Source organism: Manacus candei, unplaced genomic scaffold, assembly GCF_025592945.1.
Source record: "Manacus candei isolate 608988 ecotype Guabito, Panama unplaced genomic scaffold, ASM2559294v1 h1tg000005l, whole genome shotgun sequence".
NCBI lineage: Eukaryota > Metazoa > Chordata > Aves > Passeriformes > Pipridae > Manacus > Manacus candei.
This window is the reverse complement of record NW_026138053.1, coordinates 9,230,260-9,362,290: the sequence shown is the minus strand read 5'-3', so window position 1 is coordinate 9,362,290 and position 132,031 is coordinate 9,230,260. Positions and strand designations below refer to the sequence as shown.

Genomic DNA, 132,031 nt, shown 5'->3' with positions numbered 1-132,031 from the left:
TCCTGGCCTAACGATACCAAAAAACGCTATGGCAGATGGAGAAACTAAAAGCAGATTCTCCAAGTTTTCATTTAGCTACATGCAGTGTGAGAGGATAAATCACTTATAATTAAAAATCAAACCACTTATTTTTAGCTGCAAATCTACCAAAGTCCATGCAATTAGCAAATCTAAATCACTTCCTGGCTCAGACTGTTCAGCACAGCACAGAAATGAAAGTTAAACCATACGTTTGGGGAGCGCATGGTACATCTGCTCTCAATCTGCAGCCTTTGGAAATCAATACAAATATTCTCCCTGCTTTAACATGCTGCAGTCTGTCAGCCCACAGTGGAAGGGCTAAAAATATATTGAACAAAGGAATAGAGTGGACACAGCCTGAATACCAAAAAATGGATAGCACAGAGAATCCTTAGTGATGGCAAAAAGTAGCCAAGGTAAGGACAAGCACTGGCTTGGGAGGACAAATCAGGGTTTCTCCTACGTGGCTTTCGAGATGGAGTGCACAGATAAAGCTCTAGAAGGTGACTCTGGGGAGAAGAATCAACCATTTGGTCCATGTCCACATATTTTAAAACAACAAAAGGCCTGTAGTCAATATCTTTGTGGAATTAGTTCCCACAGGGAAAATGTATTACACACAAAACTTTTTTATTCTTTTTTTTTTGTTTAATGAAAAGATAGCAAAGAAGCTGTCTGGGAATGATTTGTAAGTACAATAAACCTCACAAGAGGATGATAAGCAAAGTATTGTAAGAGAATCGTGTCAGAAGTACAGCAAAATAAAAGAGAAACATTTCGCATTTGTAGTTACTGACAATGTGTGTTCTTAAGTATCATGTCACATTATAAAAGAATCCTTGTTTTCCTTTCCATCTTTCACTAATATTCCTATTAATCTATTCCAGATTTCTTGATTCCAGCATTTGAAGCCGTATCAGTCATCCTTCGCCCACTTGAAATTCAACTGGAATTACACCAGTGTGTCCAGGGTTCCAGAGTGGAACCTGAAGTGAGGTTTGAACTTCCCATGGATTACTAGAATCTGTGCATCCATGAAAAGACCATGTGTAAATCTGATTTCACTGTAGATATTTAAATTATAAGATGGAGAACAATTGCTGTTACTTTTAAAAGATGGAAGATTTAGACATATCTTACACTCAGTTCTTTAGAAAAGGGCTTCTCTCTAACTTAGGTGAGGACTTATCCACTTGATGTGTTTTTCATTTTCTAGTGGAATTAATAACGTTTCTTTAAAATGAACAGGAGATATGAGCATAAATCTGAATTCCCTAAAAGAAATTAGCCATGGCATAGAGAACAGGCACATACAAGACAGACATGCCTTGTGCTGTGTGATAGGTGTCCTGTAAAAGTCAGCTTAAGAAATACAGATATTGGCCAATGTGCATGTGAAAAATTTTACACTATCCTGTAGCAAAAAAAGGATCATTTTCCTTTTGTTCACAGGTCCATGAAAAATGGTTGATATGACAGGACACCATTAAGGCTGGTTTCATTGTTTGTGTTTGCAGCAGGACTAAGAAAAGACACCAAGGACAGGGAGATAATGGGTGGTGCTCGATGGGATGGTTTAGTTGAGTTAAATCCAGTGCTGGTCCGTGGCTTTCCCTGCTGGAATCAGGCAGGTCATCAGAGAGTGGCCCAAGGTGTGTCCATAGGCAGTGGGATACACATCCCCTTCCAGGGGCAACAGGTTAGAGCAGTGCATTTGTGCCAGTCTTTGTAACAGCTCCGTCTCTTTCTCAGGCTGCATTTTTCCTTTGCCTTTAGAGGAAAGCAAAGGATCAGGGAGCCTTAGGGAACATGGCAGAGAGCACTGCTGGAGGCAGGAATGACACAGGGAGCACCAGGAGGTGCAGGTCAGCCTTGTTCAGATCATCTACTTCAGTCTGTGGTCTGGGAGTACTTTGAAAATTGGCAGGAGAGTATGGAAAATATAAAAGGAAAGCCTTGAAACAGACCACAATTCTTTCATATGTGTATTACACTGGAATTATTTATATATATATATATATATATGTATATGTATATACACTGGGAGGACTCTATTCTTTACATCCTTTAATTACAGACCTTCATAACACGTAATGTCACCCTTATGGAAAAATGAGGGTGATAGAATGGGACACAAACACCAGCAACTACTTAATAGCACATACAAATATCGGCACGCTTGTTATGCCTTATTTTTGTTGTTGTTATTACTTTATTTTTGGAACTGTGTGTTGGCACTCCAGCATTTCCTTACATTTGAGCTCCACTGTGCACTTTGAAGGCCTTAATTTAACGAGCAGACGTGGTGCAGTCAGAGGGAGAAGTGTGTAAGTCACACAGTGTGGGTATTTACACTTCACATGCTGAGCTTTGTAGTCATCCTTTGGGAGGAAAGAGTTACAGTTATTTTATCTCTGTCTTTCTCATTAGCTCCAGAGGGAAGTCTTGGAAAGAAGGCAATGGATTTATGGCTCAGTTTGGGTTGGTTGTCCTTTTGCAGATCGTCTCAGGTAATTTCAGGTGAAACTCCTCCTTAACTTCAAAGTTCCTCACACAGAGTTTGTTTGCTTTTTCCAAAAGGAATCAACTAACCCAATCCTCAAAAAACCCGACTCAGGGAGGAGGCTATTAAGGCAATAGTTTAGAAAACTGAACAATAGTCCACTCAATAATCCATGATCACACCACCTGCAGGTAGCCCCGGCCCAAGTGGGAGTGAATAGTCCTGCAGGGAAGGGCTAAGGCACCGTCAGGATGAACACAGGAGATTTCACCACCCTCCTAAACGTTCTCATCTTTGTGGCCAGGCACGTGAAGCAGTAAAATCCTTCAGTCGTTAGAGGAAGGAGAACATCAAGTTTTGCAGGAGAACAACAGATCCAAGATTGGTGCTTTAACAGGTTCACAAGGTGGCCTCTGCATCTGCCTTTACAGTGTATTTACTTACCAGTCTACCCAGGGATTTTGTGAAGGATTTGGCATCTTAAACAGCTTTTTATTCCAACGACATTTCAATTCACCCTTAAGACTCTCAGTTAAGACAAACTGAACCGGGGATCCCTGGGTGGAATTTGCATGGAAGTTATGGGGTTTGGGTATCGGGTTTATAGCCTGATATTGTACTATCTCCCATCTCGTATTTTCCACTCATTTTGCATGTAAAACTTTTACTGCTATCAGCATGAGTTTAGGGGGCCACTAAAACTGAGACTATGCCCCCAGGACCCAACATGATGTAAGGGACCCCCTTTACTTAGAACCATTTGGCTGCACTAAATCTTGATTTTGAATGTTTGGGTTAGTTCCCCCATAAACCTCGTCTGCTGGATTTATATATTTGGCTCCTTTTATTTTGACTCTGGTGGCTAAATTTGCAATGGGCTTTGAATGAATGCAATTCCACTCACACCAGCAGCACAGTGGGTATTTCTGGTTGTGTAAATACAGGGATGTATAAATACAGTCTGGGAGGATGCTGAGGGGACCCACTTGGTGGGGTTTCAGTGAGATCCGAGACTGCTCAGCACCTCCAGGGAGAAATTCCAACCCTTCCAACCTCCCCACAGTGTCTGTGGTCCCTTTCTATAGCCTTTTGTCCCAATCACAGCACACAGTGCATTTGCTTATCACCTTTTTAATCACAAACTCTGAAATATTTATTTTCCTGTGTTCTAAAAGCACACTTCTATATGCAACAAAGAATTATGTCAACTAGGAGGATGATGGAGATGTATTTTTCCCTCTACAGCTCTGTGAAATTTAGCTTTTTCTCACATGGGTGTGGGGTTTTTAAATAAAGCAGTATTTCAGTAATGGCTTCAGTGGGATTTTTTAATTCTTTTCCTCTATTTAGATTTGGTGGTTTTTTTTAAATCCATTTCAATTCCAGTGAAAATGCCTCTGATCTGATAAAGGAGATGAAGTCACTGCATAGGCTTACTATTTTATTTCCATAAGGTTTGAAAGTTTTGTTCCCTGCAGTGTTTTGGAGCCCAGGAGTATTCATCTGTTTTGTAAAAGGAAAGTTCTACGGAACAACATTTGGTCACTGTTGTCTGAATTTCATTATTCTGTTCTCCAGACTAGCAGAGGGGAAAAGTGCAAGTTAGCTGGGTCACAGTCTGAAATGTGAGAGCAGTCAACTTTTTCTGAAGTTTATGGGAATGAAAGGAAATTTAATACTGCTCAAAAGCAAGATTTAAAGTTGCATCATGTGAAAACAATTGGAGAAGTTTAATCCCGAGGTCTTGGGTTATTTGGTAACTTACATGACCATTTGTCAGCCTGCAAAAGATGGAGTTGGCTTTGCCTCTGTTAACAGTTGGCCTCTGTTTTGGAGTGGTTAGGGAACAAACACAAGTTATATTGGGTTTATAGACCCTACTAGTTCTATTCTTCTTTGTCCTTTCAGCCCCTGACATGTCTGCTTGTCTCCAGTGTGGATCTCCCACCGATCTGGGCAACACGTGCTGACAAGCCTTTCATGTGAGAGGGGCTGCGGGGCCTGACAGCTTCTCAGCCTTCTGAAAAGCTGAATACATATCCATAATTTAACCTTTACCTCTCAGGCCTCATACATCTCATTGTATGTGGAATAAAAGCCATGGGACCCCGGGATGTAACTGAATACTTCACATTTTGTAATGTTTCCAGTGCATCGTTTATGCTAAAGGAGGTTGCTGAAACATTCTTTACATTTATAGCAGTTTCTATGGAGTGAATTAAGGTGAAAATCTACAGAGCTTTAAATGCATAAAAATTAGAGATGTCTTCAAGAGTGTTCCAGCAAAAATTCCATCAAATAACTTTTAGCAAAGTCTCTTGCTGTTAGGAAAATTCCCTGGAATTTTCCTGCCTGTGTATTCTCCCGCCACGGATACATCCTCTCTGGTTTTGGCATCAGCACCTTCTGTGTTTGGCCGTCACTCACAGGCTCTCCACAGAGATTTAAAATAATGGTAATCATCATTAAAGTGAAAAAAATGGTGTCAAAACTTGTTTCTGAAGGCCATTTCAAATGCTGTTTTGAGGGAGACTAACTTTTCAGGAGATCTTTGGGGGGTGTGCAGGGTTGTGGCCATGGAGCTGCTGCACAACTGGACAAGTGAGGTTTAATCCATCCAGCTCATGATGGAGCCTCTTCCATTTTTTTATACTGTGTGAATCTGTTTGTTTCTCAGATTCATTTATAAGTTGCTTTTACCAGCTCTGAAAATTGGGGTTTATGGAGTTTCTTTTCCACCTGATTGTACAGTAACTCCTCGGACACCCAAACTGGAGCTCCACAAAGGGAATTTAATCAGTGCTGGAAGTAAGGACCAGAGGAGGGTTTATAGATGATGTTAAATACTGATCCTGAAGTCTTGAGTTCCCACAGTACTGCAGAAGAGAAAGGAAGTCTAGAGGGGAAACATATTGTGTACAGAGGTGGCAAGTTGGGAAACTGTGAAGGAGGCTGAAAAGGAGGAAAAGCTGGAAACAAAGAAGGGAAAAAGGAGAGAAGAAACTCCAGAAGTTCAGATGAAGGATCCCATGTGCAAGCTGAGCTACAAACCATTGGGCACAATTGTGCAGGAATTAGTGCACAGTGAGAGGAATCTGTTGCATTTCCCTGCATCTGCAAAACCATTCCTATGAAACACCAAGCAGCTATTTGCTGTAATGGCAGAAGAAATCAGCACTATGTTATTTCTGCAGGAGCTGAGCTATTGCTGTACCTTCTTCCACACACAGTAAGTTTCCCAGACATACATGGGGACATTCAGCTACTCTGGCTTTTCAGGGCCTGTACCTAAAATTGAAAAATGCAGCTCAGCTGCTTTTTATAAGATATCTACAAGAGCCAGTTCAAAGCTGAACATCCAAGAGCTGCTTAAAAACTGACTTTGATTCCCCCTGATAGAGAGCTCACCAGTGCATCTGGGGAGCTGAAACCACTGATGTCTACTTTCACTGCTGCTGCTCTTTAATTTGAACTGATCTATTCCATCGCTTTTTATTTTGAGAAAGCAGAAAAATAAAATGTCTTACATTGCTCCTACTGCCATAAATGTTATCAGCAGTAACTGCCTGAAATGCTGCCAGGAGCTGCACTGTCCCACCTGCTGCTGCGAGCGAGACACCGAGGAACAGCCCTAGACGTGGCACACATTTCTGCTTTGCAACAAAGTAAAAAATAAAGGGCTTCAATTTACATTGAATTTCTCTACTCTCCATAAAACCTAACAATTCACCTTCCACTAAAGCAACAATTCAGGAGGACACTCAAAGCTAGAAACCAGTGAGTGTGAGGTGTGCTCTGACCTCTTAGAACTGGTGGGAGCTCAGGTGAAAAAGGCACTTAACTGGGCTATATTCATTTTAGCATTCCAATAAACTCCAATTTAGATATTTAAATAACACCTACATACTAATTAACTTCTTCAGCCTAAGCTGGAGCATATCACTGATGCTTTCATTTTGCTTTGGAGAAGGCTGTGCTTCACCCTGGGTGATGTAGGTACCCGGAACTAGGCAGGACCATCATTTAACTGTATGTATATGTATTTCTTTCTCTGTCATTCCAGTGGCCAAACTCTCAAACAGTTGGAATTTCTTGCAAAGGGAGAAACACCTGAGCCAAATTAAACCACAGCATTGTTTAAAAATCACATTCTTTCATGTTGTGCCACGGACTGTAAGAGCTGAGCTGCTGATTCCTGCCCTCATAAAGCTTTTTCTTTGAGGCTGACTGTAATTACAGAGCATTTTAACACTTTTATCTTGGGGCTGCACAGGGACAGGAGAGATTTGTAGACCCTGTCTCTAGTTTTTTACCCAGAAAGGCTCTTTGCAGGCAGGTCACCCCAGAGGAGAAGGCAAAGCTCCTCTGGGCAGCCCAGGAGCAACTGTCCAAGTCCTCCCTCATGGATGTGGTGGAGCTGATCCTTCCCGAAGATCTCCCAGCCCCACCATGGGGGGTTAATGGCATTGTGAAGGGACACACATGACTGGGAATTTGTGCCAGAAACAACACAAGCACTCTGCTTGTGAACTTCCTAAACTCCTCCGCTTCCCTCCAGCTCCCCTCATCTCCCAGGAGCGCTGGATAAACATGGAGTCAAATGATTCAAAGCTCTGCACACTTGCTCACTGTGACACAGGGCTTTCTTTGCCTCTACGACTTACCTTCTTTCTTTTGTGCTGTGGATGCAGGAGGTTCACCAGGACTGGAAAGAGTGGAGGAGGGACCCTGGGGACAGGAAGGATTTTTGCACCAGCCTCTGCCTTGTAGTAGAAGGGGCCTTAAGACCCATCCAGTCCCACCCTCTGCCATGGACAGGGACACCTTCCACTAGCCCAGGTTGCTCCAAGCACAGTCCAACCTGGTCTTGGACACTTCCAGGGATGGGGCAGCCACAGCTTCTCTGGGCAACCTGTGCCAGGGCCTCACCACCCTCACAGCCAAGAATTCCTTTTCAACATCCCATTTGATCCCAATGCCCTTTTAGGCACTGGAAGGGGCTCTAAGGTCTCCCCAGAGCCTTCTCTTCTCCAGGCTGAACACCCCCAGATCTCTCCTAGCAGAGGTTCTCCAGCCCTTGGAACATCTCAACATCCTCACTCAGATGCCATATGAACCATCCCAACAGCTGCAGCCTTGGCTCCTCTCACACACTGTCACACAAGCCTGGATGAATTTCAGACCTGGACTGTTGCTCCTTGCTAGGATTCCTCATCCTAATTAAAACTTAATTTGTTCCCTGCAATCAAGCTGTGTGTGTGTAGCTGAGTGTTCATCCACAGAGGAGAGTGGGAGTTTCCAGAACTGAAGTGCAGGTGGGATGCTGTGAGCAGCAGGTTCTGTGCTGACCTCTAAAGCCATTTCCCAGATTGGGGAATGGGGCTGTTATCCCTGTTGATTCTGGCTGGGAATCACAACCTGTGAAAACAAAGGCAGTAAAACCAAATCCCTCCCTGTTTTGGAGCTTTAATCCCTTCCAGTCTCCATACAGACCCCTCCCACTGCTCCCACCTCCATCCCAGCACCAGCTCCTGATCCCATCCCGTTCTTGCCAGGCTTCCCTGACCTGCTCCTTTTCCAGATCCTGCTCCTTGCTGGTCCCACTTCACCATTTCTGGGATTTTTCCAGAGCCTCACAGAGGTGGGGAGTGCAGAGGGACACTAAGGGAAGGGATGAGAACAGCTCTTCTGATGGTGGAGAAAGTGCAGAGACACTGGGATGTGCTGATGGTCCCATGTCCCTGGTCAGTGTGTGAAAACATGGAGGGAACAAATGAGAATTGGTTGATTGGATTTGGTAATTTGTTTAGCTCACCTGCAGCCACTGAGCCTGGGCACAGCTCTCAGTGCTGTGAAGGGAACATACCAAATAACACATTTTTTTCAGTGGTACCTGGAAATTTTGCCCCGAACTCGGCATGCTGAATATCTGGAGATTAGACTTTGGATTTATGACATGGAATTACCCCACCAATAACAGCACTGTGCAGCATTTCCCTGAACTGTTTTAGCCAGTCTCAAAGTGACCTGTGGTTTGCCAGGCTGGGTTTCAGCTTTGTGCTGTGGAGTCCACACTTAGGGCCCATCTGGGCAGCCGATGCACTCACCAAGGGCTTCAGAGATGCAGGAATTGTGACTGAATCCCTGGATTACTGGTGAAATCACACTGGAGTGAGGTGTGCCAAGACCCTGGCTCGGTTGCAGACAGCCTGGAGACTCTTTACCAATGCTGCCATCTAGAGAGAGAGAGTCTCTTCCAGGGTGGAAGATCCTACAGACAATCAGGATTTAGAGCTTTTCTGCCTGGACCACAAGGTGCGTGTGCAGTAAAACCATCACCCTGTGTGCTGGGACACTCTGGTTCCTGCCAGCTCCACTTCTGGCCATGGCACCTCTGCGTGAACCCCTGGATGGGACAAGGAACCCCTGAGCTCTGCTCCAGGCTCAGCTGTGGCTGCTCTTCCCAGACAGCTCCTGTGATGGCTTTTCCTTTCTGTGTAGTGAAACTGCAGCCATGAGATCCTGCATTACGTAACCACGGGGTAAAGCTTAAAACATAGGCTGGACACACATCTGGATCTAATTGGGCTCCTCCGGGACAGGAGTCCTGTGCTTTGGCCTGGAGAGCAGCAAGGAAAGAGCAGCAGTAATTTTTCATGCAAATTTCCAGCTGCAGAGGGGTCTGTGCAAACCCTCTGTGGCCACAGCTTTGGCAAAGGTGGCCCATTAAGTGCTGTGTGGACTGACGGTGCTCCCGCTCCTGTAGTCACTGACTGGGAAGGGATCTGCTGGAAAAGTGGGTTTCCTGAGAAAATCAGGACTAACTGAAGCTCAGAAGTCTCCTGTACCCAAAGCTGCACTGTTTATCCTGAACCACCAGCCACTGTCCCTTCCTTTCTGTCTGGTCAGGGACTGCTGGCACTGGGGCAGCTGCCAAGAGCTACATCCTGCTCAGTGACCCCACAGGCAAATCCACCCAGGCTACCCCAGGAGAGATCTCTGGCCTGCAGCCATGGAATCACAGAATCACCAAGGTTAGAAAAGCCCTCTAAGATCATGGGGTCTAACCATTAACCCAGCACTGCCAATGCCATCACTAACCCATGTCCCCAAGTGCCACATCCACACGGCTTTTAAATCCCTCCAGGGATGGGCACTCCACCACTGCCCTGGACAGCCCCTTCCAGTGCCTGACCACCCCTTCCATGAAGAAATTCCTCCTGATGTCCAACCTGAACCTCCCCTGGTGCTCTGCCTTTCAGCACCTGAAGGTGCTGAAAGAAGTCAGGAGCCCCAGGAGAGGAGAGCTGGTGTCACCAGAGAGCTGTTAGCAGCAGCCAGCCCCAGTATGAGCAGAGAGCAGCTTTTAGCCCAGTTTGACTGAGCAGTGCTCATGGTTCTATTAGGAGGAGCCCAGGACTGACCTGCTTTAAGAGGCCAACCATAAACTCTGGGGTCACTTGTTCACCCAACGCTTAAAAGGCAAATTAGAGCAGCCAAATTGTTTCCCCCCCACTAATCCAGCTTTCTGCTTTAGTGCTCTGCATTGGGCTGTAGGGAAACCTCCGGGACACCATCCTGCCAAGGGAAGTGCTGGGCAGGCATGGAAAACACGGCTCTCCCAACCTCAGGCACAGGTTTTTCCCGGGTCCTACCTCAGCTTTTAGCCTTTATTAACACCTCCTCTTTTCTCTTTACCCCTAACCCTGATCTAGATCATTTTATGGAGCAGGTTTAGGGCACTAACACAATTTACAAACTCCATTATTTGCAATTCCAGTTGTTCTTTATGATCAAATCAGATGCTCATTGGTGCAAATCTAAATTCTCTGGTCCCTCTGAGTGTTTAATAATTGCAGCTTTACATTGTTTTCACACAGCTAACATCAAACAGCTACACCTGTCTCCAAAGTGACCCTCTCTGTGCCCTTGGATAAGACATTGCACATTAATGCCTGCAAATCTGATTATTCCAAGGCTCTTACTGTCCACATTCAACCAAACAAGCTCATCAAAACCATCTATTCGGGAGCTGCGATGTGGGCAAATAAAAGAGCCCTGAGCAGTGACTGTGGCCCATCCCTTTAATACCCTGCAATGCTCATTTCTGCATGGAGAGTTTGTTGGGGGGTTTCTCACACAGAAGGCAAATGGAGATTCATTTTCATAACTGGTGTTTAAAAGGGAAAATCCACCTGAGTGAAAAATACTCAGCTTTAATACACAGCCATGGCTGATTAAAAGACTGTGTATTACCAAAAAGTATTTGTGCTTCTTTTCCAGGAAAGTTTTCACTACAGGAAAAAAAACTCTGAGTATTGAAAAATGTAGACTTTTTGTTATTCCTAGTGGCTTTTGTTTATGGAAAAGCCAAGAGTCCGTGTGGTGACCCAAAAGTTGTCTAACAAGCACCACACACAACCCATGGGGACACAGAGAAGCAGCACAGCAACAGAACACGGGATGCTGAGGGCTGGGGTTTATTATTGTCTATCCTTAGCAGCAAAACAGTGTTCTTAATTACAAGGATAAAATGAACATTCCTCTCTCAGTGACAGGTGGGACAAGGGGAGGTGGGCTGACCTCCTTCCCCGTGTGCATCCAGCGGCGGTGCCACTCTATGTGATGACGGTGGGCCCGGTGCGGCCGGTCCGCTCGTGGAGCTGGGACAGCTTCAGTGCAATGGAGATGAGAGGGGCCAACATCACCTGCAGGGAGGAGAGAGATGGCTCAGAACTACTGCAGCACATGGAGCTCTCACATGCCACGTCCAGCCTTCCCTTGTGGGCACCTGGGCTCAGCCCGGGACACCCAAAGCTCAGCTCTGCTGACCAAAGGACTAGTTTGGGCTCACATGAGCTGTGGGACCAGTGAGAGGGATGCAGTGCTCAGAGAGGAATCCCAAGCTCAGCTCCAGTGTTGCTGCTGCCACCCTTGCTGTGCCGTATCCCAAACTCTGTTGCATGATGGCAGAGGACAGGGAAATCCTGAGTGCAGTTTGTTCCTCTCAGAATGTGGGATTCTTAGTCTATTTGTCAATAGTGGCACAGCAAGCTGTGCACAAAGAGCTCACAGAGTGTTTACTGGTGAATATAGAATCACAGAATAGGCTGAGCTGGAAGGGACCCATCAGGATCATCAGTCCAACTCCTGGCCCTGCACAGACACCCCAGCAATCCCCCCTGTCCCTGGGAGTATCATCCAAACGCTCCCTGAGCTCTGTCAGCCTTGGTGCTGTGACCACTGCCCTGGGGAGCCTGTTCAGTGCCCGACCACCCTCTGGGGGAAGAACCTTTTCCTGATATCCATCCTCAACCTAAATATAAGAGGAGGATTCTTTTCCTCCCGTGCCTACAAGAACACAGCAGCGTTTTTAAGCTGTAAAGAACACATATTGAACTCACTACAGAACAGGTCAGTGCCACCTTAAGTACAGCTGCATCCAGCTGGGATTCCACACCCACCTGTGGATCCTGATGGATCTTCTGTGCATCCTTCTCGTAGCTGTCGATGTAGAGCCGCACGGTGGCTCCCGCGCTGCCGGTGCCGCTCAGCCGGAAGATGATCCGAGAGCCATCGGAGAAGATGAGCCGCAAGCCCTGGGCAGGGAGGAGAGAGGGAAGAGCCTCTCAGCTCTTGGGTATCCAAGGTATTTTCCATGAGAGCCAGTGTGGCTTTGCCCAATCTGCACCATCCCTGTGCTCCTCCTCTTCAGGGAGCCACAGAAGGCTCTTTTGTTATTCTCTCCCCATTCCCACAGGGATTACTGTCCCCCCTACCCCACGCTGGAGAACTTGCCAGAGCTCCTGAACACAAAGCATGTTGCTGCTGGGAGGTTCCTACCTCAGCACATGCCTGGAAACAAGAGCCGCCACACACAACATTCCCAACCCACTGCTATTCCATAAAAATAGACACAAAGAAAACACTCCTGTGCCCACCTGGTTTTTGGAGACACTTCCATCCACAGGGTCGTTGTACTCAAAGTTATCAGCCTTCTCCACCGTGTAGGCCTTGTCCCCACACGACAGCTTCTTTCCCACGAAGGAGCGGTCGAACATCACCGCCTCCAAATCCTTCATCATTTTGTTGGCTGCGTCTGCATCCACCTCCTCATAGTCATACCTGCACCAGGCACCAACACAGGTCAGGGAGGGGAGGGTGCAATGGGCACTGGTGGTTTGGGATGCCCCTTTTGACTTCTGCCTTCTGCCCTGAGGATGTCCTCTGCTCCCACACTGCAGGGGAGCACGGGAAGAAAAAGCACCAGAACAGGTTGCCCAGAGAAGGTGTGGCTGCCCCATCCCTGGAAGTGTTCAAGGCCAGGTTGGATGGGGCTTGGAGCAACCTGGGATAGTGGACCCCCATGGCAGGGGGTGGAATGAGATTAGCTTTATGGTCTCTCCCAACCCAAACCAGTCTGGAATTCTATGAAAAGAGAGGAGGGTCTGTGTGCAGCACTACAGCTCCATCCAACACAGACTCCTGGGATACACTGCAGCAGCTGGTGTCAGGAGATGGAAGCACAAAGTGCTGTCTCACGCTGGGTGTGTTACAGATCCAGGGCCAGGCTCCAACTCCTGCCAGGAATTTGCTGTAATTCTGCCGACAGCATCTCAGCAGGCCCCTCACGGACACAGCTGAACACCCTCGTCTGCATCCCCTGCAACTGTGACTGCACCAGGACAACATCCCACTGCCAGCTTTGAGAGACAGCAGAGAGTGGCTGGAGCACATAAGGGATCCTAGACTCTGTATTCCGAGTGCCAGTGGGATTTGTGCCACTTTATTTGCCAGCCCACCTCTGCACTGAGTGTGCTCTGCAGACACCTCGAGTGCTAAAAGGCTGCCTTTTTAACCCAGACTTTGGCATTTCCCCTCAGGTCTCCATGCCTCAGGTGTGTGCTGCCTTTGTGGTGTGGGGAGAAAAAGAAGGAAGAAATAAAAAATAAAAAGGCAAATTCTTTCATTTGGCAATTTGAGAGGGAATTTTCATGTAAGTCTTCCAAGCTGAAAGATTTCTGCCTAATGCTTTCACTCCAGGTGACATTCCCACCTCTGCTTGTGTGCAGGCTACTTCTCACTCCTTCCCTTTCCATCTTCCATGTGTACTGCAGCTTAAATTAGAGTATTTTGGGACTGGACAGAAACTCATCCAGGTAAGTAACAGCCTGGGAGCTGGGCATTCCAAAAGATACTGCTGTCACTGAAGGTATCACAAATTCACTGCTGATTTGGGCTCTCAAGAGCCCAACATACTGAACTGATGGCAAAAAAGACTTGAAAGGAAAAAAATAATTAAAAAGAAAGATTCTTTGCATGTATAAAATGTACAGCCTGGGCAGACTTTAATACCAGATTTATGTCTAGAATAACAACCCTGAGCTGGACACGGTGAAGGGTTCTGGTGAATCCCATTCCGTGTAACCCAGGTGTGTTACAAACTGCTCGGGGAGTTTTAAATTACTGTGAGGGAAGCAGCAAGTGCCCCAGGGTAGGAGCAGCCCCACGGTGACACACCAGTGCCATCAGTGCTTTGGCTCTGACCTGGAGGGTTGGACACGGGACAGAAGAAAGTGTGAGGTGTTGGAAGCACTTTTCCCACCTGGTGAAGTAGTTCCTGCCGTACTTCTGCCAGTGGTCCTTCATGATGTCCTCCACGCTCTGCTTGCGGGTGGCCAGGATGGACAGCCAGGCCAGCACAGCCCACAGCCCGTCCTTCTCCCGGATGTGGTCGGAGCCTGTGGAGGGAACAGCACAAACACAGCTCCCACTCCTTTCACCTACCTTGCCTCCTCTCCTGCATCCATCTGGCAGCACTACAGGCTCCCAAATGGAAGGCATTCCCACAGCTCCATCCGGGCTGCATCATTAGAACGGGGCAGGATATCATCTGCTTTCAGCTACAGCCCAAGTAAAACATTCGGCCCCTTTCAACACACACACTCTCATTGTTCACAGATCCTCAACTCCGTTCCCAAGGAAGGAACGGGGAATGCACAGTAAAAAGGTCATCAAATAAAAAAAAAGGCAAATGCAGAGGAGCAGCTCAGGAAGAACATCAAGCTCCTGAGCAGCTGCCACGTTCTGTCTGCCAAGCAGCACACTGGGATCAGCACAAATCCTGGCCCAGCACCAGGACAAATGTCAGCCCTCCTGGGGAACCAAACCCCAGCAACTCTGGAATTAGCCCAGAACGGGGAGAGGAGTAGCAGGTCAGAGAGCACTGGCCATGGGGCTGGAAAACAGCAGGGCAAGGAGAGACTCCATCCACCTGTGGAGACCAGGAGAGCTCCCACACACCAGGCACGGAGAGGCTGGAAAAACCCTCTTTTGGATAGAGGAGGATTCACAGAATCACAGGACAGTTCAGGTTGGATGGGACCACGGTGGGTCATCTGGTTTGACCTCCCTGCTCCAGCAGGGTCACCCCAGAGCACATGGCACAGGGTTGCATCCAGGTTTTTCACTATCTCCAGTAAGGGAGACTCTGCACCTTCTCTGGACAACCTGTTCAGTGCTTGGTCACCACACAGGGAAAAAGTTCTCCCTCATGTCCAGGTGGAAGTTCCTGTGCCTGTTTGTGCCTGTTGCCTCTCATTCCTGATTCCACCAAAGCTGGCACTGCACAGAGAGCAGGAAGCCACCGGAGCCCAGCCCAGCCTTGCCCTGGGAGCACAGCAGGGGGCTGGGAACACACAGGAAATCCGAGAGGGGCTAGACCTTACACAGCACCCTGAGCACCCAAATGAAATGGGATCAAATGGCCCAGAACACCCCCAACCCACCCTCAGGGCTCCTGCCTCGTCAGCTCATGGTATGCTCCACAGCTGCAAAGTTCTCGCCTTTCCACTCTGGAAAACATCCAAACAGGTATTAATGAATCCCAAGGAGTTAATGCAGAGAGCACTCCAGAGCTGCCATGTCACCCTCTCCAGGAGTGCCAGAGTGGGGATCCTCTGGGAAAGGGCTGGGGGCAGGGCATGGGTTAGGTGGAGCTTTGCACAAATCCCACTATTGTGGACGCAGCGATAAATTATCCCCATGGTCCCTGAGGGAGGAGAGAGCTGGGCAGAGGTGATGGAGAGGAATGCTAAATAAACACCAGTCCCATGTGATGTATCAGCTTATGGCTGGAATAAAATACCCAAGGAAGCAAGCAGGAATTCTGTCATGTTGCATTACTCTAATTGCTCCTGGACTCCAGTCCCACCAGGTCACAGTTTGTTTCAATTTTTACTGGATCTATTTGGCTGCTCCTTCACCTCTCTCCCCTTCAACACTCACATTATGTCCAGCTCCAAACAACTCCTCATTAACTTCCTATCAGCCAACCTTCCTCACCCCTTTTCATTCCTTTTTCATTCCTAAGTGCATTTGCCAGGTGGACAAACACCCTTTGCACTGTGGGGGGAGCCCAGCACTCCCAGGCCCTTTCTGTCCCCCAAACTGCTGGAGCCCCCAGCCACTTGGATTTGATGCTGTCTGGCCAAAATCCCAAACCTCTCCCTCAGCCCCTGCTGCAAATGGAATCAGTCACTTTTATATGGGATGGAGTCACTTCCCTGCTGGGGGATGGAGAGAAACTGGGAGCTTGTTGTTCATACAACAGTTTTAGAGAGCTGCTCATCCCAGACCATATCCCATCAGCAGCTCCAGGAAGGTGGAAAAGCATTTGCTGGTTTTTGGTTTGATTTATTTCCTGAAGCACCAGTGCCCTCTCATTAGCCAAGGTCCAGGATATAAACTCAGCACATGCTGAAATCACTCAAGCACTCCAAAATCTTTACTCACAATTTCCTTCAATATTTCTTTACAGAGATACCACATTTCCTGAAGTTCCCCTTTCCTTCCAACCTGAGGCCAAATCCAGTGTATCAGAATAGCATATGATTGCAAAAATATTGCCACTGAGGACTGCTCAGCCCCACAGCCCCCTGCTTTCACCCAGAGCCTGGGATCCCCTTCCTCAGGCACAGGGAAGCTGGGGGAATCCTTTCCTGTCAAGCTGTGCACCCCAGCTCTACAAAGCACTTCACCTCAGGCATTTGGGGATTTAAGGCACCCATGCACAGGTTAAAAGGTGGTGAAATGAAAAACACACAAGGTTTGAGGGTGAAATCATCCACCCTAAATTCCCTCAAGACCCTGTGCCTTGCATATCCCACCAGAGGTCCTTAGAGAACAGGGAAAACAAGATCTCAAGAGAATTCAGACCAGGTAAAACTCAGCCTTTGTGCAGGAATTAGGTGCCTTTTCCACAGTCAGGATGTTAACACCATGTGGTAGATGCCATGGGAGAGCTCAGAAACTGCTGAGGTCTCCCAGGAATTCTGAGTGTCCTGCACATGCTGCTCCAATGGGGAGCAAAACCTGCTCCCTTCAACTTCCCTGCACAAATAACAGTTGTGTGTCACGTGCACACCCTTAGAAATTCCTTGTGATGTTCACTTTGTTTCTCAGTAACCCAATAACTTGCTTAGACTGTTCAAAGGCAAGTGTTAATTTAAACTTTATAAATCATACCTTGTTTTCAGAACAGGAAAATGAGGGCCCTATTAAGCTCAGAGATTTAATAGTGACCTGAAACCTTCCCTAATAAAACTCCATGCTCCAAACCATATTTCTTTCCAGAAATGAAAACATTTAGAAGGCTTTCCTGGCCACCAAGAGTTGAAAAATACATTTAACATTGCACTTAATCCCCACAGACTCAATGACCGGACTAGTAAAGAGGCCCTCAAACTTCCTGCATATCTCCACGTGCCTTCCTGAAGGACTGAGGGAGAACTGGCTCCTGCCTCACAAAACTTTCAGCACTGGTTTTTTCCACACTGATTCTTCCAAGCCTTTTTTTGTATTTTATTATTTTAGAAGCATTAACAACTACAGATGAAAGAGAAATCCCAAGCTATAAAGAATAAAGAACTAACAGGAGGAACTAACACCATCCTGGGTGATCCCAGGAATTGCTGACTTACCAGTTCCAAAACTTTCCTCTCCACACAGAGACAGTTTGTTTGCATCCATCAGGTTTCCAAAGAACTTCCAGCCTGTTGGAGTCTCATACAGAGCGATCTTTGTAGCCTGGGCCACCCTGCAAAGGTAAGAAGGCCAAGTCACATCCCAGCTGGATTCCTGGTGCTCCCATGTGAGATGCTGCAGTATCAGCCTCTCCCTTGGGGTGACACTGCAGGCAGGGAATGCCACTGCTTTCGGGGTTTATCCTCTATTTTATCCCAGTGTAACATTTGGAAAATGGGTGGGATGTGCATTTAAAGAACAGATACAAACACACAGCTCTTCTAAAGCAACTTTAAGTTATGAATCTCCAAACATTTAACAAATTAGCACTACAAAATTTAAGGAAAAAAAAAAAGGGTGGGAGGGTCATTTGTTTGGACTTATCTGTAGAGAAGAGAAAGAGCCAAGAGCGCAGCCCAGCTCTGCTCCCTACTACAGAGATGTGTTCAATCCCAAGAAAGGGACAGGGATCCCTCCTCCCTCCCCCCTCCCACCTGAACAGCTGGTACCTGTCGAGGGCCCCGCTGGTGGGCATGCTCCGGGCAAATCCACGGACTCCAGTCTGCTGGAAGTACGGGATGCAGAGAATGTTGGCAGCGATGACGGCCACCGAGTCGGAGGGGTTCACGAAGAAGCCGTGTTTTCCCAGGATCATGTTGCGATCCTGAGGAGGACAAGAGGGGAACAGCTCTGCTCCCTGCTCAGCACAAGAGCTGCTCATAAACCCAACAGCTCCCAGGGATTTTCTGACTGCACTGGAATAAAAGCAGAGCTTTGAAACACCTGGATAGTGTTTCACCTTCCTGCTGGTTTTTCACAGCCTTTAAAGTTATTTAAATGCAGTTTGGGTTTCTTTATTGACACAGTAGCCAACTATTGCCCAGGTGACAAAATGCAGCAAGTGGTTCACTTCCATTCAAGACTACAGAGGGAGAGAAAAGAGCTTTGCCTTCGTCCTCTGCTTAAAATCAGCTGAGCATCAGTCTCCCACAGCTGATTAGAAGGCCAAAAAGTGACCAGAAATCAGCTCATTTACCCCATCTCCATCAAAGGCAGCTCCAAAGTCATACTCTCCCGTCTTCATGGTCTGGACCAGGTCGGCAGCGTAGGTTAAATTGGGGTCAGGGTGGTGGCCCCCAAAGTCCTCCAGTGGGGTGCAGTTCACAGCTGAGTTTGCTGGGGCTCCCAGCTCCTCACACAGGATCTTTTTCACGTAAGGGCCCACAACTGTCACAGCAAAACATGGAGAGAAACAAGTTGTCTCTGCCCTTGGTCAGCTTTGCACCAGCCACGTCACCACCCACCCCTGGGCTGCTCAGGCTGGGTCAGTTTGTGTGGGCTGGGGTCCTAAAGCACAGGAGCTCCCATAGGATGGTCAGCTTGTGTGGACTGGGGTCCTAAAGCACAGGAGCTCCCACAGGATGGTCAGTTCATGTGGTTTATGGTACTGAAGCACAGGAGCTCCATAGATCTTGAGACAAGAGGAACAAGGTGCCAAGAAAGCCAGGGTGCTCCCAATGACATCTGTGAAAGGGACTCACAAGTCTGGCCGATATATTAAATTATATAAATCAGTCTAATGGTCTCATTTTTGTACTCAAACCTCTATGGGCACATCTTTGCCTAATTGCTGTGACCCCCATGGGACACTGACTGATGTGAAGTCAGGGCAGCTTTGATCACAGCTTCGTCCTCTGTCTCTCAAGTGCTGACTAACACATGTGAGCCCTCCAGCACTCCCCAAACTCCACCAATACCTCTGCCCCGGGGCAATTCCCAAGCCCAAACATTTCACAGAACCCTAGAATGGTTTGTGTTGGAAGGGATCTCAAAGTTATCATCTCATTCCAACCCCCAAAATACAATATTTGACAAAAGAAAATAACGTAAGGCATAAAAGTTTGCTTGCAAGAAGAAAAATCCAGGATGCTACAAAACAAAAATCAAACTTACAAGTGATGGATATAAATTCCAGTAAAATCTCTCTCTTTGAAGGAGGTGGGAAAGCCCCTGGGACACCCAGCTCCCTAAAATGCCCCAAGCCCACCCAGGGTACCTCCATGCATGGCATCGATGCGAATCTTGAGGTGGTTTTTCCCTGAAAGCAGCTCCTTTAGTGCACTGAAGTCAAAGATATTCCTCAGCATGTTGGCATAAGCTTCCACAGAGTCCACAATTTCCACTGGAAAAGAAAAGGGAGCAGAGAGCAACTCTCAGAGTCTGAAATCTTTGTTACAAAGTCCTTGTTGCTGTGCTGAGCATCCTCAGAGCACATGGTCAGGGCTCAGCACAAAGCCTTCCACATCCCACAGGATCAGCTGATAAAGATGGGAATAATGGTGTCAAATTAAGAATTAAATTACAGGTTCTCACTGCTAATCAGGTCACAGACAAATGGACCAACAAAATCCTTAGGGAAAATTCTGTTCCCAGCTATGACTCCCAAGAGACTCAGTCCCACTTCTCTTGCCTGGAGAGAGGGATTAAGGGAAAAGGGGAATATATATATATAAAATCAGATCTTTAATTCCACCAAAGTCAATGGAAATTGTGAACTTAATAGTTCAAAAAAGCTGCACCTTTGCAGCCAACAGGCAATATAAAAACCCCATTAATATAAAAATCCCACTACATAAATGGGGACTGAGAGAAACACCAACTTTTATCATCTTTTAATTTATTTTTTAATCAGGACAAGTCACCAGGAGATGGTAAAAAAATACTTGCAGTGTTTTTTCCAAAGTCTTTTTTTAATGCATTTTCATATTTCACTGCTGACTGACAGAAATCACATATGAAATATAACAGTTTTCCCACTCATGGGGAGAGCTTTTAATTGTGAAATCATGGAAAAAACCAGTTACAAGAGTAAACACTATATTTTTAATTGAAAAAATGCACTGTAACTGCAGAGGTGTCTGTTTTCAAGTACAAGTTTGCTTTGCAGACAAAACAGCCTTTGATTTTAGAGAAGTTTGATGGATTGAGATTTTCCCACTGAAGTGGAAACTTTTGTAGGACAGAAACTGATCTACACAAGGTAAGATGCAGGGCAAACCAGAAAAATAAATAAATATCAGGATGCAGGAGCAATGTCTTTCTTGGATTATCCAGTGGATGAGAAGGAGGGATCAGAATGGCCATGTCTGTCCTCAGACAAACCAAATTTCCTCGTCCTTTCCAAAAGGAAGAACACTTGTTTACCTGTAAAGGGTTTAAATTTGTTCTCCAAGTCAAACTGCTGCTTCCCAATGGTGCTCAAATCCACCTGGAGATCTGGGCAGATGGCATACTCCTCAATTTTCTTGCTGATTTGGAAAATTTTATCCGTGATGGCTTCAGGAGCAGGACCTGGGAGAGAAAATGGCCAAGGGGGAAGATGGTAAAAGAGGGATGTACTTCAGGAGTTCAGGAAAGACCCAGGGCTGGGAATCCCAGAGTTTGAGCATCCAGGTTTGCTCTGTTTAGGGAAACCTACTGCTCAGGGCACTGGGTCTCTGTGATATTAAAGCAGAAATTGGGTTCCTTGGGGTCAACATGAGAAACAACCAAACAAATTAAGCAAATCAGGGGCCAAGGGCCCTCACCTCCATTGGCAATGTTGAATTTGATGCCAAAGTCCCCGCTGGGCCCCCCAGGGTTGTGGCTGGCTGTCAGAATGATGCCCCCAATGGCCTTGATCTTCCGGATGATGCAGGACACGGCCGGGGTGGACAGGATCCCGTTCTGCCCGATGACCAAGCGCCCGATCTGGGGATGGAACAGCAAAACAAACTCCTGTGAGGCCCAAATCCCAAATGCCAAATCCACCAAACTCCAAACGCCAGCAACAGGTAAACCAGAGCCCTGAGGTGCATGGATGGCAGAGGCACCCTTGTTCCTGGGAGGCCTCCAAGCTCTCCCTGGTGCATCCAACCCCACGCTGTTGTGCCTTTGGAGCGTTTTCCTTCAGGAATGCTGCAGCTCAGCTGGACATGGTGCACTGGAGGGCTGAGCTCTCCAGTTGTCCCTGTTTTTATGTTGTTTAGTTGTCTCTAAACAACACCAAAAACCAACCAACCCCTCTGGCTGTGGCCTCGGTTTCCAAACACACAATGGGACGGAGAGAAGCCAAAACAGCACAAAAATTGGACATCATGGCTGCTCCCATGGGACCAGCTGCAGGTTCTTCCAGTGAGTAACACACCTCCTTCCCATAAATTCAGTAAGCTCACTGAGACTGCATCCAGAGCAATGTGCTGAGCAATACAATCAGAATCCAGTTGCTGGAGTCCACGCAATAAAGCAGAGGATGAATTTCCCTGACAGAACACACTCCTCAACACAGCCCCCAAATGAGGTGACAGAGATTTAAAAACACACCAGACTCTGTATCAGCTGAGATCAGAGAGAGAATCGAAAGAGAAAAGAGGAGGGATTCCATTCAAACACAAGATAAAGCAGGGATCAGGAGGAGTGTTCCCGACTGCAGGCCTGCGGTGGGAGCTGGGCCAAGGGCACGGGATGAGTGTGATTCCGGGCCCCTGGCACTGTCAGGTGCTAAGCCCCAGCCTCCTGCCCATCAGTTAGTGCATAGTACAGCTGTCAGAGACCAGCTGCTCAAAGATCTGCACCTCCAGCAAATAATGAGCATAAATATGAAACAGCAGTTTAGGACCCCAAGGTGAGGCCCTGCGCATGGGGGGAGCTCATGGGACAGCAGCTCATGGTGGAGCCCTCCTGGGTTTTCATTTGAAGTGGCCCAACCTACACAGGGTTTGCTTTTCCCCATTCTCAGCCAAAGCCAGCACTGCGTGATCTGTTCTTTAGTCACCAGCACACCTTGTCCTGTGCTTTATTCCAGCCTCCAAATTTTGCTCCTCCAGTTTCCCCAAAAATTCATAGGACCTCCAGGAAGCTCCTCTGCAAAACTTCACCTCTTGTTCCCCAGTTTCCCTTTGAGGGTCACATTCTGCAGCACCCCCGTGCTCTGCAGCAGCTCAAGGGATGCTGCAGAGGACTGGCAAAACAAGGGATTTTCCCTCCCACACCAGACAGGAGAGCTCCTGGTCCTCCCCACACACCTGAACTGCAGCTTTTCCTCCCCACAGTGAGGAAGGAAAGAAAGAAACACTTGTCTCCATACGAGCTGCTCTCTGATTTAGGGCCCTCCTTGGCTTCCAGAGGTTTTCAGCTGTCATTCCCCACCCATCCAATGCTCAATCCATTGTGGTAACCACTGGAAAAGGTTGCTCATGGCAACAATGTGCTGAAAAATTTACACTTAATCCTTTTGGATTCTCTGGAATTTCTTCTGAGAAAAACCTAAGACTGGAGAAACACCTTTCATGGAATTCTCAAAACAGACCCACTTGGTGCAGCAATTTTGGGTTACAGCCCCTCAGAGCAATCCAGACAACATTTCCACCCTGGTTTTACTGAGAGCCCACTAAGATGCACACAGGAAATAAAGAACACCTAAAATTCCCAAGATTCAGGTCTCTCGGAATAACAAGAGATCCAGGACAGACAGCAGAGCCTTTTCTTCTTAAAAAGCAAAAGAAAACAGATATAAAACCCCAAAGCCCAAGAGCCTTGCAGTGCATAAATCATGATCCACCACAAACAGACAAGCCTGTCCTGCTTCCAAAACACAGAATTCCAGCACAACTGAGATCCACATAAAGGTTGCCACTCACTTCCTCACCCTGATCTCAATTTTCAAAGGCTCCTGGAGTATTTATCACAACTTATATATGGTGAGAAAGAAACAACCATGTTTTACCTTTTCCTTTGCCACTCTGGTGGCTCTCCTTGTAACTTCATTTCTGAACAATATCAGGGGGTTATATTCTCATGGAAAGGCTACAAAATCCAAGTGCCAGCAGCCTGGGGCTGTCAAACCCCAAACCAAGAACACACAAACACCAAGCAGTATTTATTTTCCATTCTCCAGGTGTATTCTCTACCCAACTGCATCACTTAGAGTGAAATCAGTCATTTCAATACTACTACCAAACTGGTTTTCCATTAAAAACTTAACTCCTAAAGTTGAATAAAGCCTTTGGGGAAATTAAATCTCAGAGTGACTAATTTATTAAGGTTTCCTGCATTTATCAGCCACACACTGACAGGAATTTAGGGATTTAACGTTTACCAACCCCATTGGCAGCAGCCATTTGGACAATCAGTTCCACTGCAGACTTATTGAGGTACCTCCCATCACCTCCAACGACCAGAGAAGATCCCTGGCGGTCTCTCAGGTCTATGGAAAAAAAGATACTCTGGAAGAAGTTCTGCAAATAGTTCGTCTTGGATTCAAAATAAAAGGTCTTCTTCCGTAATCCGCTGGTTCCCGGTTTCTGGTCATTGTAAGGGGCTGTTGGCACAGTTAGCACGGGCAGAGGAGCGTCTTCCATGTTCTTTTTTCATACAAATGCATTTAAAAAGCAAAATATGCCAAAATTAGTCCCCAGCCTTGGCCCACCTATTAGACAGGAGTTCAGGGAAGCCGCTGGACACCCAAAAATAGCCCCTTGAACCTTGAGCTGCCGCTGGTTTCTGTAACTGAAGACGCTTTCCCGCACTTGCTGGGGAGGATCAACGTCCCGGAGAACACACAATTCCACGCTGCTAGGAAAGGGTTTCTGTCTTCTTTACCATCTGCTGGTTCCCACAGGCACAGCTCCTGGCCATTCCCGAGCCCAGCAGTGTCAATCCATGTGGTTCTCCCTCAGGAAAGGGACAACAGGGAGGCGGGAGCAGCTCAGCTCCCGCTCGGGTGTTTTTGCCAGCCCAGCAGATCCACAGGGCAGTGCCAGGCCAGGCCAGCAGGCTGGGTCCCTGGGAGGCAACGTTCCAGAGGGATCCTGCTGGAGTTATTTAGCAAAGTCTGGTGAGTTAAAGGTCACTCTTAAAATGGAAGGGAGCGGATCCGTTACCTCCCGTTTGCTCACGCAGCTCCTGCCCTGACAACCCAACTTCTCCCTCTTCAAACACCGGGATGTTATCCACCAGGAACAGTGGGGAAAACCCAGAGAAGCTGAAAAGTTACAGAAGCAATAGGTTCAATTGAACACCCCCAGCAAATGTCAGCGAGATTAAAACCACAAAAAAACATCAAATGTTTTGGAAAACTGCATCCAGCAAAGATACTCATTTGGGAGCAGCTTAAACATGTCCAGGAGAGACTCAGACACCAAGAAACTTCTAAACTCCCCACCCCTGGAAGTGTCCAAGGCCAGGCTGGATGGGAAAGGAGCACCCTGGTCTAGTGGGAGGTGTCCCTGCCCATGGCAGGGGTGGGATAAGGTGGGCTTTAAGATCCCTCCCAACCCGAACTACACTATGATTCTAAATCAGACTTTCCTCCAAACTGCTTCAGTAACACTCAGAGCCCTCCGTCTGAGCTGCTGGAAACAATGTATGGATGTTACTGGAGCAGTTAAAGCACAGACACTTTGTAACAACTCCATCTGTCCCTTATGACTGCAGGGGACAGGAGGTGTGTACTCAGCTGAACAGGGAGAATTCACAAAGGTGCTCGGAGACTTTCCTGAGGTGCCGAGTCTGTCATTGCTCCAGCCATTGATATATTTTCTTCCAACAGGTAAAGGGATCATAGAATCATAGAGGTTGGAAAAGCCCTCTGAGATCAGTGAGTCCAACCAGTCACCCAGGCCCCACTAACCCATGGCCCCCAGATCCTGTTTTATGCATCAGTACATTAAAATCCAGTTGCATAATTTGTATGAGCTGACACATCTTTTACACCTACAACGAGATTTCCTGGGATACAGAAACAACTGGGTTGTGTTTTATCCATCCTGAGACTCCCTTAATTCCTAGGCACAGGTTTCCCTCTAGTGGCACAGAAACCACAATCCAGCTCCCAAAATTACACCTGGCAGCAAAAGGCCTAAGCGAGCTCTTTCGCTTCTTATTCTCAAGATAAACTTGGTGCCCTGTGAAATGTCGTGGCATTAAGTGACAGGAGGAGGCACGGGCCACCTCCCAGCTCCTGTGACTGCATGTGGAATTACTGGCAGGGAAAAGGCCTATGGAAGGTTGGAATTTGTGTGCGCAATAAAGTACATGTGGACTGGACAGAGGAATCAAATTAGATTAAGCTGGAGAGGAGGGTGTTGGCCATTAGTGAAATGTTTGTGTACATAAAGGAAAAACACATTCTGTCAAATGAAATATAAAATAGTGCATAGAAAGCTTAGGGACAAGAACAGCATAACAACAACCCTGGGTTTGGGGTGCTCACTTGCTCCCAGGGCTTTCCTGAAACATCTGCATCACTGCTGGGATAATCTAAATTACCACTAACTGGCCAAGCAGGACTGGTCAGGGGTTGGGCATCACAGGCTGCCAGAGGATTCAGAGGTGGAAAAGGTCACCAAAGGTTGATGCTGAGCACCTTTGGACTGAGACAGGGTCATTAAATCCATGATCTGGGAGGCTTTGCTGGGATGACTGTGATCGTTACAGATCACTCACAGCTGGAAAGGAATTCAGGAATTCAGCAGGTCATCAGTTCCCTCCCCAGAACTGGATCAAATACACCCCAAAAGTTGATATAACTTGTTCTTGAAATCTTTTTCTCCAGGTAATGCCAGTGCATCACCAGCCTTGCAGCTGGAATTGTTTCCCTACAATCTGCTGGACATCTTCCTTGCAGTGGTTTAAGTCCTCCTGAGCTGACACAGCAAACAAATCATAATCCTCTTCCTGACAACTCCTCACACACTTGAAATCCTTTGGCTATAGACTCTGAGTGTCCTTTCTGCTACAGCAAACAACCCCAATCCCCTGGGCTTTTCCTTGTGGGCATGTTTCCTGGGTCTCTTGTTCCTGATGGAATTCAGGGATTGGTGAGGGCATCTCCCCCTCCCACTGCAGGCCAGGACATTTGTTAGCTTGGGTCCTTTTCCTGACCTGCACTTCAGACACACAAGAACTGAGTGAAAATAAATAACTAACTGCTCCACTCAGAGGGCAGATAAAGCCCAGGTACCCTCTGTGGGGCTGTGTTCAGCTGTAATCCTTCTTTTCCAGCTTTGCAGGAATTTCTGACAACAACTAGCTGCTGACAGGCATCATCTCCTTACACCCTTTTTCTGTGCTTAGTTCAAAAGACACAGAGCACAAAATCCCAGGCAGCAAATAGAGTAAAATCACTTCACACTTATTTGGTGACTTTCCTTTAGGACAGAATCCCATTCCCCTGACTCCTGCCCTCTGAAAAGCACAGTTCCCTGCACTGTCCATGCACTTTGGCCATAAGAGGGTGCCAAGAGCCCTGAAAAACCCCATTGACCAGCTGCCAAAACCTGGTACTCTGTGCCAGAGGACAACTCTGGTCCAGGCAGCCACTGCTGTGACATTTGGCAATGCCAGGACAACTGGAGCCCAACTCAAATAAACAGACTGCAAGCCTGTTAATCATACAAGGAGTGCTGCTCCAACCACACTGCACTTTGTCTCTATCAAGAGTTAATAAAAAAGCCAAGTTTGGAAGTTGCTGCAGAGATTATGGAGAGGCAAAAAACTATCTGGCACCATCTCCACAGCACATCCACATGAATCACTCCAGAATTAAGAGACACTGTTCTGTTCCTGCACTGCATCCCAGTTAAAATGAGCAGACAAACTGGGTGGCACAGAAGGGGCCCAGCAGGGCTGGGAATGAAACCCCCATGTCCAGGTTTGTCCAGGGAAGTCCACAGTAGTGACCAGGACTGAGAAACTTTGTGTTCAACGGTCAGCCCTTCAAAGTACACCCAAAGCTGCATATTATCTCCAGTGTCCTGCCCCTGCACCAGGGAAAGGGCAGGGATTCCAGCTGGTTTGCCTCAAGCAGACCCAGGAATGCTCCAGGATTTCTGGCCCCAGCCTACTGATTGACAGCACCTATCCCCGAATCCTCTTGAAAACCTGAACCCCAAAAAAATCCCCTTAGGCAGGGATGACCCTGCACAAACCATTCTCCTTAAAGGTTTTCCCAGGCAGAGATTATTTGACCTTCCCAAGGCAACACACTCCTTTCCTTAGCCTTAAGCTTCCAAAATGCCTCTCAACATTTGACCTTATAATTCTTGCCCTGTCCCCACCAGGCCAGAGAATGATGTTCCCTGCAGCCTCTCTGTGCTTCCCCATCCCTTGGCTCAGGTCATTCCCTCCTCACTGGCCCCACCTGTCCCTCCTCATAGAATCCCAGAATGGTTTGGGTTGGAAGGGACATTAAAGCTCATCTCATTCCAACCCCTCCAATGGACAGGGACATTATCCCAAGTTGCATCCAACCTGGCTTTGGACACTTCCAGGGATGGGGCAGCCACAGGTTCTCTGGGCAACCTGTGCCAGGGCCTCACCACCCTCACAGGGAGAAACTCCTTCCCCCCAGAATGACGTCAGGCCATTTCTGTTGGTGTCTCCCCCAACCACACTGGATCCTCTCTGAGGGTGGTGCCCCAGGTCAGGACTTAAGTTCCTGGTGAGACTTTATTTCTTGGGTTTCATTTACGCAGCCTGACCTTAAAATCTAGAAATGATGTTTTTCTGGATAACTGGATGATCCTGCCGCCAGTCTTTGTCCTCTGCTCATCAGATCTGCTGCTTAGTGTGTTACTCTGCATCTTGTGCTATGAATATATAGTATGTACACATTACATTTCTTAGGACTTCTGCATTCTTCGCACTTTTTACTGATATTTATGTTATTTATGTTTATTCCTAAAATATGTTCCAGCTCATCATTCGGAACATTAATCCATATATTGGCTAACTCAGACCCATGACAGGGTGGGCAGGACCCCCCACAGTGCAGTCCTAGATCCCGATGAGCTTGGCCTTGGCATCACACACATGGAGAGCAGCTCTCCAGCCCAATTCCCATCCCAAACTTTGCCTTGACCAAGAGAAGGCTTTAGGCTCCATCCTGCTGCCCTGCCAGCCCAACCACAGCTGAGGTGTCTGGTTATACAGAGTCATTGTCCCAGAGATTACAGCTAAATCCCTGTAGGATGAATTTCAACTCTGCCTGCTGGATTTGCAGAGATTAACTGCAAAGCACCTTAGCTCTGTCTCTGAGCTGGAGTTTCATTAGTGTAGAGTTTAAAATTCCAAAGAGGCACTGAAACTGGACAACCTGACACTGCCTTAATCACCTTCCACTATAAACTGGCATAAGCCAATTAACTTTACAGGCAGAAAGAGGCTAAGCTGCTGTAACAGCAGCCTGTAACCTGTAAGAGCTGCTGCAGCATTGGCTGCCTCCTAAAATCCACCATCATCTGCAGCCAGGAAATATCTGCAGTTTGTATTTATTTCCTTACTTCACATATCACACCTCAGTTTCCCCTTCTGCTTCTGAGAAAAACAGGAACATTAGAAAGCCCAGAAATTGAGGCTTTTCTTACCAGCTTGTAGGATCCAGCATCACTGCTTCTAGTTCTGGTACACAGGGATTGCTTTTTGGAATAACTTTCTGTATGATCACTTTATTTTGATATTTTTAACACCACGAGCTCTAACTTGAAGGAAAGATCTCAGTGGGAACTGATCTGGAGGCTATGGTAGAACAACACAAAGGGAGCTCCAAAAGTAGAGCAGTGGCAAGTAAAGAGCATTTAAACACTTGTTTTTCCTGGATAACTGAGTGGGGAAAAAGGTAAAGAGCAGCCAAGCCAGGAAACCAAACTTCCTAGGGTAGAGAGCAGCATTTCTAATAAAATCCCTGTGTCCTGCAGCTGTAAAACAAAGCCAGGCAGTATTTAGCATGCAAAGCACTGCCTGGCATTCAAAACACCTTCCAGCTACTTTGCAGCTCTTGGAAAACTGTTTAGTTAAGAAGGAACCAAGGGCACAGTAAATTTGTGGAATAGCAGGTGACAATGTCAGTGAATCAGCCTGGTGCTGGTTATATGATCAGATCTGGATTTACAGCTTCAGTTCTGTCATTTCTGGTTGTTTTTGAAATAAAGCTGTTGCACTGCCATTCTACTGACATGTAATGCTCCAACAGGAGTTTTCAAGCTTTTATTCATGTAATTAAGAGTCAGACTCACTATGTGGGAATCACATCCAGGGAACCTGGCACACAGACCAAAACAAAGCAGGGAGGCAACCCTGGATGCCAAACCCAACAACCTCTGTTGCAGTTTACTTATATAAATGCAAACTTAAAAACAAGATAAACATTCCTTAATTCTACAACTCCAAACTGAATTGCCAGTAAAATATAACTACTTAGTTACATATTAACCACTCCAGTTAGAGACAAAACTAAAACTCAGTTTAGCATCCTTTCTTTTTACTTGTAAAACTAACAAACTAACTAACTGTGGCCCTCAGGTCTGTCCTGTGTTTCCAGAGGATCATTCAGCCAGGTCTTAAGACCACATGGTTTTAAAGTATTCATCCAATCACCTCTTAATCCCTAGGACCAGAAATGCAGTTTTCCAGCACTCGTTTTCTCTGTATTTCTCAGCATTTCTCACACTGAATCCTTCCTTGAGTCCTGGTGCTGGAATCAGGTGATCTCCAAGAGCCCCAGCACTCAGACAAAACCAAAGGCTCCAGGAATGAGTCTCCATGTGCTGTTCCCTGTTCTATTGGACACTTTCTTACCAGTTAACAGCAGTTGTCCACCCTTCTCTTTGAAGGGCTGGTAACTTCTAGTTACTTCACATTTACTATGAAGAAACAGGATTTTCATAGATTCTTCCTTAACTACACTGTGGTAACCACTAGGAACTAATATTTACAATTACAGGGAAAAACCACAAAGCAACCATCCCTTAGCCATTCCAAAACAGGAAGGTAAGCACAAAAAAGATGTATTAAAATTTTAGTAAAAACTACTATTTTTAGTCACCTCATTTCTTGAGATTTTGCCCTTCTTAAATTTGGCAATACTTGCACTGCCTTATACCAAATGTAGCCAATAACTGTACATCAAGTTTTCAGTAGCTCTTTACTCTGTAGATCACCCCTCTGTACCTCCTCTGGTTACTTATTCAGGCTTTACCTGCTGTCCCTTTATTAACCCACATATTCTTCCACATGTGTTCTTCCTCCACCTCCCATTTTCCCTGCCTTTTGAGCAAATTCTCTCCCAGCACTTTGAATTCATGTGGACAAAATGCTCCAAGACAAACTGCTGTTGGCAAGGGCACCCCTTGGGACCCGCTGCAGCTCTGGCAGCGAGCTCAGCTCTGCACGTACGTGAGTGCCTGCACACCCTCCCAGAACACCTCCTCACACCCAGCATGGCTCTACCTCCAGGCCTTTCCTTACTCCTGGGATGGAGCTGAAGTGCAGATGATGGAGAACTCAGTGCTTGGAAAGCTGCCACATCCCGCCAGGCCCCGAGTGCACATCCAGAAACCTGCACAAACACTTTATCCCAGGGAACAAGTTTCCCATTCTGCTTATTCACAGTGATCCATAGGGATCCTGTCTGTGTGTGCTGTCAGGCATGAAAGCTGCATGTTCCAACTACAACCCCTTCCTAGAACAGATAAATACACCAGTGTCTGCTGCTTTTCCACCAGGGAAGGCTGCACTATCCATCACTTCCAGAGGTGCACAGAGCAAGGCTGGTGCTGCTCAGGGATGCTGGAATAGGGAACCACACATCATGAAAAAGCAAATTTCTACATAGCTTAACACCCCCCCCCCAATAAACCAGTTATTTGGGGTTTTTTGTGCCCTAAGAAGGCAGATCTCAAATTGCTAATTCTTTTCTTAACTACTCAGATCTTTAAGGTCATTGAGGCACTGGGAAGCTGAAATAGGGAACTCTAAGGTTTTACCCTATGTCCAACCCAGAGCACCAAACATCCTTAGCCCACTCCCTCCTTCGTGGTCCATGAAGAAGAATGTTTGCTGCTGATGTTGGTGTCCCAAGAGAAGGGGATATTTTTCATTTGGAAAACACAAATGCAGGAAAAAGCCTCCCTTTACAAACTCCAGTGCAGCTCTCCCTGCCAACATCCCGGTCCCCGCTGGGCTTCCCTCGGGCTGCCCAAGTGACAGGACCAAGATGAAGCAACAGGGATGAAACCCCAGCACGGAGACACATCCCAGTGTCGTGGAAGGGAACGCCGCTCCCCTCCCAAACCTCACCACCTGCACGCTGTGCACTGGTTTGTGTTTCAGCTGGAAAACCCCCCGGCGGCCCGAAGGAAGAAGGAATATGAGGAAAGTGGTGTTTGCCTCCTCCCTGGCCGATGTCCGCTCGCTCCCGCACGTCCCGCAAGGGGGGAAAGGCTGCCGGGGGGGTTCTCCTGCCTGCACCGCGAGCTGTGCCCACGGCAGCCTCGTCAGCTCATCTGTCACTCACCGAGTTACTTCCACGCCGCGGACACGCAAAGCGCCAGCGATTTCCGGGATCCCGGATCCCGGATCCTTACCCCGTTGGCGGCGGCGATGCGGACGATGAGCTGGATGGCGTCCCTCATGTAGAAGCGGCCGTCGCCCCCCACCACGAGCGTGGCTTCCTGGCGCTCTGCGGGCGGCACCGTGGCCAGGATGCTCTGGATGAAGTTCTCGGTGTAGTGGGCATTGCTCTGGAACACCGTGACCCGCTTGCGCAGCCCGCTGGTGCCCGGCTTCTGGTCGCCGTAGGGCTTGGTCTTCACGGTCTCGATCCGCACCATGGCCGGCGCCGGGAGAGTTCCGGGAGCCAGGGGGGCACCGGGCCGGACCGGCCCCGCCGCCAGCACCGCCCCGAGACCGCCCCTTAAAGGCACCACCCGCGCGGCCGCCCGGGCACCCAGCGGAGAGAAGACACAGCATCCTGCCCTGCCCTGCCCTGCCCTGCTGTGTCCTGTCCTGCTCCCAGAGGGTGCGAGTGCCGCGCTGCCGAGCTCTGGGTGTGCAGAGAGGAGCACTGAGCTCCCCTGTCCTGCCACAGCACTGGGCACCTCCGTGGGTGGGTGCTCTGCTTGGGCCAGGTGTCACGAATCATGGAATGGTTTAGGCTGGAAAAGATCTCTAAGGTGATGGAGTTCAACTGTTCCCCCAGCACTGCCAAGGCCACCACTAACCCATGTCCCCAAATGCCACATCCACAGGGTTTTTAAATCCCTCCAGGGATGGGCATTCCACCCCGGCCCCGGGCAGCCCCTTCCAAAGCCTGATCATCCTTTCCATGAAGAAATTCTTCCTGACGTCCCACCTAACCCCCCCCAGCACAACTTGAGATCATTTCCTCTTGTCCTGTCCCTTGTTCCCTGGGAGCAGAGCCCGACCCTCACCTGGCTCCACCCTCCTCTCAGGGAGTTGCAGAGAGTGAGAAGGTCCCCCCTGAGCCTCCTTTTCTCCAGCCTGAGCCCCCCCAGCTGCTCCTGGTGCTCCAGACCCTCCATGTCCCTATAGCTACCAGCAGGATGTCACCACAGGCCCTACAACAGGCAGGCCCTGGCCTCAACTGACCACCCCACGCAACCAGGACCCCCCCAAATACCCCCAGAAGGTTGGTCAGGGAAGGTCAGTGCTAGCAAACCCACGAATAAGTTGAACTTTGTTATTATAGCACCAGTTCTCAAAAGTAAGGTAATTCCAGAAATTAAAATTACAGGTGTTACAGACACTTTTTCTCTCAAATGTCTCCCCTTGAAGAAAATAAGCTGGTACCTATGTTCAGCCTTGAAAAGAGAAGCTGGAATGTTCTTCTGTCTTGGTGGCACCTGGACTTGAAGCAAACTGGAAAATAATCTGTAGATTCTGAGATCTCTGTTCTCATCTCCTCCAGGGCAGGAAAGGCAGAGCCTGCCATGGAGAGCTTGCTCATGTTCCCCCTTTAAAATCTGGGTAATTAAACCCTTCCTAGCAGCAAGAGAATCAGAACATACATGAGGTTCCCCTGTTGCTGTGCCATGTTTTTTACCTGCAGCAAAACCAAGTCTTTCCCGTGCAGTGATTTCTCCACTAAGCTCTTCCTTCAGCCTTAACCATTCCTTTCCTAAAATGCAGAGAGTTGCATATGAACTCCTACCACATCTAAAAAGGTTGATTTGACAAACAAGAGAAATGCAAATAATGGGCTGCTCACTTTCTAGTGTCTGTTCTACAGAGAATGTGTCTCATTATTTCCTAACTCCTCCTTAGACACGTAGCTGGGAACTTCTGATTTACCCACACCTTGCCTGAGGCAGCATTTCAAGAGCTCAGGCAGAGCTAGAAATCACCAAATATTTGTGTGGCCTCAACTTCTACTTTTTTTAGACAGTTCTGAAAATGAAAACCACATCTACTGTACTCGCTATGGGGAAAAAATGGAAAACTAAAGGATTACCAGGAAACCTGCCCTAGCACCAAGTGTGTAAATCAGAGCCCAGCTCTCCTTTTGGCACTGACATTTACTTGCCCAGTGTAAGATTACAGCAGAGGAACAGCAGAGTGCAGGAGTTATGGCAGATAAAAATAGCTTTGCAACACTGCTCGCTGCCCTTACACATGAGGTCACATACATTTAACAGCTATTTTAAACTCAGACACTTTTTAAGCATCCAGTGGGCAGGGTCATCCTTTTTTTTCCCCCACATTAACAGACATTTAGAGGAACCAGAAAAGTAAGATGAATATTTTTAGTACCTCAAAGCTGGTTTTCTTTGCTGTTGCAGCCTAAACTTGGTGCACTTCAGTCTCCTTATTTCAGCTACCCTGAAAATAATTAATTGTTGTTAACAGTCAAGAGCCCAAGACAAACCTTCATTTTCCTCAAATGATAATATTTCTTTACTACATACAAAAAGGCAGACTTTATTTTACATAAAAGAGTATAAAATTAGGCAGTCATTACAGAAGAAGTGCAAGATGAGTATTATCAATGAGGGGAAAAAAGGGGAAAGAGGCAAAATAAAATCTTGAGTCTCATTCCTTTATCCTTCTCACACCAAAACCACATCAGTGTTTAATTAGGAACCCACCAGACTCATTCACCAAAGTAAGTTTTTCCTCAGTGAAGCAGTTCCAGCCTGTGATGGAACTACAGTACATGTTATAGAAAACTAGAGCACATTTAGGGAAACCAGCCTTTATAAAACACTATTATATTACAGTTGTCAGTTGTATTTCTACTGAACAGCACTAATTTTTATTGTGCCTCAGTGTTTTCATACCAATAATTTATTCTGTCAAGGATTTTACATACTTACACTTATTCCATCCTAATCTATCACTGTACGTGTTTCTTCACAGCCTTTAGCAGAAATATGTGATATCAGAAATATGTGATTCATTGGCTTTAACAAATCAAACTCTGCAGAGCGCAAATGTATGGCAGCTTTTTGAGAAGGACAAGATTATAAATTGTCTGGAAGCTGCCAAAAACCACTCCTGGTTTGGTGTGAATGCTCCCAGCTCTGTAACCAGAAGGTTTAACGTACAAGGGAGTGCACACAGTTATAAATCCACTCCTCCTGCTCGTTCAGGGGCACCACGTGCTGACAGACCTGGACAGGAGAGAGAAAACAGGTGAAACAGCTGGGTTTGGAGAACTGTCACCTCACGTGCTCTGTAAGCAAAATGATGAACACACCACTAAATGATGAACATTCCTCATCCATATTGACAGCTGATGGGCAAAAATTACCACGGAATTTAATTACATGACAGCAAAACATTCACAGAGCCACTGAACCCAGTACTGAATGAAGCCTAAATTACAACTAAAAAACACCTTAGAGGACCAACCTATGGATATCTAAAGTGTCAGCAGCAGTATTAGAATAGGCCCCAGCCCTGCCTGTGTCACGGGACTGTGCTGTTTACAATGGGTTTGAATCCACACGGGAAAGCTGGGAAATATAAAATAGCTTGGAAGCCTCTTCTTTTAAACAAAGGGACTGTACTTTTAGAATAATAAAACCAGGATTTTATTCATAAATAAATGAAGAAAAACATCATCTGCATTTGTAATGCATTTTCACATTCTATCCCTTAGAACTCTCATTTAGAGTTTTCACTACAGCCTGCCCAGCTCTGCAACAAGGATCAGGAGATCAAAATGCCTTGTGGCTAAACATCCTTAAGCCAAGTTTAACAGAAGCAGCTGTCTGCAAATCACACTGTGCAGAAGGACTGCAATGCATTTATTGCTCTTTCTGGTTAGTGCATGCTTGATCTGTCCCTCACAGGTATCAATGTATTTGATTAAAATTTGCTAAAGTGAAAAATAAAAAGAAAATACAGCCTTAGAAAAGGATTATTAAAACTATTAGTAAATGGTAATGTATTGGATGGAAAACTGAGACAGGCCCAAGTATGAAAAACTGAACTGTTATGGACTTTTATAACAAAACATCAAGAACTACATCTGATCTGTACTGGTCACAAAGATGCCACTCTCCACATGCTCCTATCTCATGATAAAAGATCTACAAAAGAAAACTATAAAGATGTCATATGATTTTCTTATTGCTTAGATTTTAAGTTGGCTGAGCAATAAAAATTAAAAACACCCCTTACCATCATGGATTTTGGTGCCACTTCTACAGCAAAAACTGTAAGTCCCCTGTTATTTAGGCAGTTCTTACTCTGCTCATTGTTGACATGAATAATCACTTTGTTTTCAGACTGTAAGTGAAAAAACATGAGGGAACCCATTAGTTTTCTGGTTAACTGTCTATTCTTCCTGTAAGGACTACACATCCCTCTGGCCTCCTCTGACTTTGCTATTTTACAGGACAGAAATGCTTTAAGGATACTTTTTGAAGAGTAACAGTTTCAAATGTACCTTTGCACCAACAGAGCCCAGATCTACGGTCAGAAATGGAAGACTCACTGAAATACCAGAGAGCATCCAGCTGTCTGAGTGCAGACCTCACCTCCTTCTCTGACATATTCCCAAACATATAAATAACTCTGGAACATCTACCCTAAAGGGCACATCTATACCCAGAGTTCAGGGAGCCTAATATTAGTCCTCTAAGCCATTCCCTTTTGCATGTCTCTCCTTTTAAAAATATACTTCTTGCTGTGATCTTTTCAGATTTAAAGCATCTTAAGTTCAGCATCTTACTGAGCTGTGTTTATTTACTCACAGTTCCTGGTACAAATGAGACTGAGAAGGAACAGCAGGTTCATTATGTTCTGTGCAGAAAGGTTTAAAATCTCTGCTTCTCACCAACCACTTCTGCTTGCATTTACAATTCTTAGCTTGGATTAGTAATAATCCTGTAGGACTAACCAGTTAATAATTCATCCATAACACAATCAATGCAAATCACTGTTCTTTGACTTTCTTGTGGACGCTGAAAATGCTAAATAGTGTAAATGCTGTATTCTTTGAACTTTCTGTAATTTTGTTTCCTGTTCTTAGTGTTTGTTTTCTCATATTATGATGATATTGTGTCTCTAATTATTATCAAAATACTGAAAAATTGGAATGTGAACACAAAAATATTCAGATTCTATATGATATTTAGAACTGGTTGCCTCATTTTAATAAACTGTCCTTTCTGACACTGATGTTTAGAAGTCCGAGTCATATGTCAAAAGGAGCACATCAGGCACTGGGGTGTTTTTTTTATGAAACAGATACAAAAATGTGATATCAGAAAATGTAATTCTCAAATATGACAAACAGGAGGGAGGAAGAACTGTAATAATAGACATTCCCACAAAGTACCCTACAGAGGTCTCACGCCATACCTTATTTTCAATAACAGAAGTGATTCTCCTGCCTGATTTGTAGGTGTGGACCACAGTGTTCTCAGAGCCATCCAGTACTTTGGGCTCTCCTTTATTCACCACGGCCCTGCAAACAGCCCTGCTGAGCTGGGAGCCCCCTGCCTCCAGATACATGGCTTTAATTCGGGGTTTGCATCTCTCTGCATAGATGTCAATCACAAAGGGACAGGCCTGCAATGGAAAATATGGGGTTTATTATCATCACCTGAGCTGTAGCTTTTCCCCTCGGATTTTCATCCACAGCTCCTCAGTATTTTCATATCTGCTCTGAAGTACAATTACCCAAATACACATATGTCCCTGAATATCAAATATGCCAAACCTGAGAGCCGTGGCAATATTGTAGAGGACAAATGACATTTTTCATGCCAGCCACAGTACACTCGATATCTAGTTTGGTGCGTTCAGCTCCAACACAGGAAACCCTTCCTTGGACAGCAAAATACACAGGAATTAGGATGAAGCACAAATGTATTCCAGGGTCTGAAATAACCCTGACTCCTTTCCCTGCCACACTGTTGCTATTTGTGCCACTTCCCACCGATTTAATACACCTGCCCTGTTGCATCAAGCAATGTTACTCCTGGTGTAACAACCAGGAGTTTGCATTTTTTCAGATACAGTAACAGCACCTCAGTTCCTTTCAAATGCCTGCTGGAATCCACCAGGATTTCTCAAGTTCTGCCTTTAATTTGTTAGAGGCTCAATGCTCCCAAAACACCACTCTTGAATTGTTTGAAATCAAGGAATTAAAGTGTTAAGTGATAGACACAAGTTAACAGATGGAGATATTTAGATTAATGTTGTCCTTTGGAAAGCAAAGGCTGGAGCCATAAACCACAGCTGGTGTAAGGCACAAAACACCTGCCCGAAATTCCCAACTGGATAAAAACCTCCCCAAAATCCTCTTTCTTGGAGGATTGCTCCCTCTCGCGGCTGAAATGCAGAAAAACAGCTTTGCAGGGGCTCTGCCAACCACAGCTTGGAGGAAAAGGAGAAACTGCTCCTCGTGAAATCACTCACCAGGATGCCAAGATTTTCACTGAGAGCTCGTATCTCTCATACTGACTGTTTTGGGGTCTGCATTTATTTGTTTCACACAGATATTTTATACAGTGACTACACTAACCTGTTTTACTTTAATAAGGTTAAAGGACATTATCAGACTATGATCCTAGAAGTCTTTTCTTGGGAACGAAACTTAAATATTTAATTATCTGTATATTTAATGTTTTCTTTAAGTTTTCATAATTTTTTTCCTCTTCATTAAAAAGATCCTCTTTCTTGAGCGAGAACTATTAACACCAAAATTATTTCTGTAAAAATAAATTTAAAAAATGAAATAAAATAATAAAATAAAATATCTAAGTGTATGTACACGTTAGAAAAAAATCCCTGGGCCTGTAAGTAAACAGTGTGTCACCCAAAGCCTCTTCATTAAAATTTTATGTTGAACACATTCAGACACTGTTGTGAAAGGCAACAATAACAGAAATAGTCATGTCTGAAAATTAGGAATTCTGAATCATGTGGAAAAAAATGATCCATTTCTGTTGTGGTTTGGGCCAGGAAAGTGGCTTTTTTAAGGAGAGCAAGTGCTGCATTTTCTAAGTTTGCTGAGAGGTCACAGTTTACCATCACTGTCTTATCACATCTCACCAGCAAGGGCAATGAACTCTTTCAATGGGTATAATCCAAAATTTCTTCCTCTACAACCCACAAAATCCTGTCTTTCTCTAAAGCAAAAAGAAAACTTCCTCTTCCAGCAATCCAAGTGCTATCCTAGGAAACAGGGTAAATCCTGAATTCACCATTTTGGAGTGGATCCCTGAGCTGCTGGAATCAGTTCATGGCAGACACAAACAGTGCTGCAGTTAAACATGAGCAGTTGGTTTTGCTTTGTGTCCCTCATACCTCTGTCATTTCTAAGGCCTTGTTGTAGCCCAGGGACAACAGAGTGACCCAGAGGTCACTGGGATCCCCTTCCCGGTCCATGGCTTCCATGAGATTCAAATCCAGGAATCCTTGTCTCGTGAGTTCATTCTTCTTCATCTCAAAATTCTCTGTTTAAAGGAAACAGAAAGTATTCCTCAAAAATCTGTTCTCTCTGCAAACACCCTTTATCCTTCCAAAGCCAACGTTTAAAAGATGGAGCCACTTTGCAACCTCGGGCTCTCCAATATTATTTGGGAAGGACTGTCCTTGACCAGGCACGTGCTCTTTGCAGAGCTGCCCTGTGGATTTTGGATACTACCTAGAAACAGCTGGTCCTTTGGATAACCCGAAAGAGGGGGAGATTTCAAAACACAAACAGTTGATATTGATTTTTTTCTTTATGCTAAAACTTTGTGGTTGAGTTTTGCAGAAAGGGGTATCTTAGGAACGGGAAATGAAAGTCAGCTGGAACCAGCACCCTTAGTGCTTGAGGTCCTTGATATAGAAATGATTTACTTAGTTCCTAAAAAGCAATAAAATTCCAGTAATCCTAACACCCCTCTCTAGGGAGAATATCATAGATATCACTCTAATGTCAGCAAACACATAATGGAAATGTCCTTGTGTCAGAGAGTTTTAAAAATGGTTTTCTCATCTTCATAACAATGCTAAATCTTTACTATATATTATTAAAAAGGGATTACCAATTTAATAAATCTATCCAAGGGTACAGCTGCTGTAATAAATGGCTTGAACTTTGGTATCAAGATTTATGATATTTGTCTGAACCCTTTCAACTGATTAATGACCTGGTAAAACATTCACCAGATTCTCCTCTTTCCTCCCTTATTTATTGACACATATTTACCCCTCCTACTTGTGTGGAGATAAGTGCAGAGTCCAAGTGTGGAAAAGTACAGGGACGAAACAGAGGAGAAAGTTAGAGAAAAGGATTTTATATGAGTTTTCCATCAATTAGGAAAAAAATCCAACACCTTGGAGTGTTTTGGGGAGAAATGATTAGAAGGATTTGCCAGATCTAAAGTATCTCAGCCAGCATGTCACAGCCTACAAAGGAATTATGTCAAACATGACATGGGCTGATACACAGTGAGACACTGGCAATCCACAGCAACTCTGGATGCCATTTTATAGCACCACAGACACTACTGAAATGAACCTCTCAACCCTTTGTGAGATAGGAAAGCAGCCCCAGACTAATCTGCACAAAGGACAGGGATTAAGCAAATACCTGTTACAGTTTCATTCACCACGGGATCCAGGATTAGAAAACCTGTAGGTTTTGGCAGCTACAAAACAATTAGGAATGGGAAGAACTTTCTCAGCAGAAGGTCAGTGGCACACACACCAGAATGAAGCAAAACAAAGGACAGGAGACTGGAAAAGGAAAAAAGAAAACAAAAGGAGAAGAGAACAACATCCACGTGTGTTCTTGGAATAGGCTACAAAATACTCAGTTCTTCTATACTATACACGTAAAACCTGGAAGTAGATTGATGGCCCTAATTAGTTTAATTAAGTACAGCAATGAACTTACCTTTACACACAGCCCATGCTTCCTCATCACACTTCTCTCCACTAGTTCTCAGCTCAAAGAAGTTGTATTCCTCCAGACTCAGGAGGCCATTCCCATCCAAATCTATTGTTTCAAATATATCCAATAAAGCAGCTCTGAAAGATTAAAAAAGGCAAAACTATTTCCAAAGGCTTCTGTTTGCTTTACTGGCTCATAATATTGTCAGGAACTGTTCAGTCTATTTGAGAATATCCTGTATAAAGAGTACTTTAGGAAGATACAGCTTTCAAAAAGCTGCACTTCAGCTGGAGCACACCCTCTTAGAAAGTTTGGGAATTCCTGTTTGGGAATATGACTCACCTGAAGTCTTTGGTGAGAGCCAGCTCTCCATCTTCATCCCTATACACCAATTTTGCTTCTTCAGTAACTTGTGTTCTCCCCTTCCTCAGCCTGCAGCCTGTTGTGAACGGGAGCAGCCAGTAATTCCCAGATCCAAGCTCCCCTTTCCAGCCAAACATCTGCTCTTGGAGGAACACAGGCAAGTTTGTCACTCGCTTCTCAAATGATGCCTTTCTTCATTACCAGTAATATCCAGACAAAAGTGATTAATCACTTGAAAACAACGGTAATGCTGGGTGCTTTCCTTAGAGATGCCATTTTAAAGATAAAAACACCTAGTGAATCTCTTACAATAAGATTTAAAGAAAACATACAGGACCAGAGATGAGGGCAGAAGGGAGAACTAAGTTAATGCTGCCATTTCTCCTCCCTTATTTCTGTCAGAGGATAAGAATATCCTGTGCTCTGTGAAGTTCAAAATCATATGTGGAAGGAGAAAGAAAATTAGAGGAAATTTTAACACATTTTGCTTTTGAAATTTTGGGTTTGAAGGCGCAGGAATAAAGTGAGTTTCTGAGAGTATCTGTAAATGTAATCAGCAACTCAGCAATACTTGCCAACATGTCACACAATAATGTGGTTCTTACAAGAATTCCATTAAACTTCCATACATGTGGAATTGTGATTCTGTTACATCTTACTTTGCACAAGTGCTGTCAGTTTTGAAAGGGAACATGCATGGAAAATGTGCTGCTTCTCTCTAACCTGACTAGCACAGCTTGAACTCCTTCCAATCACATGGGACTCACCCATATAATATCAACATACACACTAAATAACAAACAATCAGAACTGGAACACAACAATATCTGACCTCTTTGTTTTGTACTTCAGTAAAGCTCACAAGCTGTAGATTCTCTTGGGTTTCATTCTCCTTCAGAATAAATAAAGCTGTATCCACTGACAACCAGTGACAAGATCTTCCTAAAAAGAAAAATATCCCACACATAAATGCTTAATGATGGCACAAAAGTGGTTTTCCCTGGACCTCAAAATACATATATTCATGGTATTTATAATATTAATCCCTGTTAGTGTAAAATGGAAATTAAGAATCCATTACACGATATTGGGATTTCCTTCCTATTTAGGCCAATCAGAGAAATTGTTCCAAGCCTTGTGATTGTCTTACAGATAATTATTCCTATTAATAGTTCTATCATTAGGAAGTATTGATAGAATAGCTCTATCATTAAGAGTCAAGAATACCAAAGAGTGGTTACACACCACACAAATTTGTTCAAAATGTGAAGACATTTTTCTCCTAAAAAGGTCATTGCTCTGCTGACATGGATCCTTTCCTTACACACCAACCTTGTGCCTTCCTCTCCACAAGAAAACACGGAGATAGTTCTATATTCAGGACAATAATATTGGGCAAAAGTAGAATGTTTTTATACAAAAGATGAGGGTTTTTTTGGTTACAGACAATGTCTGGACAATCCTGCAGCAGAACTGTCTAAGGTACAGGTACAAAGGGTGCCCAAAGTTCTGAGCAGAGCACCGAGACATCCTCAGATCTGTTAAATTACTCCAATCTGTCAGATTCAGATCCCTTTTTCTCACTGAAGTCTGTTGATCAGCTTCCCATTTCAGCCAGGCAGTAACTGGAAAACGACTATTTTCCATCAATTATTTGCAGTGAAGTTTTTATTACCAGCTTCAGTCAGAATCAATCACCAACCTGTAGCACAACAGATGAGTCTAAACCAACTTTGGAATCTCATGGCTCCTGTTTTACAGGATTAGAAAAGAAATAATCTTCTTGGAGAGAAAATAATTCCAATGCAGCAACAAGACAAAGCCCCTCAGTAAACCACAAAGTGTTTGGAAAGCACTGACTGATCCCAGGTGGATCAAATGGTGGGTTTCACTCTTTTGAAGAGGAAAATGAAATAAAAATACACTCACCTTCTACCTGGGGAACATTTAAAGGCTTGATGGTGACACAAACTGAGGACCTCTGAGGGAAGTGCACCCTGTACTTGTGACTGATGATTTCACCATCTTCTTCCAAGTAGAAGCAGCCTTTGGATTGTGCACACTGCCATTCCTGGGAACCGAGTGAGTATTAGATTTTATCTCTGATCAAGATAAAAGCACCTTCTCTGAAATATTGATTTTATTATTTAGTAAATCCTGCACAAAATACACAAGATACAGCACTGCTACCCTATTTTAAAAACAAGAATTATCTCAAATAGTCCTTTTTGTAGTCAATTTTTATTGCTTCGCTTGTGAAAATGCCTCAAAAACAGATTCCCCCAATGCTCAAACAGATAAAATCAAATTTGAATTGCCAGTGAATTCATGAAATTTTCTGAACTGTGTGATTTACCACCAAAAGGCTGGAATTTTGCTACATCCCTCAGGTCAACCAAGCAAGGAACACAACTGATTAGCTGAGCAATGAGGGATTATTTGCTCAGTCAAATCACAAACACAAGTACTGGTCAAATAATGTGAATTTTCTTGACTTCTGTCAAAGCTGTTGGAAAGGCAAACTGAAACATGCTGTGTTTGTGAATAATAATAATGTTTCTAGGGATACCATGATTTTGCTGAAACAGCCCTGTGCTTCAATTATTTATTTTTTCTGAACAGCAGCTCCCAATTTTCAATTTCAAATATCATTAGAATGATACTTCTTTGGCAAAAAAAAAAAAAAGAGATAAAATAAATACAGACACACTGTATGCCTTGAGGAATGTGAGACATCCTTGATTTGCCTTCCCTGGTTTGGATTAATGGGTACTCAGGGACTCATGGATCTAAGAGCCTTAAGTTTTGCCACTGACTATTGTGGGAACAGGATCAGCTCCTCTATTCTAAACACCTGTCATTCATTCATTTCACATAGCTGGAAACTATCTTAATCTCAAATTATTTATTGTTATGTTCCTCCAAGATGTTGATCTAAAGGCAACAATTATTTCATCCTTAAAACATGACAGTTGAGATAAGTGGGTGTTTGCTCATTTAGTCTCCCAGTTTAATACCTGACAGAACTGCTGGACAAAAAGTTGATCAAAGCTTTAGGAAATCAAATCCTGAACTGTTATTCTTGCAAAGAGCATAAGGTGGTGCTAAGTGCCCTAAATTATCCATGTCAAATTACAAATAGGCAAATTTGGGAAGATAAAAGATGATTTTCTGGTTTGATTTTACTATGTCACTTCAAAGCATAACAGAAGTTGTCAAATAACAGCCAAAGTGGGAAATGTTTGTGTTAGAAATGTTGATTGTACAGAAATTTAGGCACTACCTGCTGCTGGTCACTGCTACTGCAATTTAAGTTACTACTGAAATTGTCCACACACCGGTGCAGAATTCCAAATAAAAACCAGTGTTTGTGACAGGAATTGTTCCTGTGATTAAAGGAAAGAGCTCCATTTTTAGGACATGATCCACTCTCTTTTTTTCCTGATGTCTTTCAATCTTGACTAAAACCAACACCAAGAACACTCTGCAGAAATTAAACATCTCCATCAGTGTTTTCATGAACTGGGATTCAGCTGCAGTTGAAGCCCAACAGGTCAACACGATGTTTATGCACATCTGTAACTGGCTGGTTTTTTTCTCCCAAAATTTATTGATATGGCTTTGAACACATCCCAAAACTCCACTGAGAAAAAGAAAACACATGGAAGAATGCACTAGGAACACATTCCATGGTTTTTTAATTCAGACATTTACCATATTTTGACTTCCAGTGTTCTCCTCTGTCAGAAATGTTACACTGGCTTTGGTCCAACTTCCTCATGGCAATATTTTCTTACTGCCCCAAAACCACAGGTGAACAGCAGAGAAAAATAAATACATATTTCTGAATAGAAGATGACTAAGAAGAATTTTTGGGTGCTACATTCTGATCCACACCACAAATGAATCCCTGGGTATTTATTTATTCACTGATTCTGACAGAGTTTGCATTGTGCAAAATAGAGTTTATGAAAATTAACAGTTCTAGTTCTACCTTTTCATGTTTATCGACTGATTGCAGGGTTTGTATGATGCTAATCAATACTAACTGATATCTGCAGCTGCTTTGGTTTTTTCAGTCAGTTCTTACTGGCTTGTGCAAAGAAAGAAGAATCCAATCTCAGCTAAGTGTGTGCTGCTTTTGTACACCACACATCAGGCTTGAACAAGGTGAAATTGCAGGTTAAATTGCATGGAGGTCCAGATACCAAAACAGACTGCGAAAAATTCCTCTGAGATGATGTTTTTAAATTTTCATATAGAACAAATGTCACTGTACAGCAATGTGGAAGATATAAAGGACTTCAGAGTTCAATAACAAATCCAGAGTTGTTATTTGAAACAAAAATGTAGCTCCTGAGAACAATCAGTTCAGTTTTCCAGCAGCAGTTACACTATGTGGTCATAACCATTTTTTCCCTTTTATACAGGAGTCTCAAGGTGCACATTTTTAATGTATCTGAGCAGTTTCCAGTTAATGCTTTATATTTCTGCAGCTATTATTTTCTGGTGAAAGAAAACTAGTAAAGGTTCAGTCAGGAAAGGGAAAACAAAGGAAAAAGATCAATATTAACACTCTACAAATATTGACTTAGCAAAGTGACTTTGTTGTCTCTCTCCCACAGGAATTTATATTGAATGAGTGATTTATTCAAAAGAAAATACTGATAGAACATATTAGTTTAACTAAAAATCAATATTTTCAGGCTATAGCATATATTTAGAAAGTAATGCCCAACAAACTGAATATGCTCCCAGATCTGTTATTTATTTCCAATTACCTTTCATGTAAAGGTTTATGATACACAATCTTTCAGACTACTTAAGCATTTAAAGTTCTCACCAACCTAATAAATTATTAAACTTTAAATTTCTCAAGAAGTCATTAAAACGTTTTCTCCAACAGTGATTTCATTTATAAAAAAACACACTTGGTTCTATTAAACCTTCACACCTGAAAAATTATTTTCAATAACTAGATGTCAGCAAAACCAACAGTATATAAAAATGTTAATAATAACACATATCAAACTCTCAGTAGTTTATAGCTGCCCTTGACAAACTATTAATAAAACATAAGAAGTCATTTTTCTCTGATTTTTAGCTTATTTAAAATGCAATAACATGTGTGCCTGGAGGAAAACAGCATAATTTCAGTGTGATACCTTCATTGTGTCAGGCTCAATTAGCTTTGTGCTCCTGTTGCTGCTGGAACCCACACTGACAGCGGGACAAGTGGAAGCCTTGCCACTTTGGGCTGATGAGGGCCTTGAAGGAGCTCTGCTGTCAGCTACAAACACAGATATTTAGTTACAATTACATTATTTCAACCCCCTCCTAGTGCTATTTATCATAAACCTTGTGTTTGTAAGCACACAGACAAACTGAGTCCCTTCATCACTGGTTTGTCAGAATGGTTTTTTGCCCAGAATTGAAGCAACTGCAACCAGCACAAATTCCATGCAATATTCCATACATTGCACCTCTGCAGTGTGTGGTCTTTTTCCAGTTTGGGAAGGTTTTAAAGTATCTTTGTAACTCCAGGAAGAACATTAAACTCCCCTATTGATTGTGCTGGAAGAGCAGCCTCGATAATTGAAACAAACACACATTTTATTGATAAATGTTTAAGGTTTCAGCTCTGATCTGGGAAGGAAATAAATAACTTGTCTATGTTGCAACATCTGAGCATTCATTTTCTCTCTTCCCTCTGGGCTGTGTCACATGACAGCCAACAGAATTCACTCTTAGGAATCTGAGAGCTTATTCTTAGCAATCTGAGAACATATTCTGCTGAGATACTTATGTGATTGTCACTGTTGAAATTACACTAATCAATAACATCCTCACTAATCTGAGAAAAATTCAACAAAAACTCAACTGCTCATTGGCCCAGAGCTTCACCTCCAACAGAAGAAAACTCCCAATGTGAAATACAAACACCTTTTGGTAGTTTGTGATCAGTTTTCTTGGAGATTCTGGGCGATGGTTTTGGCACTGGCAGCGGGATCCCTTCAGAGGAAGTTTCAGCTTGATTCCCAAACTGCTGCTGCCTCAACCTACTGTCAACTTCCAGCCTCTCCCGGGCAGTCCTGCAGCTCTGCTCCCTGGTGCTCAGGTACAACTCACAAAACTGCAAGGAAAGAAAGGGAATCTGGTTAGTGAAACATCCTTTCTCATGGTTTTAAGGAGTAAAATTAACATCAATAAGGAAAGGACAGGTCAGCAGATGTGACGCATTTTCTATTCAAGCACAATTTTAATTTTCCTGAATCAGAACAACCACTCCAGTAACACAGTAAAGTAGAGCCATTCAACAAGGAGGTCCAAATATTGAATAAAAATTAAGTTTGACTTTCAACCCAACAGATGATTTATATTTCTTTCTAGAAATTTGAAGATAGAATCCTTCATTAAAAATCATATTAGCTTTCCTCCTGTGAAACTAAACCTATGCATAAATCTTTGCGAGCTGTTTATCCAGTTCACAATTTAGTCACAGGCAATTTGGGATCCTGGGTAAGATCATCACTAGACACACGGAGGTGGCAATATTGTGTTTGCTGGAGACAATAACACCAAGTCAGTAACACAAAACCAAGTATCTCTGTTTGCCATACCTTGCTGTAATCAAGTTTGCCACTGCAGTTAAAATCAGCCTGTTTAGTAATTGCATTCACTTCAGCCCAAGTCATTTTATCACCTCTCTGCAATAAAAAAAACAAACCAATCATTCTTATACTGTAGCATAGTTTTACCATCTCATTTCCAAAATCTCTACAAATGGTTAAAGATGGATAACTGAGTTTCCACTGCTACTTACTGTTGTAAGGATTTTATAGAGTTCATCATGTAAAATATATCCAGTTTTATCTGTGTCTATTTTTCCAAATGCTTCGAGCAGCTCAGTTTTTGTAACTGGCTTTTCTTGTTTTAAAATAGCACAAAAATCATCAAAATTCAGTGCAGTTGTTTGTGAAGTCCAATATTTATTAATGGTCTTCTGAGATGGGTTTCTTCCAGCCTGTTGAAGTACTGAACAATATAACACAATATTAACTATATATTCCAGCTGTCTGTAAAGGAGTTTTCTCAAAACATTCTTGAATCATTTTCCATGTTCAGACTTTTTTTTTTAAGCCAAATCACTCCAAGGGAAAAGTGGGTCTAAAGGACAGTCTTGGGTATAGCCTCAATCAAAATATCCACAAATTCAAAGACAAGTCTTCCCAAGTGACAAGTGTAAAATTCAGCCTATATCCTGTGCCTTAATATCAATAGCACATTATTTGTAAACCTGCACATTATTAGATCCTGTTTCTACTAAAATCTGTCTTTCCACTTAGTTTGCCAAAAACTGAGATCTAGTGTAGAATTTATCTTAAACAATATTTTCTGTCACATCTACACATTCGAGCTTATCAATTTCAATTACACAACATGAAAGGAAAAATGATACCAACAGATACACATTAAAGCCAACAGCCAAGCCCACACATGCAACCAGTGCCTTGGATCTCACACCTGGCATTCTTCAACATTAATTTCCCAGATCTAGTTTGCCTCTTCCAAGTCATACTGCAAACATCCTTTCATCAGTTCTCAGTGTGATGAAGGTATGACGTTAAATTGAAATTAAACTCAAATGAACAGTCTGTGTGAATCCAGAGGGATGCCTCTGTATCTTGCCATATAATCAAGTCTTTTAGGGAAGCACAAGAGATCCTTCATCTCCACCTGGGCTGACATTTGACTTTGAGCCAGCTGAGCACTGACCAGGCCCGTGCTGAGAACTGCCCAGGACCATCTGTGAAATGAGGTGGTGGCATCGTTACAATGCTCGGTGGGCAACTGTGTCACCATCAAAACAAACAAACAAAACCAGACACCTTTGTTGCTAATCTGCAGCTGAATGCCAAGGACTAAATAAAGATTTCTGCCCTGTCACCTCTGCAGGCAGCGCCAGGAGGACACAGCACAGTTTATATCTTCATCTGTGCCACGCTCGGGCACAAAGCAATTGTTTGGAGATTGCAGTGTCAAGGTCAGCCAAGGAAGGGCAGTTACTCTGTGTGGTTGTTTCTGTGGATAGCAGAGTTCCCTGGAATGTCAGCACAGCACAGTATTTACTTACATTTAACAGATTATCCTTCTAATGTACAACTCTGTGTTTCCATATATCCAGGGAGATCAGCACTTGCCACACCCTACCTGCCTCCCAAGTCTGCATTTGTGAAAATTCAATTAGCCTGCACCTTTTATTTATATTTCTTTATGGACTGATTCTGCTAAATAACCTCAGTATTATTACAATGCACAGGAAATGAAGCTACCACTTGTGAATAAGCAAAACTCCTAGCAATAAAAGGTCACAGGGCCATTCTCTAAGTTGAATACTTTACAGTTTAGAGTATCAGCCAAACATCATGTAGCAAGAAATGTCTAAACATTAGCACATTTGAGAAATGCTAGAATTAAGATGCAATATAATTCTATAATTCTCAATGCTTACAAATTCTAACACAAGTTCTTAAATACTTCTGAAAAGACTGGGAGTCTGAGCAACTAATTGCCCTCTCAAAGTTAACCTTGAAACCAAAATGCCCAAACACTTGCTATGGAGCTGAGTGGCACATGGATAGAGATGAAAGCCAAAGCATATATTAAAGAGATGACACTTGTTCACACCACCCCTATCTTAAAATCCAGATTATCCTAAGCTATCATTAGGATGTTATAAAGGCACTTTTATTACAGCTGAGGAAGCCTGGAGAGCACTAAGTCACATGCTGTAAGAATGTGCCTGCTGATGGGTAGGATTTCATGTACTGCTGTAGGGAAAGAAGCTCCAACCAGTGTAACACAGAAGTACAGTCAGATTCTACCAACAGCTTTATTTAGTGCAGCTGAAGCAGCCAGAGAGATTTCTTTCCTGCTGTACTGCTGACAGGAACTACTTTGACACAAATACAGTCTGGATTAAAAAATGAAAACTTTTTATTCCATTCTATGGAAGCATCCTAACTCAGTAGGAGTGGAAATACAGAGTAAGAATTCCTATGGAATACCAGTTATGGTGATTTTCTGTGCCAGGGCAATTGCCCAACCTAAACTGAACTGAGAGCACTCACACTGGTGACTTATAGAGAAAAAGCTCTGTCTGATATTCTCACTTCCATGAGTCATCCAACACCCAGCAACAAAGATTAAGGATTTGAGGAAAATGAAAAGTTTTGAGGAACGGCAGTTCCTACAAACTTCGAAAAATCACTGTGTGATATTTTACAACAGGAAAATGTCTTCAAAGATATTGAAATCTGAACCTTATCCAAAACTACTATGAATTCCTTAAAACTATTACTGAGCCTATGCACTGGGATACTCTCAGTGCTGAACTGCTTGTACACCACCCACTGTCCCCATCCCACACAACAGGTACAGGGAAAAGGATCAAATCATTACCTAGGCTGAGCTGTTCTCTGGATTTGATATTTTCCAAGCTGCTTTTCAGAACAGTCAGATAAGCTGCTCTGCAGTTCATGTAGAAGTTTGCTTCTTCTGTATGCTGGGACTTCTTCCCTTGGGAATATTCCGCCTGTGTGGCTTTCTGAACGGAGTTATTCCTGGGACTGCTGGCCATCCTGTGAAGGGTACAATTACAGTTAGAATTTGTTACCATTTCCCTGCTTAATAATGGCTCTGTTTGTCCTGTGAAACACAGACTGGCACCAGTTATCCTAGCATTTAGATGATATCCTTCCCATTGCCTAAATCTGGGATGGGAATAACTGTCTACACTTGTAGGTAGCACCATGAGATCCACAAAAAAAAAAAGCTTGAGTTCTACTTATTAACTCACAATTTATTCTTCATTGGCAGTAAAAAAGTTTAATTTTATGGTATTTTATTTTAATTTCAGACTTTTGACATTACAATTATTATCTAATATATGTTAGATAATACAAATATTATATAATCACGTTTTTGGAAAGCATAAAACCACCTTTTCACGTTATCTGTGAAACAAGCCATTGCTATCCATGCTTTCTCTTCTTGCAGTTGTAACTCAATAAAACATATGGATAAAAGCAAAACTGGTCAAAAACGTCACCTTAGTCTTTCAAATATGCCAAGTCATGCACACAATTCTGCTTCTAAGAGTTATCTAAATAGAAATAATAAAAACAGACGTGCATAAAACTTTAAGAATATGCATAAAACTTTGAGCAACTTAGACTATATAATTGTTAATGAATTGAAAAAAAACCATGAAACTCGCTTTTTTCCTCAATTATTAAAGCAGTTCCAAGCAGTAACTGATGCTGTTTGCTCACCAATGGCCAGTAAATGGTAACAGCAGCTTTCTGCTTTTTCCAAGGGTGATTAAGGTTTTTAGAAGGCCACCACAGAGGGCCACTAAATCCTGTTTTGCTGTTGCTCTAACAGCCTCTCGTATTATTTTACCCAATGTTGACTTCAGAAAATATATTCCAGTATAATAAATGGAATATCTCAAGTTCAGCAACAAGACAACGACATCAGAGGGTCCCCTTCAGGACTCATTGGATTTTGACTCGGGAGGCCTAAATCACTTGCACCTTGGTGAGTTATACAGGTCTTTTACACTTGGGAAAGGAAGATAATAATCTCTTCTCATGGATGAAGTACCCTATTTGTAATACCCAGCCTGCCTGCCTGACACTTTAATATTACACAGGCACTAGAAAGACCCCACAGGGACCCCCTGCCACAGTCTGGCTCCTGCAAACGGGTATCACTATAATAAAGCACCAGTGTTGCACACACAGAATGAACTGGGGGGAAAGTCAAGGAGGAAAAGAAGAATAAATGTTAATTTTCCAGTAACTAGTTTGTAAAATGCGAACTCTCGTTTGTGCTCCTTGGACTTCCCATTGCTGAGATATTTCCTGTGTGGGCCACAGTTCTGCCAAGAAATGCTACCAACCCATTGAGGGAAATCCAGGGAGCAATGGCTCAGTGACAGCACTGCCAGCAGCCCCATGGCTTGCGCTGGGACATTTTTACTGGATAAATGACACTTTAGACAAAATAGGTGGAGGGGAGCATTCTGGGCCAGGCTTTTAAACTGGGAGAGAATAGGTTTAGATGGGATATTGGGATGAAATTGTTCCCTGTGAGGGTAGTGAGGCCCTGGCACAGGTTTCCCAGAGAAGCTGTGGCTGTCCCATCCCTGGAAGTGTTCCAGGCCAGGTTGGATGGGGCTTGGAGCAACCTGGTCTAGTGGAAGGTGTCCCTGCCCATGGCAGGAGGTGGAATGGGATGGGTTTTAAGGTTCCTCCCAACCCAAACCAGTCTGTGATTCTATAGAGCAGGAAGATGACACAAGAACTACTACCTTTGATTTTTGGTCATATGATTCTAACAGATAAAAAACATCTTCCAAACAGGAATTTAGTCACTAAATCGCAGAATCCCAGAATCACTGAGGTTGGAAAAGCCCTCCCAGCCCATCGAGTCCAACCTGTGCCCGATCCCCACCTTGTCACCCAGCCCAGAGCACCGAGTGCCACGTCCAGTCGTTCTTTGGACACCTCCAGGGATGGGGACTCCACCACCTCCCGGGGCAGCCCCTTCCGATGCCTGAACACCCTTTATGTGAAGAAATTATTTATACAAAGTCAGACCCCTCACAACACTGACCTTCAGGACCGAGGCTCATCCATAGAGCACGCACGCCTGCACAGGGAAGCTTCGCCCTGCTCCGGCCTCGCCCACCTGAAACGAGGAAACTTTTACCTCATGGATCTCGTCACCTCCCTCACGGGTGGGCGCAGCCCCTCTCAAGGACTAAATTTACCCCCCCACTGTAGAAAACATTACAGTCCCCTTCCCCCAGCGCATCTGAGGGGAACCAACAACCCTCCCTCCCTCCGTCTCCCCCCGGCGGCCTCTGAAGGGACCCTTGAGGTGCGTTTGGCCGCCCCGAACCTCCCGCCCGAAGCTCCCCGGCCCGGCTCGTACCGCGCACGGCGGGGCCCGACAAGCCCAACTCGGCCCCGGCCTGGGCCCCGCAGCCCGGAGGAGCTCCCCCGCCCTGCTCCGGCCCGGCCCGCCCTCGGCGCCGTTTCCAGCCGGCGGCGTTTGGCGGGAGCACGGCGGGAGCTGCGAGAAGGCGGCGGGATGTCGTGGGTATCGAGGGGCGAGCGGAGCCTTTCTGCTCCCCTTCCCGCTCCGCTTTCCTCCCTTTTCCCTCTGCTCTCCTTTACTCCCCTCTTCCTCTTCTTCCCTCTCCCCTTTCCCTCCGCTCCCCTCCCCTCACGGCGGCGGGGAGGCTCCCGAGGGCGGGAAGCCGTGAGGGGAGCGCGGCTCCCGCCGAGCGGCGGCTCCCGAGCCCCTTCCCTGAGGGGAAACGTGCGCCGAGGGTCGTCCGGGAGAGGGGAGGAGCGGCGGGGAGAGGGCGGGATTTGTTTCCAGAGGAAAACAGGGACCGGGGAATGCGTTCGATGGCGGTTCCCCGGGCGGGGTTGGGTGGGTGATGTTGCTGTGGGTGATACTCTCTGTGTTCTCTATTTCCGAAGGGGGCCGGGGTGACTCCTTTCAGTGGTGCCCAGCGACAGGACAAGGAGCAATGGTCTTAGACGAAAACACAGAGAGTTTCACCTCAACACGAGGAAGAACAACTTCGCACTGAGGGTGGCAGAGCACAGGAACAGCTGCCCAGGCAGGGCATCGGAATCTCCCTCTCTGGTGACATTCCAAACCCACCTGGACTCGTTCCTGTGTCACCTGCTCCAGTTCTGGAATATCGCCAGTGAGGGAGACTCCACACCTTCTCTGGGCAATCCCAATGCTCGGTCGCTGCACAAGAAAGAGTTTCTTCCACATGTTCAGGTGGAATTTCCTGGGCATCAGTTTCTGCCCATTGCCTCTTGTCCCATTGCTGGGCACCCCCGAACAGAGCCTGGTCCATCCTCTGCCCCCTCCCTTGAAGGGATTGGCAAAAAGCAGGTTTTAATATGGATTTATGAAAGTGTGACTTTAACAGAGTTCAGCAGCAAGGTTCACTCTATTACTACATAGATGAAACATCCACAAGAAAATAGGATCAGAATCCCTTTAGGATGATTTACATGGAGACGGGATGCAGAAGGGTCAGGTGTGCAAAGGATTTGGACACAAAAGATACGGGTGCAAAAGGTGTTACCAACTTCAACAGCAGGAAGGTGAGGCCATAAGATCCATGATGCCTCCATATAGGCTTGGGATATTATCCCAGTTTATAACTCCTTATGGATTTCAAAGGTAAATGTTAGAGCTACCAGAGGTTCCAACCTCTGCCAGTCCTGACCATGTAGTAGTCATGGCAGGATACAAAGGAAATACAAAGGAAACTTAACAATACACAAATTTTGATTTTTTTTGTTTGTTTGTTTTGTTGGCTTCTCTCACACTGAGTTTCACCACCATTTAAGCTGAACACAGGAAATTATAGGATTTTTTTCTGCTTTTCCAATCAAAATGGCATTTTCACTGGCACATTTGAAGATAAAGCAATATGTAAATAGCAGAGAGGTGCTTTGTTTCTTTCTCCAGTAAAAGTAGAACCTAAAGAGGAAGCAAACTGAAGTGGCCTCAAAATGCACTACAATAACCTCTAGGGCATTTTTAATGAAATAATATGATCAAATCCCTGATTCTCTATGGTTTTTTTGTGCATTAACCTTGGACATGGCTGTCGCTGTTGCATTCATTCATAAATTATAAAGGAGAGGAAGTGAAGTTCTTTAACCTGATAAATATTATGGGCAAAATAATCATTTCGGGTTGGACAGCTGGCTGGAAACACATGCTGTCATACTCTGCATGGTCAAGAAAATAAATTAAGTCTAGTCAGGTTACAATTCAAGGGTAGAAAACTCAGACTGAGTTGTTAAATACTGTCACCTCGTGTACCTCATCCTTCTGTCTCCTTTTCTTGTTCACAGTCTGACATTTGGTTCTACACTGGAGCCAAAATGAGGCTTTTCCAGCCATATAAAAAAGATAACCCAAACCAGAACTGCTGCTCTTCGTATTGTTCTAAAATACTTCAGGAATTTGGTTTGCATATATTGGTTTCTCACCTTTTGGAAGATCAGAGGGAAGACAGTTTGGCCAACAGGGTGTTGGGTGTGGGGATGAATTTGGTTTCGAAGTCCAAGGCAGGGAGCACAAATTTTAAATGATTTTGATGTAACTTCTCACATTATGGCATTGAAAAGACAAACATTAAAAACACAGCCACAAGCAAACGAGGCTGCTGTGTAGGATGGATTGAGAAACACAAGGAAAGGTTGTCTAAAGCTAAAATTGTGTCTTCCAATGTAATATTCCAGCCCTTTCCAATGTTTAAGTGCTTAGAATGAGGCTCCAGCTTTGCCCCCATAATCTGGGGAGTTTGCAGGCCAGCAGAATTTTGGAGGCCAGCAGAGAGAAATTTGGGCTTCTCTGTTCCTGTCCACAATATTTGACAGACTCCAAAGAACATACCATTGATCAGTCCACAACTTTTCCCCTAAGAAATTCTTCTCAATGTTTGTAATTTAATGGGATTTTCATTTAGTTTCTCATTTCTCTTCATCCTACAGCTGTGCTGAGTCCAGATCCTGCTTTTTACTTTGCCTTTCAGTCATAAAATCTTCCATCATCACATGCCTTGGTACAACATGCAAATGCACTGGCCCCCAGAGCATCCTCTCCATTAATAAATAGGATATTTCCCTGCTGCCATGGGCTGGAAGGTGGAATGGAGTCAGGATTCCTTCAATATGGCTTTCTCTTTAAAAAAGAAATACATTGTAAAGAATTCCATCAAACTGTTACAGCTTTCACTGCCCCTTGGCCAGAATTTCATAGGCTTTTTTAATTTTAATGTTACCTGTTCCTTTGGCATTTTTAAGACAGAACATTCTCTTCCCCTTTTTGAAATGGAGATGGTTGTAAAACAGTTTTCATATCAGACCCTTACCTGAGCTACATATCAAAGATGTGCTTCCATTCCTATTGTCTTTAATTTACAGCAGCATAAATTTAAAAAGGGTATGTTTGGAATGAGGTCATCTTAATTCCTTACAAGGCAAAACGTTCTTTTCCAAGATGAAAACTGAACCAAGTTCTTGAAATGTATATTGCAAATCCTGTTTAATTCAATATAATATATACATTTCTTGGGGACTGTTCTTACACAGATTTTTTTGTTTCTTGTTGGTTTATATCGTGGTTTAGACCAAGATTTAGGAACGTGCTTAAAAACTTTCAGTTGTCTGTGGGAAAAATAGTCTTAATTTATGTTGACCTTTCTTTCCTTGGAGCATTTAGCCTGCATTCAATAAAATTTTGATGACTGCTCTTTAGCAGACAGCTGTACCATATAAAGTATTATAAATATTCAGCTTTCCCCTTCCAGTGTTGCCATTAACAGCTGGGCATCCAGTTCAGCAGAGCAGATTTTGCAGAGAGAGCTTGGCATGTTCCTGAATCAGGAGAAGGAAGAAGGGAAGCAAATAGTTTCTTATGGTTTGGGGACCTGTAAAGACATAGAGCATCTGTTCCCCTGTTAAGTCATAGTCTGGCAGCACTGAATCATGTTAAGAGCTAAAATGATGGGAAAAACTACTTTTTTCTCCTTGGCTGTACCTGTATTTTAAATGGCTTTATGCATTGTTTCAACTAATGGCAAAATCCTTTCAACCCTTGCTCACAAGGTATGTAAAAGAAAAGGCTTTTTTGGTGTTTATATCTTGGGGAAAAAGCAAATATTCAGTGTGATTTCGCTTCAGTGTCTTGATTTTTATCTATATTATAAAATGGAGAATCAGGTTTTCTTATGCAAACACTTTATCCTTCTAAACAAACAATGTTCTTGGTACACAGTATTTTAATCAGTTAATAGATTTGCTTTGGATGACATTTGTTTTCCTGTGTAAATGTAAAACACGACAAAGGAAACTATCTTTAAAAATATCAATTATAGATATTTCTAAAAGAAATCTTTGTATCTAGATACCATAAAACTTGTCCATATTTTTCTCTTGCAGAGTTAAGAGAGCATTAAAGTTGGACACTGTCAAAAAAGATAATGTAAGTATTTTTTGGTGTATGGAACCATCTGTTTATATGTGTATATCTGTCTATCTATTTATATGTGTGTGTTTCTATAGATGTATATATATATATTTATATGTGTATGTATCTGCGTGCAAAAATTATGTGTGTATAAACGTGCTGTTTCATTAGAGCTGCATTTATATTGTTACAGATTGGCTGTTGTCTGGGAGAATCCTAAGGCACAAAATTACTGCTGACAAATATTACAGTATAAAATTGATAGTATTTCATTTGTCACAGAACTGCCTGGTGTTAAGTAATGTACCTCTGCATGAATCACTTGAAAAATATGCACATTGTTATTGCCATCACTATTTACCCAAGAGCTGAATGAGTTAAGATCCTTGGTGAAATAATTTATTAAAAATTAGCTCCATTATCCTGGGGAGCAAATGCTCTGCCCTGTAATTGTACATGGAACAATATGGAATTATGGCAATGCTGGAATCTGCATATTACAAACTGCAAAATTGAAATGAAAACATCAAAGGCATTTTCATGTCAGAGCTGTAATTACCTCCCTCAGCTAATCTGGCAGAATGAAACAATAAAGTACAAACACTGCCATAAATTTCACCCCAGTTATCACAATGAAAATAAAATTGTACTGGTGCTATTATTTTTTGTAAATGCAGCTCCAGCGTCCTCCCAGTCCCAGCATGGTGGGACATATGTGGGTTTATTGTCTCTCCTACCATGGGGGGTGTTGCTGTAGAGGATTTTGGGAGGATGGCAGGCTTTAAAGGAAGGAAAATTTGGGAAAAGTACAGGGGGAAATAACTGATCAGCAAATGAGCCCCCAGGAAATCTCCATCTCTGTGCCATTGTGAAGAGATTTGCTCCTATGCAGCACATCTTTGGAGGCCTCACTGGTGTTTAGCAAGGCAGAAATTCAGAATTTAAAAAATTTTTCTAGATATTTTTTTATAAATTTAAACAAAGGTGGCAAAATACCGCAGTGGCACTAAAAAAAATCATTAGCAATTTAATTAGCAGCTTAGTGTACCATTACCCAACTTGTTCTGCTCACAGTGCAGCTGTGAGTGTCATTTTGCATCTGTTTCTTAGGCTGTGGTAACATTTTTGTAGGTGAGTGGTCCAGCTGAAATTCCCTGGAATTCTTTTTCTGCCTTAAAGCAGATGAGCTAAAAGGAGTTATTGGATGGTTACCTGCATTCAGGTTTTGTGTAGCAAAAAGCTTCACAAAAGCCCATCTGAGTGATCAAAACTTTCAGTGGGAGCTCAGTGCTGTGGGTTTACACTGATTTTTAGTTCATGCGGTGCCTCTAATGACATGTCAGAGATTTAAAGTGTGCCATAATTAAATAACTTCTTAGAAGGTAGGAAGGAACATAGAGTTGTAAACACACATTATTTGATTGAAGTATCTGTTTCATCTTTGCTGTTTCTACAGTTCATTCCCTATTTTTCAGGAGTCTGTCATTCCACCTCCTGGTTAAAATACCTATGAACTAAAGATCAAAAATCAGTGGTTTTAGATTTTGGAATGTTTGCATGATATCATTAAAAAATTGCATAATTGGAGGAGAAATTCTTACTGCCAAATAAATACTGTCCTTGTAAGTACAACAGTAACTTCCTCCAGGTAGTTGCTCAGATGTGGATATGCTTGTCCATATCCAGAGGTGGCTGCTGCTCAAGCAGGAAAAATATCCTGAAACCGTGAGCAGATTGGAGATTTGCTGACATGTAAGTGCCTAAATTGGCCTTGATATTTAAATTAGTGTTTCATTGAAAGATCATTTGAAACATTTCTTTAACCTGCTTGGATGTGGCAAAACAGTGGCAACAGACTGAGCGTTTCCATCAGGTGTTGTGTCAGTACTGATAGACAAGAGCATAAACGGCTGATGTGAAATTATTTAGAGTGTTTGAGACTAAAACAAGACAGAGGTGAGTGGGCAGCAAACTAAACATTTCAAAATGTGGTGTAAGTCATATTACTAATGACTAATACCAGCACTGCTGGTATGATTTCACATATTGAAATCCTAAGCCAGACACAAAATTTGGGGTTTAAGGAACTTACTTGGGATTTTTTAAATTAACATTTGTGTAGATAATCATTAGAAATAACTATCTTTTGATGCAATTAAAATCTAAAAATAGTTGCTTATAGTTCTTATGTGTCTTAAATTCTTAATACTGTAGGAAAAATAATATCAGGTTTAGGCTGCTTTAGAAAACCCAAACCCACCAACCAGGTGATACCTAAATCTCTGGAAAACACAGTCTTTTTCTTTATGGAAAAAGGAGCTTTTATTTTTTTAGAGTAAAACTAATATTAATGAGGAGGGGGAGTGATAGAGCAACCCACCACAACATACAACATGGGCTTCCAATTTATGGGAGTACATAAAGTTAGGAATTACTGAGGAGAAGCTCTTACCAGATGGTAAATGTTCAGAGAGATTTTATCAATGTTAATCTAGATATTTTTGTATTTTGCTGCATTTCAGCCATCTGATGCAACACCTCAGAAGGTCAGAAAGAAAAATCTGAATTCTTACTCCCCAACAACAGGAACACGCCAGATGAGTCCCTTTTCATCCCCTGTGAGCCACAAGGAACAAAATCCCAGGAACCCCCCAGCAAAAGGTTAGTTGAACATCCCCTCTTTCTTAATACAATATTTTCCTGATTATTGGCTTGACCTAGTAACTTGTCTCTCATGTGCTATGTTTGTTTCCTTTTTCACCTTAAAAATTTTTAATGTCTTTTGGAAAAACTGATGTTGACTTTTAAAGCTTTTAAATCTTTTCGGTCTAAATCTTGGGAGTGTTTATGAAACAACTTGTTTATGAGGCAAGTTTTGCTTTCTGTTGCTCAGTATTAAAAATGTTTGGCTTTGACTCAGTAAAAAGCTTCCACACTGGCGTTTTTGTCAATAATTCCATTAATTCCCCTGGTTTGGCATGTTAGCAAAGTCCTTTTTTATTTTCTGTATTTTTTATTTTTCATGGTAAGGCACTTCAAGGCAATTTTTAATGAACATAATACTGAATGTCATTAGCTTTCAGAAAATATATAATTTTTTTTGTAATTATATTATTTCCAGTTCCCTTTAGGATTTACACCCCCTTAGTTCCACGGTCACAGTTTCTGGTGCAAGCTCCGAGTGCTCAAGAAGTGGATTTTCAGTGGCCTGACGTGCTTTGATGGCTCTGTAGGTTGTGGGGGTGATCTCTTTAAGTGTCAGGGAGCCACAGGGAAAAAGTGATTGTGTGTCTCAACCAGTCATGGAAACCTCATTTATTGAAAGGACAGCCTTGCTTCCACAAAACTGAAGATTTATCAGCTGATATGTGTTTTATTTTTGTGGCCTTTTAGGAACTGTGTTGGGATTTGCAATGCCAGGCCTGCATTATGTACTTCCAGGTCTGGGATGGAGGCAGTAATCCTCTGTCTTTATCACAGGGCCTGCCCTGTCTTGTGAGCAATTCCTCCTCTCAAACTGAGTGGCTTCTTCTTGATTCCTGAAAAGATGGTTATTTGGCATGGAGGGCATATCCATGCTCCCACTTCCTTCACATCCCAAAATCTTCAAGAGACATTTAATCAGCCCTTTAGGTACTGACTCCTGCCATCTTAAAAGACTCTAAACAGTTTCTTTTTGGGATTATTTTCCTCTTCAACAAAGTTGCATTAAAGCTGTGTCTTAAATGTTTCCACAAATACTCCTTGTTATGTGTTGCATTTTTTTCTTGGAATCCAAACCCACTGGTTTCCAACTTTCTTCTTGCTGTGAAAAGTAACTGTTCCAGTGAGCAGCTTCCTGACTCTGTTTATTAGGGAACTTATGTCCTTGGCATCTAAATTTATCTACTCTGTTTTCCTACAGAGAGAAAGGTATTTTCAAATATTTCCCAGGTCAGATTTCTCTGTCAGTCTCTGCTTTTATCAGCAGAAAGGAAATTTTGTGTTTGAGTGCTTTAACTTCTATATCAAGATTTGGTAGTCCTTGGTGGTAAATATGAATCTCTTCACCCTGTACAAAGAAACCTTTCCACCAGAAGAGTTGCCAGTAGTTGTTCTCCTTACCTTTGCAAAAGCTTTTAAAATTGTATATAATGATAGCAGTTAAAATTAAAAATCTGTAGCTCTCTAGATATGTTCTCTTGACTATCCTTATTACCTGCTTTAATGAACTGGTAATTTTCATGAGGACACACAAATGTTTAAATTACTGCAACTTTTCAAACTTTCCCAGCCTCTCTGCACTTGAATTAGAGAATGCCTTATCTCTCAGGTGAAAGTAGGATGGGGGCAAAATGTCTTGAATTAAAATGTATATTAGGATGTCAGTGGGAAAGGTGAACGTGTATTTCCAGCCTGATATTAAGGATGGACATAGGGGAACATTCCTTTTGCCTATAAAAAGCCTGATCACATGAGCAGAGCTGACATTTAGATGGATAATTACTCAGTAATGTAGCACTAACCAGCTCTTTTTTTCCTGTGCTCATATAGGTACAAAATGGTGTTATACAATTATTAAATCACAGGTTTCAGGGTGTCCTTTTAAACCCACAATCTCTGTTCTCCTTCTGAAAAAACACTTTTATTTTAAGAGCTGTGGTGCTTTAATAGGTTCTGGATATCACCTTTGAGGTGTTACACTTTAATCAATATTCTGTTTTTCTGTGACCAATATGTAAGAAAACAACAGAGCAAAAATTACTACAAAATCAAGTTCAAGTTCTATTGACTACTTAGATTTAAAATTGAATCTTTGAGGGTCTTAACCTTCAGCTGCTGTATTGGAACAGCTTAAACTTGTATAGCACTTTGTCATTCTGAGATATTTCTAAGTGTTTTACAAAATAAAAATTAAAAGTTGATTCATCTTTGAGTGCTGATACTTGTGTGTAATTATTCAAATTTAATAAGAAATCAAAGTGTTTAATGCTTAGCCTGGCCTCCCTTTTTTAGTCTGATGTCAGGAAGATTTATTACAGAGAGATGTGAAAAGCACCTCACTCCAAATGGTGGGATCTGGGATTGCCAGAATTATCCCAACTTCCAGTTATTAATACTCTAATCCCAAGGTTTCCAGGAATATAAATGTAAAGTGAGTTGATGAGAGCTCAGATTACAGAAGTGTAAATTGTAGTGAATTTAGTGTGGTTCATTCCAGGGGATCTGTCCTGCTTTCCAAATGAGTTTGGGGGTTTTTTTCCTTCTTCCTAAAAGATCACTCTAAAATCAAGATTCATAGTAACACCTACTTCACGTGCTTCAAATAGAAAATATCTTATTTTTATCTATATTGTTTCTTTTCTTCCTTGTGAACTCCGAGGAGGTGGGAGAGAGCAGAGCAATTCCCACACTGGATTATCCAGGAGAGGGCAGCCTCCAACAGAGCAGGATGGGTGAGTGCATCAGATGTGTTCACTTTGTCATGGGGGCAGTGATTTTTATTTCATATTTCACACAGAATTCAATTAATAGCCATTATTTTTAGTGCTTCTGATTGCACAGGATTAGATATTCAAAGGCACTGAATGGTTATAGGTGTAAATTAATGCAAAATCTTTTACAATTCTCGTCTTTTCTGCCACAATCTAATTTTAAGGTATAAATTTCTTGACATTAATGAACTTGGGGCAATCCCCAGTTAGTAAAGCACTTAAATAAATGTTTCAGGTGAGGTGTCTGATGGGCTGTTTTCCTAGATAGGCATTATTGAACTAAATGTCGTGTTTGAAGTTGTAGCTCTTCCTTTTGAGCTCTCAATTTATCTGTTGGGCTTTTTCCTTGTCATGGATGTTTCCCCCACCATGAGCTTGAAATTCCTTCATTGTAGGAGGGTGTTTTCTGAGTGATGGAGTTCGACAGAATTGTTTGGGTGACATGTTACATGGTGAAAAATAAAATATTAAAATTTTACCAGTGGCAAACTAAACTGACTAAAGGGCTTTTCTGGTGGTTCAGCAATTCCCTTGGGCAACTCATTTCTTGGTGGCAGAACCCTGAACTACAGAACAATTGGAGTAATCAGAGCCTTCATTAACATGTAAATGTTTGCCTTCAGTAATTCAGTATATCTTTAAAAGCTTTGCAGAAGACCAGCAGTTACTGACCTGCACTAAAAACATTTATAAACCAACACCTACACTTGATATTTATGTGAACTTCCAGACACTTGAGTTTTACAGGTGGAAAATATATAGTCCAATATACTACTATTATTGTTTTCTTTTCCCATATGGACATTTCCATACTGTAGCTCTGTTCCTAAATTTGAGGGTTTTATGAGGATAATTCTCCCTTCTGTGAGAGGAAACAGTAAATAGATTATTTGATTTGCATCTTTAAATGGTTCAAAGAGAAAATACCCTAAACTATCATGGCAGGAATTTTTTTAATGTGCAAATCCTGAAGAAAATCCTCTGATACTGCTGAACCTGAGTTCCTATCCTTAAAATTAGGATATAGGGATTTTTGGTGGTTGGGATATGAATCCCAACCAAAGGCAGGTTGGTTTTGGTGTTACAGGTCACTGAGCTGCATCCAACCTGATTCCATTGGGAAGAAACTCTGGGAAACATTGCAAACATGGAATTTCAGTGACTGGTGATTAGAGTAATTGGAATTGTTTTACTTTTTCTGGACCCAGGTTCCTGAAACTGCAGTCCCAAGTGAGAAGTTCATTGGCCAGAATTCTGAAAATAAGAGCAAATCTCACGAGCCTTCAGGTCTGCTTTACACTGATTTATCTTTAATCTGCTTTTAATACAGGATTTGAAATCAAAATTAAAATTTTATATGCAGCATTTAAATTTTAGGGAAGCAAATAATAGACTTGAAGCCAGGCAGGTTTGACTTGGAAATCCAGAAAATGCAAAAAACCTCAGAACTTAGAAAAATTTTTTAAACTAGAAGAATTGCTTTTCCAAGTCCACCATTTTTAATTTGTATCACTCCTCCTTTTGTTCACAAATAAAAACATAGGTAGTTCTCAACTGTTATTTATAACTTGAAATATGAATTATTACAACATAGATTTTTGTCTCCTTAAAAATGAACTATCCCTTTTTGATGAAGTGATGGTACTATTTAATTTACCACTAATATGTCATCATTTAATAGTTTGTTTAATGCATGTTAAAATGCAAATCACTCTTCTAATTTATTCCCATTTGGTTTCGTTTTTAATAAATGTAGCAGAAGGTTCATTGCTCTATATCAATAGCTGGGAAATAATTCACTGTACTCAGAGTACTGTAGTGATTTATTTTATATGATCTGACAAGGTTTTATTTACTAAAAAAAAGGCTTACATTAATTTAAAATATTAATTTATTTGTTAGAATTTATTTGAAATATTTTAATTGAAATGTTTATTTGTGAGCAATTTCCAAAAGTTCGTTCTTTCAGGTGTTTTTGATAAGTTGTAGACAACTAGTAGATAGTTTGGGAATGGGATTTACCAGTGTCTTTAATTGTTGTTTTCCAGGCTTTGGAGGGCAGCAGAGAGCTGGAAAATATCCTCGGTGTCTCAGACTCCTCTCGTGCCCTGAGTGCTGAAGTGCAGAAAACCCAAACACTGCGTAAGGAGGGTTTCCAATCTGTTTATCCCCTTTCTAACCACTGAACAAGGATCACTCCAGATGGTTCCCGGTGTTATAATGGAGTGTCACAGCCCGGGATTCTGTTTTGGTCAAGAAAAATGCTTTAAATCTCCTCGTGCATCCAACAGGGACATAAAAGACAGGCAGCCCCGTGTCCTGCTTTTCCAACTGAATGGGGAGGGAAAACTTGGAAAAGCAACACCTTTTCTCATGTAAATAGTTAGATACTTAGTGGGTACTTAGCTGGGAATTAGGATAAACGTTTGCACTTGGATTGCTTTGCTTGTCTTCTCTTCTTCCGAGGAAATTGGTTTGTTTGTTTGCCTGGCAGGAGGATTAGGCTGACTGTAGCTTTCCAGGCTTTAAAAATCGCTATTCATGTGTCTTTAAATGATGGACATTCCAGATGCTTATTGTGTTGGGATAAGGGCGCTTCCCAGATGGCACATCTGTAATACTTTGCCAAAGGAACCCAAAAAGCTGAAGTTTTTTCACTTATATGTGTCCGTTTTTAGGAAACTCTTTATCCTTCCTCCAAGTCAGAGGTTCTGAAGTTCATTCCTCCTGCTCTTCCCAACCAGAAGGGGAGGATGTGATGGGGAAATAGTTTAATGAAAAAAAAAAAAAAAAACCAGTGTGGATATTTACAGGAGAAGACCAGAGATATTGGCTTCCAGGGATAAGAAATCAGGGTCACCTTTTCCAGGTCATTTACATTGTTCTTGGAGACTTTTCATGCCAGGCTCCAGCTGAGCAGGGAATATGAGCAATACCTGGATACAGCCAGTCCCTGTGTCCACTCTCCAGACAAACGTGGAAAGGTGATAAAATAGTTTCTTAACCTGCACCAGAAGTGCCAACAGACATCATTCTGTAACCTGCCTCGTTGCTCTGTTTTCTGCCAAGTGTAAAAACACTGGAACCAGCTATAGGGAAGCAAAACCTGGAACTGCTCTGTTTGCAGTTGGAAGCAGGTGGACAGTAAAGCCAACAGGTGCTAGTGAATTCTTCTTCCCAGAGCATTGGAATTTATGCACACAATTCCAGCAGCTGCTGTTGTTTAAATTACCATTTCTTTCCTGAGGTGTATTCCAAACCTTTTCCTTTTGCATGTGTATACACTGCACTGTTCCCTCTGTAATGGCAGAGCCTTTGTTATACAGAAGGAAATCCCTGGAAACAGTCTGTGTTCCCTTCCCTGCTCTGGATAGGACAGTCCAACAGCCCAGAGGAAAGATCAGACCTACTGCTGACATTCTCTGTCTCGTCCACTCTTTCTGTCAGCTCCTTGGGAAGGAATCCTCTTTTCCCCATCTCTGAATTAGGAACAAAGCACAGGAAAAAATGGCAACAAAATGTGGTATGAGGCTGAAAGCACCACTTGTCAAAATGATCTGAATTTTGAAAACTTTTTGTTAATTTTTTAAAGCACAATTACATAGGTAAGGGCTTTTTTCCTTGAAATGCATTGAAAGTGAAGAGGGCAGCAGAGGGATCATTTCCTTTGAAATCTCTGATTTGGGATTTATTTCTTCACTAGTGAGTCAAGTAGAAGAGCTGCAGCTGTTGGAAGCAAACCATAGAAAACTCCCTGCCCCAGGTGAGAAAGTGTGTAACTCCCGTGTAACTCATGTTTTGATTCCTTTTGGTTGATTCCTTCTTAGTTCTTTCCACTTGCAATAAGTTGGGTAACATGGAGTTATAAAAAATTATGAGAATCAAATGTGTTTCCTCTGAAAACTTCCACTACACAAATTTAGTATTTTCTGCTCTTTTCATTGTATTGGGTGTTTCTCCATGAAGTTGGTGGCATTTAATACCAGGTGGCCACTTTGGAGCCTTGGCAGGAAGGAGGGGACACACACAGGATTGGGGTTTTCTTTCACACACGGTAAAATCAACAACTTCCCCAGTGATATTCTGATATTTCTGTTGTCTTCACACATTCTGTCTGAAAATACAGCAAAAACAGATTTTAAAGCAGTGATGGCATCTCTGCTGCTTCTTTTGTTTGGATCTGCTCAGACCTAAATTCCCTCTGCTGTGGGGAATTCTCTTAAAGGAAAGAAAACTGCTTAAACTTAGGTTTCCTGGGCTCCAGCAGATTATCTCCAAATGTAAAGGAGTGACAACCCTTTGGAAGGAATTTGGCTCATTTGTGCAGTCTGCTCTTTCTGATTTACAGCTCCCTGTGTCCTCCTGTTCCAATGATCCCGGTGATGGGAATGCCGTGGGCCAGTGCAGATTTAAACACTCGCTGCCTCCTTTGTGCCCTGCTCTTTAATACACATTTTTAGTTCCATCTTTGCTCTAAAAACCAGCCTCTAACACCAAACACACACCCAGTCTTGTTAGAGGAGAAATATTTTATGAAAGTGGGGTGGAAAATAGAATTCTGAGTTTAAGTTGACCAATTTTGATGTAGTTTCACTGTCAGTTTTGTTTTAACAAAGAATAAATTCAATTTTGCAAGCTTGAAAATGCAGTTGTAGGAGAGGCAGAGAAGTGTGTGATCAAAGGAAAGCATTTGGAGATGTTTTCCTTTGCCTTTTAGTTTTGGATGTGGTTTTTTCAGAATTATTTTTAATTAGTTATGGCAAGGCTGAGAACTTATGACTGTTCAGTGGGTTGGTACCCAGGGAATGTCACATTATCATCACATGGTGAGGCATGAAATTTATTTACTTTACATAAACAACCTCCTCTTAAAACAACTCCATCCAGAACATTCCTGGCTCAATGGGCAGCCTTGTGTGGAGCTCAGTTTATCATTTTGGGTGACCAGCAGGAAAAAAGGGCAGCATTGTCTGGCCATGACTGGAATTTACAGTAAACAAAATGTTTTGGAATAGAAAGTAAGCAAATGGTAAAACAACTGCCAAGAGATGAAATGGAGTCGGTGTGTCCCAGTCCCAACCACGCCCTGTGTATGCTGGGAATGGCTGTGTAGGTTGGGCTGTGCATATTTTAAAGGAAAGTTTAATAACTTGGGAGATTCCAAGAGTGAAGATAAGATTCCAAACAGGAAAGCTCTTTGGCTGGTTGTTACAAACTACACTAATACTTTGCTTCCCAAAACCAGTGACATAAATCATATCCGTGACTCCATCTGCTGTCCACGTGGGAAACAAGGGACTGTTAGAGCAGATCAGATCCTGCAGTGTTGGGGAAAACTGTTCTCAGGCCACAATGAAATCCAAAATACTTTCTTTCCATGGTCTTGTTCATCCTGCCCAGCTCAGGGGGAAATACAGTCACCCCCCGAGTTTAGTTCTAAACATTCCCAACTTCCATCTTGGTTTTAGTACAAGGGACTGACTTTTGCACTCTTGGATCAGTAGTGGTGGCTTTCCAAGAGACTGGGTCAGGATCAACTGGACAGGTTTTCATTTAATGCCACTTGGAGTCACTAATGAAAGCAAAGCTGGAGAGATCAGGGATGAAGTAAAGCTGAATTCCCGTTCACCAATCCAGTTTTTTGAAGACTGGATAGATGGCAAAACATAAATTCCATGGCAGAACTGCAACATACAGAAGCCTCCTTAATAAGCAGAGTTCCTTCTCCAGCCAGATAAAAAGGTAAAAATACAATGTTCCACTATTTATCCCAATTCATGTCAGTTTGAGTTTGGACTTGGGGTATCCTAGGACTAAACCCCTTGAGTCTGCTCTGCTGGTGGGTTGAAGGCAGTGAGGGTAAGTCACATTTACAATTTATTTTTTACATCATTCTCACATAAAGTAAAACTAATTTGTTGCTCTTCAGACATACTTGGGGTCTGTCCCACCTATCCTTCCTCCTCCTCCTTTGAGATCTCCTGGGAAAAGGGGAATACATCAGACTGCAGAGGTGAATTTTTCTGACTGTGAAACCTTAACTTAAAAAACATGGTTATTTTTCTCAGCCCAACTTTGGACTCACTTGCAGGGAAGAAATGTCATTATCCCTTTGCTGGGAAAAGTGAGTCTTGGGAACTTAAGTGAACTGAGTAGGTTCACAACTAAATTGATTCAGAAACTTGAGCTGCTTTCTAGTGTTCAAATTGTGATTCAGATGCACAACAGCTCTAGAAGGAACAAAAATGATGCTGAAGGACTTGTTTTCAAGCAGATTATTCGATGGAGACTTAGAGTTGTGTTTACAAACATTGTTACTCAATGCTTAGGCCAGGTTTGGTGTTTTGCCTCTCATCCCAAATGTCTGCCCTGAGTTCACGTCCCTGATGGTGCCATCGGTTCTCCTGACTTGTAATCCAGCCAGGAGATGAGTTGTCCTCTTGGCCTGGTCAGAAAGGTTCTGAAACTAAAATAGGAGTTGAATTAAAAAGTAATATTTTCTGAAAAAACACACTCTAAAGCTTGATGTTCAACTGAGTTCAGCGAGCCCAGCCCCAGCCAGGCTGTGTAGGCAGAGATTAGGGAGAGGCTCAGCACACATTCCAACTGGGAGATGATTCCTTGGAGCTGAAACCCTGTGAGTGTTGTGTCCTGTGTCTCTGGGACTCAGCTCCAAGAAATCAGAGCTTTGTGGTGCTGGAGGGACGTGGCCTCGTTCAGCTGCTCTTCCCTGGGGAAGGATATCCGAGTTTGTGCTCCTGAGGCTTTTCCACCATCAACACAGGGCAAAGTTCTCTCGGTTCCTCACAAGTGTGGGATTGCCCCCAGAGGAGTGGCTGCTTTGTATCCTGGGGATGAGAAACTGTTGTTGCTCAGGCTGAATTTGGCTGCACCCGTGCCTTGGTCTGTGCAGGTGGGTCTGGTTTAGTCTGGGACCAAGCAAGTCCCTCCCAGTCTAGAAAGGTAACAAAACCCACTCACCCAGTACCCAAAATCTGCAGTGGCAGCACTTTTCCTAAGACAAGGAGGAGTCTTGTCCTGACAGAGGAGCTGGGGTGAGGTTTCCACTGCTCCTTCCCAGCAGGATTGGGAGCTGTTGGGTGCCCCCACTCCATAACAGTCCGTATTTTAGAGTTCAGCCCAAGGTTTGAGGAGTCTCTCTGGGTGTGAGGAGGAGCTCTGGGCTGGAAGGAAGGAGCAGGTTCCAAAGCTGCAGTGATGGAACACCCTGTACTATGCAGATAAAATATTAAGCCATTACCTGCTGTGGCAGATCCAGAAATGCACGTGAGACATATGAGTGCGGGCACATCCAGAACTGTCGCCCTGCATTTCAGATTTGGGTGGCAGCCCCATCTATTCAGAGATTTCCACTCATATTTACTCTCTATTTTCCTATTTACCTTCTTAGAGACACAACAGCTATTAATTTTTAATTCTAGTGGATCTAGTTGAGAGTATTAAGCTTAATGAAAAATTCAGAAGAATTGTAGTTCTTCCAACAGCTACATGTAGCAACTCCTACACGACAATAAATACTGCTTTGTCCCATGAATATAATTATTTTAAATAAAAAAGAAAAGAAACATTAGTTTGGACTCACTTAGTAGCAATTATATGTTTAAGAGGTGTAAATAACTTGCCATCCAGACATTACAAATATCCAGGTGCTCTGTATGTGCTGATGACAACAAAATTGAAAAGAAAGACTGTAATAATTCTGACTGGTTTTCTCTGCAGAAGATATTGATTATTTGTGTGTGGTGAGAGATTTGGAAAATTCAATTAAAGGAGTTGTGCAAAGGTTTCATAAATTTCCCGGGTACAGCGTGTACACAGACATTGCTGCCTATTAAATCAATGCAGCACTTCACAATATATTTTCTTTGAAACATAAAAATAAATAACATTTAAACAGTTCTGCTTACTACAGAAACAAATTTTATTTTCTGTGAAGCATTTAGTCATGTGCTATCACTGACTCATACACATTTGCCAGCTGTAACAAATTTTATAGACGTTTTCTCCAGAGACAGAGCTCATATACTATGAATTTTTAAATGAGCAAATGGTGAAGAAGGGATGTCAGCAATATAAAAATTGATCAGTTAAAAGATAAAAGCATAAGTAAAGAGATTTGTATGGTAGTCTTAATAGGTTTTATTAAATAAAAATACTATAAAAAGACAGTAATGAATAGACTGAAGGTTTTAACTGTGGTTGAGGTGGAGAAAAATTATTCTGGCACATTTAGTAGAAGATTGGTTTTATATCACCCGACAGGTGAACATTTTTTTTCTCTCTGCTTTTTAGATCTGTAAATGTTTTAGAGCAGTCAAACTTGGGGAAGAGTGGCAGGGGAACTAGGAGGGGGAAGGAAACTTGGGAAGATCCAGCCCTTTTAATGCTCTTGTGGGCCAGGAGGTGCCGTGTCCAAGGGCAGTGAGGGCTCTGCCAACCCTCCAGGAGCATGGGTGGGGTGATTCCAGCTCCTGCCTTACCCTGGGAACCCTAAAATTGGAGCTGAGGAGAGGAACAAGCTGGGCCTGCACCAGCCACCTCTTCTGCTGCAGCCCAGGTGCCTTCTGGCCCCTTCCACACGTCCCTTTCCCAGCTGCTCTGCTCACATCCATCCTCATTCAGGAGTTTTGTGAGTGTTCTCTTTGGTTTTATGTAGTTTGACTTACTCAGAAGCTCTGCATAGAAAGATATCAAGAGAGGAGGGGTTGGAGGTTTGTCTGTGTTGTTGGGGTTTTTAAGAACAGCTCACTCTGAGGTGAGGCAGAGTTAGATGGGATTTTGGGAAGGAATTCTTCCCTGTGAGGGTGGTGAGGCCCTGGCACAGGTTGCCCAGAGAAGCTGTGGCTGCCCCATCCCTGGACATGTCCAAGGCCAGGTTGGACGGGGCTTGGAGCAACCTGGGATAACAGAAGATGTCCCTGCCCATGGCAGGGGGTGGAACTGGATGGCCTTTGAGGTCCCTTCCAACCCAACCCATTCTGGGATTCTGTGTTTGAAAAAAAAGCTGAGTTCATGATGTTTTATGTGAATCTGGGCAGCTTGTATTTTTTAGGACAGCTCAGTGTGGTGGCTGTGGCGTGTTTGGGTTCTCCACATGCTGCACAGTCCAAATGCTGCAATCCATGGTTGAAGGGAAATCAGTTCCATAAAGACTGAGTTAGGAATTGCATTTGGTACAAGTAAACCAGGTCATAATTCAATCTGTTATTTTTTTCTGTTCCTTGTCATACAAGACTGGACAGTTTCCTGCTGGAAGCAATTGTGGTGTGGTTTTGTTGATAATTTGTGTGAACAAGTGGTGGTTATCAGGAATAATGCTGGAAGTGGGACCTGAGGCCGAGTTGGATTGGATGCCTTTTTATGGAGTGTGAGACCTGGCTTAGGACAGAGCCTGGGCTTGGTCTGGGTCAGCTGCTGGTGACATTGCCAGCACCTCAAATCTGATCCATGGGCAGGTCTTGGTGTTACATCATGTCCTGGAATTGTGTGGGGAGAACTGAGGAGAACCTTCCCCAGCACCCTGTGGCTGGGGGGGTTTGGTGCCCCTCCCCAGCTGGGTTTCTGTGCACTGTAAGCTGCTCTGAACACCTGTCTGTTCTTCTTGGTGTGTTTATTACAGTTCTGAATTCTCTCCTCACCCTCGGTGGTGGTGGAATCAAAGCTCCTCGTGACACTCGGGGTCCTGGGGGCAGAGCTGCTCATCTGCTGCAGGACCATTTGGCAGCCTTGGCACTCAGATGCACCTGCTTCCAGACCCTTTCCACGCATGTTCTCATTCCCTGAGTTCCTTTCTGCCCTTGCACTCTTCTCCTCTCCTTCTCCCAGCCACCTGCTCTGCCCTCATCCTGCCCTGCCCTCCTCGGCTGGGGGGCTCAGGTGCGGGGGCCTCCAGGGATGGTTGTTCCTCTCATGGAGTCCTTGGTTGGGTTCTGCTGAATATGGTCCTGATGTATTTTTATTTATTCTTTTATTATTAATAGCAAAAAAGAATCACCAGCTTCTAACACTTGCAGCACGTTCTGTTCTGCTTTGGTAATGTAACACTTGCACATCCACTCACAAGGGCAAGCTCTGAAATTACTGCTGAGACCCCATAACTGAGACTCCAAGGAAAAGGGCTCCTGGGTTTTAACCACTGCAGCAACTTATTTAACTTGTACTGGGGAGGGATTGTCACACATTCTGCCATAACACCCCTGTTTATCACACATCATGTTTATATTTGTTTCCCCTCCTCAGGGTACATCCAGACTGTTGGGAGCACCGAGTTCCTGAACTCACTCCTGGAACAAAGCAAGGAGCCCTTGGGCCTGCTCCCTGCCCTCCCCAGCACCCAGGCACTGGCCCAGAGACCAGGAATGTGACCAGGATACAGGTACTTGTTGTAAAGCATTTCCAGAGGGCTCTGGGATGTCCTGCAGGCACAGCTCAAGAGCCCAAGGGGATCAGTTTGTTCCTCCTTTGGCTCCTTGTCCTTGTGAGGGAAAAACCCAGGTAGTGACAGACCTTGTCTGTCATCGTGTGTTACCTGAGCAGGAGAAAACTGGTTTCATGAAGTCTAAAGATGAGAATACCCACAGATGATCTCAATTCCTGAACAGTGTGAGAACGTTTCTCTTTGGGAAGCTGAAGTCTAATTCCCATAACTGAGGAGCACGGAAGCGCTGTATGGCCATAGGGCAGGGCTGAGCTCACACACCTGCATTTGGCTCCTCAGTGAAGGTCCCATTTTACTTTGTAATCAGCCCTAAGTAACTGAGTAGCAAAAAGCCTTCTAAACCCTGCTTGGCCACAATCTACCATTACGCTACTGCTTCCTGGCTGCTTATGCCAGACTTTTCTACTCCTTCCGAGCCAGTTCCCACTCCCAAGGCAGAGTCCTCGAGGGATGGCATCCCCAGCCCAGGAGAGCAGAGCCAGCATCCTCCTTTTTTCCAGTCAGCATAATTCCTATTGAGTCCTGCAGATGCAGAGTGGCCTTTCCATGGTACAGTAACACGTTAAGTCTAACAATGGGTTATCAGCTTGTAGTAAAGTCATGCTGGCAACTCCAAGGTTTCAGTTCACAGCTGGCCCAGGTCTACTGTGAGTTTATGTCCATGGACAGCAGTGTAGTCAGTGAGTATTTGCATAAGGCTTTGCACCTCATGCCCAAAAAATGACAATTTCCTGGTACTTTTTATCCCTTCCATGAGTGACCAGCACTGTAAGGCCGTTTCTTATTGCTTAAAAAAACACAATTGTGGTGGCTAAATGATCTTTTAGCAATCATTCCTCAACTTTTTCTACAGAATGTCCTTAAACCATCCTAAAATGTTCCTGCAGTCCAGGGCAGACCAGCTGCTGCTCTGCATTGTGTGGGGCTGTGTGTGTGTGTTTCTCACACAGTGAGGTTTGTCCTGGACATCAGACAGCCCTGAGCCTCCAGACACATCCCCTGAGTGATGATGCTGTTGTCTAATTGCTATTTATTTTAGCCATTCCTCATCTCCCCCCAGGCATTATGTGAAAAATGCATTCCACATCACCCCAAACTTCTACATCTGCTGGACTGGACTTAAAAGGAGCGAAGAACTGAGTGTAAACCAATCTCCCCCCAATCCCGGTGCGGGAGCGTCGCTGCCCAGGCAGGTGCAGTCACATAACATTCCTGGCGTCCATTTAAACTGAACAATGTGCACAACCACATCATCCCCATGGAAATAATCCACCGTGCTGGGAGCTGGGGCTGCTGCTGCTGCCTGGGAAATCAACTGTAGGTTCTGCAGGTTCTTTTCTCTGGGCTCTAAAGCCAGAGGAAGCTTTGCAGTGCAAGGAATTATTCCGTGTTTCAGCTGTTGAGAAACACTTTTCCTGTTGGTGCTGCCGCACTTGGGGACGTTTGTCATCCACAACCAGGTTTCCTCTAAACTCAACCCAAGCCAAGGCCTCAGCTTTAAACCCAGCACTAACACACATGCTCTGGGAACATTTGCTTTTTAGGTCAACATTTTAGTTTAGTTTTGGTATTTAATGATGTAAGAGCAGAGTTGTTTTATATAAACCAGCTGCTTCTCTTTTTTCCACCCCTCCAGCCTAGGGAATCCCCAATATCCCAAATCCTTTCATTAGGTTGGAAGAGTGCAGTACAATGATCTATACTTTCTTAAGTTCAACATAAACACCCACTTGAATGTCCTTTTTACTCCTGCAAAGTCCAGCTCCTCAAATAAACTGATTTTTATGACTAAAACTCTGAGCACTAAAATGATGAACATGTTCCACACGCTCAAGCTTTGGGAGTTTTTAGTTAATAAAAATGTTTTTGCACCTCACTACCTGTGCAGTCCAACTGGGAAAAACATTAGTAACTGGTGGAAGGGAACTGGGACAGTTTTTCTCCCTTCCACACCAGTCTCTGTCAGGCTCTCAGAGCTGTGGGTTGTTGTTCTGTGTGTAAGGGGCACCAGCCCGTTGCTCTGTAGCAGGAGGGGAGGATACTGAACCAGCGAGAGTTTATGTAACCTGACTGTAACCTCTGGAGCTGGAAATTAAATAATTATTGATCTGAGAAGAGCCTGGAACTGACTGTGCTGGTCTAAATCAAGCTGTTATGGGCAGTCTTGGGAGAACATAAAACTTGTACAGGAAATACCAGTGAAGGTGGTGATGGGCAATGAGTTACAGCATAACTTACACCATGGCAATTACTAAATCTGGTATTTAGTCATTTTTTAGGGAAATAAAGCTGTACATGAAGGCTGTGCTGCACATGCCCCGCTCACATGCCTCAGCTATTTAGGCAGTTACTGTGGCTCTGACCTCCTGCTGTACCAGCTCTTGCCTCTGAAACAGCTGGGGCTGTTAAGAACCATTTCCAGTTCCACCCAAGGTGGATCGGGTGACTCTCACTTTATCACCCCCCGAGGCCACCTCAAGGACAAAGAAAAGGGATACACTCAAAACTAATGTTTGGCTATGGGGGGAAGGACAGGCCTGGGCTCTTGCTGGACACACAGACCAGGCTCATTAAACCCTGAACTGCTTCTGCTTCCCTCCACCTTCATTTTCCTTGTCACCTTAGAGACCTCCAAGGCTGACAAACTTCAGGCAGCCTTTCCCCCAGCCCTGCTGGGGGGGAGCATGGTGGGTTTGGGATTTCACAGCCTCTGGAGACAAAGATTCCTGTTTTTGTGTCCTGATACACATCAATGCCACCCAGCCTACACTTCCAAAAAGAAAGGCTGTGTTGTGAGTTGCAGTCACCCCCACAGAAAATTCTGAATACTTGTGAAAATATTGAAGTTTGTTGGTTTGTAAGAATTTGCTGAACTGTGCTCACCCCCCATATCCTCAGAGTAACTCCAGAGCACCGTTTCTACTCTGTTGGAGCTGCCAGGAGCACAGTGTTGGCTCTGGGTACTTTTTCCACAACAAATAAGGCTGGAAAAACTGCATAAATACACTCAGCTCGGAGCCACTCCATTGACAGGGCTCATAACTGACACAGTTGGAAGTTCCCAGAACAGCTGATTCACACACTGACACTAATGGCAGTGACAGGCTGGAATGTGACAGCACAGCCAGGGCAGGGGGAAGCCTCTCAACAAGGATGGGGGGGCTTATTTTTAATATATATACATACATAGATACAGAAGAAAAACATAGACTGATTTCTAATTAAACCATACAACCCTAAATTGCTTTATGATTTATTTTCTTCCTCCATGCTTTGTTATGTTTATAATTACTCAATCAATATGCATTCTCTGAATTATTGGCAGTGGAGGCTGTGCTGCACCCAGGGAGAAATTGCAGAGTTGAGTTCAGTTTACATCTGCAAATTGCTGTGCAAGGAGGGGGGTTGTTGTGGCTTTTGGGGTTTTCTTTCCCCCTCATACCTGGTTTCCAACTGCACAGCAGCACCTCAGCTTTTACTGCAGGAGAACCAAGAGGGTTTGGCTTTTCAGTCCTGTTGAAGAGAGAGCAGTTGAGTCCTAAGACTGCAGAGGTGTTAAAACCACTTAAAGCAGAGCTGCTGACCAACAGTGAAGGAAGAAATGTCACAGTGGAGGAAAGTTTGTGTCACAAAACAATTCAGCAACACCAATTCAGAGCTGCCCGTCCAGCGTTTTGACTTTACCTGCATGACTTCCTTATGCTTTTTATGCTGGGAAAGGAACAAACTCAATGCTACTTTTGCTAATACAGCAAATACAGGGTATTTTAGCATTAATTCAAAATTTGGTCCTTTATTAGGCATTTTAGGTTTACAAATGGTAACAAAAGTATGACACCTCTGAAGAAAACACACCAAATCATATTTCCAATGCTCTTCAACAGACTTCTCCTTTGAAACAGTCTGATTGTTTTGTGTTTGAATAAGCCAAACGTGTTTCCTGACTTTCCCTGGGTTCCAGCAGTTGTGTCCATCCCAAACAGGTTCCCCTGCAGCGCTGACAGCACTCACCAAACACACTCTGTCCTGCACAGTTCAGTCCTGGAGCTCCACAGGTAGATTAACTGATTTTCTTCTGGCTTTTGCTATTCTTGGAGTCCCAGAGTATCACAACATTAAAATACACCAGAAATAATAAGAAGTGTAAGCAGGAAACAATGGACACGGATATGGGGAATAAATCCGGGAGGCTCTGGGGAGGAGGCACTGCAGCACTCAGGAGAGACAGCACACCCATCAGGGACAGGGAAAGGAGGAACTGGAAGATAAGGAATGATGGATTAGGTGTTGGTGATGTAACACCTCAAACAGGTGAGCTGTTACTGCGTTGTTTGGGTGCTCTGTTACAGCCCCCCCTCCACTGACACTTCTGTGCTGCAACTCAGAGTTACAGCAATTAAATCGCTTACCAGAATCCTGACAATCCTGGGAAAGGACTTAAACCAAGACACATATCCCTTCAGGGAAAGGGAGAATGCTTTGAGCTGCAGGTCCTCTGCTGAGGTCTTGTCCAGGATGGAGAAGGAGGCCAGGCAGGTGGCCAGGAATGCCGGTGTGGTCACGGCGTAGGGCAGGAGCAGCCCGTCCCTCAGCAGGAGAGGCAACATGCTGGGAGCAGGATCATCCCAGCGTGAGGGCACAGATCCAGAGGTGTTCCAAAGAATGAGAAGAGGAAAACCAATAAATATATTTATCCTTACAGGAATTGGGGAAGAACATGGTGTTCAGAGAATCATAGAATGGTTTGGGTTGGGAGGGACCTTAAAGCTCATCTCGTTCCACTCACCTGCCACAGGCAGGGACACCTTCCACTATCCCAAGCTGCTTCAACCTGGCCTTGGACACTTCTCTGGGCAACCCGTGCCAGGGCCTAACCACCCTCATAGGGAAGAATTTCTCCCCAGTATCCCATCTAACCCAAGTGGGAAGCCATTCCCCCTTGTCCTGACCCTCTATCCCTTGTCCAAACTCCCTCTCCAACCATGTTAATAGTTTCCAACTCACCTGAAAGTTGATACGAGTAAAAACCACGTGGCCATAAAGGGGATTTCATTTATGATTAAGCAAACTGGACTAGAACGAAAAGAGGAAAAACAGGGATCAGATCTTCCCTTGTCAAACGCCCCTTCCAGGTCCATGTGGGACATGCACATGGAACAGCAGCACCAGTGACTGTCCCCTCAGCCAGAGTGACACAGGACAGACCAGCCAGGCTGTACTTGACACCTTCATTTCCAGGTTATTCAGAAAAGCAAATGTGCAGAGTGTTTAAAATTCAACATATTTGTAGGTTAAAGAGCAGCATGCAATAAGAGCTCGAGGAAAAGATAAAAATATATCCCCAGGAATATAATTTACTTACACTGCCACCAGAAGAATGGATTTTTCGTGGACTTGAAAGGAGAACAGGAAAAATGACAGGGCACAACTAACCTTAGGAAAGGAGATCAGAGCTGGATTAGTGTGTGTGACTGCAATGCAAAGCTCTGCTTTAGTGTCTCTGGCACAGACTCCACATGGAGGCAGGAACTCAATGATCTGAGTTTTCTAATTAACTGCTATATTTCCTCCAGTGCCACTTACAGGCACCAGAGCAGCTCCTGGAACCACCCACACGTGGGTGAAAACACTTGGTTTGAAAGTTGACCAGGATTAGTCAGAAAGCACTTCCTACCGAGCCCTCACTCCTGCTCAGCTTCACCAAGAACATCTCCACCAAGGAAACACAATGTTCACCCACACAGGCACTGGAAAACCTCAGACATGGTAAGAATTGCCCACCCTTTTGACATAAAATTTTGCTCCTCATCATGAACAGTTAATACACCGGAGTAAATAAACTGGTTTGGATTTGGTTTTGCTCCCACCAAATAAAAAACACACTGAAAACATCAACTAAATCTTAGAAAGTGTGACTTCTAGGCAGTGTTGTGATATACTCTCAAACATCTCTCACATAAATCAAAACCAGAAATTATCTTGTACCTCTCAAAACTTTAGCACCAGCTCCATATAATTTTTGATTTTTGCATAAGTCATGGCAATGTGCTTCAATTCAATGGTATGACTAAGGAAAGGCAAACATTTGGGATAATAGGATCATTTTATTTTCAAACCACTAATAAGCTCACAGTGTCCATTTGGGGACTTTTTAATTGAATTTTGCAGCTGATGCAATAAGAAAAACTAACACTTTGGTACCTAAACAAAAAGAGGAGAAATCCCAACTCTGTATGAGGCTTTAATGTGTATGGAATCTTCTGAAGGCTCTTCGGAGGAAGATGATAAAATACAACATTAAACAAAGAAAATTGAGGCTAAAGTAAAAAGTCTGGGTTTAAAAGACAGGTCAGACCCCCTGGACACATGAAAGTAAAGCCCTTTTTAACCAATTCCTTCAGCATTTCATGGCACACACCCCTCTGTGCTCTGCAGCAACTGCTGTTGGAGTGCTGGTCACACCCCAGTGCTGAGGGGTGGATGAAAACAAGGAGCAATTACAAACAAACACTTACCAAAGCAAATTTAAACCCTCTGAGGGAAGGCTGGACAGTGAGTTTGATACAGGCAGGAAGCAGGCTCAGGAATGTCACAGCAAAACTGGAGAGTTTTGTGAGAAAAACAGTTTAAATACATGAGCAACTACATCCATTAGTACTTCACTCTGCAGGCCTAGACCTGAATTCTTCACTTAGTTGAGAAACAGACCTGTGAGCTCTGACTTCTAAGAGCACTCAAAGGGGTAATTCTTTGAATTTGCAAATTTTAACTGTTTTAACCAGGCAGCTTAAATCACTATATGGACAAGCAGGGAATTTTTCAGTTCCTAACAGCATTTGGGGAAACCCTCATCACTCGGGAGAAAAGTACAGCATAGGAAAGAAAATGTATTTTCAATATTTTAAACGCAACTTCTCATAGTTCTTTGAGAAAATTCACTCCTTTTGCAAAAAATAACGCAGATAAAAACTACCTAAAGCACTTAAGTTATGTCTTACCTGAGTTTGAGCTGAGTTTGAGGTGATACTACATTCTTTATCTTTATAAGGACACTTAGACTGCACCAAATATTGGCTACTTTATCCTGGAAGAAAATAAAAAGGTAATTAGTGATAATTATATTCATTTAAACTTATGTTTGTGACAACAGGGGGGCTTGGGAGGTGGGGATTGTTGGGTTTCTACTATGAGAGTGCAAAAAACACTTGCAGATGTACATCATATTCTTAGATGTACTTGAGCTTATTCTGAATGGAAGTTTCAAGAGACTCAATTAAAACATGCTCTAAAATAACTGAGAAATTGTTCTCCAGCACACGGGACAACTACTTAACTCATGAGGCCACATATTCTGTGAGAATATGGCTCTGACACCGTGTCCCTGAGCAAACAAACACTGGCACATGGGAGTCCCTTTCCAGGAGGACACCGTGCTGGCCCATCCCATTCATGCCTGGCCGTAGCTGTGCTCAGTGCCCGCCAGCACTGACAGAGTTAACCCCTAATAAATCAAGGAGTCTAAAGACATTAGCAGTTGTGCTAGGATCACTTTCCAAATTAAATCTGTAAGCACAGCTCGTGAAACTCATCCCCAAGCAGCTGCTGGAGGCACAGCTGTGTGGACAGAACACCACGGAGGCACCAGCACCAACAACTGAGCCACCTCCCTCACGTGCTCGCCAGCAACACGGGATATGCCGAGGATTCCGAGGGGACACGGCTTTGGCAGCACCAGCAAACACCACTTCACAGCCAGCACCATTCTACAGCCTCAGCAAGTGTTCCTGGGCTGCAAAGGGACACAAGTCAAAGAACCTGTCACACACGCCCCGGGCTGAGTTACTGGGCAGTGCTTACGTGGACAATTTCTCATTTTATCCGCATTAGCATCCAGCAAGTCACTGCCCTGAGCAGCCCAGGAAATATCTGGGCTAATATTAGACTAAAATCCTTCAGCTCTTTCGGACTCATTGGTTATTGTCATTTACAGATTGTATTTTTAAACTTGGTACTGAATAAAAAGTGTGGTGACCCACACTATTTCTTCATAAATTCCAAATAATCTCCAAGAAAAAGGGTCATTTTTGGGGGGGAGGGGGTGTCTGTGTGAGGAGGGGTCTTTTTTTGGAGAGGTTGTTTGGTGTTTGTTTGTTGGGATTTTTAAATAAACTAGCAGAGAGCACATTAAGAACACTTCTGTACTGCTGCCTTTGGTACATCAACATTAACTTCTGAAGAAAAACATGCCAGCTGTGATATTATCTACATCTGAGAAAGACTGGAAGAATAATAAACATTAATTAAACTACATAAGTATTTGCTTTAATCCCTGTGACAACACAACCTGAAATTCAAAGCTTCATTTTATTGGTTAAGCTTGAAGGTGAGAATCTGCTGTATAAGAGGGTAATACTGACTCGTGCCCTAATTAAGCAAAAGAGCAGCAACAACTCCCTGTGAACTGGGAAATGGGAACCCTTTCTTTCATCCCAAAACTCCTGTGGCATTGCCACTAGATAAGGGAGGAACTGCTTTACTGGATTAAGGCTGCAGTAGTACTCAGCACTTGCCAGCATGCAACTGTCCATAGCCTTAGGAAAAGCAGAACTGGCCTAAAACTTTTGGAAAACATTGTGGAAATTGGCACAAGGTGGGTCAAAAAGGAAGTTCTGGGCTGTACCCACAAAATTGTTTTAAATCCTTTTTTTAAATACTTAATCCCACTGAAAAGAGCTGAGAAGAACGAAAGACAGGCTGAAGCTGTTCACTTTCAAGGTTACATCTTCTGACACTGTCAATTACTATGGAATCTATTTCAATGGAAAAATGTATGGATTGAAGTATGGGTCTGATGATGGGATAAGTGTTGTCTACTGGTATAATATCCTGGAAGATGCCAGCTGAGCTGGGGTTAAACACTGGATTAAATAACTGGCAAGGACTGCCTGCTGAAGAAGCCTCTCGAATTACCCGTCCCGTGGTGTGTCTCCCCCATGAAATCCCTAAAGGTCACACTGAAGGTTTCTCAAGGGATCTAAGAATACAGGGCAGGGGCAGTGGGGTGGGGAGAAGAAAACATGCATGCCTCAAACAAGCCTCTGTCAATGGGAAAGAGTCTTCTGAGTACTTGCATGATTTGTTCCACGTCGGTGCCGAACGGGAGCCAGCAGGCAGCGAAGGACAGCACCACTGTCCCTGCCAGTTTGGTCAACAGCACCAACCTGGGCCCAAGAGAAGAAAAAAGCTCTCACTTCAGGAAAAGCAACCCAGCAGAAATACCTGCCTTAGATCTCAGCAGCAAATACTCATTTTGCAGGAGAGGAAGACGTTACAAAAGTAATCTTCCCCCACATCTGAATTCAGAAATGCCCACATGCAGATTAGGAGGATCCCACTCTCCATGCCAGGCTGTCCAGGCGTATTCCTGAGAAAGACAGAACAGTTTAAAGCCACTTACCCCTTTCCTTTCAGTCCCTTCTTGAAGCACTTCCCCAGTAAATAGCAAAAAAAGGGCAGGGAATGGTAGAGCTCCATTTGCTTGTAGTTTAAGGCCAAGCAAAAGGCCACCGAGCCCAGGAGGTCCCAGTCATGGGACAAACAAAGGACACCCCACAAGGCAAAGCCGAGGCTCACTGAGTTGTATATGGTTTTTTATGTCAAGGACAAGACACACATCTTGGTTCTGCAAGTCAGTAATTAATGCCCTGAGGGACGGGCATAAATAGCTTGGAAAATTAGTTTTTCCAAGTTAGTTTTAAAAAACACATTACCAGTTGTGACTGTTTCGTTCACAGAGAGAAATAATTTTACTTCCGTTTAAAATGTAATTTTTGTATCTCTAAGGCTTGATTCAGAGCTTGCACAGGCAAATACGAGGAAAAATTATGTGTGTGTTAATTACATATATAAAGTACATTCAGTCAACCAAGCTTTTGGTGACAGTGTTATACAACATGCATCAGGGAAAACTTTCTTTCTGTATTTACATAATTAAGGATAAAGCTTTCACAAGTTTTTCCTCCCAGCTTACAAAAGATATGTGCAGAATATTCAAATATATCAGGGTTTAAATTATATGTAATTTAGTTCAAGGACTTCTGAGGTTCTTGTGATTCTATTACACTCACAGTGCACCCTCATCCATGACCAGTTCCCTTAACTGCTAATACTGCACAAACAATGAATAATAGTTACTAAAAGCAATGTTGCTGCCTTATGACTTTGAAAACAGGTTCACAAGATCAGTAAATTTGGAACAGACCAAGCTATGCTTACTATTAAATTGCAACAAAATATTAGCTTTGTCTTCTACTTGGCATTCTTAAAAAAATGAGATCAACCAATAGGGCACAGAACCCCAGAATGGTTTGCTTTGGGGGGGACTTTGAAGCTCATCTTGTTTCACCCCCTGCCATGGGCAGGGACACCTTCCACTATCCCAGGCTGCTCCAAGCCCCATCCAACCTGGCCTGGAACACTTCCAGGGATGGGGCAGCCACAGCTTCTCTGGATAACCTGTGCCAGGGCCTCACCACCCTCACAGGGAAGAATTTCTCCATAATATCTAATCCCCTTGTCCTGTCACTCCAGGCCTTTGTAAACAGTCCCTTGCATTTCTTGTATTGCCAGAAATGTCCCAATACTTGGTTTCCCTCTGTCAGTGTAGCTATCTGTAGGACACATCCACATGGCCCATGTTGCTTTCAGCCCACTCCCACTTCCCACTCCCAGTCCTCAGGTGTATTTGACAGCTCATTGATTTCCCATCAGCAAACTCCCACCAAAAGGCCCTGATCTTGCAGCAGTTCAGATTAAGCAAATCTTTGCCTTCCTGGGAGCAGGGCACAGGGAGTGATGCTGTTCATGTAAGAGTGGCAGGGCTGGACCAGCCCACAGAGGCTCTGCAGGACATCTCTGCTTCCACTGCATCCCCCCAGCACGAGGTCAGCTGACAGCATTTGCTTGTTCATGTACAAACCCAGTACAAAACCAGAATTCTTATTAAAACAGATCCCCTGTGAAGGTGTCTGCACCAACAGGACCAGTCAGCCCTGGATTCACTTCACTGTGAAGCCAGGACAGAACAGCCCATTTTACAGAACTGAACATTTCCCACAGCTACTCCTGACACTCCTCTGCCACCCAAGCAGATCTGAGGTGATTCCCTCTCCAAACACAAATCACAGGAGCACAAGCCATCATTCTCTTCCCTGTCACAGCACCACTGGTGTTGTCTGCAATAAAGTGACTGACAGAAATACGAGCTGGAGGCACAGAAAGAATTATATTCATGTTTGGATTGATTTGTCCCAATATCATTAATTTTTATCTCAAATATGTCTCAGGTTTACAGTTTCTTCGATATCTCTGCTTTGGGGTGGCAGAAGCCCCTCAGATGACTTTGTATGCAAGAATAACCTTGTGCCCAGCCAAAAAAAAAGTGCTAAAAACAGTGTTACTCCATAAACACAAATTCATCTCAGTGCAGAACAAGGATACTGGAAGTGTCCATGGTCAATAAGAATGAGGCCTGGATAAAGTAGGATACAGAGAGCACTGGAAACCTGGAAAGAAGGATCAAAAACAAGAGGGGACAAATGATTATTCCCAAATTAGACATTAGACATTAGACAGAGGAACTTACACCTCTGCAGTACAAAAATATGTCCCTCCTTGGTGCACCCTATATGTAGGAATCTTATTCTCCACAAGTAATCATCTGTCAGTAACAATGTGAGGAATAAAAAAGGTTAAAAATTTTCCATAAATGAGAAAATATTGAATATTGCCTGTCCTTTGCAAACAGCTCAAAGATCACCCACACCCATCTTAAACCTTAAACCACTCCAAAAACCAGGAGATTTATTATTCCAAAATGTATTGAATCTACTGTGAGGAGTGTTCAAGAAAAAGCAGTTCTCAGATGCCCCTGTGCCACACCATAATCTTGCTTTTACTACTCAAGTAACAAATTCAGAAAGAAATATAATTCAGGAGTTCATGGCTACTAAACTTCAGAGCATCTTGTTATTGAAAGCATTAAAATAATTGCTGTAAGATAAAATAATGGCTTTTTTAATCTTTTTAACTGAAAAGCCTTTAATATGAGCTACACTGATTGTCAGCTTTACATGGGTTTTGGATGTTAATTAACTCAGTGTTACAGTTCTACCCTGTTGTAACAGTGTTTTCTTTGTTTAATTTACACATACACACACACCAGGTACTTGCCTTCTTTTTAGCAGATGTTTCTTTCAAGGAAGAACAATATAAAATAACTGCAGGAATATAAACCAGCAAATCAGCAACAAACACTGCAAAATAAAGATTAACTTTACATTAGAATCCTCCTAGGAGAAGACAAGGACAACATACAGGCAAGTGAGCATTAAAATATCAGAAAGTTCTTCATCAGAATAAACTGGGCAGTTCCACTTCAAAGGACAAAAAGAAACAAGTCCACAGAATTTGATCTTGTTAATGTGTGTAAGGCTCATTTCTGATGTCCCAAAGCTGCTGCTTCCACGTGTTCAGCTGTCCTGGCTCCTGGCACAGCCTCAGTCACACAGGGAGCACACTCTAGTTCCTCACATGCCAAAACCAGGGAGGCATTTGGGAATGCCCCAAAGAAATCGGCTCTGACTGGATCCAGGCAGGTTCTTTGATGGGACAGATACTCTGGGGGCACAACTAAGAAGCTCCAGATTGTAACAATCTCTGTGTGAATTAGTGATGTGGGTAAAGAGACTAAAACTAGTGATTTGGCTTTGATAACCTGCCTACAGCAAGTATTTGTAAGAGAGTTGACAAGAAAACAGAACCAGCAGGTTCCCCTGCCTGGGACTATGCCAAGCAGGTGAATTCTCCTTGAGCCTGAGAAAAACCTCAGATTATTTTTAAAAACCAGTTTCATAAAATGTGCAATGGTTCCAAAAGGGAAAGTGTACTTTGCCTCTTTTTAGCCAAGGTCTTTGGAAGAAAACGTTTCAATATCTCAGTTACCCAGTGATGAATTGTTTTGCCAGCTTAAGCCACAACTAAACAAATATACCCAAGGTGTTAGCAAAACAAATACACTGATGCTTCAAATAAAGCTGACATTGACCACTCTGAATTATTTTAATGCATTCTTCTAATGGCTACTGTTAAATAGTGTTTATCAGCTCTCTAGATCCATCAGTGGTTTGTCAAGTGAGTTGATTTCAAAATTAATAAAGACCATTTCAAGGGTAATTAAGTTCTAGTGATTTTTATTTTTTTTTCAATTCAATCAATTACCAGAGACCAGACTGAGAGGTTTGTGAAGTACAGAAAAGCTATTGATGAACAACAAATTCTGCTGTTGCAATCAGAAAAGCATTTTGTGGAACTTGAGTGTTAGAGAAAGCAACACAGACTTAAAATGAAGGAAAACAGAAACAGGATAAGAAGAGTTCATTGGAGACATTGTTTGCTGTTTTCCTGATACAGTTACCAAATCAAGTTATCGACACATTTTCTCTCTATTTGTTTCATCATTTTCTTTGTAGTGGCAGTTCAACATAATCAAAGAGTCAGAAGAGTGACTGCAGGAAAATGAAATTCAGAATAGATGTGGTAAAATAAATTTTTACTTTTTTGTTAACAGTAATAATATCAAATCTCTTTCCCTTTGAGATCAAGTATCCGCTCATAATAAAGATCTCTGAGACCTCAACTGGCTGTAAAGTCAGTGAATGCCAGTCTACATGTAAATTAATTTTAATATAAAAACCAAATTCAGCTAAAAATTAAAAGACTATTTATCAGAATGGAAGGGAAAATAAAAATATTATTTTCAAAATTAAAAAATTAGTCTATGCTACAAAAAGTAGCTTTGTTTCAGAGTTTTTAATGAATCAGTTGGGTTGGAAACTTGTTTTTGTATTTTATATTTATCACTATGGCAGAAGAGGAAAGAACACAGGACTTTGGTTCATAAATGGACCTGCAAAGCCACCTGAGTTAAAGAACTGAGAAAAAACCAGAAAAAACAGAGAAGCTGCATATCAAACATGTTAAATGAGTGAGCCAAAGGTGCAGGACCATCCCAAGGAATGTGATTTCCCTACCTGTTGTCCGCATAAACAGCTTGTGTGGCTGACTCTCGTAGCCCCGGGAGCTGTGCAGGGCAACCCAGTCAGGATTTATTAACTTGGCACTGGAAAACAAAGAACAGACACATCAAAATGCAGACAGTTCTCATTTCCCTTCACACTCCTCTCAGCAATAAAGATGACAGGCACAGGAGCATATTCCAAGAGTCAAGATGAATGAGAAGAAATATTTCAAAGAGCAATAGTGATCAATGAGAGATCTTCCTCACCCCCAGATCAGTTTACACTATAAACTATTTCACAATTAAAAAACCCTAATCTTTGGAAAAAGTAAAAAGGGAATACAATATTTATTAGAACAAGATAACCACCTTCAGTCTGGTTCCACTGACTTTTAAAAAAACAATTGTAAATACCTTTCATACTTAAGTATTAAATATAAACCATTTACAGTTCACATAGATGCCCCACATAACTCTGCCTGTGCACTTTAACCTACATTCTTATTCCATAAGTCTCATTCCAACGGCAGTAAAGCCCTTGTGGAAAAAGTATTCCAATAACAGAATTCTATTTACATGATATCCAGTCATCAAATGACACACACGAGAGCTTTCCCGAGCAATGCACCCAATTCCTACAGCACTTTTTCCCTGGGCATCACTGATCCAGCAGTGGAAAGCTGAATATCCAAGCTGCTAAAATTTAGACCTGGCAAAAAGGAGAATGTAACACAGAAGTATTTGAAATCCTGAACTTACATGTAAGCACACACAAAACTGTGATAGGCTGTGAGAGGTGGATAATCAAGGCCCCAGTACAGGAGGTTGTTATCACTTGTGTTGAAGTACCTAGAAAAAATAAAATTAAATTTAAATAAGTATCTACATTTCCAGCTTGGTTTTGGCCCAAGGAAAAGGCTGAATGCTAAATGTATTCAAAATCTAAAACAGAAGGTAGCAACTTGTGTATCTGTGTAATTTTACTGCAAATAAAGAAAATCTCGAGCAACAAAGTAACAGCAACAGTGACTCAGAGTTCACATATTTGTGGCTGCAGAACAGGTTTAGAAAAGCTGCTAAAGTTCATTTCTCTGGAGCGGGAAAATCCTAGTTCTCCCTCAGAACTCAGGTGGACCACGTGCAAGAAAGGAAAAGGATTTTCCCATTTGTGATTCCATTGTGTCAGTATTTCTATGGAAGGCTGGCAGCAGTTCAAATTGTCACCTCTTCCAAGTGAGAAACAGAGGGTTTTGTCCAAGGAAAAGTTACAACAATAAGGCATCAGATCCTTTTTATCTCCCGGTGAAATACTGATTACTCTACTCCAGCTGCCACAGGGCAAGCTCTTGGCTTTTCCAGTTCCTCTCTTCAAATGCAGCCAATTTTTGACATTTATTATAGTAAATGATATTTCTTGAATTCTTTATGAGCTGCCTGAAGTGTCTTATGAGCTGATGATAAATCACATTTCTTTGAGTTGCATCTCTGCTTCTCATCCTACAATTCAAGACCACTCATGCCAAGGTGGTGCAGGTTCTTCAACAGAATGTAATGGTTTGCAACTTATAGTGAACTTTAAAGTTTGGGGAGTTTATTTTTTTTTTAATTTTACCTTACATAAACTCATAGTTTCAATAAAAACCCCAAGCCCATATCCAGTAATATTTATCAAGAAAGCCTTCAGAGTTTTAATTAGCAGTAGGATAAGAACGTTCTTAAAGCAGCCTTTAATAAATAATGTCAAGACTCTAAAGAACAACATAAATAAGAATTATTTAAATTCTAGAATGTAATCCCTTGCATAGATGTGTTTTTCCCAATGCCCAAGATTGAATATGACTTTGCTGTATTAGAGATTGAATTCCCAGACCAGAACCAATCAAAAAAAACTCAAAACTTCCATTAAAAATATAAAATTACATAAATGATAAAAACAGAGAGCAAACACACCAGGACCAAGATGCCCACCTGGCAGCCCATCAGCTAAACCCAGCCTGCAACAGTTTCATCTGGCCCCTGGGAACGCCTGGAAATAATGGCTGCTATAACTCCTAATTTTAAGCAGATATAGTTCAGTGTAGCAGAGTGGATCAAAGCTACCAACTCTATTATTATGGAATATCCCTTATCCCAGGCTTGGAAATGACAATACAGATACAACAGGATGGTCTGAGGTCACTACACAGAGCCACCTGCAGATATTTACAGAAATACAATTGAATTAATATCCTATTCTGTCATATCAGTGTGTTCCCCAACAGCTGAGGAAAAATTACACCAGACAAACACCACCACTGTCCCTGCTGGAAGATGACCTGGAATTCCAATATATTCCAGTTTGTGTTGTATCATATATATGGACTAAATAATTTTTACTGTGCCATGCATGATCTAAGGAATAATGGCAATAATGTAAAAAGAAATAAAATATTTGGAATAATTTTCCTTCTGTTTTAAGTGGTCTGTACAAATTAAGGTCGCTATCCTTACATCTACATTCCAGGCACTCACATCTAAAAAATCTAATAGGAAATGGGTGGGAACAAAGGACTCAGAGGTGTAAAACACAACCAAAATTTCAGTACATTCACCCTTTGTAAGCTGAGCTCCACCAGCACCACCTACCACTGCCTGATGGGTAAATTGTAAGTAATTTCTTGCCAGTGCCTCTGAGCTTCATAGTCTCCATACATAGGTGGTTTTCCTGCACCTACAAAAATAGGACAAAGCAGTCAGGAATTATTTGGTTTATACAGATTGCTTTCCCCCAGTTATGTATTGCTTATTAATATACTACTGATTTAATTCTCCATTATTCCTCTGTGGTACTGTAGAGCAAACAGACACTGCTATGCACTCTCACAGGGAGGACAAAAAAGTTCCGTGTTCTTTTGGCTTTCTGGATATTTCTGCAATAAGCATTTATCAAGGCCCTGTGCGGTGAAGAACTGCTTCCTCATCTGACAAAAAAAATCACTTCCAAGTGTAGATGAAAAATGGGGCACTTTCACTGATTTTGTGTGAACTACTGCACTTGCTTAGTCCATGTTCTCACCTGTGTTCCAGCCACGTTGTGGTACCTTACTATTAAAATCAACAACCAGCCTTTTTTCATGAGAAAAAAAGCTTTATCAATGCAAACACTTCAGTGTCTACTCAAATAGTTCCCTCAATGGAAGGTTAACTCTGATACTGGCAGCATGTTAAGCACCTTCACACAGTTTATTTACTTCTATTAACCTGCTTATTGAGAACAGAGACTGGACTGATTGTACTCCCAGTGAAATATTGACATGAGCCAGACAGAGATTTAAGGGTTTCTTTAAAATACAGGAAAGCCATCTATATTTCTTCACATGATCTATGTTTGTGGGAGTCCCACAAGCTCAGTTATGTAGTATTTATTCCCAGAAAGTGGAAAGGACATATTATCTCTGCTAATTTATTCCTGGATGGTAGAGAGAATAGATTATCTCCACGATATGACACATTCAACCTAAAGTTTCCTAAATAAGTGAGGTCACTGGGGAACAGGAGTTTTATCAGTGTCAGTTCTGGAGCTATAAATCTAGTGGAACATAGAATCTGCCATAGGATTACTGAAATTCAAGATTTTAATCCAAAGTTTCACTACAAAAAGCCAAATACAGACTGGTCAGTTAATTTAAGAATGTATATTCAGCTTCCATCTATAGCAAGCATGGAGTACACAGACAAACTGGGTTAAAAATTAATAAAAATGCAATATTTTATTTTAAAAGGGTTATTCCTTTTCCTATTCCAAAAGGAGTTACATGATCATTGTGTAGGAAATCAGATTAAAAAAAATGTTGTTCTAGTTTAGGTATTATTTTAGACTATCTTTCAAAGTCTTGATTGATTTGAAATTAAATCAAGTTTTAAAAATCCTGTTAGCAGTGGAATTGTAAATACTTGAAGTGCAAGAGAAATTCAGTGTTGTGTGGCAAAAGATAGGGTGTTTTCTGCCTAGAGATGGGTAACAGAGCCTCAGTTACCTACAGATCTCTCAGAATGGCATTTTCAGAAAGCAAACTCAAACCAAAACAACTGGGCATGCAACTCAGGTTCAAGCAAATTCCTTCACTTGAGTGAAGCCCAGGAGTTACCAGTTCAATCACCAGAACACTCCTAAACAGCTCCAACCACTCAGGGGATGAGGGTCCAACTGACTCAACAGAAAACCAGAGCTGGACTAAACTGAGCTTGTGATACTTTTAACTGATGAAGGTTGAAAATAATGGTTCGTTTTTTATTTTTTTCCTCAGTTTGCAGAGAGCAAGCTCAGAGCAAGCTTATGCTAAATGGGAATGGCATTGAGAGGCTTGGAAAGAAACTTGCTAATTCTTTGCAAGTGTTCTGACATGGGGAGGAGAAAAACTCATCCATTAACAGGATACAGCTGTAGCTCAGGCTGTAAACAAGCTCAAGGAAGCACAGCTCCAAGGCAGAGTAATCCCTCACTGCACGTCACTTTTACCCTGTCTTCATTAGCACTACTGTAGTTTTAAACCCATAATTTATATTTAGCTGTCTGATATCGAATTTAAAGGACAATAGTAAACAAATCTACAGTTGGACTGCAATATTCTGCACATAAAGGCACAGGGGAGAACAGCCAGATGTTCAACCTAAAGCACTGCTGACCACCATCACCCCTCAAAAAAAAAAAGTTGTGGTGTTTTTTCCCCAGTGTTTTGTTCCAAGCAACTGTGATGTTAATCGTTGCACTCTTCAAAAAACAAGAACAAGGAATTCTGAGGGAAATCAAGAGACACCAAAATATGATGACACTTGAAATAACACATTGTTTCCTATTTATGATTTCACAGAAATAAAAAGCTTATTTTAATGTACCACGAGGTCCACAATTCAGCCTGTGAAGGTGCATTACCTGAGTAGGAGCCCAGTGACACAGCCCAGCGCACAGTCAGTGCCAGTAACACAGTAATTGTCATTAAGCTCCACTTCTCCATGGCTGGCCTTTGTAACAAGCCAAAAGGGACCTGAAAAAAAGACCACAAACATTGCTACAATACCATCCAGGGGGTTGTTCCTTGGGGATTACTGCTAGTCCTGGTTAAGGCCACTTAGTTTCTCAGTTAAGAGCACCACTGCCAAATTAGGCAGAGTGTAGATCTGGGATAGGCAGCACTGCTGGTTTAAAGGTATTACAAGTTATTTAAATGAGGGCTGATCTCCCAGCAAACTTACTTGACCACACTAAGAATCTAGTAACAATAAGAAACGTTGCCAAATCTGTAAAAATTAAAGGCCACATGCATCAAACTCAGAAAACAAAAAACAGGAAAATAATTATGTTGCCCTATGTAAAAAGAAAAAAAAAACAAAACAAAACAAGCCACTAACTAACTATAGAATATGCAAACTTTGACCCAAAGAAACAAAAATATTTTAGTCTGAATTAGAAGAAAAGTGAGGAAGAAACTAGTCCAGCCTTGATAGTGAGAGATGGGATGAGCCTGGGTACAACTGGCACAGATTTTCCTTGCAGGAAAGGCATCATTTGACTCAAGAGAGTTTAATATACTTGTTCATGAGTAAAAAAAAAAAAAGGCAACAACAAAACCACACAAAAACAACAACAACAAAACCCAAACCAACCAAAAAAAACCCCCACAAACCAACCTCCTCACAGCAGCAGTACTAAGCTGCTGTTTTAGTAACAGACAAGCAACATCCAAGCCATATTTAGGTGATTCTGCTCAAACTACATCCATATTTATTTCCTATTCACAGAAAGCTGTTACCCAGCACCACCAAGGGAAAAGTTAATTAATAATATAAATCTGTGGCAGCAGTAGATCACCATCTATCCATAGAAAGGTGAACACTGACATTTGCATGTTTTCAATGTGCCTAAACCACAGGGGAGGCACTTTTATCTAAATAAAAGATAATGGGGTCGACTCTGTAGATCCTTTCACTCTAAGTGGACCCCTGTGCTTCCTAAATTTGGGTCTAACAGACCCAGGGTCCTATAAGAATTCCAAAATCAAGCATCACAAGCCCGGTCCTTCCCTTCTATAAAATACATCTGCCCTTCCCTTCCAGCTCATCAAAACATTTATTAATTAATTACACCTTTTTAATTTCCACATAACAGAGACTCCCCCATCTCTGTTCCTCTCATTTACTTCTGCCATTCGTTATTTTTGGAATAACTTGTTTTTCTGAGATACTGAATTTCTTTCTCTCCCCTCAAAAGTGGTTCTTGAAATAATTCTTTCCTACTTATTTTTCAGCTTTAGTAATTATCTCGTACATCCTGAAACAAAAAGCCATGCCTTTATTAGAATCTAGAGCACAAATCTCTAGTTTCTGCTATCCTGTGAGTAACAATATTAAACAAGGAAGAGGTTCCAGGGGATGATAAAGCTGGTTTGGTCAGTCCCAAACTTTTCACCTTCTGCTTCTGCACGTGCGACACTGAGGGTCTCTGTAGTGAGATGCCACCTGGAAGCATATGGTGAAAATCACTCAAAAATCCCACTATCCTTCCACACTGCCCACGACGAAGATAAATAACACCAGCACAGACCACCCACTCCTGGCCACAGGGACGCTGACAGAACTCAGCCAGCGATGCAGAGCCCTTAATACAACCTGCTTTAAATCAGCACACGTCTCAGCAGCGCCTTTCCCCTCCTCAGAAACGCGAACGCTGAATGAAGAACTTAATCTGTTGCAGCAATACCCGTCCGTGATCCTGCTGTTCCCCTCACCCTGGTCAGGAGGTGCTTTTACTCCTCCCAGTCCTTCATCCCCCTCATAACTCACTCACCCCGCTCTCAGATCCCACTCACGCACTTCGCACCCCCCGGCCTCCTCAGAGACCCCCGGGATAAGCTGTCGCTGAGGGACTCACGGCCAGGGCTCCCTGCGAGTCCGCCCGAGCTGCTCCCACCCACCAGCGGACCCTGCTCCCCTCAGCCTCCAGCCCCCTTCACCCCTCAGCCTCCAGCCCCCTTCACCCCTCAGCCTCCAGCCCCCTTCACCCCTCAGCCTCCAGCCCCCTTCACCCCTCAGCCTCCAGCCCCCTTCACCCCTCAGCCTCCAGCCCCCTTCACCCCTCAGCCTCCAGCCCCCTTCACCCCTCAGCCCCCGCAGTCCCTTCACCCCTCAGCCCCCGCAGTCCCTTCACCCCTCAGCCCCTCTCGCCTCCCTCAGCGCCCTCACGCCCCTCAGCCACCTCAACCGTCCCAGCCGTGCCAGCCGCCCTGGCCTCCCTCAGCCCCGCTCACCGCCCAGCTCAGCCGGTCTCAGCTCAGCCGGTCCCGTCCCGTCCGTTCCCGCCCTCGCTCCCTCCCCGGCTCGGCCGCCACGCGCGCTTCCGCCTGTGAGGCGCCTTCCGGGCGGGCTGTGCGCATGCGCGGGGCGGAAACCTGGGAAGCCTTCATGGATCCGCGGGGGGATGGAGAACTTCAACTCTGGGAGAGCTGGGGGTGTTCCCCTGAGAGGAGAAGGCTCCGGGGAGACCTTAGAGCCCCTTCCAGTGCCTAAAGGGGCTCCAGGAGAGCTGGAGAGGGACTTTGGACAAGGGCCTGGAGGGACAGGACAAGGGGCAATGGTTTCCCACTGCCAGAGGGCAGGGTTAGGTGGGATATTTCGGAAGGAATTCTTGGCTGTGAGGGTGGTGAGGAGCTGGGATGGAATTCCCAGAGAAGCTGTGACTGCCCCATTCTTGGAAGTGTTCCAGGCCAGGTTGGACGGGGCTTGGAGCAACCTGGTCTAGAGGAAGGTGTCCCTGCCCATGGCAGGGGGTGGGACTGGATGAGCTTTAAGGTCCCTTCCAACCCAAACCGTTCCATGATTCCATGGCACATGTAGTGCTCACATCTCCATGGCAGCAGCTCAGGCAAGTGGGGGATGCGCTACTGGGCATTGCTGATGAAAAGCACAGTCCTGGCACATGGGAAGACCAGCTTTTTGTTCAGGCAACGAATCTCGGTGTGGGTTCATTTTCACAGAAGGAAGGGAGCAGCTGGAAGACTTGTTCTTCAACACACCGGGTCACTGGGAAGAAGCTCCTCATCTCATCCCACCCCCTGCCTTGGGCAGGGATACCTTCCTCTAGACCAGGTTGCTCCAAGCCCTGTCCAACCTGGCCTTTCCTTCTGGCTGTGTGTCTGACTGAAACTGAATAGAAAACTGATTCTTTTTAAAACCACATACTGAGGTTTTCGTGTCCAGACCTTCCACATGAGCAGCCAGCAGTGCTCTCCTTGAACTGGAATCCCAGGACTGAAAGTTGTGATGGGTTTAAATACAACTGGTACTGAATGAAAGTGTGGTGAAGAAGTGTCTGATTACTTGTAAATGAAATGTTAAGGTAACCAGAGATAGGAAACAAATTATTTTTTTTTAGAAGCACATGTAATTTTTAAAATAAATAAGCACTATGAATATAATATTCCATAACACCAGAGATGGGTTTTCTTTCTTTATGTTCTTCCAGTGCAACAACATCTAGAATACTAATTTCTACTATCACAACCATTTTTGAGTGTAAATTGCTTGGACATCCTGGTCCCTCCGACACCTGCCATAATTTCTGTCACTTGTGGTGTTACCTCAGGTGAGGCAGCATGAAGAGACTGAAAGTCTGAGGTCTTAAACTGATAAAGGCAAAAATCACACCTCTTTGCTGTTTTACTGTGGTGTTTAGAGCCATAATCCTGTGGAAAGTGGCAGATTATGCCCATCAAATTTTACACAGTTTATCTAATCTGTTGTACTCCATCACTTATACTACTGCTAAGTAAAATGCAGGATATTGGTAGGATTTTAAGGGTTGTCTGGAGATCACAACTCTGTAAAATAAGCATAATCCTAAAAACTCATCAACCACAAAGTAACTTGGAATACACAGTTACACGTCCTGAACCCACTGTGGCTGGAGCTGGTTTATGACACTGAAAACACGCGATACAAAGTGAATTCCCAGCCTAAGCCCGGCGAAGAATCACCAGGGCATATTCCTATTTCAGTCCTCCTCTCTTCTCTTTCTTTTCCTCTCCTTTCCTTCCCTTCCCTCCAGGATTTTCCATGCCCGGAATTGTCCAAACGGCGAGGCCGGGGAGCACAGCAGCGCTCAGCCACCCCCAGTCCGTGATCGTTGCCTATGGGCTCCTACCGCAAAAAAAGGAAGAAGTTTTTCTGTTTTATCTTGCAGGTTATTCCTAATTAGTTTCTGGAGCTGGAATGGGCGAGCAGGAGCCCATGGCCGCACATTCAAGTGCATTATTTCAATTAGCTGAGCGCTCTTTGTTGCAAGGTGAAATCATTCACTCCCCGGGAAAGCTTTTTTATTGAATGCTTTCTAAATACTTGCATTGGGCACGTCGCCTGGAATTGAGTCTCTGTCACTAGTGTTTCTGCGGTGACTTTGACCAGATCAATGACTGGAAAAGGCATTAAGGACACATTGATACCGCGGGGTAGGAGACGAGCGGGATTTGGTGCTCAGGAGTAAAGAGAAACCGATAATGAGCAGATAAACGGCTTTTCTTAACCCTTGGCGTTCTCGGGAGGCTTCGGCAGCTCCGCTGCCACTTCTCCTCCACCCTGGCTCTCAGGCTTTATGTAAAGCCCAGCGGTGGCAAGGCAAATATCTCCCGGGTGTTCCATAAATTTGGAGTGAAATGCGGTCAGGATAATAAGAAAGTCTTTCCTGGAGCAGACGGAGGGAAGAGCCTGCGGCCATAAAAAGTTCCAGCTCGTCAAGGATTTCGTTTCTGAGCGGAGCCGTGATGCAGGAGCGAGCGGGGAAACAAACTCTGGAGACGTTTTCAATTGCAGATTCACAATCTGACCTTTTATGCCGACACCAGAACATCGACCGTGATTTAGCGGGCACAGAGCTGGGCGCTGGGAGCCACGCACCGACAGCCCGCTGGAGCCTCGGCTCTTTCCTATCCTTTCCCGAGCAAAAACAGGAATAAACATTTTTGAAACCACTGCCGGGGAGATGGATTTATTTTATTTTATTCCCCTGAAATACTAGGACTTAATAAAGTAACTAGAAATTATTGAGGGTTTGGGTGGTTTTCTTGAGTCCCTGCGATTCTCTGGGCGTTGGGGGACACGGAGCTTCCCCCGCCCGACCCGGGGACTCCCAGCCCGGGGGATACTCCGAGCCCTCGGTAAAGCAGAGCGAGACTTTCCATCCCTTCATGGAGAGGAAAGATTGGGCCGTTTTCCTGTGTCCCGGCTTTTCCCATTTTGCTGAACCTCGAGAAACCCGGGGTTTTATTGCACCTGGAGTTCAAGGACGCTCCGTCTCACACTTCGCCGTCTTAATAAAGTCGCGCAGTGCCTGCTTCCTCAGCTTGCTTACCAAATCCTGGATTAATAAAGTTTACTTAGTTATTTAAATAGATTAAATGTCACATTTTAAATGGAAGGGGAAGGTTCTACCTTCCTGACCTATTTTTCATTTCTGATTTAGAAAAAGGCAAGATTAGCATGGATATTGCATTTTCAAGGACCTCGCCACTATTAAATAGACTGTTAAGTGCATTTTATGGCTGAAGAGTCTGTTCCCAGTTCAGTCTGGAAGACGTGCTAAGTTCATCTCTACCTGCTACATTGAACATTCACTGACTAAAATACTTCCTGTGGATGTAATACCTATGCTCTGCATCTTTTAAGTACATAACGCTTTATGTTTTAGCACTGGTAACACGTATTTCAATAAAAGCCCCCGAAATAGAAGTGTTGTCTACCAAGAAAACTGCATGAGGATGTTTGGCCAGTTGCAGCAGTTCCCGGCTCGGGGAAAAGGCACAGCGGTGGGAAGGGAGACTTCGGGGAGGGATGACAGGGATGCTCGCGGCTCCGGGCGGAGGTTTAAGCGGGAGCGCATCAGTCGCCGCCCCGGGGAATGCCCGTTCCCGTGCCCAGATCCACGGGGATGGGCAGCGCAACTTGCGCGTGGAGCTCACTGTGATTTGTCACCGGCTGCCTTCTAACACCAATAAAGTCCCCCTCGGAATGGCGAGGCTGTTTTTCCGCCTCCCGGGCCGAGTTGACCCCGCGGGGTCGGACCCCCGTGCGCCTCGGACACGAGGAAGAGTCCACAAAACTGCCCGAGCTGCCCCAGGAGGCAAAATCCCATCGAATTCCCTCGGGAACTGCCCCCCTGCCCCGCACACGCAGGTGGGAGAAAAAAAATCTTCACCCCCGCAAAAGCAAGTCCTTGTGTCTTTCCCGGAGCGGGAGACTCCCGAGAGCCCAATGAAGGACGAGGGATGGCGCTTCCCAAAGCGAAATGTTGGCCCCCCTTCCTTTATTTCTGGCCCAGGAGAGCCGCATCCCCAGAGTCGGAGGGAGCGCTGGGAGTCGGCCAGCGCTGCGATATGCGGGGGGTGGGCGGTTAAACGCCCCCCCGTACAGCCCGCGCGGACCCAAACCAGTAACCCTCGAGGAACAGGGAACTGTATCCCAAAGGGGTTCGATGTCCCCAGTGGATGATTTGCTCCGGCCACCTCCCTGTGGGACAGACCGAGAAGGAAGGTGTCCGATGGGCATCCCTCCCTTGGTGTCCCCGGAGCGCTCCCGACGGTGTTTCCTCCGGGAAACCGGGCCTCAGTTCTGCCGTCCCGCAGCTCCGGAGAGGGGTCTCCGACCGCTACCCCGCCGGGAACACGGCTGTGCCGAGCCAGGGGACTGGGGGCGGAGTGGGCTCCTTACAGAGGAACAACTTCCACGCGCGATAAATACACAGTGTCCGCAGAAGATCTTTCCTTGCCTTTTCCAACGCTCGCCGCAGCCTCTCAACACCCATTAGCCCCGTCAGCCCGTAACTTTTAGCCCCGCGCTCTGCCCGGGAACAGACCGTGGTGCTATAAATAGACGGTGCTGGGAGACGGCAGAGCGGAGTGGGGGGGAAAAGGGGGCGCAACTCCCGCGGCCGCACAGGGAAAGGTGAGAGTTCCTCGGGAGCCTAGGAAATGGCCCTGATGAGCCCATCTCGTCCCTTTTTCAACCAACGTGATGGTTTAGAGGATTAGGGCCAGATCCTATCGTACATTCCTTCCCCGGACGGAGGGAGCGGCGGGGTCGTAATTGCAATAAACAAGGGGGGAAAGTGTCAGTGGAGTGGAGGTGGCTCTGGGTAAACTCTCTGGGCTGCGAGGAGGGTCATTTTCGCGGTGTTTCGGATCTAGTTACTTCCAACACACCCCAGGGACCGACGTGACACGACTTACACTAATGGGCATCTGTCACCGGCCGTGTCAAGTTGTGCCATATGCATCGGACAAGTTCGTGGAAGGGAAAAGCAGAGAAAGAACAAGGAAAAGAGTTTCTGTGGTCTAACTGAGGCCCGTGGCTGAGGAAAGTTCGCCAGGACATGGTGCTCCCGTTTGCCCCCGGCCCGCCGCTCCCAGTCCGGCTGTGGAGTCTGCGCCCGCTCCTCTGGGCAGCACCGTGCGGGAGAACCGCTCCCGTCCCGGCTGCAAACCCTCCCCTATATGGGGACCGATTTCTGGCACCCCCGGGACCGCCGAGCCCCGCCGGTAGCTTTGTGCCCATTCGGTGCCGTCCCGGGGGCGGCTGCAGACACCGGGAGTGCTCCCATACCCCTGAAGTGCTCCCGGTTCCCCGGGGTGCTCCCGGCCTCGGGGGCTGTGGGGGTGATCCCAACCCCGAGTGATGCTCCGGGCTCCGGGGGATGCGGGATGCTCCCGGTCCCGGGGGGGCGCGTCCATTCCCGCGGGCGCAGCGGGACCTGCCGCGCCCCCCGCAGGCCCCGGTGCGCCACTGCAGCCCCGCGGCCACCGGGAGCCTCCCCCGCCCGCACGGACCCGCTGCCTCTCTCGGCCCCGCGGCTGCGGGACCCGGCGGCTCCCGCGGGGAGGAGGCGGCTGGGCGGGGGTCTCACCGCGGTCCTTCCCCAGCCCCGCGCCCTCCCGGTGCTGCCCGGCCCCGGGGGCCGCCGCCGCCGTCGCCCCTTCCCGGGGAAAGGCTTCTCCCGGCAGCCGCTGTCCTCGACGATCGAGGGAAGACTGGGGGAGAGAAAGAGAGGACTGAGGGAACGGAGCTAGAAGCGGTTCCCGATGGGAGGCAGCGGGAGGAAAGTTGCCGATGCCGCCGCCGCCGCCGCCGCGCAGATGCCGAGCCGAGGTATTGCTGCTATGTGGGGAAATATGAGCGAGTAATTTTATAAGTAACAAAGGCTGGGGAATGGAATGAGCCCCTGTTATCCGGTGTCCTCTGGAAGCCCTGGATCAGCAGCTTCTTGAGCCTTACAGTGACTCCGGGCAGAGGCTCCTTCCTTTTTTCCCAGGGGATCCGCTAAATATAGAAACCCCCTCAATCGCACAGATCACCCACCATTTGCTGTTTGTGTAAAACCGATTACCCAGACACAACTGTGAAACAACCCGCTTCTCTGACACCGCCACGCACCGCCACATTCCGCTCCGCGGGGTTCCGCGGGGCCGTGGGTGCCCATGCAGGGCCCCGCGTGTCCCCGCTCTCTCCAGGTTCTCCCTGTCCCTGGCAGATGATTAGCGAGTCCTTATTTATAAAGTTCAAACGATCTCATCACCGGGGCTGCTCGGTTTATTTTAGTCTATGTATGCGGAGGTATAAATATTTACTTTGGAAGAAATAATATTTACTGCTTACCAGGAAAGCAAGGACACTTTTATTTATATATTTATTTTAAATTCGCGGCTGCCAGCGGGTTTTTGGAAGGGAAATAAGCGCCTGGTCCAGCTTCTCCCGCAGCCGAGCCTGCCGCATCCCGCATCCCGCCTGCATTTCACACCGCCGATTTTCCTAACAAAGACAACGAATTATTTGGGCGGAAAAGCAAAATCCACGAAGGTTTTCAAAGGTGACAAAAAATGTCACGTTGTAAGAAGAAGATAATGAATTATCAAACACTGTCAGTGCACAGGAGAGACCGAGATGTCTCCAGGCTCAATACCACAAAGCGCTGCTTTAAATATTATGACGCTACATATTAATTCTCTCTCTCTTGTTTTTTTCCTCTTGGCCGGCTCTTTACTTTAGCCCCGAAAATATACTTGAATCTATTTTTTTTTTTTTTAATTTTCGCAGCTGCCGTTAAAGCAGAGTTTTTAGGAATTAGCTGGGAAAGGCCAGTTCCTTCCCGCGGGAAGAGCCGCTGCATTAACAGCGATAATTTTCCTGATCGAAACGAAAGATCCGCGCTCGGACACCGCACGGGCACGACTTGAATATATATAATTTTTTTTTCATATAAAATAAATAATAAACATTACTTAAACTGACCCAACGTGTTTTATGCAAAATAATTTCCCTTATAATTAGCCCCGAACGCCGACCCAAAGCGTACCAATTGCGGCTGGGAATCCCGCAGCGTCGAGATGCGGAGCCGAAGTCAGGCCGAGAAAAATGTATATATTTAGGGAAACATCACGGCGCGGTTGAGGGAGCCTCGGATCTGCAGGGGAAGGTTTGATTTTGGAAGAATCGGTGTGATGTTGGCCCCGCCGCGGCGGCTGCTCCGGTAACAAGCAGGGCCGGTGGCTTTCGCTGCGCGGCCGCGCAAAGCACATCCCGAGCGGCGGGAGATTCCTTGGGAAACCCGCCCGCACCGCCCCGCGCCGCGACCTGCGGAACCCAAACCTCCGCCGGGATGGAGAACCGGAGCTCCGCGGCCGCGCCCCGCGCTGTTCTCCCCCCTCCGCCGTTCTCCGCGGCCGCGCATCCCGTCCTGCGAGCGGGGGGTCACAGAGGAGCCGCTCACACAGAGACGGGCAGAGCATTTTAAAAATTTATTTACAAAGTTGTGTACAACACGAAGGGATAACATTTAGAATACATATATTCATTCATATATAAACAGACTTCTATAATAGAATGACAGCGTTTTTCCTCCTTTTTTTTTTCTCCAAAATTCTCTCTCTCTTTTTTTTTTTATGTTCGTTCGTTTAATACTTAAAATTTCCCCTGTTTATTTTTTTGTACAATTTCGTTTTCTCGTTTGTTCGTTTATTTCGGATAAAACCGCTCGGAGCGCCGGAACCTTCAAAAAAAGTGAAAGTTCGCAGCTCCTTAATCGCGACCGTCATTTCGCCTCTTTAGAAAAATAAAAACCCCGAAAGCAACGTCAGTGATTTTTGATACAAATATGTACAAGCGGCGGTGGCCGGTGCCCGCTGCCGCCCCGAGCCCCAGCGGCCGCGGAGCCCCGAGGGGGCGGCCGGAGCCCTCCGGGGCGATGCCCGGGGCTACCGCCCGGGGCTACTGCGCCGGCCACTTGGCCTGCACGGCGGCGGCGGGGGCTGCGGGCTGCAGGAACTGCCCCGCGATGATGTTGGTAGGCACGCTGAGGATGGGGGCGATGGCCGCGGTGGTCCTGGCCAGCGCCAGCGGCTGGTGGGCCATCAGGGCCGACTGCACGGTGACGGGCGGCCGCAGGAAAGTCTGTGCGCTGGCGGCCGAGCTGGCGGCCGGGACGCCGATGATGTTCTCGATGCTGAAGGACGGGCGGCTGCTGGGCTCCGACTTGACGATGGAGCCGGCGGCGCCCAGGCTGTTGAGCTGCAGCTGGAGGCTGGGGCTGAGCTGGGAGTTGAAGGCTTTGCGGCTGAGCTCGCTGGACGGCAGCAGCGGCACGGCGGGCGGCAGCATGGGCCCCACCGGAGGGATGTAGGGGTACTGCAGCGCGGCCGCGGCCGCCGCGGGGTGCGTGTAGGCGCCGGGGTGCAGCCCGTAGGGGCGGCCATAGGGGCCAGCCAGGCCGTAGGCACCGAAGCCCTGCATCATGAGAGCCGTCTGGTCCCGCAGGTGTTCCTGCTGGTGCCTCTTGAAGCGCTTCCTGCGGCGGAGGAAGCTGCCGTTGTCGAACATGTCCTCGGACTGCGGGTCCAGCGTCCAGTAGTTGCCCTTGCCCGGGTTGCCGGGCTCCCGGGGGATCTTGACGAAGCAGTCGTTGAGTGAGAGGTTGTGGCGGATGCTGTTCTGCCAGGCGGGGAACTTCTCCCGGTAGTAGGGGAAGCGATTGCTGATGAACTCGCAGATGCCGCTGAGCGTCAGCTTCTTCTGCGGGCTCTGTAGGATGGCCATGGTGATGAGGGCGATGTACGAGTAGGGCGGCTTCACCAGGCTGCTCTTGGGCTTGCTCTGCCCCGCCGCCCCGCCGCCGCCGCCGCTCGCCCCCTCCTCGCCGCCCCCCTTGCCGCCCTCGGCCGCGCCGCCGGGGGCCGCCCCGGCCGGGCTCCCGCTGCCGCTGCTGCCGCTCTCCGCGCCCGCGCCCGGCTCCGCGGGCAGCGCCAGCTCCGCCGCTTCGTCCAGCGGCAGGCGCGGCAGGGCGGCGGGGCTGCCGGCCTCGCCCTCGCTGTCCTTGCCCGGCCCGTCGTCGCCCTCGCCCACCACGTCGATATCCACATCCTCGGCCGCCGGGACGGCGGGGCCGGACATGTCGCTGGCGCTGCCGCCGCCCGACAGGGTCATCCCCGCTCGGCGGGGCGGCGGCGGCGGGGCCTCCCGACCGCACCGGGGTCCCCCCGCGCCCCGCTCCCGCCGCGGCTTCGACCGGCCCCGGGGGCTACACCCGAGCGGGCATGGGGCCGTCCCCGCGGGGCATGGGGCGGCCGCGCCCGCCGCTCTCCCGTGCGCGGGGCTGCGCTGGCCGCCGGGTCACCTCCCGCCGCCGGGCATCGGGGCTCAGGCGGCCGCTCCGCTGGGTCCCGCCCGCCGCGCTGCGCGCCCGCCGCGCATGGGGCCGCTCCGCGGGCCGCCGCCGCTCCACCGCTCCGCTCCGCGGCCGCGCCGCGCACCGCTCCGCCGCCCTCCGCGCTGGATGGATGGGGGTTTTTTTTCCTTCCCTCTTTCCTCCTCTCCTCTGGGTTGTTTTTTTTTTGCTGGTTGTTTTTTTTTTCCCCCCCTCGGCGGAGGGAGGGGACGGAGCTCCCGGCGGCCGGGCGGGGCGGGGGCAGGAGGCCGGGGGTCGCGGGGCCTCGCTCGCCACTTTGGCAGCGCGGCGGTCCCGACTGCCTGATAGATTACTTTCCCGTTAAAGATATACTCGGAGGCGGCTCCACGTGACCGCCTGACGTCAGGCGCCCCGCTGTGAAGTCATGCAAAACTCGAGTTGTTTCATGGACTGTCAACAAAGACCAGCGGCGGCTCCGCTCCGCCCGCCCCGACGGCCCCCGACGGCACCGGGACCCTCCGGCCCCCGCGGACGAGTTGCCGCACCGGGGGCTCGTCGCCGCCTCCGCCGCTCTCGGTGCGCCGGGCCCGGAGCCGCCGCTCTCGGTGCGCTCGGCAGCGCAGGCTCGGCGGATGCGCCGCCGTCACAGCGCTTAAAAGCACCAAGTTTGGGCTCCGAAACCACTTTTCTGTGGTTTTCTAATTTTTTTTATTTTTTTTTTTTTTCTAGCAGCACACCACCAGCTGGGAACGGAAGATCAGAGAATGGCTATTGATTAATCTATTAGCTTAGTTGCAGAGAGAAATAAAAAAGACGTAAAATAACAAAGGGAAACTATAAATAAAGACCCCTTTAGCCGGTTTCTTTTTTTTTTCTTTTTTTTCTTTTTTTTTTTTTTTATTTTTATTTTCCTTTTTTTTCTTTCTTTTTTTTTTTTTTTTTTTTTTTTTTTTTTTTTTTCCAGAGGTATTAACGACTTAATCATTGCGGGCCTTAGCGTAAGAAAAAGTAGGAAATGAGGGAGTGTGTGTGAATGTGAGGACCGTATTGCCGCGGCCCCAGGTAAGCCCCGGCCCGGGGAGAGGCGCCCGGCGGGGCGGGAGGGGGCTCGGCCACCCACCCCTGCCCCGGTGCGGGACCCCCCGCCCGGGCCCTCGGCCACGGGTGGATCACGGTGTTTGACTTTTTAATCCGTCCCGCCGAACCTTTTGCTCTTGTAGTTCTCCCACGTGCTGTCCGATTTCGGTGAATGCGATTAAATTAGAAAAATGTCCCGGGAGCGAACGATTTCCTACGAGCGGTGCTGTCTTAGGGAAGGCAATTCCCTCCCTTCCCCCAAAATCCATCGGAGTCTCGCTAAGGTCGATGTCCCGGCCTCTCCCAGAGCCTCGACGGATCGCTGCGGGCGGGCCCGACCCCGCAGAAGGGGCCGCGGGGAGGATGGGGGGGACTTTCAGACTGGTTTCCCCCTGCGCTCCGTTTTTCCGCGTTTCCCAGTGGATCTCCGCGCCCCGTGGACCATGACCCTGGGCTCCGCACCCGCGCACCGCCCTCTCACACACACACGGACTCACATACCCACAGCAGCACTCGCACACTCCCGTTATGTGTCCCCCCCGTCTCACCGCAAAGGCTCTCCCAGGGAAAAAGGAGAAAACCCCCCAACTCCGCAGCCCCCCGTTCCATTTGTTGCGCTGTTCTTCGACACAATAAAAGTCAAATTAATTGATTCATACCATTAATTACGGTGCTTAGCGTGAAAAGAAACGTTTCCCCTCGATTAGGGCTCTATTGTGCTAATCCCGTGTTCAATCACGGCTGCCGGCTGAGCGGGGCCGCCCCGCTCCGCGCCTTTCCGCGCCCCTCCGCGGGCGCTGTTGCGGCTCCAGGCCTTCATCTGGTGAAGCTTAGGGCAGTATTTTGGAGCCCACCCCGTTAGAAAGTATTTAGGAGCCCATCCAGCCGGAGTGGGGAGGGAGAAAATCTTTTCTAAAAATCGGGAAAGTTTTCCCCAAATATCTCGGGAGCGCCCTAACCCATCGAAGTTCAAGGGCTGAAGGGGAGCGGGAGCAGGAACTGCGTCCTGCAAAGCGATAAAATAATTAAAGCAGCTTCTGTGGAGGTGGAAACCCACAATAATGACACGGCCAGAAATAGAAAGTGGGCGCCCATATAGACAGATAGATTTAGCAACAGGAGAAAAACAAACTGTATCGTCTGGATCGATACGGAGTCAAATAGAGACACGGCAGAGCAGCGTGGAAAGGGAGGATGGAATAAGTTATGATAGAGACGGAGAAATTAATTACAACTCAATTTGATTCTAATATGGCAAAGCAAGATACTGACTGCGAAGCGAGTTAAAAATAAATCCAGAGGCTGAGCCTCGGGGGTGGGGGGGATTGAGGAGGAAAGGCAGGGCTGGGGCAATTTCTGCTTCTGTAATCGTTTTAAAGGAAGGAGAAACCAAAGGTGTCCCCTTTCAGCTCCTTAAGCCTATTACTTTCACTAATGAGTTATATAAATCGTTGACCTGACCTGGATTAAACCAGCATTGTCGTTCGGTACAAACGTGCGGGGGTAAAGGGGCTCGCAGGAGAGGGGCCGCGGGTGAGAAATCCCTGTAAAATAAACATATCCAAGGGGAGGGACACGACAGGGACACACAGACATCCCCCAACCGGGGTTGGGACCGGGGACGGGGTCGGTGCTGGTCGAGTGGCGGCGCCTGGACCCCCCCTCCAGCCAGCCTTTTCGCTAAAGATGCAGATTATCGTATATATATCTTTTTCTCCCCTATTTTTTTTAGGCCTCTATCTGGACAGGTTTGATTTCCTTTTTTCTTTTCTTTTCTTTTTTTCTTTCTTTTTTTTTTTTTTTTTAATTGTAATAAATCGCCCGCAAACCCGGCAGATCTCAGTGTAAAACGAAATTGGTCATGTTTCCAAAACGGCTTCGGATTTATTTGTATTGAAAATGTATAAACATTCATTCCGTAAAAGGCAACACGTTTAATTAACGATGAGAGAGCAGTTAGGGGCAGAAAGCTAGTAAAATTGTGTGATAAATTTATGGCATTGTTAGCGTGCTTTTAATTATGGCTATTATGTTAATTATTTCACATTAGCATGGAGTTATCAGCAGCATGTCAGATTTAATCAAAACGAGCCTTTCTCTCGAAAATTGTGCTTTTCATTCGCCGCGAGGAGAACGGGGGGTCCCGAGACGAAGTCGCTCCCCCCCCCCTTCTTTATTTATTTAAAAATAAATAAATGAAGGCTTTTAAAAAGAGACTTCCCATTGAAAAGAGTGGCTGGACGTGATCCGGGCTGGTGCAGGCGGCAGATCCCTTTAGGCTACAGCGAGCAGCGCAGGGAGACTGAGGAGAGAAGCGACGCTCTTGTTTTTTAGGAATTCACCATTTTCACCCCCTCCGGAGAAGGCATTTTATCATTTTGGATCATTCTGTCAAACAATATGATGTTGCTCATTTTTATCTGTCCCGTTTTACAAAGCCCCCGTTCACACTGCTGGCCAGGACAACGCGCCTCAGTACAAAAGAATAAAAGAGACAAGCCGGGAGGATATGGGATCGCTGCATGGATCAAAAAGGAGGGAAGAGGAGGAGGTGTGTGAGTGTGAGTGTGTGTGCGTGTGTGTGCGCGGAGGGGCTCGCAGCGGGCCGGGACCCTCTCCCTGCTCGGCGCTGCGGGGCTGCTCCCGCACACGCTCTGCAGCCCCCGCGACCGCCCCCCGGCCGGGCCGGTGATGCCGGGGGAGGCGACCCGCCGCTCCCCCAGGCGCTTCCGAGCTCAAATAAAAATAATTAAAAATATATAAATGCAAAAGAAAATTAAAATCACCGGTTGGACAGCGGCGGAGTTTTGGGGGGCTCCGTCCGCGCCGAGGCGCGGAGCTGCCCCCGCCCCGCCGGCAGCCCCGCGCCCGCGGAGATCTGCGGGGATCGCTCCGCACCGCCCCGCGTAGCCCGCCCGGCCCTACCCGCGCCCCCTCCTCCGGCCGGCCCCACTCCCCCTTCCCCACGGGAGCGGGGGGCTGCGACCACGGCAGCTGCTGGCTTATTTTTAGAGCATTTCCATTCCTCCGGTTAATTTTAGATCGATCCATTATTTAGCCCCAGTTCGCCTTTAGGGAAACCCAAGCTGGGGGCGGCCGGCGCTCCGCGGCCGCGGGACTTTCCGCCGTGCGGGGGAAAGAGAACTTCGGGGACCCCCCCGAGCCCTCTGGGCTGCCGCAGGGACGAGGCGCCGTTCCCCGCGGAACCCGCGCTGCTCCCCATCCCCGCGGCCCCCCGCGCTGTTTGCTCGCTGCCCTTCCCGCTGAGCTCGCATTTCATCCAGGCGCAGATTTTCCACGTTCCGAGGCCTTTCCTCCTGGGAGAGACACCCCCAAATACACACAGGCCCCCCTCCCCCGCGCCCCTCCGAGCCAGGCGGAGACGCCGGGGCTGCCCCGCGGTCCCGGTCCCGCTCCCCGCCCGGCCCCGGGGGACCGCGGGCGGGCGAGGGGAGGCACAAACCACCTCCCCTGGCCCCCCCCCCAGGGATGCGGTTGTCTATGCGGGTATATGTGCCCGCACACTCTCCCTCTGGGCAGCCCTCGCCGTCGGGGTCGGACAGCGCTGCAGCCCCGCACTGTGTCTGTCCTCCCACCGCCCCTACGGTTTCACCCCGAGCTTCTCCCCGCTCCGGATCTAAACACCAGCCAAACACCGTGTTTATGGAACAACACGAATCGCCTCGAATTTGGAGTTAATTTTGCTGTAGGTGCGTCTCGGCCCTGGTCATTGCCTCCTCGCTCCTGCCTCTCCCCTGGGAGCCGGGAGGGTGCAGGTGGAGAGGCACAGCGGTGCTGGCTCCGCTCGGCTCGCAGGGAAACATCCCCGTGTTGGACACAGGCAGGAAAACATCCCGGGGAGCTGGCAAAAGTAGGTGGCAGCGTTCAGGTGTCCCCATGAGGAATTCTCTTGGGACTCACAAAACAAAATCAAAATGGTCAGAAGAGTGGAGCCTGGTACAGCTCAGAGATTCGGGTGCTTTACAAAGCAGGGAGAGAGCAAAATTAACCAAATAAGGTAAAATACAGAATTACTATTGGGCAAATTGGGGTGTGTGAGCAAAGGAGTTCTGCTGCCTTTTGGGCAAGACGACTGCAAAGTTAGCTGAGACCTGATTTGAAAAAAAAACCAACCCAAAGCATATGGCAACTGTTCAATCAAAATTCGTTTATTCTTCAGATTTTCATTTTGCAAATCCCCACTCTAAATAAATGGATATTTATCCCCAATTTCACCTGCAAGCACCTGCACCCACTCTGCAGTCCCATGCAGCCCTGGCATCCAGCAGTGTTGATTCCTGGAAGGACCCTGCTCATGTCTCCAGTCATCCCATAAAAATGGCTAAAACTCATCCTCTAAACATCCTGCCACATCCCTGTCCCTCCTATTTCGTGAGGCATAATAAATACATAGGAACAAAAAGCAGATGCAAAAAATCCTTTAAATTTGATTTATTTGAATTCCTGGAGGAATGGGATGGACACAAAAGGGTGACCCTGGCCCAGGTTCTGGGGTGCTCTGGTGGGAGGCACATGGATGTGACATGGACACCCTCCAGCTCACGCTCCAGGGAATGGCTGGTCAGGGAAGGGATGTGCTTGGGCCATCTCGCTTCTTCAAAACCTGCAGATTCCTCCATGTATGGATGGAGAGGGGACACTCAGTGGGTTCCGGAAGGAATATTCATTTTATATGAAAAGGCCTTTAATTGTCTGAATAAATCAGCATGATGTAGTTTTTTTCCCCTCCATCTATGCATGGCTCAAAGGGATGGTGCAGGTGGTGCTATGGGGCAAACATGGGGACATGCCTCAAAAAGGGGGAATGCAACCCAAAAAGAAGGGACACCACTCAAGATGAGGATCCACTGAGAGGCAGCAGTGGCATCTCGTTTCAAATCGCTGCCCTGTGTGTTTTTACACCGACTTCGCAGGTAGGCAGAAGGTGTGAGGAAGGCACAGCAGGTTTTTTTTTTCTCAGTTATTCCCCTTGCCATTGAGATGCAAATGAAGAAGCTAAGAGGATTTCCAGGGATGTGAGGGAAATCCCTTTGCTGAAAGCAGCACGGCTGGGAGCCCTCAGTGTGCTGGGCCAGTCCCCTTCCCAGTGTGGAGCAAACATAGTTCTTAACTCACAGACACTCCCGTGAGATTTCCCACATCGTGGGATCCTCGAGCTGATCCAGAATTTAATTTTATTAATCAGCACAGCCAGGGTGTTGGTGGGAGCCGGCTCCCCCTCCACGGGCTCTCCTGCTTCCCAAGGCTTCATTTGTTTGTTTTTTCCAGGATAGTTTTGTGAGCCTTTCCTCTGTCTCGTGTACAACACCCTGGATTCCCTTTACTGAGCAGGGAAAGACAAGCACTGAGTTATCGCTGTTGTTAATAAAACTACTCTGCTAATATTTTTCCCCAACACATGGAATATTATTGATGGATCAGGGCTGGAGCCCCTCCAGAGGCACAGGGCCCATGTATCACCCCAGCTCCACGTGCACCCTCCAAATGGGGCCTTGGTGGGGCGTAAGTGGTGCACAGGCCTTTTATGGGCCTTCTGCAGAATGGTGAATTTTACCCAAAATGCAGGTTAAAACCCATGTTAGGTATTAATGTAATCAGGTCCATAATCTCTCTATCAAAAACTCCCCAAGCACCTCTTCACCTCCTAAACCAGGTAGCTCCTTGACTGGAGAGTGCTGTAACATATTTTAGGGGACTCCTTGCTTATATTTGGTAAAGAAATTATGCATTGCTGAGCATCTTCAAGTCCTGGTTTAGGGCAGAGCAAGGGGAGTCACCGAAAGGCCATCCTGACCTGCCACATATCTGTGCCAGTCCAACATTTTCTCCTTCCAACATTCTAAACACAGAATTGTGTTATCACAATTTTCCTGTGAAAGGTGAGTGATTCCACAAACTTCTTAGAAGCAGAACTGCCAGTATCAGTCTGCTTTTTTTTTAACCTCCAAAATCTAATTTTTTCAGACCAAAATACAGATATATATTTAATTTTTTTGGGCAACACTGACCCCTTCCATCAGAGCTGCTGCTGTTCCCCACAAAGCTCTGTCAGTTTGCCCATTAGGATATTTCTGTGAATTCCATTTAGATACTTCACCTTATTAGAGGCATTTTATTAAACATTTTATTAAAGTCTTTTAATGCCTTCCAGGGCATGTTGTAAAACCCTACTGATTTCAGAAGCTTCTTTGAGGGATCACAGGCAGCACAGAGCCCAGCTCATGTCTAGGACAGAATGGATAAAATCAGAGAGGGTTTTCATTTTGACAAAAATCTTTAAAGGATGGTATTTCCTATTGAAAGGGGGGGATGTGAAAAGCAGTATTTATTCTTTAAACCACATCAGTATTATTTTTTTGTTGTTTTTCATGCTTTTGACCAGATAAGAGAGATTTCCAAGAGGAATTCCAGCTAAGGAGGCAATGAAACAGTGTATTGAGCTGGTCAGGCAGTATTTACAGTCTGTAAATAAAGCTTATTTAGGGGCTCTTGTTAAAATATTCCATGATAGATGAGTTCACAGGCATTTTAAACTGGATTCTAAGCAACTGGGCAGAGAGAAAATATGTCTGTGGGACTGTGAAACATTTATCTGTGCAGAAGGAGAGGGGGAAAAAAAACCCAGGAATGATCTATCATAAGGGAGGAAAGCTGCACCTCAGCATTTGCCAAAATGTCTTAATTGCTTTGTAAACTCATCTAAATAAATAAAATGTGGAAGGCTGTCACAGCTCTCTGCTAAGGCACGGAGATAAAAATTCTATTCCTGCCCAGGGCTGGGCTTATTCCTGTTTTGGGACTGTCTACTGCTAGTGCAGTAGTTTAGGAAGTTGTCACAGGGCTTGGAGCAGGTCATGGAGGTGTGGAGTGATCCCTGCACCAGCCCTTGGCCATAGACAGGAGCCACTTGGGCATCTTTTGGCTCCACTGGAAACTCACACCCCTTGTGGCTCCTCTATACTCAGTTATTTTACTGCTGCCTGCATGTTCTACTGGTGAAAATGGCTCTGTGATACTTGTAGATCCTTCCCTTTGAGGACTTGCACAGCACAGGTGTGAGAGGGCTCCTTCTCGTTCCTTGGGTTTGTTTAAATTTTCCAGTTTGTGGTTTACCTCCTCAGAATCCAAATGAGATCATCGCTCAGGGCACATGGACATTCTCATCAATCTCATGATTCTTGTGATAGAAATGATCCTCCCCCTCTGCCCCCTCAGGTGAGACCCCACCTGCAGAGCTGCCTCAGCTCTGGGGAACAATATCAGAAGGACATGGATGAGTCTGGAGGAGGCCACGGAGATGCTCTGAGGGCTGGAGTCCCTCTGCTCTGGAGACAGGCTGGGAGAGCTGGGGGTGTTCACCTGGAGATGAGAAGGCTCCAGGGAGACCTTAGAGCCCCTTCCAGTGCCTAAAGGCTCATAGCATTTAAATCATATAAATTAATGGGACTTAAATATGTGCTTCAGGTTGACAATATCCTAATGCTGAACTAGAGTTTCATTTTCCAGATAAGTCTTGTTGAAATTTGTAAGGTAAATATTTGTCTTCATATATACGAAATATCTTCCTTCCTTCCTTTCTCCTGATAGATTTTACCATTTTATTTTTGTTTCTAGTGCACCTCGACGTGGAGCAATGGTCATTCCTGCTCTGGAGCCTCAGCACACGCAGCTCCTGAGTGACTCCAGTGGCTGTTGAGGTGCTGGTTGGTGTTAACACACTCTGCTCACGGAGAGGAGGAGGCTCATGGCTGAGACAGTCATACTATCCTGCTGCTTTGGCTTTTATTAACTAATTAATTTGGCTCCTAATAACTAATGGCCCAGTTCTGCACTCCTCATGCATGCAGAAAAGGACATTTTCTCATAAAGCTGTGCTGGATCTCAAACAACTTTACTCCTGTCTTGCTTCCACTGCAGTAATTATTTGCATGAGTTTTTCCTCAAGTTGGGAAGGATTTTTCAGGCTGTAGCTGTGGGCAGGACATATGTCCAGCATAGCTATAGCAAACATGTCTTGCATGATTTACATGTTTCTTATGTGTGTGAAATGTAATATACTTGTATGTTTTGGAGCCATGTATTTAGATATGATCTCAGATAAATATGTTCATATCATATAGCACTGAGATACTTATTTTTGCTTAGGACTGCTTGCATCAAGGACTTCTTTCTGTGCTTGGTAGGGTCAGTAGCAGCCTTGTTATTGGATTCACTGGATCATTATTAGGTCCAAATTTTCCCTTCAAATTCAGTCGTCTGTTTGAAATAAAAACATGTAAACAACGCAACCATTATATTTAAGGCAAATATTAGCGTTAAATATGGATCCAATGGCAAAAAGATTTATGCCTGCCTGTACAAGACCCGATAATCCCTTGAAAGAGGAACAATGTTATATTTTCTATCTCTCTCTGACACTTCAGTGGCCAGTCACCAGGGTCTTATTCCTTCGCAGAATGACGTGGAACAGGTTGAGCTGCAGCTCTTGCCCAGGTGAATCATGCTTCTCGTCATGAAAAACTTCATGCAACTCTCTGGCAGAATTACCTGGACAGAAATCTCTCCTTTAATTTACGTTTCTCTCACACTGCTTCCCTGAATTCCTGAAGCTGAGAAAGAGGAAGAGGCTGGAAGAGGAACGTCCTGATTCCGAGCAAGGTACGAATCTGAAAACGGACAAGTTAATTCTTCTTAAGTTTCCTAATTCAGGAAGATAAATTAAATAAATAAATGCTAATATAGAAGTAAAAAACACACAGTGCCTGACAGGAGAGCAGCATTTTAATGGCATAACTCGTGAACAATCTTGCCGAAAGGTCTCTGTGCTTGCTGCCTGTTAGTGCCTGACTGTGCTTCTGTGCTCCAGCGTTTGCTCCTGTTTTCTTCTGCTGAAGTTTATAGATCCAACTTTAAAAAAAGGGGGAGTGTTTCCATAACTGCAGTAAATTCCCCTCCAGCCCCGTGCCTTGCTGTTTAACAGGAATCAGATGAGAGCTTCATATTTAGTTTAATAAACCGTAATTTCTGCCAAAGGTAACTGTCACCTTCTGTTTCATTCTGCACGTTTATTTTTCAAGCACCAGAGCTGACCTCCGAACTCAATCTGCACTTGCCTATTGATGCATAAATATCTGTAATATCACAGTAAATTAAATTCAGTTTTAAAGGGTTTCTATTTAACAATCTGTCAGAACTTTCACAGCGTTTGATTTCTAGTTTCCTCTGTCCACTGACAGGTTTATCTCAGTATGGCTTGATTAATGAAACCTTTTATTTGGAGTAAGCACACCTATTATTACCATAATCTCTTAATGCTTGCTTAGGCAACATTGTACTCTGACAGCAGGGCTCCAAAAACTTCCAACCCCTTCACTCCTGGCAGCAGGATTTGGGGGCTGGATAAGGGACACCAGTGTCTTGCCCTACACTCTTGAGGGTGCTTCAAAATCAAGTAGTTTCCCAGTTTAGCAGTTTTGGAAATGTATTTTCACATAAACTGGTGTTAAACATGCCTTATTACAAAGTATTTTCACCTAAGATTAACAACTGTACATTTAATTTGTGGTTAGTCTTTCCTAAGGAGGAAATGGGTGTTCTCAAAATCAGTTCTTAAGGAGGATTTGTTGAATTTGGGGGAAAAGAATATAGCATAGCCTAGAAAAGTTCGTATAGATTTGGATATCAGAGCTGTTGTATTCTATTGCCTGGTTTTCCTATCATAGGCCCTGAGAAAATCACTTGATGCCTCCATGCTCTAATCCCACCCGTCTGTACTGTAATCCCATCTCACTGATGGTGTAATAGAGCAAACAGAGTTACATCACACAAGTGGCAGAGTGAAACCGCTCCAGATGAGAGACAGACAGGGCAGAATATTCCAAATTTTCTCTGTTGAGTGGGAATAATGCTCATTTACTGCACAGGAGGAAATTGAATTCCTGATTCCCCCACATTGCTGCTGTGTCTGTGGATGGCTCTGCAGCAGCGACTGGGATGAAAAATGAGGTGCCTTGATGCCCTTACTTGATGCAGGACAGAAGCAAGGAAATAACCAGCAAGTTGCATCCCTGGATTAGGAAAAGATGTGATTTTCATCCCTGAGAGAGCTTTACTTTTAGACAAGTTAAGGAGAGCTGCAACTTTCCCAGGGTTTCCTGAGGATTTTGCTCCTTCCCAGCTTGTACAGGTGGAGGGTGAACTTAGAGCCCCATGGAGAGCAAGGGGAGCTCTGACACTGACTTGGGAGTTTGATTCCATTCTTATTCTTGTTTACAGCTGGGTTTACTTGGGCTTTTTCCAAGTTACTCCTCACTGGAAGTTCTTAGTTATAACCCGGTTGTCAGACTCTGTCAGGTTCTGAAAGTGAAGACCTCATGTCTCAGCCTGAGCACCTAAAGAGATTGAATAACTGGGGTAGGCTCTGATGTTTGGGTTGTCTCCAACTTTCCAGGAACACTGTTTGATTTTAGCTCTTCAGGACTTCCAAGAGACTGTCTAATTGAAATCCACACCCCACTGAATTTTGGGACGAAGTTCCCACCAGCATCAGTAAAATTGAGATTGCTGAGCATGCCAACACAAGGTCACACGTGGAAAATGTCACATGTGATATGTCACTTCAAACGATCACAAATACCTTTTGTGCAGATATATCAAGAACTTGCATGCCAGCATCATTGAAGATCAGAACGATTTTTAAGGTGATTTGTGCACTTGTTTCTTCAGGAAGAAAATATTCCAAGAATTTTATTGCATTAAGACATTAATCAGCATCGGGGAATATATATTCTCATTTCTGCATTAAGACCCAGAGAGGCCCTGTCATTCCTCAAAAAACAATTTACAAATGAGGATTATATCTGTCAGTGTGCACATACAGAGAGAACACACAAAAGCACATACAGCCCTTTGCACGTATATACTCAATCACAGAATATTTTCGCGGTATAAAAAAGTGGAGAAATTCATTAGAAGCAAATTGTGTATTTTCCATCAATAAATGCAATATGGTTTGGTGGCCCTGCACACAGCGAGTCTTTCTGCAGCACCAGGAGCTACACTTTCAATAGACAAATGCTTCAGATTGTCATAAAAGTGTTTATTTGCTCCAAAGTACAGACTCTGCTTGTGCAATCCTCCTTGTGGAATTATTATAATTCTCTGACACGTCGCAGACTTTTTTGGGTTATTTCACACTCTGCTTTTTAACCTTCAACAACAAATATTGTTGTATCATGAAGACAGCAAATCCAAACAATTACATATGTAGTCCAAAGGCATACACAAGAAAATCAATATTTGACATCTTTGCAACTCCCTCCTTGGAGCAGCGCTCAATAGCTCTTATTCATTATACACTTATATCTCTTTCACATTCGCCTTTGTCACCAGAAACCCATTTTTTTTTCTCCTTTGACTTCCACATAACTTCTTTGCCCTGTACTTTTACAGATGCCTTCTGGCTATAAATACTAATGAAATCTCTTTGCTTAATTCAATTTTGCTGGTACACTTACAGTTATGACCTAACTTTCCCACGAGAGAGACTGATTGAACATTCCAATACCTTATGGATGGGAGCAAACACTCCACAGAACTGGACTGACAATTTCCATAATTATAGAATTCACAGCCTAATGACCTTAAAAAACAATAAAAAGATCTCTTGTTAATTCCATTTCTGTTACTGACATTCAAGATATTTCATTTTTCACAGGACAACAAATTTACTTTTTATTTTCAAAAGAGCAGTCTATCCTTTTACCCTAGATTAAATTTTCTGAATATTGAAGGATTTCATTGAATATTTAGCATTTCTTTGTCTTTTAAAAGTTAGAATATTTATGATCCTTAGAATGCTCCTGACTGATTTATAGCAATCAATTATAAGAGTGCGTTTTCAAATAGCCCTTTTAAAAATGAAGAATAGAATAATTAAAAAGATCAGAAGTCCTCCCTTGCATATAATTATTTCATTATTTCATTACAGTGCAGAAATTGTTTTTGCTGACTGCGAACAATTTTAATTGAGCCAAAGCTGTATTAATATACGATAGCAAGCAGTTCTTCCTAAGAAATAAGATCACTAATTGCCTAAATTTTTATTCAGCACAGTGAGCCTTAAAAGCCACATTGTAATATAACCCTAATCAGTAGGTACAGAGGATCCTTTTTGCCATGGTGGAGACATTCCCAAAGCATAACCTTGCAGCTCATTTATTCCTTCAACAGGCTTATTGCTGCATGAAACATTTGTTTGGGTGCTGATTTGTGGCAGGCTGAGAGCAGAGGGCTTTGTGCCAGCCTGGCCCTGCTCCAACAAGGCTGACTGTGCCATCTATGCCCACCTTGTCCCCGTGTTTTGGTGGGAACACCACCATGGGTACCCACAAAACTTCCCTACGCTGCTTTTGTTCCTCACATTCCATTGCCTGGCTCTCTCCAGCTGCTCCAGGGTTTCTATCAGTGCAATGGTGAGAAAGAGAAACCACCTGGGAGAATTTAAAAGCAGGAGCCTGATTTTGGCACCTTAACCACCATGTGGGTGAAGTCTTTCCTTACTATAAGGATTTGGAGAGCTTTCGCTGTTGCTGAAAGGTCTAAACTGTACATACCCCACCCTGGGTCTGCATCCCCAGCTTTCCAAGGATGTTTGCTACAGGCTGGGTTTTGGGTGGGCTTGCTTTGACCAGGAGACCTGTTCTCAGTCTGCCCATGCTGCTGTTTGACCTCTGTGCTGGATGGACACCCCGAGGTTGGTGTCTACCTAACAAACCCGAGGCAGCTCCAGGCACTGGGAGGAAACTCCAGAGGAACAGATGGAGTGCTGTGCACTTCAATTGGGATGTAAATATACTTCACTGCCACTGGTGCCACCTCTCTGCACGGAAGGATTTGGCTTGCCCTGAGGACTTTCCCTATCACCTTCCAAAAACCACCCCTGTGCTAGCTGGACTGAAACCCCTTTGGCCCTGTGGGATGTGCCAAATTATTGTCAGCTTTGCAAACACACACTGGTCCCTTGGCCATGACGGTCCTTCCTGGTGCTTCCCACAAGGACTTGCAGGAAGGGGGTTTGGGCTGTCCCTGGCAGGGGCTCTATAGGAGGGTGTAGGGGCATGGCTATAGGGGCAAGGCTACAGGGGTAAGAGCTGTTCCTTTTTCCCAAGCCCTCCCCATCCTCTGAGGTGTAATATTCCAGTGTGCCAGGTAATCCGTTGTTGTGTTCAGCTCCTAAGCTGAGCTCAACATCTCAGTTGATATAGACCAAGAAACACTTGGTGAGGTTGGCTCAGAGTCCTTTAACTTCACCTGAGACAGTTTTTTGGAAGGAAGCAAAGTCTTTTTAATAAATAATAACACCTTAGCCAGCGATGCAGGCAGATGGCTCGTGACAGCTCCTGCCTGAGGTCTCCGAGCTCCACAAGAGGAGCAAGCCCATGCCAGAGGCAGAGCAGTGCCTGGAAGTGCAGACGCGTTGTTATCAGAGAATGGTTACTGCAGGGGAAGTCTGGAGTTTGTCTGATGTCCACGTCCCTCCTGTCACAGCACAGTCCCTTCTGAGGTGCTGGGGGAAGTTGCAAATGGGGTTTGTGAATAAGGCTCTTTGTCAGTGCTTAGCTCTGACCCCCCTCCTCTCAAAGTTTGGATGAAGCCCATCCAAACAAGAAAAGTGGAAATTAAAGATAAAATCCTGGTCCAATGTATCAGCCTTAATATAGTGTCTGAATGGGTGAGGAAAGACTTATAATTACCTCCAAGTGGGGTTGGAATTTTCCTCCTGAGTTTGCAACTTTTCAGTCCCACTGTGAAGCCTTAAACTCAGTTTTGGTGCCAAATTAACATTGTTGCATTAAAGTAAGAACAGAGGAAGTCCCAGTACCAACAACAGCAGGCAGCACTCAGGCACAGCCGCAGTAAGGATTGCCTGGCAGCAGATGTGATGTATCCCTCTGCTATTCCATAGTGGCAGCCCTCAGGTACATGGTTATAATTCCTGTGAGAGGCAGGCTCTGGAGATGACAGACTGAATAGTTACAATCTATCATGAAAAATTTTCAAGGATGAGTTAATGATTTTGTGCAATTTCCAGACCAGTTAGCAGAAGCCTGGGAGCCTGGAAGCTGATGTTTCCCTGGGCTGCAGCTCACCAGGAACAAGTAACTGTTTTCTCCTCGTGCCTCAGTTTCCATATTATAAAATAAGTAAATATCCTGCCTTTCCTGTGAAATGATTTAAATCTATTTCAGAAAAGTGCTGTATAGGAAATACTTCAGAGCAGGAAAGGGGAGTTATAATCAACCCAACTTTTCCTGCAGTAAAACCAGTGCTAAAATTAGTCCTGAGTTAACCCTTTTGTTTTTACTGAACAGATGCATACTATGTTTGCCTGAAGGAGGTGGATGGTGTAAGACAGGGAATTTGCCTTTCTTTCTCAGTGACTTTGGTGTCTGATATCTGCTCAAGTGGATACACAGGTATTTACATTTGAAGTATCCCATTACAGATCCTATAACTCAGCACTGTTCCCTGCAGTGCAGGATGCAGCTAAAATTTAGTTTTGGCACCCAAATGAGATATACACAGTGATCCAAGCTATTGATGCTGTAAAACAGGCCACTTTGTGTCCTCTGGCACAGTTTGTGCACAGGACATGGTCACACAGACTGTCCCAGGGGACACTGCTTAATGTAGGATTGAACTGGGACTATCCTCTTCTGCCGGTGGAGGGGGGAAATATTGGAAACTCCTCCTGCTTGTTCTGCTGTTGTGTGCATGGTTTTTGAGCATGTGAAAAGGTCTTGCACCTTCCCAGGTGAACTCTGCCCTGCCGTGGGTTCCCTGGGGAAAGCCATTACAAACAACAACTCCACCAAGTTGGTTTCATTGAATCATGGAACGGTTTGGTTTGGAAGGGACCTTAAACCTCATCTCATTCAACAGCCTGCCATGGGCAGGGACACCTTCCACTAGACCAGGTTGCTCCAAGCTCCATCCAGCCTGGTCCTGACCACTTCCAGGGATGGGGCATCCTCCTCTGCAGAGGTCTGAAGCTTAGTTTCCCAGCCCATAAGAAACTGCTCACAGTCTGCTCTTCCAGATGTCAGCTGAAAAGCTAAAAAATTGAGAAAGATCCTAAGTGATTCCACAGTCCTCCTCACTGGAGCTGCTGATACCCTGTTCCCTGGGCACAACCCTGCAAGGCTGGTCCTTACAATGCTCCAGGACTCTGACAAGGAGAGGAGGCTCCAACTGTGCCCAGACACATTTCTGCAGCACTGACCCTTGGCTCACAGCTCTGTTCTTTGAAAACTTTGGCACTTTTACTATAGTGAGTCCTCTTGGTGCTTCCTCAGTGCCCACGGTAATCTCTAAGGGGTTTGTTCCCTCGCAGCCCCAGGACATCTGTGTTGGCAGCATGTGCTACAAAGGATTTTTGCTGCCATCTGTGTCCTTTGTGCCTGCTCACGGTTTGTCCCCCTGTGCCCAGCAAGATGGAAAAGGTTATTTGTCTTAAGAACATTTTCTCCTTCTCTCTCTTTGTTGTGCACCAGCATCAACAAGCAATTTGCTCTTTCTGGCATAATTCATTCATATTTGGGCCCTAATTGTCCCTCCCTATGCTGGCTGCTGCTTGCCTGGCTATTCCCAGCCTTTCCTTGGGGTGTTCCATCGAAGCAGGGTCAGCCTTTGGCTGCCAAGTGGTAGCTGTTGTGCTGCTCATGTCCTCCATGAGAACAGGGACTGCTCCCAGGGTGGTGCTCGGTGTGAGCTGGGATGGGGAGAGCTCCAAGGAAATTCTTTGGGGCAGTTTCAGGTGTTCCTGCCTCCAAGACAGCTGTGGTGCTGGGAGGCTGCCCAATTCCCAGCCCTCCAGTGGAGCCCCGTTCAGGATAGAGGAGATCTGACAAGACATGTGAGACTTGGCTGAGTTAAGAAGTGGAGACCATCCTCTGTGCTGCTCCAGCTAGGCTGCCATCAGTACCCAAAAAAGCACAGTTAAGGCTAAACTCATAAACTTAAACAAGACACAGCACAATCACTAATAAAACACCCAACCCAAGCCCTTCCCCCTTTCACCAGGGTGACATGAGGCTTAATTAGTTAGCACTTCAAGGTGCTTAGATAGTCCATTGATGGGAAATCATAACTTATCTCCATTGCATCCAAAATTTTGCAAGGGAGAGAAGACCTAGCAGGGGGGTCTCAATTCCTGGAAGTGATTCTGATAGCAGTTCTCCCTGGCTTTATATTCCAGAGGGACCATATTCCTGGTCCTGCCCTCACCTCCATCCCTGCAGTGGAGCTATTAGGAAGGGACTATATCCCTCAACACTGCCAAATATGCAGAGTTGCCTGACCTGGGTGCCTCTGGGAGGATTTTGGGCATCTGGGTGGTGCAGAGTGTGGCAGGGCTGGCACAGAGATGCACCATGTCTTGCCCTGTAATCTTCCTCTCTCTGATATCCAAGAAATTGTAGGAGGATTTAAATCTCAGGAGTTCCCAGAGGGATTTGGTGATTCACCCTGAACTCCCTGTGCAGCTGGTCTGTGCTGCAAAGTCATTTCTACACCCACCACCTTGCCAGCACCACACACACACACACACACTCACTGCACCTCTGATGGCAAAAGCCAGAACGTATCACTTAGAAAGGCTCCAAAAACCCCACTTTTCTTTTATAATAATATTTCCACAGGCCAAGCAATTGATGGCTGGAGTAGAGGAAAACATACATCTTTACTTCCAAGTAATAGGCTGCAGATTTGCAAGACTAAATCCTTTTAAAAACCGAGAATCACATCCATTCAGTCCGTAAAAGAAAAAGAAGTCTAATTTGATAACATTATACATAAAGCGTTTTCTTGACTTAGATATATTTTAGGCATGCTGGTTATATAATACAGAATAAGCAGGGGGAAAGGACTTGATCACATTCAGATGATACTAAATTATCTTATGACACAGGCTGTATCTTTTTTACAACAGAAAATGGAAACAACTGTGTCCTTGACCTTCAAAAAGGAATTGACTTCCCTAGCTTAACTATTCAAACAAACAACTGTGTACTCTCTTCAATTCCTGTGATAATTTTGATTTACTGTAAATGACTGAATTTAATGAACTAAATTATGCTATTTAAATGCATTTTGTGAATGGTATTGTAGTTTGTTACTAAGCATTATGTCTATGCTAAAGTGTGCTGTAAATGATATGATATGGAACATATGTGCTGTATTCATAATTTAACTGTTGCTATGGAGTGCCTTCTTCAATAGGCTCCTTTGAAAAACGAGTTCTTTATTTACCTGGTGAAATGAAGGTGATTTCTCAGCAAACCTCTAGGTCTCACTGACCTTGACAGAATTACAGTGCTAATATTTTCACATGGATGAACCGTTCTTCAATAATTTTTCCAAAATAGATGGCACAAATAGGTTTTCTGTTAATGCTGGGACATATTGCATGTTTTCTAATCTCACTTTTCTTTTTGTTTGAACAAATGTTTATTACAGCTATTGCAGAATGACTCCCATCCTCGTTAGTGATAACAGGTTTCTGAGTTCAGAGCTGGATCTCAGGGTCTTGGACAGGATTCCCAGCAATGCCTGGAGCCTGATGTTGCAGGAACAGCCAGTATCCACCTCCTGTGTCCGGCCATGTGATGCAACGTGCGTTATGCTCCTGTTGCTGAAACCCTTTGTATATTTGAATTTCTCTGATTTCTCTGTTTGCGCTGATTTTTCGTATTGGACTCAACCACTAAAATCCATGGGGATTTTTTGTGGGTTTTCTTTTGTTGGTTGGTTGGTTCAGGGTTTGGTTTTTGTTTGTTTGTTTGTTTTTTAAATGCTGCTGCTGGCCCTGCAATTTTTGTTACTGTAATGGTTGTGTTGTGGGGAACAGGGATGCGAGTTTGCCTGTTTCTCACCTCCTGAGCAACCTGTCCATGGTAGGGTGGAGCAAGATGAGCTTTAAGGTCCCTCCCAGCTCAAACCAGTCTGTGATTCCATGGTTCTGTGATGTCCCTCTCAGTGCCTCCAAGAGCAATAACCATTTTCCCTCACAGGGGCATCAGGACCATGCTCAGGTCTGCACAGACACAGCCTGACCCTTCTGCAGATCCAGCCTGATATTCTGCAGAGGCTCTGAAATGTGAGCTCTTCTCATTAGTGAGGCACTTCTCACTAGTGAGTCCTGCCCCTTTTGCAGCTTTGTTATAAGATGACAAAATTGCCCCACTACTGGGGAAAGCACCCTATCAACTATGAATCAGCTGCAAAACCCCAAGTTGTTGCTCCAGAAATTCAACAGGTACTTTGGCAAGTTGGTGCTAAATACACCAGAAATGTTCCACATGATAATGTAACTTATTTAAAGGGAAAAGGTTACCTAAGTTAATGCCTGGGGTAGTTAAGGCCACACATTTGACTCTATTTTGCTGATATGGGGGTTTTTTTGCACTTAAAGCCAGATTCATCAGAGCTAAAACTGCAAATTCCCTTTAGCCTCACACATTTTTACCTTTGACACCTCTGTGCTAGTCAGGGTCACAAATTAAGGATGTTCTATGTAAAATAATATGTAAGAATAATTCTAGTGCTTTCAGAAAATGATATGAAACTGAGTAAAGCCTCTAGAATTCATTGGCTACTTTTAAATTTGGAGACTCACTTCACATTTTTCTTATTCTCTTCTTCTTTCCAAAGAGAAAATGTTAATACTTTCTGAGGCTAAATAACAATGCAAGAAAATTCTGGCAACAACAGGGAAGGATTTTTATAACATCTTGCAGCATATCAGTTGTCATACAATGTGCATTTAATGGGTCAAATAAGGACACTCTTGATGAAACATTGAGCCATATATAATACCACCTTTTAACTAATTTGAACGTTCACAATAAATTATGGCTGCATTTCATAACTGTTCATCAACCAGCAGTTCCCAAGAAGAACAGCTGAATTTTCTGAACATTGATTCTTTTGGAAAACCTGGATGGTACTGACTGTAGGATGTGTGTTATCATTGCAAACAAATGCAGCAAATACTGTAAGAGGTTTTTTTAATAGCCACATTTTCAACAACACATATCACTGGTGGCATTTTTATATGTACAAAGGCTCCTCCTGGAGGTCAGTTGTGTTTTCAGATGCCCTGCTCCACACTCAGGTGGGGTTTTGCAGACCAGCCTAGGTTCCTACCTGTGCCAGAAAATGTACTTGAAAACCAAACTGCCAAAAATAAAAAATCGAACAGATGTGGTGTGTGTGGTTAAAAAAACCTCTTGCTAAAAAGTCTGTTCCAAAATGTTTCCTAACCATGTAGAAATGGGTCTGTTGGTTTGGATGTATCTATAGAGGGAGAAAAACTTGAGGATGATTTCATATTTTTACTTTCTCTTGAAAAAGTAAACAGACATCTGCTGAAGGAAGATCAAACAGCAAAGGCCCCCTCAAAAAGGAGATAACACTTCCTGAGGCCTGTCCGAAGTGGGTACCCCTGGCATCTCCTGCTGTGGGGAGTTTGAACACATAGCCAGTGTGTCCAGGAGCTTGAGCTTCAGCTCAGGTCATCATCACCTTCCTGAGAGGCTTCAGCAAAGGCAGCACTGAGGGCAGATGGGACCCCTGCCCACCTTCCCTGCCATGAGAGGAATTCCTTCTCTAGCACTTTGTTGGCTTTTTATTTTGGGTGAATCAACTGCAATCCAAAACAATGTGCAGGCAGTGGATAACACCTCGTGAGCCAGGAATTGGCATGGCATGAGCAGCCTGCCCCGAGTACCTGCTCTGCATTGTGCACTGTAATTGTGGGAGAGAGAAGGAGCTATTTTTCAGCAAGTGGCTATTGGATACTCCCCGTGCTGCATATCAACAACCAGATCTTGACCCAGAAATGTCAGTCCCTGCTCAGAGCAGACAAGGAAGCATAATTAGAGATGCTCTGGCAACGTATTTTAGCACTGACGGTGACAATGTTTAAATTTTTAATCAGGCATGTAACATAAAAAGCACATAACATGAAATGTGAAAAGAAAATTGGCAAATACCAACGTGCTGTTTGACACTTTATTTCACTGAAGGAAGTGAACATCAATAAACATTATTTATCATAAATGACAGAGAGGAAGGCGTGTTTCTAATAAAAACCTTCCCATTGCAAGGGGTGAATCTCATAAAAGCACCCTGATAGTACTGTAAAAACCATGCTGGGCCACACCACAAAAGGAAACACAGGGGCCTTTATTGGGAATCTGTGATGTGCACCCAAATGTGTTCTCTCATGACAACTGGCTTTGGGGGGCAGAGGGATCCCCTCAGGGTACAAGGACCCTCCTCCTTCATCTGCTATGTCCAGATGTGGCACAGCTCTGAGCCCTGTGGAGGATGACACAAATGTACCTGTATGTGTGATACAGCAAAAATCCTCCCAGGTTGGAGGTTCAACCCTTCAGGAACTGCATCCCATGGCAAGCTTTGCTCAATGCTGGCAAACACTGAGCTCACTAGTCAGATATTTCTAGCTGAAATATTAGAGACAAGCTGAAGAGATGGGGTGGGGTGCAGATGAGTCCCACGTACTGAACCAAGGTGCGAACGGGGAGCTGTTGTGTGACCCCCTCTCTCCAAAGCTCTTACAGTCTTTTCCTGTTTTAGCAGAGCCTTTCAACATCAATGTCTCCATAAACTGCACTTTCTCCTGCCTAAACCCTGTCCCTCCCACCATGCCCGGTGGATGTGGGCTCTGCTGGGTGAGGCCCTGTGGTGCTCGGAGCCTGGAGAAGCACTGAGCTGGCTTTACAGGGCTAGATGAATGCACTCAAAATTCCTGGAGGGGAGTATGCCAAAGTTAGAAAAAGTCTGATTTAGGGCTATTCTGGTCACTTCCATTTGTCTCTGTCTGTGCCTGAATAGAGAGTCAGTCTCCAGCTGCATGATTCCAGTTTCTGCAACAAGAAAGTACAAACTTAGAGACAACAACTCCTTCATGTAGTTCGTGCTGTGGTAAACACTGTGATTGCTTCTGAAGCTCAGGTGAACATGTGTGCACACTCTGCTCACTTCTGAGTGTCTGGAGCTCCTCTCTGCCTCCTCCAGCTGCAGCACTCCCTTTCCTGCCGCTTGAAAATCCCCTTCTCTTCCAGCCCTGGTCCTTGACATCTGCATCCCTGATGCAGGTTCCTGTGTTTGACACCTCACTGCCAGGTCTGACTCTTGTCTCCTCTGCACCAGGGTTATGTTTCCTTCATCTGTGCTGCTGGGATGTTGTGAGGAAGAGCCGAGAACACAGGGAGGAGAGTGGTCTGAGGCAGGAGGGAGCCTGAGAAGTCCTGCTCAATGCCAAAGCTGCGGGCTGCTCTTCCCTTCCTTGCTCCGATGGGATCATGGTTGCCTGGTTGATGGGAGCTGTGAGGAGATTTCCATGTGCAGAAGACAGAGTCTTTGGAGGATGTAGTTGACAAACTCTAAGACCTCTGAGTAAGTTTTTTATGAACTTCACCAAATCCAGACAGAGTCAGTAGTTCATTCCCAAAAGCAACGGAAGCCTCCCAGCCAAATTTTAAGTACAAACCATACTGGCGTGACATCTCCTCAATGAGATGGTCGTGATATTCCTTTTAATGTGGGCAAAAGAAAATATTTTGCCTTTTCCTTGCTTTAAGGAAGATGTGAATCTTTTTTCCCCCTTAATTTCCCTCCCCCCTCAGTCTGAGTCAATCATCATGGGACATTTAATCTCATATGGGTGAAGGCTGGCAAAGATAGGGGCAACTGAGAGCAGATTTATAGAATGGGAAGTGTCAGACAAGCTGAACCATAGCCACTGATCTTCCCCACTTTTTATGGAATTAATAATAAAGCTTTTCATGAGAGCCTGCCTGGGTTAACTCCTGGATGATCACAAGCCTCCACGTTACTAATAATAGAACTATGGCTAAAATATCTCCATGTTTACTGAGTTTCATATTCTAATATTGTGGCTCTGGTTTGCCCTGCTTTTTCTCTTTTGTTTTCCATTCCCGTCATGCTGTTACACTAATATTTTCCATCTTGGTTCCAAGGGCTGCCATCATTAGCCGCTGCACCACGTGAACATTTGTGTCTCTCCATCAGATTTGTGAGGAGGCTGCTATGGCATGGCCAACTCTCATGGCAGTGTTTCCAGAGAGCAGATGGTGACAGCTCAGCGCTGTCACCCGAGGCAGTTGGGGTGAGTTCCCTCTCTTGGAAGCATGGTCTGTGACCATGGCATGACTGGAACTGGTTAGAATTTGAGCAAAGAAAGAGGAAATTCATTTTTTTCTAAAGATAAGTAGTTCTGCATTTATTTTAAATTGAGGCAACTGATAAAATGCTGTTGTCAGCCCTCACCATCCAGCAGGAGTAGCTGTTTCTATTGTCTAGAGGCATCACTGCACTACCCCAAGTTAAGTTCCACCACACAGTGCTTACCCTATGACAAAGAGTAAATCTGTGTCATGGAAGGAAACGAGAGTTTGCAACTGGATTGTTAGTCCTTCTTTACATCCAATATATTTGGTCAAGCAGAGTTTCTGCTGGACCAAAATCACTGCTAAAACACAGCTCTCCACCAATTTTTGAAGCACTAGACACACCTCTTCAGACCAGATCCCTACATTTGATTTCATGGGGATGTAGATACTGAAGGATTTGGGTCTTAATCCCTGCTCCATTTTCTCAGCTGAAAGACAGGAGTAATATTTCTCTGCCATACAGCAGTCTCACAGTGAGTGATTATTTCATATTTGTAGAGTACTTTGGGAAGAATGTGCTCCATATTGCTGATATTATTAACTTTTGGAGCCCAAGATGGAACAGTGAAGTGCGTCTGTGCTGTGCAGTTCTGCTGATCTTGAAACCTGAGGAATATTTTGAAATTCTGTCAGGAGAAACTCGTAGAAACAAAAAGAAATCCTTCCTCACAGCAAGAATTTGGGGAAATAATGAAGGGCCATCAGTACACAGTCCATCTTCTTATTGCAAAATGAATGTGTTTCCAGCCCACATCAAAGCTCTATTTACTTCTCTTGTCAGATGATTTTGTGGGAGTGTTGCAGGGGGCTGGAGTGTGTCGGGGTGACTGAGTCAACTTGTAGAAAGGACTTACTCAGACAGCAGACGTGCAAGTAGAGGTCAGGGTTATCATGGACAGGGCACAGGGTCTGGTGAGTGGGTGAGAGATTCAGAACAATAAATAGATGTACTGTAGGACAGGAATCCAAACGTGTCTTGGGTTACATCAAAAGAAGTGTGATCAGCAGGTCAAAGGAGGAGATTTCCTTCTTCAGTCCTGCTCTGGAGCACTGAGTCCAGCTCTGGGCTCCCCAGCATGGCAGGGATGGGGAGCTGCTGGAGCCAGTCCAGAGGAGGCCATGAAGATGTTCCCTGGGCTGGAACACCTTTGCTCTGGAGACAGGCTTGGGAGAGTTCGGGGTGTTCAGTCTGGAGAAGAGAAGGCTCCAGGGAGACCTGACAGTCCCTTCCAGCACCTACACGGGCTCCAAGAAAGCTGGAGAGGGACTTTGGACAAGGGCTTGGAGGGACAGGACAAGTGGGAATGGCTTTCCAATGCCAGAGGACAAGGATATTGTGAAGGAATTCTTCCCTGTGAGGGTGATGAGGGCCTGACACAGGCTGCCCAGAGAAGTTCTGGTTATCCCATCCCTGGAAGTGTTCAAGGCCAGGTTGGAGAGGGTGTGGAGCAACCAGGTCCAGTGGAAGGCATGCCCTGGATTATGGGACCTTCATTTTGCTCCCTGATCCTGTCTTGCTGCTCAGAGGTCTGAATATCTGGAGAACAACTGGTCTTGCCATGAACAACTGAGGCAAAGAAGGCATTAAGCACCTCAGCCTTTTCCTCATCCTTCCTCACTATGTCTTTTTCCTGCCAGGAAACCGTTAGGTATCAAGGCACTGAATTTAAAACTTTCATTTCTGTTTGCAATGGAAATCGTGACCTGGCTCACTTCGAGGTGTTCAATATGAAGGCTGGGGTTTTTTTCCTTTTCTTGTTTTTATATAATTTCTGATGATTTCCTCTTGCATTGTGCTATTTTAAGATGTTTAACTTAGTAGCTCCAGAAGAACCATTCACAAATAGTGTTGATCTGTGTTTTGAAAGTTTAACATACACTATCCAGTGCACATTTACATACACCATCGGAATCCGGCATTTGGGAAATTAAAACAACAAAACTTGATTGCATATCATGATTTCATATTTTGCAGATGTTAATATTTAATCATATGCAGAGCCATTTAGCTTAAGTGCATTAATGTAACTCATTTAAAAGAGGCCAGTAATTGTCCTATTAACTCCCAGCCTGGATGTTATCCATGCTGCCCTGCTGGTAAGGCCAGAGGGAGAGTCTCCTATTGGCACCCACAGAGATTGCTCTGATCTGTTGAAAATCCTGTTAAAATCTAATTACTTAGGAGAATAGGCCAGGGAATATCTAATGAGCTTCAGGAAACCCACTGAAAGAAATTCTCTTTTAATACAGACTGAAACATCTTCTGTGTTTCAATTACAGTGGTACCACATGAACATAATTACAATTGTATAGAACGGGACTTGTCTTTGTTATTTTAATTACATATCACTAGATTTTTCTTAGTCACGGAGAAAAATAATTTGATTCCCCATAAAGGTTAAATGTTGATGAAAAGCTGAGTGTTAAAATAAATGTAATCTTTGTTTATGATAATTTCTTCTTTGTTTTGTGAGGAAATGTTAGTAAAAGCAGGTCACTGAGGGAAGCTGACCAACCAAACACATGCTGGGGAAGCCTGGGGAAAGTGGAGACGTTGTTGTACCGATGAGAAAGATTTCAGAGAAGTCTCTGCCAGCATGAAATTTGGCCTTACTTTTGTTATGGTAATTGAACTGTGGACATTAAGCTCACAATAAAATCTCATAGCAGCAAAACAGACTCCTTGTACCAACAGGGGGGACTATTTGCAATTTCTTCCGCTTACAACCTCTTAATTTTTTTTAATTTGAAAATTCCAGTGCTGACGTGACCAAGATTATCACTGATGGCTTTTTGCAGTGACACAAAGGGTGCTGTTTCTGCCCAAGTCACTGGAACAGGCTCCCCAGGGCAGTGGTCATGGCTCCAAAGCCGACAGAGCTCAGGGAGCCTTTGGACAATGCTCTCAGGCACAGGGTGGGATTGTTGAGTTGTCCCATGCAGGGAAAGGAGTTTGACTTGATGACCCTTGTGGGTCCCTTTCCACTCAAGATATGCTATGATTTTAAGCCCATGGACCTGCATGGCTTCCCTTTGTCAGGAAAAGCAGAGCATGGGACTGTTCATGGATTTGACCCCTTTGTTGTGGCTGATCCGGATAGCCCAGAGCACTGCTGCCACTGTAACTGGGCTGTTTGTGGAGAATCCACTGAATTTAATGGGACAAAACCTTGAGAAGGTGGTGTAGGCACAGAGGAGGCAGGATGTCTGCCTGAAGGAACAAGTTGGGCAGCAGAGGTTCCATCCCAAGGAATGTTAGCCCGAGTTATTTCTGCCTCAGCACATGGTCAGACTGCTCCCAAGGTAAGGATGGCGCTGAAGCCAGTGACAGAGGAGGTACTGGGTAACCCCTCCAACACCCCAGCCCTGGGTCACTCACACTGCTGTGAGGCAGCAGGAGGCGGGAAAATGGGAGGGTGGGAAAACAGGAAGGTGGGAAAGTGTGAAGGTGGGAAAACAAGTCCTTCACAGGCAATCTCAAGCTGCTGTGAGTCTGCTCTGCCCCTGCCTGTGTGAAAACATGACCAGCGGGACACTCGCGCACAGCCTGGCTGCCCCGAGGGGAGGAGGAAGGCTGAGGGGCGCTGAGGGGAGGCGGGCGCCATGTTGGGTGCCTGAGGGTCCGTGAGGGGACAGCCGGCCATGGCCGCTCCAGGTGGGTTTGCCCAGCCTGCGTCAGGCTCACACATGTGCAGGTTCACACCGTAATACAGGTTCATACATCTCAGGGAGCTGAGATGCTCTGGGATTTAAATATGGAGGGTTGACTGCGTGGTCATAGCGTGAGGCACAAGGGTGCGAGGGGAGATCCTCCTCCTCCTCAGAAGTGATACAAAGCTACAAAGAGAAGTAATATAGACTAACATCTGCTGTCCACCACTCCTAACTCCCACCCAGAGCTTTATCCTCTGAGGAAACTATTGCAGTTGCTTTGATGGAGAGTCAGGATTGTGGAATAGCTTTAAAAGCATGGAAGAGGCTGTGATGAGCAGCAGTAGCTTTTGAGGCTACTGTGACTTCACAGAAAGTTGGTCTGAAGTTTTCACAATGAGGGATTCAGATAACAAAACCTTGATTTTGTTTTCCTTGTTTCAGGTTCTGCACAACCTCAGATTTGTGCTGATGTTTTTACTTCAGAGCTGATCCTAATGTCTTTCTTTTGAAATATTTTAATATCAGAAGTGTTCGAATGGCAGACCAAGAAAAGCTGGTACACAGGTAGTGTACACAATTCTTATCTGATATATAGCTCTATATTTTAATTTCTTTAGTTTTTTGGGGTTTGTTGGGTTTTTTTTAATCACAGTATGCATTTTACAACCGTGACTCTCTTGCTCTGAAAATAATTTAATGCTACAACACAACTACAGAAATGAGGACTGATGGAAACATTACCAAACTCCATTCTGGATGATTCCCATAGAATTCCTAATGAAGGCAATGTAGCCATGTTTTCTTAAGAAAAGGGCTGAATATGAAGGGTTAGAGAATAACTGATAGAGCCACAGGTTTTATAAATTTGACATATTTAAAAAGATTTTCTTTGAATTTTAAGTGATAAATCTTTGTCCAACACTTTGTAAACATATTTACTGTGTTCATTCCAGCTATCAAATACTGCTGAGTGGGATCACATATATTATATTTGGTATTACTGAAAGTGAGGTATTCAGTACTTCATTTGACTGCATCTAGGAAAAAATGTGCTTCTTCAAGCTGAACTCCCACTCATCTGCCTGGAATTTGAAGGCCAAATGCCTTGGAAGTCCCATAA

At 44.9% G+C, this 132,031-nt stretch overlaps 5 protein-coding genes across 10 annotated transcripts; 1 reads left to right on the top strand and 4 right to left on the bottom strand.

Moving 5' to 3' along the window:
- Positions 1-10,988: 10,988 nt before the first annotated feature.
- PGM1 (phosphoglucomutase 1) lies at positions 10,989-32,231 on the bottom strand. 2 transcript variants are annotated; one of them, XM_051798214.1, is made up of 11 exons: positions 31,951-32,231; positions 21,136-21,298; positions 20,753-20,899; positions 19,605-19,730; positions 18,585-18,775; positions 18,058-18,212; positions 17,506-17,621; positions 14,130-14,265; positions 12,466-12,649; positions 11,989-12,123; positions 10,989-11,232 (listed from the first exon to the last, which is right to left on the bottom strand). In XM_051798214.1, the coding sequence occupies exons 1-11, from the start codon at positions 32,194-32,196 to the stop codon at positions 11,143-11,145; spliced, it is 1,689 nt and encodes a 562-aa protein (XP_051654174.1). In that variant the 5' UTR covers positions 32,197-32,231; the 3' UTR covers positions 10,989-11,142. The 2 variants fall into 2 exon arrangements, with proteins under 2 accessions (XP_051654174.1, XP_051654164.1); XM_051798204.1 differs by lacking the exon at positions 31,951-32,231 and adding an exon at positions 23,689-24,336.
- A 151-nt stretch (positions 32,232-32,382) lies between these two features.
- Positions 32,383-53,484, bottom strand: EFCAB7 (EF-hand calcium binding domain 7). Of its 3 annotated transcripts, none has more exons than XM_051798164.1 (17): positions 53,091-53,484; positions 52,770-52,844; positions 50,550-50,728; positions 47,911-48,122; positions 47,708-47,794; positions 47,031-47,220; positions 46,253-46,377; positions 43,017-43,158; positions 41,920-42,029; positions 41,067-41,224; positions 40,728-40,861; positions 39,149-39,297; positions 37,196-37,405; positions 36,011-36,118; positions 34,699-34,995; positions 34,136-34,204; positions 32,383-33,503 (listed from the first exon to the last, which is right to left on the bottom strand). In XM_051798164.1, exons 3-15 carry the CDS (start codon positions 50,725-50,727, stop codon positions 34,921-34,923), a joined length of 1,878 nt encoding a protein of 625 aa, XP_051654124.1. In that variant the 5' UTR covers position 50,728; positions 52,770-52,844; positions 53,091-53,484; the 3' UTR covers positions 32,383-33,503; positions 34,136-34,204; positions 34,699-34,920. The 3 variants fall into 3 exon arrangements, with proteins under 3 accessions (XP_051654124.1, XP_051654134.1, XP_051654120.1); XM_051798174.1 differs by having other exon boundaries at positions 32,384-33,503; positions 34,930-34,995; XM_051798160.1 differs by lacking the exons at positions 32,383-33,503; positions 34,136-34,204 and having other exon boundaries at positions 34,414-34,995.
- On the top strand, positions 53,120-75,406 carry ITGB3BP (integrin subunit beta 3 binding protein). 2 transcript variants are annotated; one of them, XM_051798615.1, is made up of 9 exons: positions 53,120-53,254; positions 57,146-57,188; positions 59,696-59,834; positions 62,539-62,608; positions 63,856-63,934; positions 64,696-64,789; positions 66,351-66,410; positions 72,908-73,043; positions 74,167-75,406. In XM_051798615.1, exons 1-8 carry the CDS (start codon positions 53,250-53,252, stop codon positions 73,030-73,032), a joined length of 615 nt encoding a protein of 204 aa, XP_051654575.1. In that variant the 5' UTR covers positions 53,120-53,249; the 3' UTR covers positions 73,033-73,043; positions 74,167-75,406. The 2 variants fall into 2 exon arrangements, with proteins under 2 accessions (XP_051654575.1, XP_051654565.1); XM_051798605.1 differs by having other exon boundaries at positions 62,536-62,608.
- Positions 75,407-76,162: 756 nt separating this feature from the next.
- ALG6 (ALG6 alpha-1,3-glucosyltransferase) lies at positions 76,163-94,498 on the bottom strand. Of its 2 annotated transcripts, XM_051798324.1 has the most exons (16): positions 94,467-94,498; positions 93,629-93,678; positions 92,096-92,207; positions 89,809-89,893; positions 87,943-88,032; positions 87,197-87,285; positions 85,338-85,420; positions 84,606-84,670; positions 82,564-82,749; positions 82,192-82,327; positions 80,105-80,190; positions 79,622-79,706; positions 78,469-78,539; positions 78,111-78,179; positions 77,516-77,714; positions 76,163-77,364 (listed from the first exon to the last, which is right to left on the bottom strand). In XM_051798324.1, exons 3-16 carry the CDS (start codon positions 92,175-92,177, stop codon positions 77,167-77,169), a joined length of 1,524 nt encoding a protein of 507 aa, XP_051654284.1. In that variant the 5' UTR covers positions 92,178-92,207; positions 93,629-93,678; positions 94,467-94,498; the 3' UTR covers positions 76,163-77,166. The 2 variants fall into 2 exon arrangements, with proteins under 2 accessions (XP_051654284.1, XP_051654274.1); XM_051798314.1 differs by lacking the exons at positions 93,629-93,678; positions 94,467-94,498 and adding an exon at positions 93,488-93,613.
- A 7,483-nt stretch (positions 94,499-101,981) lies between these two features.
- Positions 101,982-103,889, bottom strand: FOXD3 (forkhead box D3). Its single transcript, XM_051798443.1, has one exon. It carries the CDS (start codon positions 103,675-103,677, stop codon positions 102,466-102,468), a length of 1,212 nt encoding a protein of 403 aa, XP_051654403.1. The 5' UTR covers positions 103,678-103,889; the 3' UTR covers positions 101,982-102,465.
- Between the last annotated feature and the right edge of the window lie 28,142 nt (positions 103,890-132,031).

What these genes read in the sequence shown, in the direction of transcription:
- FOXD3 (XM_051798443.1), bottom strand. Translation starts at nt 103,677, where the DNA reads ATGACCCTGTCGGGCGGCGGCAGCGCCAGCGACATGTCCGGCCCCGCC.
- PGM1 (XM_051798204.1), bottom strand. Translation starts at nt 23,946, where the DNA reads ATGGAAGACGCTCCTCTGCCCGTGCTAACTGTGCCAACAGCCCCTTAC. An exon ending in CTGCCTTTGATGGAGATGGG is followed by an intron (nt 18,213 to 18,584) that starts GTAAATGAGCTG and finishes TGTCCTCCTCAG; the next exon opens with GATCGCAACATGATCCTGGG. An exon ending in GAAGTGTCTCCAAAAACCAG is followed by an intron (nt 12,124 to 12,465) that starts GTGGGCACAGGA and finishes CTCCCTGCCCAG; the next exon opens with GGCTTGCGGCTCATCTTCTC.
- ALG6 (XM_051798324.1), bottom strand. Translation starts at nt 92,177, where the DNA reads ATGGAGAAGTGGAGCTTAATGACAATTACTGTGTTACTGGCACTGACT. An exon ending in GCTGTTTATGCGGACAACAG is followed by an intron (nt 85,421 to 87,196) that starts GTAGGGAAATCA and finishes TTTATTTTGCAG; the next exon opens with TGTTTGTTGCTGATTTGCTG. An exon ending in TTACTCGTATCAACTTTCAG is followed by an intron (nt 77,715 to 78,110) that starts GTGAGTTGGAAA and finishes TCCTGCTCCCAG; the next exon opens with CATGTTGCCTCTCCTGCTGA.
- ITGB3BP (XM_051798605.1), top strand. An exon ending in CAGGAACCCCCCAGCAAAAG is followed by an intron (nt 59,835 to 62,535) that starts GTTAGTTGAACA and finishes GTGAACTCCGAG; the next exon opens with GAGGTGGGAGAGAGCAGAGC. An exon ending in TAGAAAACTCCCTGCCCCAG is followed by an intron (nt 66,411 to 72,907) that starts GTGAGAAAGTGT and finishes TCCCCTCCTCAG; the next exon opens with GGTACATCCAGACTGTTGGG.
- EFCAB7 (XM_051798164.1), bottom strand. Translation starts at nt 50,727, where the DNA reads ATGGCCAGCAGTCCCAGGAATAACTCCGTTCAGAAAGCCACACAGGCG. An exon ending in AAATGTTCCCCAGGTAGAAG is followed by an intron (nt 42,030 to 43,016) that starts GTGAGTGTATTT and finishes TTTTCTTTTTAG; the next exon opens with GAAGATCTTGTCACTGGTTG. An exon ending in CTGAAGTACAAAACAAAGAG is followed by an intron (nt 41,225 to 41,919) that starts GTCAGATATTGT and finishes CTCCAAGAGCAG; the next exon opens with ATGTTTGGCTGGAAAGGGGA.